Source organism: Enoplosus armatus, chromosome 7 (genome assembly GCF_043641665.1).
Source record: "Enoplosus armatus isolate fEnoArm2 chromosome 7, fEnoArm2.hap1, whole genome shotgun sequence".
NCBI classification, from domain to species: domain Eukaryota; kingdom Metazoa; phylum Chordata; class Actinopteri; order Centrarchiformes; family Enoplosidae; genus Enoplosus; species Enoplosus armatus.
Window position 1 is genome coordinate 19,111,989 of NC_092186.1, and position 140,899 is coordinate 19,252,887.

At 39.9% G+C, this 140,899-nt stretch overlaps 10 protein-coding genes across 10 annotated transcripts in view; 5 read left to right on the forward strand and 5 right to left on the reverse strand.

Moving 5' to 3' along the window:
- Positions 1-1,730, reverse strand: part of LOC139287402 (microtubule-associated serine/threonine-protein kinase 3-like) — a 24,385-nt gene extending 22,655 nt beyond the window's left edge. Inside the window, exon 1 of the mRNA XM_070908414.1 lies at positions 1,645-1,730. Coding sequence (XP_070764515.1) covers positions 1,645-1,730 — 86 coding nt within the window. The remainder of the gene's footprint in view (positions 1-1,644) is intronic.
- Positions 1,731-30,297: 28,567 nt separating this feature from the next.
- On the reverse strand, positions 30,298-39,070 carry il12rb1 (interleukin 12 receptor subunit beta 1). The gene is made up of 15 exons (XM_070909627.1): positions 38,974-39,070; positions 38,239-38,362; positions 37,647-37,798; positions 37,307-37,449; positions 37,132-37,171; positions 36,128-36,253; positions 35,539-35,615; positions 34,942-35,170; positions 34,699-34,845; positions 33,773-33,871; positions 32,832-32,987; positions 32,430-32,585; positions 32,250-32,319; positions 31,828-31,903; positions 30,298-30,630 (listed from the first exon to the last, which is right to left on the reverse strand). The coding sequence occupies exons 1-15, from the start codon at positions 39,068-39,070 to the stop codon at positions 30,298-30,300; spliced, it is 2,025 nt and encodes a 674-aa protein (XP_070765728.1).
- Positions 39,071-45,227: 6,157 nt separating this feature from the next.
- On the forward strand, positions 45,228-46,809 carry klhl26 (kelch-like family member 26). The gene has a single exon (XM_070909247.1). The coding sequence runs from the start codon at positions 45,232-45,234 to the stop codon at positions 46,807-46,809; it is 1,578 nt and encodes a 525-aa protein (XP_070765348.1). The 5' UTR covers positions 45,228-45,231.
- Positions 46,810-51,548: 4,739 nt separating this feature from the next.
- Positions 51,549-63,027, forward strand: crtc1b (CREB regulated transcription coactivator 1b). Its single transcript, XM_070909024.1, has 14 exons — positions 51,549-51,674; positions 53,223-53,339; positions 53,872-53,997; positions 55,000-55,061; positions 55,343-55,437; positions 55,959-56,044; positions 56,144-56,187; positions 57,095-57,318; positions 57,497-57,648; positions 57,887-58,120; positions 58,831-58,917; positions 61,304-61,390; positions 61,483-61,657; positions 62,493-63,027. Exons 1-14 carry the CDS (start codon positions 51,549-51,551, stop codon positions 62,702-62,704), a joined length of 1,827 nt encoding a protein of 608 aa, XP_070765125.1. The 3' UTR covers positions 62,705-63,027.
- Positions 63,028-68,986: 5,959 nt separating this feature from the next.
- Positions 68,987-81,670, reverse strand: comp (cartilage oligomeric matrix protein). The gene is made up of 19 exons (XM_070908702.1): positions 81,604-81,670; positions 79,006-79,079; positions 78,668-78,719; positions 78,125-78,273; positions 77,502-77,639; positions 76,663-76,740; positions 75,836-75,988; positions 75,143-75,247; positions 74,284-74,391; positions 74,024-74,183; positions 73,615-73,733; positions 72,880-72,932; positions 72,577-72,770; positions 72,284-72,462; positions 72,150-72,198; positions 70,890-71,086; positions 70,014-70,186; positions 69,651-69,790; positions 68,987-69,186 (listed from the first exon to the last, which is right to left on the reverse strand). The coding sequence occupies exons 1-19, from the start codon at positions 81,668-81,670 to the stop codon at positions 69,128-69,130; spliced, it is 2,247 nt and encodes a 748-aa protein (XP_070764803.1). The 3' UTR covers positions 68,987-69,127.
- Positions 81,671-85,090: 3,420 nt separating this feature from the next.
- tmem38a (transmembrane protein 38A) lies at positions 85,091-93,070 on the reverse strand. The gene is made up of 6 exons (XM_070908703.1): positions 92,942-93,070; positions 88,486-88,642; positions 87,891-88,075; positions 86,807-86,894; positions 86,117-86,234; positions 85,091-85,830 (listed from the first exon to the last, which is right to left on the reverse strand). Exons 1-6 carry the CDS (start codon positions 93,063-93,065, stop codon positions 85,624-85,626), a joined length of 879 nt encoding a protein of 292 aa, XP_070764804.1. The 5' UTR covers positions 93,066-93,070; the 3' UTR covers positions 85,091-85,623.
- A 1,354-nt stretch (positions 93,071-94,424) lies between these two features.
- Positions 94,425-97,191, forward strand: smim7 (small integral membrane protein 7). The gene is made up of 5 exons (XM_070909328.1): positions 94,425-94,497; positions 94,727-94,768; positions 94,880-94,932; positions 95,078-95,168; positions 96,486-97,191. The coding sequence occupies exons 1-5, from the start codon at positions 94,472-94,474 to the stop codon at positions 96,499-96,501; spliced, it is 228 nt and encodes a 75-aa protein (XP_070765429.1). The 5' UTR covers positions 94,425-94,471; the 3' UTR covers positions 96,502-97,191.
- Positions 97,192-98,556: 1,365 nt separating this feature from the next.
- LOC139288196 (mediator of RNA polymerase II transcription subunit 26-like) lies at positions 98,557-102,443 on the forward strand. The gene is made up of 3 exons (XM_070909463.1): positions 98,557-98,844; positions 100,601-100,678; positions 100,781-102,443. Exons 1-3 carry the CDS (start codon positions 98,773-98,775, stop codon positions 102,353-102,355), a joined length of 1,725 nt encoding a protein of 574 aa, XP_070765564.1. The 5' UTR covers positions 98,557-98,772; the 3' UTR covers positions 102,356-102,443.
- A 2,686-nt stretch (positions 102,444-105,129) lies between these two features.
- On the forward strand, positions 105,130-114,581 carry slc35e1 (solute carrier family 35 member E1). The gene is made up of 6 exons (XM_070909435.1): positions 105,130-105,460; positions 107,669-107,739; positions 110,330-110,467; positions 111,583-111,708; positions 111,813-112,058; positions 112,757-114,581. Exons 1-6 carry the CDS (start codon positions 105,133-105,135, stop codon positions 112,982-112,984), a joined length of 1,137 nt encoding a protein of 378 aa, XP_070765536.1. The 5' UTR covers positions 105,130-105,132; the 3' UTR covers positions 112,985-114,581.
- A 3,789-nt stretch (positions 114,582-118,370) lies between these two features.
- LOC139287429 (prostaglandin E2 receptor EP4 subtype-like) lies at positions 118,371-121,361 on the reverse strand. Its single transcript, XM_070908449.1, has 2 exons — positions 120,426-121,361; positions 118,371-118,818 (listed from the first exon to the last, which is right to left on the reverse strand). The coding sequence occupies exons 1-2, from the start codon at positions 121,359-121,361 to the stop codon at positions 118,486-118,488; spliced, it is 1,269 nt and encodes a 422-aa protein (XP_070764550.1). The 3' UTR covers positions 118,371-118,485.
- Positions 121,362-140,899: the final 19,538 nt, after the last annotated feature.

Here is a 140,899-nt window from a genome sequence, read left to right on the forward strand (position 1 = left end):
TGTGCTATGAAGAGCAATGCATTTGAGTGACTGACGGGATGATGCTGTCAACTGCAAGCAGACCTAAAGTTTCTATAAATCCTCTGAACACTTGCAGTTTCTGCAGTTACCATAAATACACACTTTGGTCGAGTACAGATGAAGCTTATGATACTTAGCTAGAAAAACTGAGGTTTCTTTCTCTCTGCCCACTGAGATTTAACTCAACCGATGAGATTATTTCCGCCTTCAGAGCAGCTCTGCCTTGAGAAATGTTTATGTAACTACAACTCTAATCTGCAGGCAGATGCATGACACGTGTGCACAGCTGCGTCAGATGAAGAGGGAAAACTGATGAGAGCCTAAATACAAAAGGGGAAACCTCCTGTCAACAGACTCTAGGCTAAAGAGAGTGTGCACCAACAGCAACAGCAGGCCCAGCTTGAGCCACAGATGTTCAGTGTGTGTGTGTGTGTGTGTAAAGGGAGGGGGGGTGCTAAATAATCCTCTGGTTCTGAAAAGAAGGGGCAAACTTTGACACATAACATTCAACTGAGCAGATTTTACTGGGACACCAGGGTGAACAGTTCACACTAGTCGTTTATTAGACTGACAGAAAATTAACCAACTATTTTCCAGCTTCTCAAATGAGAATATTTTCTTTGTCCTCTGTTTTATAGCCTGTAAATTGAATATCTTTGAGTTTTGGACTGTTTGTTGGACGAAACCAGAAAGTAGAAGACCTTGGGAACCTCAGGGAAATTGTGATGAACTTTTATAGACCACAAGATTAATCTAGAAAACCACTGGCAGATTACTCGATAAAATAATTGTTATAATAATATTTGCAGTTTCTTGATTGTGAGGATTTGCTGCTTCTCAGTTTTATGATTGCAAACTGAATATCTGAAGACTGTAACGGTATATTTTCTACTAATTTCTGACATTTTATTTGAATTAAAATGAAAATTGAGATATATAAATACTAAAAACAATCATTAGTTGCAGCTTTTGACGACAATGAACAGGCCACACGTCAGTTCGTTCAGTGTCATGGCCTGCATCACCCAGTGCAGGCAGCAGGTTTTATATCCAGTCATGTAACAGTAAACATGACAGACTATGACTGCAGTCACTAAATATCATCACACCAATAGCCACCAATATAAACAGAAGTGTAAATATGGGCTTTTCTCCATATAAAACATCCTTTTTGTGCCTTTATTTAACTTGGTCCATCCACGCAGTCGAATGTGTCAACTGCAAACTGCACATACAGTCTATCCAATGGGACATTACAGACTTACAGATTTCAACAAAGAAAACTGTACACTGTGTCTGATATTCGAGGCATTACTTTTGGGAATATTCATTTAGAGCAACTATTGTCAGCAAACTGTATTGGCTGCTTTAATCATGCTATTTTCTAGACAAAAGCTGTGTCATCAACACAAACTCATGCTTTCCAAGTTCCTGAGCAAACTCAGGATTAACTGGCGTTAGAGCAAAGCGGCTTCCTGAGAGGAGCAGAGAGGAGCTAGCTCTTGTTGGGCATGTTTCAACATAACGTCCACATAAAAATAAATTAGACCAACAAATAGACCTTCAAATTAACTTCAGTTTTAACCTCCACATCCCAACTCTTGAGAACTATCGTTAGGTTACCTTTTTGAGCGCTTCAGCAACGCTCCCGGAACAAAATGGGACTTGTTCTGGCTCGGCACCGCAGACCAGTGACTCGGATCCGACATGCTGGAGGATTTTCTTGATTTACATAACCCCTGTTTCAAAGTTAATAGTGATTTCAGAAGGCTGAGAAACCCTCTCCCCCTGCTACTGCTGCTCTCCCCGCCATCGTCTCTTCTCCTCGGCGGTTCCTTTTGTATTCACACCGTCACAGTCTATCTGCCTCGTGCAGTCCCAACGGCTCTGGAGCTTCCGTTACATCCTCCGGTCGGATCTCTGTCCCCGAAACATCACGACCACGGCGGGTTGTTTAGTGTGTAATACCGTTCACGCAGCAGCCAGCGGTACACTTTAGTTTGGCCAAACAGACGCTGCTGGTTGCGTGTGTATCCGTGTGAGTAAGCGAGACCCTGATGCTGCGTTCAAGTGCTGCTCGTCACCTGCGGCTCCTCGCGACTGCAAAATCTGCTAAATTAACCATTTAATGTATAGTGTCAGAAAATAGCAGAAAAAATCAAATGCCCATCATAATTCACCAAAGCCCAAGGTGACAACTTCAAAATGCCTGACCAACAGTCCAAAGCCCTATGATATTCCATTTTCAATACTGCAAATCTTCACAATTGAAAAGCTGGAACAAGCGAATGTTTGTCATTCCTGCTTGATAAATGAGTTGTGCTTTTGATCAAAATTGTCATTACGAAATGCTCATGGGAGTGCTGCCTTGCCTACAAAGCAAACATTTCTATTCTATTTTAAGTTTTGGCTACATTGACCCCAACGAAAACTTATACAAGAGAACAATACAATGCAATATATAACGAAATTTCTTATAACATTAAGTTAGGTGGTTTTGTGTGATATGTAGTCTTAGGTTGTAGTGTGACTCTGCAGACACTTAGGTCACTACGGTGTAATAAGGTTCAGGACCACTGGCACTTTATTTTTATTTAATTTAATTTAATTAATCAACTCATCATTTCAGCTTTACTCAAGGTATTCACTGTATGACTACTATCCCTAATTGTTTGAAAGCAGCACTTTGTTACAGCTCTGATCACACAGCAAAGGAGAGAAAAGAACTGAGGCTGCTATGGATTGTAGGAGTGAAACTAAGCTCCATATCACAGTAACTCCTACATCGCACAAGTGCTACAAAAACAACTTAAAGCTGAACACAGCCAGCCATTAAAGAAACGTCTTCTCTTGACTATTTATAGGCTACATTAGTTTGACAATATAACACAGCTGAGTGGTGGAGATGGTCATAGCTCTGATCTGTTTCTGTTCTTCAGCAGTAGGTTGTGTGAATTTCTGTCTGAACTTTTGAGATACTTTTCACTTTTTCAAATTAACTGGTTTCTTGTTACAGTCTATGTCATCCATCAGCACACCAGTCTTGTTCAAATACATGGGATGCCTGTTACTGAGACATTGCCCAAATTATTTTTTATTATCTAAAAAAGAAAAATGGCCAAATGGACCCTGAATAATGTTTTAAGAGCATTTTTAGAAAAATGCGATATGTGGTGAGAGCAATCTTTACTAGTAATAGTTTTTATACTTCCTCCCTGATGTAATGTTTGGTTGACTGCAGCCTATTTGGTCAAAGTTAATAATAGTCTGAACCATTGCCATAGAAACACTCTCTTCATGTTTACCTCTTTGGTCACTTACACCATAGTGGCAATTTCCTACAGAACTTGAAAGCAGCTTAAGATGTTGTTGGGTTATACCATGAGGAGTCTGGTAGAGGGGCCAAACTTTTAAACAGTGGTACATTCCACTGCGTATAGCACTTCTTTTGTTTATATGTAGCCTGTTTGTACAGTACGCATTTTAATTTTATTTTATTTCAGAGGAAGTGGAATGCTGAATCTGAAGGGCACATAAAACTAACAAATTGTGTTTATTTATTTGGATTTAAAAATAGCTGAATACTAATATAAGTGTGTTATTTCACTATTCACTGTTATTTAAGTGTTGTAGATGTTTGTTTGGTTGCTTTGCAAACATTTGATAAAATCCAATATTTTAGTGTCACGGTCAATACCCATAAGTTGGTAGGAGTCTATTCTTATAATCAAGTCTCTTACTTTTGGTATTGATGAAGATACATTAAAAAATTAGGAATACCTGAAAAAACAAAAATCGTATACAGTATGCTACAGTATGTATTTACAATGTGAGGAGAACTATATGTGCTTTGTATGATGATTATTATCAGAACGCTGGCCATTTGGGGAGTACACTACCTTTCTTTTTATAAACATTACCATGATTAAAAAAGCAGCCTACTTTTCACATCTGGTTTGTTGTTTTTTAGTGCATATAACCTGATTTGACTTTTTTGTTCGTCATATGATCCCAGATGCAACATTCCTTGAGAGCTTTTTTCCGAGAGTCTCCCTCAAGACCCTAAAGATTTCTTGAGCAGGTTATAACAATTTCACAGTTTAAAACTGGGTCTATTCATCCTTGTGTGATCTCTGCCATCAACAGTTGTGTGATATCTCATTGTGTCCCTCTTTGCAAAAACAAACTTTAATCCAATCTTAACAAATATTTTCTCTTCCTCGCCCTGGTAAGACTAGTTTCTAGTAGAAATCTCAGTGTCATTTTTGAAGAGGCCTTGACTTTTTAGTAGCATTGTAAGTGTTTGATTCACTCCTATTTTACAAACATACTGCTCATTGTATCCCAAATCCAGGAGGAAAAGATTTCTCATGTTCATTTGATCTCGCTCAAGAGCTACTTGTAGTTTCCTACACCAGCTGCCCATCACATGTAGAATTCACTTCAAAATTCTCCTCACATTTGCATTCACATCTGTGTGGTAACGTCATGTAACCTGCTACATCAGAAGTAGGCCACTGCGGTCATCAGATCATCGCTTATTAGGTGCATCTTGTACCATTTTGCTTGTGGCTGCTGAACTGTGGAAATCTTAAAAAAGCATTTGTTTAAGTTTTTCCATTTCATGTTTTTTTTTCTATTTTAGACATCTGCTATACAAAATGCCATAATAATAAAGGTTTAACATATGTTGCACTCCCCACATACACTTAATATGAATCCTGCACCAGGTACCAGGCAGCACTTGGCATATTAGTTCTCTGCATCGATGTCATCAAGACAACCTTTACATATTCAGTGTATCAGAATCAAAGGTTGATGCAGGGAAGCTATTTACTTGCATACAAATATAGAATCTGATGCAAGAGAATGAACATGTTTCTGGATGGTGAAACAAAACAGGGGGGTCTCCAATGCAAAATGCTGTCAAGAACGAAGCCAACAAATCTGTCATACTGTGGCATCAGATTATTTAGACTGTGGGAAAACTGCGTCGCGTTAAGGAATTCATGATTTTCGCATGTGAGAGATTTTTCAGAGAGAAATTGGATTCATTACTGTACAGTGTGTGTTGTGACAGCCTAGCACTGCTCACACATCCAGAAACATGCTGGATGCAGCCGCCTCTGTTTGCAGTGTTGCCTTCCTCCACAGCACCCAGCACCGTTGCCAAGCAACCCACATAGACTTAGAGACAACTAATAAATGATAGGTCTTAACCGGTGAAACAGAATCACCTCAATATACAAAAAACAACTCAGATTTATTGCATATTTCCATTTTTTATATTTCATACTTTTTAATGAAGTTGTATTGTAAAATCTGTAATTGGAAAACCACTCAGCAGAAAACACTTAATTTTCACTGTTATTGTTCAGTCTGAGTTTTAAAATGTGGACAGCTTTCTCCAAATGGTTAAAACTAAATAGTACACATAATTATATTGACTGTTGCCTGTAAGCCAGATCAAAGCTTTACTTACGGCACTCTGTCATGTTATTTTTATGATTTTGTAGCAACTAAAAACAGTGTTTTGGTCTCAATTTTCATCCTGTCTGCAGTTCTCAGATGTACATCTTTAAAAATTAGTAAAGAATATGTAGTTCAATTTTGTATGAATTACCTAAAATAGCTGGGCATGTAGTTTCTTAGCAAAGTGACGCAAACAGTGAGATTAAAAAGTAAATCGTTTGTTTATTGGGAACTATTTTCAGCAGCAGGTTAATACACATTTGGTGCTATAGTGAGTATTTGCGGCAGCAGGACGGGGTGTGTGGGACTGAATCTAAATAAACTACAGTGCCCATGTGTCTTTGTGGTAGTGAAGGGACATGTCACCCAGTGCAAAAGTGTGGGTTTAGCTACACAGGCAACACTTGTTAGGTGGATCGTTTAATTGTTGGTTTTGTGGTGAACTGATTCATTTGTGACAAACTTTTTTTAACATGTTCAGTCCATAGAAACAGTCTGCGTGTGACCTGTCGTTCTTACCTCCAGGGATGAAGGGTTTGTAAGGGACTGCAGGGGCTGCAGGGGCTGCATGGACTCAGGAGGGTGGGGCTCTGGCAAGTGGGCGACAAACTGTAAGGCAAGACATATTCGCATGGATTAGTGCGCTGACTCAGCACGTCCGTCATCAGTCAGCAGCAGGGCTTTGGTCGAGGGTTAGAGGTTGATGCCTGCCTCTCATTGGCTGACGCCAACAGCCGATGGTGACAGACACTCACCAACTGTCTGCAGGGCGACGCTACTTCTGCGTCTCTGTGGTCATTGTTTCTTCCGGGGGGGTAGGACGCAACACTGTGTGCATCCGATTAGCTGGCTTCTAACCTCTCGTGAGCTCTTACAGCACAGGAAGTTGGCAGCTGGGTGTCAACACACCTGAAAGGAAGTTATCGTCCAAAACACATGTTTACTGAACATCTAAAGCAACCTTAAAACAGTGTGTGGGAGTTATCTGTCAATACACTGTATGTGGTTGATATAGGCTTGACTTCAGATGACATTTTACAAGGTCCTTCAAGTTCCTAAAATCCCCAAGAACAATACACTTTGGGTTCCTGTGCGCCCTGTTCCCACGACACCTACACAAAAACAAAATCCTCAGACTGTACTTTTTAAAATGAATATCATCTACCATTTCACATCTTAACGCACTATTTTTGCATCAAAACATGCATGCTCAGCCATCCTGAGGTCTGTATCACCCTGATGCTGACCCAGCGCCGAAGCTGTTTTCTATTGATTTTCGTGCTCATATGTAAGCTTTGTCTTGTGGGCTCCACAGTACTGCTATTGTCTCACTGCTGCAGAGGCTTCTCAGTGCTACACACAGCAGAGGCTACCAAAGCACTAATGAACGTGTTGTCATAGTAATGCAGGGAGGATGGTAGGAAAAACAACTCCTTGCACAAAGACTCCTCATTCTGTAGTGCCGGCTCATAATTACACAAAACATGCAACTCATTATGCTGTATTTCGTCTTGACACATTTTCTCCTTCAGATCCCTAAACCAAAGCCCTCAACGGTGCTTGAGTGAGTAATCATCTGTCATTTCCATTTTGCTTTTTTTTTGTCGGCACTTCATGGACACTCCTGTAGAGAGTAGAAAACCTGAGACTGACTCATTGGTGACATTCACTGAATGTCTGATTTGCTCAGATGTTCAGTGCAGTGGCAGCTACAACCGTTCAGTGGCAAGATAGCAGCAGGATTGTCTTTACTGCAAAAATAACAATCCTGGCAAGCAAATTTAGAATTGTATTCAGAAGATATTTTAGTCATATTGTTGCACCTCAAATTGTCAATAAAAAACAAAAAACAAGGTCTTAAATCTGGGAACAGAAAACTTGCTTTAAGACATCTTTCAAACAAGTGTTCAAACAAACAAAATATCTTGCAAAATGTTTATTTCTAGAAAGCTGTGTACCTGCATGCTTGCAAAGCTCAATTCTCTACAATAAATTAGTCTGAATGCAAACAAATGTTTCATGCCATACTTGTCATCTTTGCACTACTGGAGGTGAACAAGCCCATCCTGAAAGCTATATGTTTCACAGATTAGCTTCAAGCCAATGTGTGTGTCTGGACTGATGCGACCCTGAACCCCTCCCTGCTCACTGAGGGTGAAGTCTCTTTGTGCCTAAAAATGAAATGAAACGAAAACAGCACATGCTCCATGATCCATGGAGGAGGCAGATGGATGGATCAGAAAATGGGCTTGTGAGCAGGGAGCTCCTACGCCTTATGGATCAGCATCTAATGGGCAGCAGGTACTTCCCACCCCTCCCTCCCCACAAAAAAAGGCTACATTCACTCTGGAGGAAGAGTGGGCGGATATAAGACAGCAGCCATGTCCTTTGATGGAGACAGGACTTACAGGTTAGCAATTATACTGAGATAAAATATCTGTTCTCCCAAAGACTGAAAGCCATTTGTCTGCCTTGGTGCTGTGAGGGGGAGCATGTGACTAATGCAGGAATCGTGGAGTGCGGACTTCATGTGAGGTTAAATAAAAGGAGACAATAAAGCTGGGAAAACACAAAACATCATGAGGACAGAAATCACACTGAGACATGAGCTGTACCTCTGAAACTAAGTGAAACATTTGGTGTGAAGTGTTGAGATACTAAAAGAAGAATTTTAATAAATGAATAAAGTCATCATCTTCACAAGTTCCCTGTTGTTTCAGTAGTTTGTAAGTTTAACCAGGCATGAGCTGCACGGACACCATTCAAGGTTGGAAATCTGGATTTCTACACATCCAGTAGGGTAAATGGGTTTAAAGATTAATAGGAGTGCAGGGAAACTGCCAATTTTGATCCTGTGTTTTACTGATAAAGCTGAGAATACTTCATATTTCATAAGAAATTGGCTACTGTCTCTGTCTACCTGTCTCTTCTCCTCTCTACTAAATACAATCCTGTCTTCAAAATACAAAACACAAAAGAATAAACTGAAGTTGTTAACTAGATCATGAAGCCTCAGGCAAATGTCATCACCCTGAGAGAAAACATGAGGGGATTATTTGCATTTCCATCAGGCTCAGCTGGCTGTTTTGGTCTCACAGCTTCAGTGGGAGTCATGTGTGACAGTTGTGGCTTTGAACAACAGCCACTTTCGAGGAGAAAGTCTGTGTGCTGACACTGGAGTACAGTGGGGTACCATCGAGACTACATGAGCACACAAATACTATTATTTCACCCTCATTACAACTTTCAAACACATCCGTTTCACATTATGGCTTGCGGTTTCACACCTGCACCAGAAGATGGAAATAAAAAGCACAACTTACTCCAGAGTCAGAGAGGGGATCTTCAGTTTATCTCGCCTCGACTTCATTCTTGCTGAACACCAAGCGGGGGCTTCATTTATCGTACCACAGCGCAGCACCGCTCGCTCTCACAGCCGGCTCCCAGCCACTCATCGCTGCGGTGGGTGACTAAAAATAACCCGTTTAACAGAGTATCATTTACTAGCGGCTTCAGCGGATTCCGGAGAGATTTTCCGTGCGAATGGATACAATAAAAGGCGGTTACATCTAAAAACAAGTGGGGCGCCGCGGCAGTTTTGCGCGTTTCGATTCTCGTCTGTCTCTAAAGCGCACCGGAGAGCGACCGCCGCGAAACCGAGGGAGCAACGGGTCACCGCTAACCTCCATGTGACTGGTGGGAAGGGAGGAAGGGAGGGAGAGATGAAGGGGGGAGTCTGTTGGAGGGGGGTGGCCAAATCAATTTGGGCGGTGGATGACAGTCAACACAGGCGAGGTTGGGTGAGGACGGAGGAAAAGTTGGCGTTGGGGCTGAGATGTAATTCTCAAAACTGATGATTCTTCTTTAATAAAAAAAAATAAAAAAAAAAGAAGGGGAGCAATCTGGTTTGGTCAGTTCATATTGAACATATTGTCTCATCATATACTGTATGTCTCCTAAGAGTTTCTGTCCAGCTGTGACACGCTGCCAGAATGAAAGTTTTCACTTGTATGATTTGATGAGACGTCTGCTTCATGTGAATCCAGTCTTTCTCTCTGTGCACTGAAACAAAATGAAGCAGAGCCGTGAACACTTGCAGGTTGCTGGTCGTGATGAGGCTGGGGAATACCTCCGCTGAAAACCGTGACAGCTGCCACACACGATGCATTTCCCGCTGCCGCGCGCTGTGCACGCGTGTGTGTGTGTGTGTGTGTGTGTGTGTGGAGGCTCTGCCCTGCAAGCCTTTATTTTCTGATAATGATGTAGGAAGCCATTAATTGCACGGACGGAGTCAATTTCCCCAAGGAGGCAAGGAGTGTGTGTGTGTGTGTGTGTGTGTGTGTGTGTGTGCAGCCGCAGTGCACGTGTAACTAAATCACATTTCTGAGCATCTGTAGTTTATTCGGGGCTCCTCGGGTCTGTGCGCGCACGTGCGGACAAGAGGTGTTTACACGTTTTTTTTTACAGCATGCTTGAAAGTAGATTTCCCTAGCATGTGTGGGAGTGTTTTTATGTGTGAGTGTGTTAGTGGATGTGTGTGTGTGTGTGTGTGTGTGTGTGCAAGCGCATGCTTGAAAGTCAATTCTTTTGTGCTTATAGCGCTACAGGTGGGTGTGTGAATGTGTGTGATATCCAATAACTGCATACTTGAAAGTCAATTTATGAGCATCCAATCTATAGGCTCTGTGTGTGTGTGTGTGTGTGCGTGTGTGTGCGTGTGTGTGTGTGTGTGTGTGTGTCTGCATCTCCAACGGCAACCGCTGACGGCGATGACACCAGTGTCTTCCTGGTTGCTAGGGAGCTAGTGATGGTTTGCCTGGTTGCTAGGAAATGAGCTTGACCCAGCGAGTATAGCAACAATGATTAACACACATACAGAGAGAGACAGAGAGAGAGAGAGAGAGAGAGTCAGGGGTGTCTTCCTCCAGCATGATCGACATGATCCAGCATATTGACTCTTTGGATTGACCAGTAGGTGCTTGTTTATTTTGGGAATCTTTAAATCCTTAACTGCCTCTTGTGCAATATTATAACTTTTAATGTAAGTCCAATATTCACTCTCTTTTAGCTCTGTATTGGTCTCTACCAACTCCTAAGTGAAATATCTGGCTGCTGAATGCTCCACTATGTTCACCAGCTAGTCGCACCTAGTGTCTGTCTGCTGCTTGGTGCTGAGCAGGTCAGGTACAGTGGGTTTTTAGAGCTTCTTATCTCTCACAGCTGCCTGATGTGGCTGAAAATGAGCTATGAGCTCAACTATTGTTTGGATAACAGCTGCCTTGTATTTCCACCTATAAAATCAAAAGAAAGTCCAGTGGTCCAGTCTAGTCACATGTCAGAAGGCTTCAGTTGATGTCTTGAGAGAACTGTCCATTGTCTATACAACCAACATGAAATGGCATCTGTCTCATGCATGATGTTGCTAGAATGCAAAGAGAAACCTGTTGAACCTAATGAGCAGAAAAGAGCCTGATGTGTGTGTGTGTGTGTGTGTGTGTGTGTGTGTGTGTGTGTGTGTGTGTGTGTGTGAGTGGCGGGTGGTGTATAGTGGTGGTGGGGGGGGGGGGGGGGGGGGGTTCACTTCCCAGATTGCTTGGTAATTGTTTTGTTAGAGTAGCATTTCATAGGAGAGCCGGTTTCTCAGTTACCATGGCGATAAGGGCTTTCCTGCTCTCCCCTTCCCATCATTCTGTGAGCTTCCTGCCATCTCTGCTCTGTGAGATGAAGAGAGATGAAGCTTAGCTAAAAGCTGTTTCAGTAAATGTCCCTCAGCAAATGGCAGCCAAGTCAGATTTGAAAACTGTACAAAACACAGTAAATGATTGCAAAGTGAAAATTAGTATATATTACATATATTTCTGATACAATAGAAATGGCTGTGGAGTAATGTAGTAAAATTCATACCAAGTAATGCTAAAACATGATCCTGCAAATACCTGTTAAAGGATAACTCCACCCTCAGATTCTGCTAGAATCCTCCATTACATCATAGTTAAAACAAAATGCAACAGAGGAGTGAGGGAGCAACGACGAGTTGTAGTAGTGTGTGATGCAGGGGTTCAGACACGTGGGACACTGACTGAACACCGCTCGGTGTAGCATGGGTATCGATGTAGAGCTGGCAGTCAGAGCTAACCAGCCATGAGCAGCTACTGTCAGACGCTCTGTATCTCTGTATCTACTTGGCATTTGGGCATCAACATACGACATAAACCTCAGTCTTGTCTATTATATCACCATTAGAGAGGGGCCACAGAATTCGGCTGAACTGAACTGTAAAATCCAAGCAGACACACATAAGATTGTTGTAAACAATCACCTGTTTTAACATCACATGCTAAGAGGAATCTATGTGATTATGTGTACAGCACAAAAAGTTAATTTAGTGCAGAGTTCCTCTTTAAACTGTGTTTCCACAGAAACTCAGAATAGGGCTTTCTGGGTAACCATAGCTTGCAGATTGAGCCTCACACACATCCAAAATCTCACCCACAAATACTGAAAGCTTCAGTAACAAGCAAGAGGACCACGGCAGGAATCACTGTGCACCAAAACCTGAGAATTGTGAGGTGCGGCAGTGTTTCAGTCAGTGTTGCTGCATTGTAGGAGAGTAATAGAGGAGCCTGCATGATTATAACTGACGCTATGGACACCAGCACCAACCTCCGGGTCTGAAAAGTGAAGCCAATACAAAAGTGCCATGAACCTCCATTCTTTCTAATGGCCAGCAGGGGGCGACTCCACTGGTTGCAAAAAGAAGTCCTTTAGTTTATGGAAGTCTATGAGAAAATGACTTCTCACTTGATTTATTACCTCAGTCAATATTTTCCTAATAAGTTTATGGTGCCACTCTAGTTTCAAGTCTTCTTCAATACAGCATTATGTTTATTTAGTAAATGATGGTCCCATTTAGAGTAAAATAGACAATAAAGCAATGTATGCTTTAGGGAGTGGCTACCTTGTGATTGACAAGTCGCTACAACGCCACCTGTCAATCAGGATAGAGGCTTTCGGCTGTACTAAAAGACACTTTCGGCTGTTAATTTTTTCCAGTGAGTACATTTACAAGCTAACTTTGTTAGCAGCTACTTCGCATGGAGTAGCCCGGAACCAGGTGCATTCAGGTTGCCAGTATAGGTAGGTGTGCATGATATCCTCAGGTTCTCAGATCCCCAGCTCCACCCTCTCGTCCAAATATGGTCACTTCTGGATAATAACAGCCCAAGTTCACGTAGTCAGTCAGATCTAATTGCAATAACACACATGTACAGGCAAACCTTGCCAAAAATCTGTCGAATGTGTTTTTCTTCCACTTGCCCCTGAGAGCACGTTGTTTACACTCAGCTATGCCAGATATACACGCACAGTGGACTGAAGATGCTCCCCCTGATGACATAATAATGGCTCCAGGCTTCAGCTGAGGCACTGGAAGCACATAACCTGAGGACTTGATTTATTTCTTCACTGGCTCCATTACGAAACCACTGAAGCCAAGTCTGTTGTGTATTTGCAGTGTAGAGTGAGTACCATGGTTTAATTTACTTTCAAGTTAATATGTCATAGACGCAAATGGATGCATCAGAATACAATGGCAAGATTTTCAGTTGATGAAAAGGACTTGCACAGAAAATGTATCATGATAAGTACAATAATTTGAGCAATGATTGTAAATTGAGCAGCAACAAGAGAAACACATTTGTCACAGTAATGAAACTCAAGGAATATGATGAAAAGGTTGTTGTTGCCGGATAATGCCTCACATAACATGATGTAAGAGATGCACAAAGGAAGTAATTTCAATAAACTGTGATGCAGGAAATGAGGAAATAACAACACATGGGAAGTGGGTGGCAATAAGCGTGAGCATGTGTGTTTGTGTGTTTGAGTCTGTGAGTGTGAGAGTGAAAAAGGGAGGTGTGTCTGGGGCTTTGCAAGTGATTTGCATCATAACAGTCAGTCCACAAGATGGCGCAGAGATACAACAGCACATGAGCACTCTGATTGGACATATTGGCCCCTAATGGATACATGTTGATGGATGTAGGATGTAACCTAAAAATAAAGCACAGGTAAACTGCACTTTGACCTCCATTTGAGTCATTGTAAGGCAAATGTTTATACCTTCAGAACATCCGTTTTACTCATTAGAATAAAATCCTGATCATCTATCATTTCCATAAATAAGAGTGTAAAGACAAATATTTCCTGAAAAACCAACAACAATATGTTTGTGGTTAAGTAAACAACCACAGGGCTCCTGATTTATGAGTCAATTTATTTGTCACATCATTTCTTTTTAGAAAAGCTACATTTTGAAAACACGTTCAGCTGTTAACAGATTTTGCCCAAGAGCTGAAGCCCCCCCAACATGGTGGTGCATTACATCACCTACAGGTTTGTGCCCCTTACAGCTGAGTCATCAGCTTTAGAGGTTTAAGCCACTGGGTTTTCCTCTGCACAAAATCACACAGAGTTTGCAGTGGTGATACTGTGGGATGAAAGCAGGAGCTGCAAGGAAATGACCAACTTCATCAACCACTGAAACCAAACATCCAACCAAATCCCCCTGAGATACATGCTGACAGTGTTTTGTCATCAAATTGTGCCTTCAAAGCCCCCAACTTCCTCTGCTGTGGTTAAAGTGTTGCCTGTGTGTGTGTATGTGTGTGTGTGTGTGTGTGTGTGTGTGTGTGTGTGTGTGTGTGTGTGTGTGGCTGATTTCAATGGAAGAATCAACAATGCAAAAATCAATATAAAAATGTGATTATAAAAATACCATTTGCAACATTCACCATCTTGGTGAGGGTACAGAAAAACTTCACCACATACTAAAAACCACACAAGATGAGGACAGACACAGTTTTAACAAAAATCACCACAAATGTTGATTCATAAAAACTGAAAACAAAGTCTTAGCTATACTGTACCTAATGTAGACTGTAATGGCAGAAATGTAAACAAATATGGATACTGAGGACATGTTGAAGTGGTGAACTCAGGCTGTCGGAGTGGTGAACTCAGGCTGTCCGAGGGGCGAAAAAAAAAGGGCACCAGTTGCATGCGGTGGGGCACCAGTGCACAGAAAGTTGTGATGCATTTATTTTGAAACAGTTCCAAACTGAAAATTGGTTTATTACATGCCTACATGGCACTTACTCACATTTTCTGCACTGGAAGGGCACCCTAGAGGGTTTTCAAACATGTGGGCAAGAGGGGAGGGGATTCCCTTTTTGGATGATAACGTTAAACCTGACTTGTTTTGAACTTAAAAAATAAAATTCTGTTTTCTGTCACTTTGCACTGGGTTGTCACCAAATAATCTCAAAACTTCTGCAAACAAAACCGAAACTACTTGCATGTCTAAGTTTAGGTGGAAAAATAAGTTTGTTTGTTTTTTTTATGTGAAACAACCGTCTACGATAAAAACATTGTGTAAGTAAACTACTACTTACAGTCTGCACCACATATCCATGAACCTCTTTGATGTCTTCCGTTAGAGGAGGTGCTTGTGATGCTGTAGGTAGATAAATCGGTGTTTGTACAAGTTCCTGTCTACAGTTTCCTCCTCTCAGGCACACAAACTGCTACTTTAGTGGAAATATCAACACACAAAGGCAGCTCATGAAAAATCAATAACATCAAAGACTAAAGGGCCATCTCGTCAGGCCTGCAAGCAACACAGTTCTTCTATCATGGTTGACAACATTGTCACAAAGCCTTTTGGGTTACTTTTGATCATCGCAGCTCACATGGTATTCAACGGTAAGCTGTCCTCTTTTGGTGGCTGATGTTTTACACTCTGTAATCTGAGGTTTTGTGGGTTTTCACCTGCTAGAGAAGCATTTTTTACTGCTTTCTTTAACTTATTTTTTGTATTTCCACTTTGTTCTGGTAGAATTATTGCCATTAGGCCGTATGTTATTATGCCGCTAATGATACTTCCCGACTGCAATTAAGGAATTAATAGTAGTGAATGGTATTGAGGAGTTCCACATGTGTTTCTGAAGTGATGTGTTCTCAGTTTGGCTTTGGTCTCAGTTGTTGTTTTGTCGCTGCAAACCCTGACACCATCCTCATAAAACTTTTGGCTGCTTTTGTTTGAGATAATAAGAGTGTGGCCATGAGGCAACTTTTTTCATCTTGTGAAATTTTATAAAATACTTCCACTGAAGCTCACTGAGACCTTACATGTGAAATCAGGTAGTAGAAATAAATTGACTTAGTTTGAAATGCTTGCAAAAAAGTTCCACAATTATGTCATTTTAATTCTTCCATTTTGAGTAAAACAAGTTCTGGCTCATCACATGTTCATCACATGTATCTATCTATCTAACCCTAATGACAGATGGGATACATGGTCAGTGTGAGTGGTACTTTAACACATCTTAAACAACAGTTGTGATACACAGGAGATATCCTAAATGTTTTACAGACTCAGGAGTTTGTTTCATAGACATACATAACAGCACATACTGACATCCATGACATATGTCCTCACATACAATGAAAAACACACCATGACACACAGTGAATGGTTAAAAGTTTTCAGGCTGGACAATAAATTGTGAACAGATAGAAAGGTTTTGATGCCTTAATCTCATGCTTTTTAGGCTGATCACCCCCCAAAATCATGGCCATATAATCGACATAATACCTAAAAATGCACCTTGCCTTAGGATACTTTAAGGATAAACTTAAATTTGAGTATTTACAGTTCATATTTCATAGGATTAAAATGTATCTCTGTTTAGCTACAGTAGGTGTCTGTACATCTAGGCTACCATTAATATTTATGCCGGAATACATATAATACATTATTTACATGTATTATTTTTATTATTATTATTATTATTACATTTAATCTGTTAAAGGTAGTTTAATCACACCAAATTACATGAATTCTGACGCTGCTAAGCTAATGCTAGTTATGTTAGCTTTAGCAGGAGTTTAGCTAGATTTTGAATGCTTTTAGCTACTTCCTCATTTGTGGGATAACAAACGGAATTATGTTGTTCATGAAAATGGATATTTTTCAACCACAGATAAACAACCTGGTCAGAAATACAAAGTCAGAGAGCAGTAATTACACAGTGCACTTTACTGTGGTTTAGCTTGGTTTTTAACCCTGTTTTGTACTTACTGCGTTTTGCTTTTATAGAGTAATCATAACATCCTCTTACTCACACACTTCTCTTGTTTTGTTTCCATACAGGCCCCAGCCGAGCTGAGGTCACTGGGATCCTCAGCACCAACATCACCCTTCAATTCACATTTAATGTCAGCATCACACAATACAGTCATTTTTCAGTTTATACAACGCCCGAAAGAAAGATTGATCAGTATTCATTGGGCAAAGGAAGAGGGGTTTTTGACATTTACCCTAAAAATGCTTCTGTATTTTACCACATTACAAATCTCAAACAAAATGACAGTGGAACTTACTGGGCCAGTTTGTTCACGGACTTAGGAATTTCCGAAGACAGTAATAAGGTCCAGCTGATTGTCCGAGAGGAGAACAGAAGCAGCTCAGGTGAGATCAGACTCTATGATTGTAGGCTGAACTTTCAAGAAATGACACCAATATGGATCAATATTAAAGGGGAACACTTTGTCAGTCTGTGCAATGTTTAGCATAAGAAGACTAACCTTTTGGTTACCATAAAGACATCTAGTTCTTACTATGGTCAATATATATAGGCTACACATTAAAAACATGAAATGTTATTAACAAAATTTAGATGATTTATTCAGCTGATTCAGCTTTTTCAGATGAACAACCATGTACAAGTTTACTGTGGTTCACACAGTTAACCACCACCTTCCACCACTTCCTATGTAAACACAATAGTACATTGTTTGTTACAGTGTTTGTCTCATTTCCAAAGTAAATATTTATCAGTCCTACCATGAATTACCGGACCATATTCCAGGATAAGGCTGGTAGTACTCTGTATTTTTCTTATTTTCAACAAATCCAACAAAAAATTCAGTGGATGGATATGGATCTGTTTATTGCAAATGCAGCAAATTCAATAATCTAAACAAAAACAATATTGACATAAAACAGTCCTGCTCACTGAATATTGACCAATACATATTGAAGTAGCTTAGTAGTTGTATCAATGTCTGCATGTAATCAACTGACTGTCAAATCAAATGAAGAAAGTACAATTCAAAAACATTTTGACCATATTTATTGTCACTTAACATTGAACTATACAGATATATAATACTGTAGATATGTATAATGGTCTTCTCTCATTAACTAAAAGAAGGGCTGCATTTAATAATTGTTAATAATTTATTGATTATAGGTCCGAGTCCGTATAGGACGACGTCTGGGTCCGGACTCGGACCGCGGCCTGTTAGTGACCCGTGGTCTAATACAACCATAAGTATTAAAAGGATAGATACCACAGACTGTTTGGCAAGATGTCCGATGGTACAATAATGTATATTGTCTCATATCATATTGCCCAGAGTGCTAACTATAGTTTGTTTTAATCCTACACACAACATCCTGCTGCTGTAAATACTCACCAGTGGCCCAAATAATGGCTTAAAATAGTCTCCTACAAATAAACAGTTTACTCCTGTTTGAGCAACATTGAGCAACATTTGCTCAAACAGTCTACAGCCATGCTATGTGAGGCTGTGACCTAAATGTTCACATGTTCACAATCTTAGTTGAGGGTGTTAGCATGCTAACATTTGCTACTTAGCACGAAACACAAAGTACAGCGGAGGCTGATGGGAATGTCATTGGTTTGGTAATAAATCGAACTACTGGACAAATTAGTATTTTGACCTGATAATGGCGCTAGATGAAAAGTCAAGGGGTCACCAAAGTCATTACATTTCGCCCTGAGGGAGATATGAATGTCTGAACCAAATTTCATGCCAATGCATCCAATAGTTGTTGACACATTTCACTCAAAACCAACAAATGTCGACCTCATGGTGGCGCTAAATGAAAAGTCAGAGGATCTCCAAAGTCCCTAAGATTCATCCTCTTGGCAACATGAATACTTATACGAAATTTCATGCCAATGCATCCGATAGTTGTTGATATTTCAGTCTGGACCAGTCTAGTGCCATCCATAGAGGTTTTTCACATTTATATTTTTGTGACCATTTTAATGAAAATTAAAAAAAAAGAAATTTAAGGGAAGTCAGAAAATAGTGAGAGACAGACTAATACATTGCTAGGTTTTCTCTTTTCATGGAAATTGTTGATGATGAGAAAAATATAGAATAATGAGCTGCTACACCTTCTCTATGGCTCACATCAGAGATGCTATTTGACACTCCATAGTTTATTAGTGTCTGTGCTGTCTAAAAGCTTGTCTGTCTGCTGTCAATGTGGTCAGTCAAAAGAGTGATAGTGTCATAGTGTCACAGTGTTTTAACTTTACTGTCTACTTTGTATTTAATTAAAAAATATGGTTATACTGTATTAGTCTAATTGTACAGGGAAAATGTAGTCAAACAGCACAGTTTCCATTGGGGATATACACCAATTCAGTATCTTTTGAACAATTTTTGCCATGGCACGACTGTCTGTGAGGAAAGCATATTTTCATAATTTCCTTTTAACTCCTACAGTTCCTCCAATGCAGATTAACATTACCACACCTGAAAACAGTGAAAGACGCAGTCTCTTTCCCTCTCACGTTGTCACTTTCCTTGTGGTTTCACCTGTCGTGCTGTTGGCTGCAATACTTCCCTGTTTGATCTTGTGTCTCGTGAGAACCAAAGGTAGGGAAACTTAATAATCTTCTTCTCTGCATTTGTTTTACTTGTCAGCCATAACTGTCAGCTGAATTACTAAAATATAAAACACAATGTTAATGTTTGACCTGATACACCAGGAAACATACCACTGGGATTCATTTAACTCTAGAGACAGCCCAGTGTTAATTATATCTTTTGGGCTATAGTCCGAGTATTTTCAAGCAAACAAAGTGAAGGTGTGAAGAGTAATTGTTATTCTGTGGAAAAAATGAGGATTTGTGTGGTTAGTTGCTCAAAAATGCAAACGATATTGCAGTTTCACATCCTTTTGATACATGTGATGATTCACAGCTTTTGAAAAGAAGTTCTCCTTCAATGCATGCAAATGTGAATGTGCCTACTATCACTGGAAAACAATCGCTTGCATTACTTGTTCACTATTACCGATGCGCTTTCACTTCAGAGACAAACCCCTATGGCCTACTTTGCCTCTTTGAAATTTTTGACATCCCCCGTCACCTCAGAAACCACACTTGATGATTTCCCGTAAGTGTATACAAATGCAGGCTTTTGCTGATTGTGCGCTCCTTTATCATGTCATGCTGATCTGGTCCTACTGTCGGCAGTCCACAGATAGCACTGCTCAGCACTGCGAACAGGGCTATGAGTAACTCAGCTATGGTGACGGTGACGTGTGCAGATGCAGTGGCCAGTAGCCTCCTTAAACTTTGCTACATTTTTGTTTTAATTTGTTATTTTTTCACCTTTATTACTGTTTCTTTCTTTCTTTCTTTCTTTCTTTACTTATTTGATAGGGACAGAGTATGGTAATGAACATCAGTATAGTAATACAAGATGTAAAGGTGCAGGAGTTAGCAAGAATGATAATTTAAATTTAGATAAGAAGACTGATGCAACTCTCATCGTTTGGAGACATAATTAGCTTAGCCTAGCATAAAGACTGGAAGCAGGGGGAAACAGCTAGTCTGGCTATGTCCAAACTTAAAAAATCTACCTACCAGCACCTCTAAAGCTCACTAATTAACTATTTGTATCTTGTTTGTGTAATTTGTACAAAAACAGAAATATAATAACAACATAATTTGTGGTTTTATGGGAGGTTAAACTACAGTTTATCTGTTTGCCCAGAACTTCCTGTACTTCTATGCAGCGTCTCCAGCTAAGTCATGGTTTGCCAGATATGGTTGCTGAGCAAAGGGTTTCAGCAAAGGTCTTGCATGCATGATGATATCAAACCTGGCAAACACACTTTGATAACAACACTCCAGGAAGTACTGCAATGTCGATCTTCGCATGAAACTCTCAGAAAGAAATTGTGAAAAGTGTTGAATAAGTGCTAACTGTTCCTTTAAAGTGATAAACTATATATTTTTTGATGCCACCTGCCTGTTCCACCTCAGCTCTATTCAGATTTGCTACCATTTGACTAACTTAAAAATGTCATACCTTATAACAAAGCAAAGATGTTGATTAGTGGTAAATCCAAATCCACACGTCTGATTAAGTTGATTATTTATCCGACTGACTGAATACTTCACCTGTTTTGCTTCTTATACAGACAAACCACAACAACAACACATTTCTATTCCCACAGTACAAGTAAGTACACACACGTCGTTTTGCGTCTTTAAAAGATGTACATGTCAAAGTAAATATTTAAAACATCTGCAGAAATTCTTCAGCTTGACTCTGATTGTCTTTACAGGAAACAGTTGAGGCGTCCAACAATGTGCCTGAACCCGCACTGGTCTACAGCGTCCTGGACTTTCCCAAAAGGCCGTCGGCAGTTTTGGAGATCAATCCAAGTGATACAGAGTACGCTGCTGTCAGTTATCTCCCCGAAAAGAGACGTACAGCTGAATGTGAACCAGCTGGTCTATCTTGGTTTGAGTAAACATATGCAAGATGATTTATATATAATCTAAAAATACATTTCTAGTAAGTGTTATAAATACTTTTTGTGAAACAATGATGGATCCTCCCAGCCTGCGAGCTCCTTGCTCTTTCTGTTATTGTTGTACAAATTCCATAAAAAACCAAAACCAACAATGAATTGATCCAGTGTTCAAAGTACACTGTGGCTTTTTGGGGGGAGGCCTATTTTTCGGGGGTGGGGGTTGGGAGGGTACTGTACACATGCACATGCATACATGAATGCACCCGCCTATGTGCAAAAATAAACGACCAATACATTTGAATTCATACAATGAATTCATACATTTGAATATTTAGCCTGGGACAACAAAACAATTATTCACCTTTGCAATGATGTTTTTAGTCGCTCTCTGCCAACAGGCAATAGTTTGTGTTGCTTTGTTAAACAAACCAGAACTAGGTTTCATCCCAGGACAATTACCCCCGCAGCTCCCCCATGAATTGACCCTACTAACAAGTATTTTCTGTGTATCCAAAACCTGATATAGCTGCCATAGACCTTCATTGTTGTCCAGAAACTATTAAGAACACATCAGTGACTGGGTGACTGTCAACAGTCAGCTCCACAATCACCGTCCTGCTGCTGTAAATACTCACTGTATTAATACACCACATAAAATAGATGCACTATTTATTCCTGTTTGAGTAACATTACTAAAAAACTACAATGCCCAGCTGTTTTAGTAAATTACAGATGCTTTTTAAAATATATTTTAAAAATGAAAGTATATACTTTTGAGCCATTTTTAAAGATTTACGTCTTCAGTGGGATCGAATGGGCTTGGGGTGCCACAGACAGGGTAGGGAAGTCAGAAAGTATTGAGAGACGGACCAACACATTGTTGGTTTTGGTCTTTTCATGGGATTCGTTAATAATAACAAAACGATGTAGAAGAAGCCTTATGCTTTCAGCCATGGTAAAGCTAAAGTACCTGGAGCTAACACTGGGCCTCATGCAGCAACATTCTCTTAAAATTCTCTTAATTTTCTGTTAAGAGAAAAAATAAGAGAAGTCAATTCCAGATACATCTTAACCATCCAAATCTGCTCTTACCCAGGTGTGCTGAATGATGAATCCCACTTGATCATAAATTGGAGGCGTGTGGTCGATTGTTTGTTATTAGTATAGGTAACGCCCCCTATATGTTGGGCAGGTGTTGTGCCGTGTGCAAATACTCTGTAAGAATTGGAGAGATGCCACCAAAATAAGGCTGTAAGAAGAAGAACTTCAGCAGTAGTGAAATCGAGGTACTGTTAAATAAACTTGAACAAAGTAAACAGGAAATCAGCGTTACAGGAAAATCAAAAACCCAGCAATGGCAAAACATTTGTGATGCTGTAAATGCCTTGTCAGCAGAGGGACTCACAGTAACTGAAATTAAAAGAAAATGGTTTGAGATGAAAATGGACGACAAAAACGCATTGCCCAAGCCAAGCGCTTTTATAGTCTTAATTGGGATCAATGGACCAATAGCGTTTCTTTAGACCACAAATTGAATAATCCAATCATTATAATCACTCTAAAACACATGATAATAAATTTGATTATATGATATTCATACATTTTGTTTATGTTCCTCAGATTTAAAATGTATGTTTCCTTGTGTTGGACAAACAATTTGAAAATGATGAATACGAGATGTTTTTTATCTTATCTTGGTAAGAGTGCTCTCAACCACTCCGAAAGTTTCCTCTTACCTAAAAGAAGAGCAAAACATTGGTGAAACCCAGAAATCAGTGGATACGAACAAAAATAAGAGGACATTTCTTTGTGTATTGCTTCCTGCATGAGTCCACTTGTCTCCAAATTTATAAATACATGTCTGAGGGTGTGGAGGGATGACAGATGACTGACAAGATATAATATTATTTATCAGCAACCATTAGTCTTTAAAGTTCACGGACATTTATTTCCAAAAGGAAATAAAGTCTGTTTCTGCTTCAACTTTCCCCTCCAGATTAACTCTGGACTCGCTGTAGTGGCATCTATGACTTGTTTATTAATATGTGACATTTTTACATGCTTCCGTTGGGTTTCAGGTTTAGTAATTTGAACCTTTTCTGTCAATGTCTTGTTTTTCAGCGTTGCGTTTTGACTCATCACCTTTCCTCTGTTAAAATAAACAAAACTAAGATCCATTCGTGAAATGAAACAATCTTTAGCTTAGAGATCTGTAACCAGCTCAACAGTACTGTATATTCACAGGTTACAAGTGTGATTTTCCATTTACTGTATGAATTGACACTGTCACACCAGTTTTACACATACAACTACGATCTGACACTATCTCACTACCAGATTGCACTGCATGGCCTCTGAAGTTCTCTTTTGGCAGGTGCTTATTGATGTTTGATAGATTTGTCAGACAAAGTGTTGATTTATGTTCTCAATGCCACATGTTGATGTTATTAATGTGTATCATTATGTAGAGTTAAACTCACCCAACATATCTGTTCACCAGTGGCAGACAATCAGGTTTTTATTTGAGCCTGGATGTCGGTTGTTACTCAGTAGTAGAATAACCAGCTATGATGGTAAACGATGATGTGTTTTTTTTTTTTTTTTACATAAGTGGCCACAATGGCACGAACCAAACACAGACTGAAGTTTCTCTGTTCTGAAAACCTTGTTGGTAAAATATCAAGTTCTTGTCCTGTCAGGTGTTATTATTTCACATACTACTCAACAGTTTATTCTTGAAATGCACATTATGTTAGGAACGAATGTAAAAGAATACAGCAATAAACTTTATTTTTTGTGTGCAAATAATGTCCTTTGTTCATCAGTGTTGGATCTATGAATCTCATGGGAGTATCAGAAAATACGTTTTGTTTTGATGGCAGTCTTGCATGTTCATGTGAAATGAGATAAAAAGACATTGTGTGTGCTTCACAGTGTGTTGGAGTTGTAAAAGCAAAAAAAATATAATATGAATAAAATGTCTCACAATAACAGCTGCTGGTTCCCTCTCATGCCTTTGCCTGCATGTGTGCTTCAGTGTCAGAGTTAAAACCACTCTCTAGGCAGACGTAAGCGTACTGGTGGAGCTTAAAGACCACCGTTCTTTGAGGTACAATTATTGCCAACCTGACCTGGCCTTACCAAACCTTTTGGTATGTAAACCCACGCAGCACTGATCCTCCATACTTACAGGGCTGTTCTCATGCAGGTAATTGTAGTGCATCAGTGGAGCTGGCCCAAGTTTTTTCTGTGTAGCAGGTGTTGTTGTCATGTGCTTGTTCAGCATTTAATACAATGAAACCTATGAACGCTACATAATCTGTACAATTAGCACTTTCGATTTTGCATAGAGCCCCCAGAAAGGCTGAAGTCAGCCCTGCAGCAGTGTGGCTTGTGGTAGCTAGTATGGCTTCACCTGCCTTGCTTTTCTTACTGTTTAAGGTGAAGGTTTCAGCTAAACAAGTTTCATTTCATGATAAAACTGGATAAACAGCCGAAGTAAGGGAAAAAAGAGAAAGACAGAGAGCTAACTAAATGAGTGGCCAGCCACTTTCTCTCACAGCCTAGGCATGTTGGAGGGTAAACCCCCAGAAAAGTCATCAATTTTGATATTTCTTATAGACAATAGAAACAAAATGTTATGTAAGTTACAAAATCTTACGCAATCACAGATCAGGTAGGATTACCAACTGGGCAAAGGAGGGCCCCAGTCCAGGTTAGTTTGTGATCATTTTATTAATTGTAAAATTGTTTGGTAACATGCACCACTACACAAAGATTACTTGTTATTTCAGTTGATATTATGTTTACCTGATGCATATTCCTCAACAAAGCTGTGTTTAATGAACATACCACAAACTAACTGACACACAGCAGGTTAGGTGGTACCAAGGAAATACTGGTGGGTTTCTTGCACTTGAGGCAAAATATAATGAAGCTGCCATGTGCAGTATAGTACATAATAGTACATAAAAGCAACACAGTACACACACAATGCATAGGGAATGGGAGGAATGAGTCAGTATGAGCCGACATCTCATTTTTGAGAGAATGTTATCCCCAATTTTTCCCTTTCTCATAGAGGGAGAAAGTAACAAAACTCCCTTGAAAAAATCAGGTAGTTTAATATTGCTTTGCTGTGAGCAACAATATAACATTGCCTTGTGAAAATATTACATTATAGTTAAGTAATACTCCAGTTGAAACATAAAACTTTTAACTCTGAATGTTTGTTTCCACAGATGTTGCTTGGGATCCTTTATGTGTTTGTTGTATATAGTGTAGTGTATAAAGTGCACTAGACCATGATTGGCTTAAAAACAGCCTCCTAGTCAAACTCGGAGATGTATATACATCATTCTGCACAGTGAAGGCCAAACATCAAGTGAAGTAACGATAAGCAAAATAAGCTCTTTTTGTTACACTATCAATTTTGCAGAATAAAACAGAAATATCTCATGTGTCTGCTCAATGTTTGAAGGATAAAGCGAACTGTTTCTATTTCCCACTTGAAGTTGGACTTCATTGTCGTTTGTTAGTGAGCATGTTTGCTGCTGCCTGTTGCACGGTCACAAGCAAATAATGTATTTGCACTTTGCACAACATAACACCCACCTCTATTATACCGTGGTTTCTCATAAACAAACCAAACATTTCCATAACTGTGCTATGAGCTGTTGCATCTTGTAACAGCAACATTTAAATGATGAATGCAGACAAGACAAACAGTTCAACTAATGAGTGAGTTTTCCCTCTCACGTTGTTTTATTTGAAGAATTTTGAGGGGCCTGAAGTTGTGAAAGAAATCAATATTTCATTAGAAAAAACAACTATTAAAAAATAAACACACATTTGTGTAGCAAAAATTTATATTTTCTCCCTTTTTAAACATTTAAGAATCATGTTATCCCTGTAATCATCTTGTGACCCCTCACATTTTTCTCAGGAGCCCTTGAGGGTCCTGGTTCATTTGAGTCCACAACCCATTTCACTGAGACACATCCATCTTTTTTACTTGATAAATAACAACCAAATTTGATTAATGCTGGCAGATTCTTTGTCTATTACTACATAAAGTTTAATTTGTAAATGTTTTTCCTCATTATTATTAGTCTAACCAACACTGACAGCTGACATGGTAGGTTTGTGTGATGTACACCGTGTGTAAGTTTATATGTAATGTCCTGTTTTTCTAGTTTGTTTAGTGAAGAATCCGTCAGTGCGTATGTTTTAATTGTGCTAACTCTGATACAATATTTATGTTTAGTATTGTACATGGTCCTTGGTACAAATAAGATAAATTAATAGATTGTTGCATGCTTATTAGCTGCCAGTTGGTGACAAATTGAAGTAAGTCATTAGATGAACAGTTCAAACAAACCGCATTTCCTCAAAACTTTTCGGGTTGAAACCAGAGTGTTCTGGAAATAACACTTGTATGTGTTAATAATCACACACCGCTGTGCTGTCGACCTGTTGCTGTGAGGTTGACACAGATCCTGTTTTCCACTTGACATCAGCAGAGAGAGCAGCAAGCTCTGATCTGAATCTAAAAATGGAAAAGTTTCAGAAGTCATGTCATTTGCTCAGAGCCAATTTTCCCCTCAGTGTCCTTAAATATTCTTAGTTTTCAGAGAGAGCTCACATGGTCACCTGAAGTATGAAAGTATGAGTGATTCATACTTTCTAGCCTTTATAGCTTGTTTGCGTGATGATCATTACCTGTTTTTCTTTTCTTCCCTGTCAAAATGTCCATTTTGTCTGAATGAATCTTGCAAACATTAATCTTGCTAGATTTGGTGTGCTAGCGTCAGAGGGCTCTTATTTCCTCACAGCACACATTTTGACTTGTCAGAGCTGGAAAAGCACAGGTGGAACTAATAACATAACTGATGGCCTGTATCTCAGTAATGAATGCAATGCAATGCAGCGGTTAACAATGTTTTTAGTTACACCTGTTTTTCCAATCAACTCCAAATTCATTCCAAAGGCTTTTAAATGTTCCAGTTTGGACTCCGTCACAACACACTTCAGCTACAATAAAAACCTTTACCCACAAGCCCCCACCTGAAAAAAAACAAACACAAAATGCCCATTTTGCAGTGTAGTGATATGACAAAATGCTTCTGTTGGGTCTCTGCACTGATTAGTGAACTTCCTCCTCTTCGTGACAATGTGACTAATATTTTTGCTGACAGATACAGTCATATTCCCTGAGGCATAATGAACCGTTACAGCTAATATGTTCTTTTCCATCCAAACAAAGAACAGCAGGTGTTTTTCTTGCCTTTCCAACCAATCCTGAATAGTTATCACACACTGAGTCATGATTTGCAGATAATACATACCTTTCCCTTTCATGTCTACATTTTGCAGGATTCAAATAGAAAATGAAGTGAAAACAAAATGTTAATTTAGTTTGATAATCACGCTAACATTTTACAGCCGTTCAAACCACTTAAATTCCTGCTAGAGGACGACTCCTCCAGCATTTTGTGGAACAGCCACAATTTCATGAGTTAGTACTGATACTTGCTGCTTGCTGCTGCTCTCTGCTGCTATCTTCCCTCCCCAAAAGCTTCCCCTTCTCTGGTTGAGGTGGAGGCCAGTCTACTGGAGGCTCAAGCACCAATAATAACTCCCTGCAGTTCCCTGCAGCTTTCATTGTGAATTAAATGCACCCAAGACTGCCAAGAAAGTGCTGTCTGCTTACAAACCCTCAGACTGTGACATATTGGATACACAGACTCAGCTGGAGTGATGTCTTTCTTCCTGATTTCAACTTCAAACGATTTTAAGCAGGCTCTGAAATATAGAGCAGAGGATTATTTAAAATGCAATAGACATTTTTCTTTGCATATCTCTCCCTAATTACAGATAGTATATTTATTTCTATACAGCCACTTTCCCACATCCCATTGATAACAGCAACTTTTCTGATGGGGAGCAAAAGAGTCCCAAACATTTTTAGTACATTTGCATGACATGTAAATTCAAAGCCAACACTGAATAACTGTGGATATTTTCATGAATATAAATGTTAAACTTTTATCTGAAGAGGGAATTCTGTAATTTAGTGAACTCTGCCTCAACTCAACTCAAAACTGCAGCTGACACTGCCCTCTGGTGGAAATGAGTCACAGTACAGATGGGAAACCACAGATTTAATCCACCCTGAAGGCTGCAGCTTGTATTTTTTAGTGTCTCTTAAAGTACAAGGCCACATTTCTATTTTGAAACCACAAGACTGAGACAAGCTGTGTGTCACTTTGCATGAGAGAAAATGAAATTTAGGAGAGTAAATTTGTCTGTTGTAGAGCCAAAACACTGGTAGGATCATATGAGGATATGGATATTTGTTTTTAAAGAATGAGAAACTGGTACAAATGTATCAATTAAAGGTTTGAAGATATATGAATTATGCAGTTAAGAGTGTGTTCAGTGTATTAAAACAGCACATTTATTATATAGATAAAAAAATCTACACTTATTAATTAAGCAAATATCGAAATCAATGTCACTATTATCATGTACAACCTTTGTTTTTTTTGTTTTTTTACCTAAAAAAATACCTAAATTCACCACACATTATGTTAATCAGATGTTAGCCTGCTGTCTGTGGTCAGGACAGATGATTTTAATCTTGATGTGGTTTTTCCTTGCTGATTTCACTCTCCTCAAGCAGACTACAACCAAACGATACAGGAACCAAGCTGTGTGGTGGAAAATGCAACATGGCATGTTCTAGTTTAAACAAAGTAGATCAAAATACCACAGAAATGTCTTTGGTTATGAGTAATCTGGCATTTCACCTTGCATCAGCTACCTTTTTTTAAGGTCACTGTTTTTTGTGACCACTTCCTGTCACACGTTCAGCTTTTGACAGGCTCACATTTGTGTTGTTCAGCCATCACATACACTGGTTCTTAGTTTTTGCAGCCTCAGGTTTAATTTTACACTGACCAACAATGGGTCTTTACAGTAAAGCGAAAACTGGCTAAAAGTTACTGAACAAGCATAAAAGTCTGAACCAGGATTTGCTATCCACAGTTTAATGACAATGTGCATTGACAAAGCCTGAGGGTGGTTATCCCTTCTGCTTTCATATACTGGTGTCAAAATGTCGATGGCAAAATTCAACATGAAAATTAAACAAATACTGTCTCATGACAAAATTATTCCGCAGATCCTTTTTCATTCACTATTACAAAATGACAATATATGTTCAAAAAGATGAAACTATTACAACATGAAAAGCATTCATCCAGTCTTTAGTATGAGGCCGGATTCACACCAAATCAGGCGTTGTGGCGAAAAGGGCAGAAATCTCATTCATCTGAATTTGCGTTTAGGCTGCGGCACTTGTTTACCTTGTAGCATTGTAGCAGACTGTATATAAATATATATATAGACTGTATATAAAGATGGACCACAAGCCAAAATGTCTCGATTGCCCCCTGGTGGCTGGCTGCAGTATAGGTCATAAGCCCCCTCCATGTTGGGACATGGACCAAAGTACACGTCAAATACATTTTTCCCAAAGATGGTAGTTCTTATGACTAGTGCTTGCTCATGGTGGGAAGTGTTGGGTCTCTATAAATAATATTATAAAGAGTACGGTCTAGATGTGCTCTATATGTAAAGTGTCATGAGATAACTTTTGTTGTGGTTTGGCTATATAAATAAAACTGAATTGAATTATGATGCTGATGTTGTTTCAAGTGTTCATTTTTCTGATGAGTTTGGTTTAATTCGTTATGTGATGCTACAAAAGGAGGGTGAAATGTCATGATTGACAGCTGTTATTGACTGTGGTGTGCTCGTGGTTGGGTCAGGTGGGTGTATGGACGCCACTCCCCGATCACCACTGTGCAGACTCTTCCTCCAAATGACGTCACCTGCGCAAGATGGCTGCGGCCGTATCCGGGATATTTTGGCTTCATTTTTGTACATACTGTCTATGCTTTCATGCATCCAACTGTTTGCTGAGCAACTGTGAAGATGGAAGTGATGACCTTTCCAGAGCCACACAACCCTGCACTAATCTCCGCAACTCCAGATTTGGATTGAATACAGCCAACAAATATGTCAACCCTTGATAGGTTTGTGCAATTTTGTGCTGTGAGGCAGTAAAACCCTCAGTTAAATCCATATTAAGGCGAGTCTGTCTTCACATCAAAAACCAAACCATTTCTGTATATCTGCATGCCGATCTCGTTGTCCACCTGTTCCAGATCTGTCATTTCTCCTTCTCTGGAGCTCCTCAGTGCCTGATCTGGAGAGCTGGGATTCAAACGCTCATCACTGGTTCCTCCTGACATCCTTGAATTGCAACTCACATTCTCCACGTCCTCGTCAGTGCCATCATCGTCCCACTCTCCTGTGAGGACAGTGGTCTCCTCTGCATCCTCAGGGACAGACTTGCACTCTGGTTGTAGCTGGTGCAGCGTGAACTCGTCCACCTCCTCCTTTCCCTCCAGCATCTCCTGTTGTAGGTCACATCAGCAGAGGGCAGTAAGATTCATGATTCCAAACTTCACTGTAAATCATAGCTGTCCTCTTTGATTGCCATATATAGTATAGAAGTACATAAAGAGGTACAGAGGTCACTACAAAAACAACGTGGAAAAAAATGTGTGGATGCAGGTCATTTTCACATGAAAACAGTGTTTTAAAAATGAATATAAACACTTGGACTTGTCAGTCATGAATTTATAAATGTACTCTGAATTAAGGTTTCATATAACTACAGAAGAAATGGGGGCGTTACACGGTTTTCACAGTACAATGGAGGTGAGTTATTTGACACACTGATTTACTGTACACCCTGTTTCCTGTGTCTTTTTTGATCAGAGTTCTGCTTTCTGGTCAAATTAAACGTTTGTGGCTCTCTCACATCGTCTTTCAACATATTCATTGGGGACTTTCCTCCGTTTCATCTACGTCCCTGCAAAAAAAATACATATACGTGCAACACATCAAGTCGCACCAGCTGCTAATGTTTTACATTTTACCTGCTTCAGTGCTGTATGTCTTCAATGTTTTATGCTTTAACCTGAGACAGTTTAGAAAGGAGACAGGACAGCTTAAGTGTCATTTCCTGTATCTGTGTCATGTGGGTTTTGCCACTGGCAGCACTTTCGAAGACTAGCAGCAGGTCCTGAGTCTATTCACACCCATGGGAGAAGTGAACGTGAGCACAGATCATGACTGATTCTTCACTGAAGTATATATACTTCCAAACATTCTGACACTAAAATGACAAATCAGGAGAAAATTAACTTTGTTCGAGACCTGTCTCTGTCTCACACAACACACTCTCGTGAGATCTGGCAACACCGATATCACTTCTCTCTGTTGGTGCTGAACCAGCGGTCAGAGTTAAAAAGCTTGTAATGCGTCATCTTCTGTTATAAATCATCTTTGCTTTAACTAACTGACAAGCTGTGATTGAAGTCAAAGAAAAATTCCCACCACTGTGGACAATAAAGTTGTTCTCTTTTGTATTGTATATCAGTGTGAAAAGAGTGCAAGTCATTAGCAAAAAGGTTAAAACCCCAACTTTGTGCACTTGTGAACTTCCACAGTGTATAAATGACTAAAGGTTCAGCTGCCAGGGTTTCAGAAAGAGCAAAAACGCCACACATGCGTTACAGCTGCAAATCCCTGGTAAAGTCTCTTACCTGACTCTTCATTGGATAAGAGGTGAACTCTTGAATAACAGGTGTCGGCACAGGAGGGAAGATCTTGTTTTTCATTCTAAGCATTAGAACAGAGTATAACTGTTAAAAAAAGAACAGCTGATCTAAAGACTGCAGATAAAACAGCAACACGGACAACCCAAACAAGCTGCTATGTATGTCATTTATTCTATTCTCTAACACACAGACTGCACTAATGTTCACCAAGATTGTTTTTAAGTTTTTCTGCAAGTAAAAACTTGCTTAAACAATTGTATATATAGTGGCTTTAAAGACAGAGTACCATTAGTCTTAATGCGAACCAGATGGGACAGAGCTTTTAGTCCACATGCATACTGTATTTTGTTTGGTTTATTAATACTTTTACCTCAAAATGTAGAATATTTACAGTAGGGGTCACCTACCTCTTCAGGATAAAGGTGCACATTGTTGAAATAAGAAAGAATAGACACAGCAAGCCGAGACTCCACCACACTAATGTTGGGGAAAAAACGAAGACGGGGAAACATTTGTAAGCACCCACATGTTTGATTTACAAAAAAAAAAATCTGTTTCAACATGAGAGTTGATTATGAGTCTGATACCATTCACAGTCTTCTCTGGCATTATGTTGATGGTTACTGTGGCTTTAGGCCCTTCACCCACTCGTGTCACTCCAGCCAGGCTGATGTTGTATTTCGCTCCTGGTGTCAAGTTTTCCAGACGGTGTTTCATCAGTGAGGCTGACATGTTACGACACTCTGATATAATGAGAGATGTGGAAAAACGTACAGAAATGTGTCATAACAGTTAAACATATGTCGCTGTTTCATTCTCTCACATACTGTAAGTGAAAGTTAGTTTGACATTGAAAAGCAACAAAAGTTGGTGAAATATTGGGCATTTGCAATAAAAAGAAACAGTCATTCATTAAAGTAAACGTTTCTTTCTGTCAGTTCGACAAAACGTTTTGTAAAAAGCTACAGAGTAAAGCAGTGACTTCACACCTTTCGGCTCATCCTGTGAGCTGATTTTCATGCTGCAGAGGATGTAGTGTGTGAGGAAACCTTGCTGGTCCACAAAGGGAATCGCTTTCCAAGACAGGTAAGCAGAACTGGGTTTTTCACTAAAAGCAATGAAGTCCTGAGGTTCTCTGAGTGGAACTGAAGAGAAAGAGAATAACAATTTTTAACAGATTTTTTCTTCTACAGTATGTGGAGACAAACTTGGCTGTGGTCTATGACCTTGATGCACCGATCTACGTCATATCAGCGTGAACACCATAACTCATCTCATTAAATACCCTGGGCACTGGCAACATAAGACAAATACTGTTTCTTCGTCAGCTTCATGTAAAGTACATACATGTAGAAGAATGGTCCAAATCCATTCCACACAGTGAGATAAGAGGTACAGATTTTAAATTAGAAATGAAAAGGAGGAGCTCATTATTGGCCAATACCCGAGTTTAGGTTTTTGTATTGGGAAAAGAACAGTAGGATTGGTGCATCTCCTACAGTATAAATACACTAAATATAATTTTGTCTTTCATGTTTGCTTTACTGCACAGCTGGGTAGAACAATACTAAGAGTAGTTAACCTGTACTTAGGCATAGCAGTACTTTGAGCTAAATGCAAACATCAGCAGGCTAATATGCTCACAATGACAATGCTAACATGTTGATGTTTAGCAGGTGGTATTTATCATGTTCACCATCTTAGTTTAGCCTGTTATCATGCTAACATTTGCTAATTAGCACTAAATACAAAGTACAGCTGAGGCTGATGGGAATGTCATTAGTTCTGCAGGCAGCATATTTCTTCATGAACCAAAGTATTTTACACATTTTGACCTAATGATGGTGATATATGTAAAGTTAAGGGGTCACCAAAGTTATTAATTCATCCCAAGGGGGACATGAATGTGTGTTAATTTAAAGACACTTACCACCCTCTTTTTTATAAAAGAGACACATTTTAACTGTCTGTGGTTTCCCATAATTACATCTGTGCTCAAAGTAAAGGTAGCGAATGTAGTCCTTCATAGCTGTAACAGAAACAGAGAGAGAATTAAACAGATTTATAATTTGCCTAACACAGAAAAACATTCTAATACAAGTGTGTCACAACATTAAAGGTCCCATATTATGCTCATTTCAGCACTATATTTTTATTCTGGGATTCCACTAGAGTAGCTTTGCATGATTCACAGATCAAATAAGTCCTTGTCTGAAACAAGCTGTTTAAACTTGAAGAGTAGTCCTGAGCAGAGCGGTCCAATAACTTAAACAGACTGAGCAAGTGGATGAGCTTGTCCCTGCACTTGGTGGGTGGTACTGTGCCTTGAGCAGATGACCTGCTGGGGGGCATGGCTGAGTGCGGTGACTGTATAGTTGTGACATCACAACCTTACAGAAGTCCTGAAGGCTTGTTTAAAGGCACAGTTTCTTAATACGGGCTGTGCGCATTTCTCCGTGGACTGAGCGTTTTGATACTTTCACAGTATTTATACAGCACCTAGACCTGCTTTATAATCAAACAAGACATGGAGATCTCACTTTCAACATTATGGGACCTTTAAATGGACAAGATAAAAGTTAACGACACAAACACCTGATGAACAGCAGAGGAGACCAACAGATGTTTGGTGTGGAATTTCCACTGCGTTTGGTTTAGGTTTGCAATGTGACCTATTTTCTTTTCTTTGTAATGCTGGTAAAAAAATTGAATAATACTGATAATGTCTATCAGTATCATCATGTTTGTTGCACCTGTATGTTTTAAAACCGTCAATTAAATTAGGTGCAAAATTAGGCCAAGGATTAGCTTTGCAGGGATGAAGTTGTGAGGTTGAGAACTGTAAATGCAACTTACTCATTCTTATTTGCTTCTTTTTTTTTTTTTTCCCCTTTGCCGTTAAAGTGATCACATTTTCTGGCCTTGAATTTCCATCTTGAAGCTCGTACAACTCAAGGCAAGTTGTGTTCTTGAATTTTTCTTCCAGTAACGTTTTGTCACAATCTGCCGGGGCAGAAACAGAAATAACAGCCTTTAAGATCTATGATAAATACACAAGGTATGTGACACACTCAAGAACACACACACTCTCTGGCCTACTTTTTAAATCTGCAGCAGGTACGGCCGGTACTTGTATGACTGCTGGAGGAGAATACCCTGCTGCGTTTCTGGCGAAAACAGAGATGTTGACAGCAGAGTACGAGACATAAGTAGTGTATATATTCGTTTCGATGTCATCTCGTCTTGTCTTACAGGGACATCCAAGAGAAAACTGTGAGTCCTTCAGGCTGTACGTCACTCCTGTGACTGCTGCTGCATGTGGCATGGGCTGAAGAGAAGAAGAGCTCAGTTCAGACAAACACAGCAAACCGTTCAATTCTTCAAGTTATGCCTGCTGCTTCCAGTGCAATTCAACATTTCTCAAGAAACGATCTGAATTAAAGTACAAAATATTCATACTGGATGCATAATTTACTTGGAGATATTATATGATATTAGATATTATTCAAAATCCACCTGTAGATTTTGGTGACTTCCTTGTTGACGCAATTTAAGATCAAACAAATTGTTTATAAAATGTATAAAATAAATTGTGTGCGTTGAGGCAGTGAGCTGTAGCGTATTAAACGTGTGTTGCTCTAATATAAACCCACGAGTGTGAGTGTTTTGGTGTCATGTTTCCCTTCACTGGCTTACCTTCCAAGTTAGTGTCACCTTTCGAGCGCCATTGACATGTTCTGTTGTCATGGTGACTTCAGGTTTTTCTTCCAGTTCTGCAGTAAAAAGAAAGTATTAGTGAGGATTAAACCTAGTTTGAGCCCCCTTGTCTCACTTTCACAACAACAAAGTGTTTCAGAGTGGAACAAATCTTAAACATTTTCAGAAAAGCTGCATCTGTTCACAGTTTACCATCTCCTAAAGCAGCAACGAGGCACCTGGATAACTTTTGAGGAATTAAAACCCCAGAAATGTAAAATAATGCTGTTATTAATAGTGTTGGGGTGGGACTCTGGGTGCACAGACTATTTCAGTCATACCTGGAACCACCGTTTAGAGAGGGGAGAGAGAGTTACAGATATCAGTCAGCGGGGATTTGATGCTCTTCCCTGTTGCAGTGACACTTTGTGATTCAGGTTTGCAAATTACTTGGACTTTTCACATTAGGCCTATAGTGCAACTTTAAAATGATTAAACATTTACAATTATTTACACAAGTGATTTCAATCAGAAGAATGGCTTAAAGGCCAAAGTGTTAATCAATACACCATGAAATCTATGACTTCACCTGCAGGAACAGTCACAACTCGAGACCAGCCGCTCCACAGTGGGTTGATGGACTCTTTGGACTGATGTCTGATTTGAACCTGGTAAGCTGAATGCTTCAGCAGATTCACAACAATGGCCTGTCTGTCTGTTCAGATAAAAGGAAAAACAGAGACATTTAAATTCAAAGAATAACTTAATGCCAGACTGAAAAGTCTGTGTCTGAAAAGCGTTTTGCTGCCTTCTGGGGTTGAGCGTTTAAAGTTTTATAGTATACGTTCTTCCTGTTGTCACAAAATCACATGAAAAGACCAAAGCCAAAAAATAATTGAACCTGTTAACAACTATTATACCAGTGAATAGTGATACAGTTTATTCCTCAGTACCATAGAGCTCCATTGTTATCTGAATAACACATCAGTGAGCCACACTGACATGTTCCTTCATTACAATGAAATGGAGCATTGCAGTTTATTTTGAGATAATCTCACATTCACTCTCCTGCTGCCGTAAATATTCATTTTCGCATATAAGGGCGCAGCTGAAAATAATCCCCAGCAAATGCACTATTTTGTCCAGTTTGAGTAACGTTTGCAAAGAACTACGGTGCCCTGCTTTTTAAAGAATAAATGAAACTACATGTTTGTGGTCCGTGTTTATGTTAAGTAGGATCGAACGGGCCACCGACAAGGTAGAGAAGTCAGAAAGTATTGAGAGATAGACTAACGCACTGTTGGTTTTGGTCTTTTCATGGGTTTTGTTGACAATAAGAAAAATGTAGAATAACACCAGCCTTATTCTTTATAGCTTACAGCCACTTCTGTCTCAGCATTAGTAGAGCTAATGTACAGCTGTTAGGAAACAAGTCTAAAAACCACTGGTTTGATCCTTCAGTGTGTCTCAGAGATACTGCGGATCCCAAAGAAGCACAGAAGTATATCACCCACAAGAAACATGAAACAAGGTTGAATTAACTTTCCATTCAAAAGACTTGAACTACAAAGATATAAGACACATACTACTCACACTCAAGAGTCTCATCTGTGGTATTTGTTGTTATTAATCTCTGTAACAGCAATATGGACAAAAGGTTAAATATGCTAATTTCTGTAACAGCAATATGGACAAAAGGTTAAATATGCTAATTAATGTAGAAAAACTGCTTCAGACACACTAAATTTGGTTACAAAGTGTGCCTTACGTTCTCCCATGGTTCTGTGGGGTGTTCATTTCGTCTGAACCGGATCTCGGCTAAAGCTGGATGCTTCTCTGCTGCTGGCCAACTTAAGTTGAGGTTGTTGTTTAACCAGGACATGGAAATGTTTTGTGGTGCCTCATACTTAACTGTTGAGGAAAAGCAAAATATTTTGTGTACGATGTGTTCTTTTTACATTTATTTGCCATATATACTTCTGTGCTTTATTGATAGTAACATTACAGTAAAAACTGAGAACCATTGTGTTCAATGTGTTGCTTAAAAAGGACAACAGTGTGTTTTAACCTTCCATGTTCTTGGGTGAAATGAGAGGAACATCCAGTACCTGTGTGCTTGAGTGTAACAGATCTTCTGGTAGACGTGCAGCTGGAGGTTCCCACACGAGCTTCCACCCAAATGTCAACTGAACGTTCTATGATAAGCAGATCCTCCATGATCTGACACGATGTCTCCTTGAAGCTCCCCAATTTAGTTCCACTCCCGGCTGTAGCTGTATATTTACTACACAGACGTGAGAGTGGTATCAAGCATATAAAGCGTATAAGCATTATTCCCAAAACTTTTCCTTTAAAATAATCTTATTCCATGTATTCTCTCAGACTGTATCGCATGATTTAAGACACATCTCCCTAAAATTCGCCTACCATTGGTATCTTTTGTAACTTTGGGATTTCCTCTAGAATTTAGAATACAGTTATGTAGATTTGAACAAAGTTTGGACACGCAGGCAGACCGCTGCCTGTTGAGGGGTAAGTTTAGAGACAAGGACTGCCACTGTGCCTAGTATTTGCTTCTGCAATACACATTCACAAAATACAAAAAAAAGAACAAACGACAGAAAACCACCATGGACAATTTGTTGGTTGAGTAGATGTCACCATTTTAAAATACTGCAGCTCAAACAGAACAATACTCACTCATAGTAAAGGTCAAATGTCACATCGCTCTCATTTGTATTCATGCTCCATTCACATGTGTAAATGGGCTCGTCAGTGTTTCTTCTGAAGCACTGAGGACTGGAGGGAGCCTCACATGTCGACCCTTAGGAGTAACACATTTCAAAATGATCTCATTTATTACTTTTAACACATTCCAGAAATAAACAAAGATAGTTTCTTTAGAGAAAACAGCTTCAGCAACAAACCCATGCTGCAAAATGACTGAAATGTTCTTATTTTATTTAACCTTTTTAGCTGCTAATCCACTTTTAAAGTTTAAACCTGTCTTTTCATTTTCTAATTCATTTTATTTTAGATCTACTGTGAAGCACTGTGCAATACATTACACATTGTATCAAACTTGTCATTTTGACGAGGTCAGAGATTTGGACCATCAGTCCAAGCACTGAACCCCTTTGTCCCATTGTGCTGAGCAAAGTCAAGCTCAAAACTGAGAAAACAGACATGCTTTTTGTAAAACATTACAGAGCAACACAGTGGATGCAATCTGTTAGAGGAAACCACATGATGCCGATAAGCTAACCAACATTTTGTGGCTGATGTTTTACTTTTACTGCAAAAGAATTCTCACTTTCATATGTCTGATTACTATTCTGCAGTGTGTCTTGATACGAGGTTAATAGTAAACTGAAAGGTTTAAGGTCCCTTAAGTGAAGTAAAAACAGAAAAGACAAAGGGTTTTCAGGTTTTTACCTTTGCTGACCGTTGTAAGGAACATAAACATAACAATATATCCATGTAGTGAAGGCCAGTGTTTCAAAGTTTCCATGAGGTACAGTGGAAGGATCATTCTTCAGCGTATGAGAGTTCATGTATTCAATCTTCCTTCATGTAACTCAGTTGTCTTTCTCAGAAATGTCTCTCAGGTTAAATGAGCTGCTGTAAAACCACGAGTGTCAGGGGCGGGGGGAGGTTGCTTTAGCAGACACAACAGCCATTCCGAAAGTGATGACTCTTTGAAGTCATTCTGTTTTTTTGTTTTTTTTTTAAAGTTGATTTCCCTACAACAGTTTTTGTTCTCTTTAGGCTGCCTGTCAAAGAAATACCGGAGGAGACTGTGGAAACTACAGCAACAGAGTACAGACACCTACGTCTGTCTAGTGTTTCTACGGCCCTGTTTACACCTGGTATTAACACCCGTCTTGTTTGATCAGGTCACAAGTGGACAGCTCCAAGTACATTTGTTCACATCTGCCATTAACAAGCGTCTCCACATGCATCTCGAGGGACTCAAACTAAACTACAGTGCCCATGTTCATCATGGTAATGAAGGAACATGTCACCCATAACAACACAGGAGCTAGGGTGAGCATATGGTATGGCCCTGGTCTGGCACACATCTGGCCCATAAGCTGCCTGACATCTGGCCCATTTAAGGTAAAGTGTGGTTAATTCCTCTGATCCTGATTTGGCCAGAATTGGTCCACAACACAGAAATCAGAATCAGAAATACTTTATTGATCCCCGGGGGGAAATTGTACAACACACCTGTCATCTGGCCCATATAAGGTGGAAGAAAATATATCAGACTTTGGCTACACAGGAAGTATATGTTAATAGGACAAATTGCTGGTTTTGGTCCTTTCGTGGTATTTGGTGGGAATAAAAAAAAGTACAATATCAGTAGTCTTTCTCTGCATATTTGTGTTGTACAGGTAGCTTTTAGCTTATTGCAAAGCTATAACCTAGAAGTGCCTGAAGTCCATATACACCTGAAGATTTCAATGTTGATTCTCAGTGGGTTTTGCAGGATAGCAACCTTTTCATGTGACATAATTGGTGTCATTTGATAATATTAAAAATATATCTTGATGATGCTGTAAGCTGCACCAGTTCCAGCTCATGTTGGGGTCCTGGAGACTCTCATTCTTCCGCAACTCCTCCTTGTCTTACATCCTCATTCTTTTCCCCATTTCCCATTTACACAAGTTATACTTTCATACTGTCAAAATCACTTGCACTTTCATTTTGAAAAGGTGGTCTGTTCACATGTACAAGGGGAGCACTAGACAGGAGGGTGATTTAGTGCAGATCATTGGCGAGGGTTAAAAAACATTTTCTTACATACATACATTAATACATGTTTATTAAACTTTTGAATATATGGCACTGTTAAAAGCCAATGTGCATACTATTTTACTTATTTGGGCTCTTGAAGAAACTAGAGCTGGCTCGCTGTGGTACTGTGTTATTTAGCTAAGTTAGCTAACGCTATGCTAGCTTTCTGTGTATTGCAGCGCACATGGGGATGCAATGGGGTGGCGAAATGTGATGTTAAGATGGGGCAGACTTTGATCAAAAGCCATAGTTTTTTTTCCACACACAAGCCCATGACAACGAGTGATTCTGCGACAATGTAGTCTTTTATTCTGAATTGCATGCACAGCACCAGCACTTTTAATGTCTTTAATTGTCTTGTTTGAATTGTGTTTTCCTTTTTGTGTTTGTAGGCTGCCTTTCTGCAAAAAGAATTTCCTCTTGTGGGATAATACATATCTAAACATTGCAGGTTTAGATTTTACATAAAAACATTATCAGTTTATAAAATATGATGCACTGTTATAGACTAAACTAACTAACTAACATATAAAGTAGTTACAGTTTGTTTGGGGGCCAACTACAACAATAAAGTGCTACTTGCACATTAATGTATCATTAATAATAATAATTAAATAATATTATGTATAGCAATGTAACACTAAGTGCTTTTACTGTTGACACTTTAAGTACATTTTGCTGATAATACATTTGTACTATTAAGAGGTTTAATGCAAAACTTTAACTTGTAATTGAGAATTGTTACATTATGGTATTGTTGCCTTTTTATTTTGAATGCAGGACTTGTAGTAGAGTATTTACTATTTGAATGCCTTGGGGACTCACTGATCAACCTCCATAGCACCTGTACAACTATGGACATGTGACAGTGGCGCCCCTAGTGGCCAGATGCCGTCAGTACAGAGGGAGGCGGTAGCAAACAGCTGGTAGGAGAGGTCATCACTGTGTCCACCATAGGACCTCAGACAGACGGCTGTAGTCCGTCCTTGCCTGAAGAACAGGCTGGTTCCACGCATTTAAAACAGCATGAGCAGGCCAATCGTGCCGCTGACCTCCTGGTAACATTTCTGAAAATGCCCCATGCGTGTTGCTCTGTGCTAGAAGATGGCGGAGTCGGATGGCGGGGATTTTGCTTCGAAACATCCCCAGAACAGGTGAGTGAAGCGGTGTGAGGATGTGGTGTGTCCACGGTGTTGGAGTATCCCTCGGTGTTACCTTGTAGGAAGCTTCCACGGCGCCGAGACTGCGGTCCAGTTCGAGCCCGCTGGAGCGTCCCGGCGCCGCGGCTTGAGTCCAGGAAACACCGAGGAGCTGGGCCTCCAGGCGTCCACACTGCCTGCACTTTATATCCATGGCCAGCAGTGTAAATAAAGTAAAGGTGTAACAATTGTCCATGTAGAGGAGTAAATATACCTAACTCAGTCTGCTCTGTTGTAGCAGGTTACCTTCAGCAGTTGTTGACGGTTTGGTTAAGCATGTATCTCATATTTTGATGTGGCTAAATCAATACTTTTTGGCACTGTTGATGCAATAACAGTGACTGTCGTGATTAGTTTGCCTTTACTGCAGCAGTAAACCAACAAAACACATAAGTTAGCTGCAGACAACAATAAAAGAATAACAGGCCTAACTGCCAACAGTTAAGATTGTGAACAGAAATGTTAAAGTGAAATGCTCAGGCAGTCTGTTTAACTGTTTTTATCACTTATGCCATTTTGAATGAAATCAGATACAACACCTTGACTGATGTCAGTTCTGTCTAGAGCCGACTCGATATTTGAGGCTGATACTTATATCGATATTTGAGAGTTAAAAAATCTACAATAATGTCAGCCGATAGTCGTTTTTTACGTACAATGCAGAACATAAACATGTTTGGGTCACTTCAAATTGGTTGTTTTTCCATAGTAGACAAGTCACAGTAGGAAAATCACAGGTGTAAATAATATAATGAATGATGGCTGGTTTACTGGGATACATGAATCGTTAGTGTTATTAGTTACTCCTGTGCTTTTCCTACTATGTTTAGTGAAAATGCCTGCTGTGAAAAAGGAGCGACTGTGACCAAGATATGTACAGAGTAGGACACTTTACAGGTGAAAAATAAGCTTGTTTAGCAAACTACCGTACGGCCCAAATATAGACAACCCTTTTTCCAAGAACTGTTTTCTGAATGGTTTTCTCTGGCCGGACAGACTCTCTTTTCAAGCTCCTCATCATCACATTTTGTGACACTGGTAATGATTGGCTGGTTGACAGATGATTGAATCCTGTTTCTGCAGTAAAGACGTCGAGAGGCGCTTTCAACTCGTTCACACTCGTCAGGGATTCATTTTCTCTGTGACAGCAAAACATGTTACACGAGCCAACAGAAAACTCATCTTCATCTTACCTTCCTAAACCCTTTCATTTTAATTTTAATTAAAGACCCACTATAAAAGGACATGAAGAAACTCACTAGTTTAGCAACATTAAGGCCACAAACAGCCCATAATGCAACACTCCTTTAATGTAACCGGCTCATTCTATAGCGCAGCGACAAGTACTCACCACATCTGCTGCTGTCAACATGCAAATATCCACTCCCAGAATATAATAACCACTGTAATACCCACCATTTTTTCAAATGTAATATTCAGTAAAAACATCATCTTATATTTGGGCCAATACCTTATGTAATAACAAGACTGTTTCTGAATCGCTGCAAACTTATCAGACAACATGTATGCAGATCCAGATATATTTGTGATAAGCTAATGTGTTGAATTAGGCCAATTTACCCTTCAGGTTCCAGTCGTGCCTATTCATAAAGTTCAGTCCAGATTTTGTCTGCTTCTTTAAACACCAGCCTACAGCATTTTCATTCTGTCCAAAATAGTCATTTATTGGATTTGGCAAGTAAAACACTGAAGTGTTTTACTTGCCAAATCCAATAAATGACTATTTTGAGATGAGGAAAGGACAGAATGAAAATGCTGTATTGAGGTTGCAGCAAAAAGTAAGAATTAAGATGACGAGAAATTAACACATCGATGACGAAGATAGCCATAATGACTTGAGACACAAGATAAGCACATGCGGTAGGTCTGGAAGACACGGAAAAGCATGAAACCTGTCTTCATCTTCAACATTTGTTGAGTTGAACTGAAATGTGTGTTGGATATTGTTTGATTCAGGTACTCCAGGGCCTAAATGCCTCAGAGCTCTAGTCCACTTTTAATATCTCATGACCTAATTTCTGTATGAATATGAAATTGTTGGATTCGAACAATGGGGTAATTCCCTTTCACTTACATGTGGTATGTAGATTTATTTTGGCCATCTGTAATCTGCCTTCTATGTGATTGGATGCCATTTTTGGGTCTCATTTAACAATGCGGGTTGGTAGAAGAGGTGCTGACAAAAACTAACATGGTAGCAGCACAACTGGGACTTCTCTGTCTGTCCCACTTGTCTGATGTCATTTCTACTAGTGGTGAGTGTTTTTCGTTGTGGAAAGTGATGTCAGGAAGGCTTTAAGGTTTTTTTAGGTAATGTTTCTACTTTCAGTCTTTATTAAGTTTTTCTCTTGTAATGTTAATTTCTCATTTCTATCCCTGGTAATGTCAATTCTACCCAATGCAAGGTTTTTTTTCTACCACCACGTTGTTTGTTTACACGAACCTGTGGTAGTGATGTTTCCACCTACTGTGATCATGCTTCTTACTGGTGGATTCATTTCTGTTTTCTATGTGCAGCAATGAGTAATCTAAACTTAGAAATGTAATTTCTACTCATTGCAATGTTGTTTCTCTCCTGTGTGCAGATACACTCTCACTAAGGCAAAGACATTATACATTACAGATTGCACCCCCCACCACCCCAACTGTGGCAGGGTAGATTAAATTTCCATCCCAGTATTGCAGTGTGCATCTACACCTTGAGTTAACAGCAGACATTTTAATAGTCTTGAGCTATACACTATGCTCGGCCACAATGTAACAGCTTCTCGCAGTATACATTATACCAAAAAATTAACAAAGTCGCCAAGTTCAGTTAAGAATTTAAGCACTGGAAAGAATGAGGGAGTTTTATTTGAAAAAAAGTGTAGGATCCCTTGATTCACTGATTGTGACAAGGCCTTTTTTTCTCTTTCCAGTATGGCTAACAAGAATAGCACCCTGCGCTGTACATTCTCGGCCCCAAGCCACAGTGCCACCCTCCTCCAGGGCTTATCGGTCTTGCGGGCTCAGGGCCAACTACTTGACGTCGTGCTGGCCATCAATGAGGAGCGCTTCCAGGTCCACAAAGCTGTGCTGGCCGCCTGTAGTGATTACTTCAGGTTAGTCTGAATCACAAGACTTCTCACTGTCCATTTACATTTGAAATTGGAAGCACTTGGTGTACATTGCTCTGGATAAGAGCATCGGCTGAATGCACGGCTAGAGTAAGCTACAGTTCACAGATCAACATCAAAAGAGATGTGTTACTGGCAACAAAATGCAAAATGATGCACTTGCCTTGCCTTGTTTTCCTTCATTTTGTCTTTGATCTGAGCCCTTAGACTATACTGTATTTATATTTTCGGAGTTCCTACTGATTTATAGAAGTTGTAGAAAGATGTGTTCCAGAAATGGAAAGTGAAGACGTTTTTAAAATGGTAAATTATTAAACATAAATTGGATAAATGTAGCAAAATACACTTCTCTCATTAGATAGTAGTTTTCAGTTCATCTGCCAAAGAAAACAACATTCCATAAAGAAGAAAGCTGTTTTTCGCATCATACAAGTGCTCAGACTTAGTTATGGAAAGTCAACTTCATGCACTTTTGAATCAGTGCCTCGCATTTAGCATTGAGGTGGAATTATAAAAATGTCATGTAGTTTACTGACTTGTTCTTGTGTTACAGAGCAATGTTTACCGGAGGTATGAGGGAGTCAAATCAAGATACCATTGAGCTGAAGGGTTTGTCCGCCCGTGGGCTGAAACACATTATTGACTTTGCCTACAGTGCAGAAGTCACTTTAGACCTGGATTGTATTCAGGATGTCCTTGGGGCTGCTGTGTTCCTCCAGATGGTGCCAGTCGTGGAGCTCTGCGAGGAGTTCCTCAAGTCAGCGATGAGCGTGGAGACCTGCTTGCACATCGGCCAGATGGCCACCACCTTCAGCCTGTCTTCCCTCAAAGAGTCGGTGGATGCCTTCACCTTCCGCCACTTCCTCCAAATTGCAGAGGAGGAAGACTTTCTGCACATTCCCATGGAGCGCCTCGTCTTCTTCCTGCAGAGCAACAAGCTGAAGAACTGTAGCGAGATCGACCTCTTCCACGCCGCCATCCGGTGGCTCCGGTATGACGAGTCTCGCCGGGCTCAAGCCAGCAGTGTCCTCTGCCATGTGCGCTTCCCTCTCATGCGCTCCTCTGAGCTGGTGGACAGTGTTCAGACGGTGGACATCATGGTGGAGGACGTGCTGTGCCGGCAGTATCTCCTCGAGGCCTTCAATTACCAGATTCTTCCCTTCCGACAGCATGAAATGCAGTCTTCGCGGACACTCATACGCTCAGACGTCATGTCACTCATCACCTTTGGCGGGACGCCCTACACTGACAACGACCGCACAGTGAGCACCAAGGTGTACCATCTCCCTGATATCGCATCCCGCCAGTTCAAAGAGCTGACGGAGATGGAGACGGGGTGCAGCCACGCGTGTGTTGCCGTACTTGATAACTTTGTGTACATCGTTGGTGGACAGCACTTACAGTACCGCAGCGGTGAGGGGGCAGTGGACAGCTGTTATCGCTACGACCCGCATCTGAGCCAGTGGCTGCGCATCCAACCCCTGCAGGAGGCTCGTATCCAGTTTCAGCTCAACGTGCTGCACGGACAGCTGTACGCCACTGGAGGCCGCAATCGATCTGGCAGTCTGTCATCTGTAGAGTGTTACTGCCCAAAGAAGAATGAGTGGACTTATGTGGAGCCATTGAAACGCAGGATTTGGGGTCATGCAGGGACTCCCTGTGGAGAAAAGCTGTATGTCTCAGGGGGTTATGGCGTCTCATTGGATGACAAGAAAACTCTCCACTGCTACGACCCAGTATCAGACCAGTGGGACTTCAGAGCTCCCATGAATGAACCCAGAGTGTTGCATGCCATGATCGGCACAAGGGACCGGGTTTATGCTCTGGGTGGTCGCATGGACCATGTGGACCGTTGTTTTGACGTGCTTGCGGTCGAGTATTACATCCCAGAGAACGACCAGTGGACCACCGTCAGTCCCATGAGAGCAGGGCAGTCTGAGTCAGGCTGCTGTTTACTGGACAGGAAGATCTACATCGTCGGGGGCTACAACTGGCACCTGAACAATGTCACAAGCATCGTGCAGGTGTACAACACGGAGACAGATGAGTGGGAGAGGGATTTGCACTTCCCAGAATCCTTTGCTGGCATAGCTTGTACACCGATCATAATTCCACAAAACACCACACAACACTAACAACCGACCTGTGACTGTGAAAATTGTATTCCATGTGCTCTTTCTGCCGACCATTGAGTCAACACAAGGTGTGAACATTATATAAGCTACTGTGTGTGTGTGTGTGTGTGTGTGTGTGTGTGTGTGTGTGGTGTTGATTAATATGAGGGAATGACCTTAAAAGCTACTAAGCAGTTTTACTTTCTCTCCTTGTCTTACTTTGGGAAAGATGTGTTTAATCAACAGACAAACCGTCATTAATAGAGCAAATGGTGATTTGATTTCTTTTATGTTAAAACCCTTAAGGATCTTACTGTTGAGACACTTTTTGATGCTGATACAAGTTTCAGAGTAATTTCCTGTTTGAATTCTGTAATTTATTGATCGGTATATTATCTCCAAATGAAGTTTAAAGATATACATTCTCTCTCTGAATAGCATTGCCTAGATTTATAACACAAAATAATCATAATTCAGTCTGTAAAAGTGTTTTACCAATTAAGGGCTTAAGTTACAGACAGCACAAATCTAATTTTTGAATGAAAGTCTTGAGTTAAATGTTGTGTTTGCAAAGGTATTAAACGACTCAACTTTTCTAATGTTAGACGTTTTGATTGTACAGTTGTGAATGTTTGTTTCCTTGTTTTTATCTTGTAATATTTTCTTTGTTATGATTTTATTATTCTAACAACCAAGACAACTGAAAATCTTACTGTTGTATGTCTCTTCAAACCACATATCAATCAGCACAGTAACGATTGCACAAATGAACACGAGTAGTGGTTGTGTTTCAACTTGGAATCAGTTGTTTCAAGTTGGCTGTTAATGTGTGTTTTTTTTATTGCTACTGCCCCTTTGTTTCCTGACTGATTGTTCTGTTAGTCAACATAACAAACCAGTGTGGACCTCTTAAGGCAGCTACATAAATCATTTGTCTGTGTGTCCATTTGAATGTCGGTGTGTGCTGCTATTTGTGTTAAACAAGTGCTACATCTTGCGCACCACATATGCTTTTGTCCCTTGACTAACAGAATAAGGAGATACTGCTGGTGATATTTATTAATGCAGATTTAATCTCTAAACTATTGTTCAAATCCTCAAAAAAATCTAATTTCCCCAGATAAAGTACTTAAACTATCCATTTGCCATATTTGATGATAGCTCGTGTTTTTATTTTGACTGCATTGCTGCACTTTTCAAAGTATTTATCAGACATCTGATTCTGCTGCTGAAGTTGTCGATCGATGTACCTAATGTCTGTCTGTCTGTGCGTGCGTGTGTGTGTGTGTAAGGAAGAAGCAAGCTTAAAGTTCTTGTCTTTCCTTTGAAATGTGACCATGTACATGATAGTGAGGAGTGGCCATTTGCATTGTTTTACCTGTACCAGTAAAAGCACATGATGTCATTGAAGTGCAATATAAAGTAAACTTCTGTAGTCAAAGGGGAATGTAGACATTTGTGTAGCTTTATGTGCATCCTTTATTAAAGGTGTATCATGTTTTAAAAATACCCTGCAGGTGTTTTTTGTGTTTTTATTTTGATAGGATGATGTATTTCCACATCTAGCCGACTGAAGCACTCACACTCCCACAGACACAGGGAAAATTGCTGTGCCGTTTTACCCAACAAGAAAATACATATTTCTTTTCATTAGAGCTGCAACTATTGATTATTTTCTTGAATGATCCATTAATCGCTTGGTCTATAAAATGCCTTAAATGTAGTGAAAAATGGTACCCAAAGCCAAGTTGATGCTTACAATGTCTTTTTCCAAACAGTCTAAAACCAAAATATATTAAATTTACAGAGAAAAGCATGAAGCTCTCACACAAAGTTTCAAAGCTGGAACTAATGATTGTTTTTACTAGAAAAAAATTACTTACACCATTAAGTGATTAAAATAGCTGCAGATTATTTTTTTGACTTGTTTCAGCTCTACTTATGACAGTTACCCAAGTAACTTTTGGAAGTGCCATTGAAGTTGTATTTCTCAAATCATAAACCAAGTTGATCAAATCACAAGTAACATGATAGCTTACAGTGTCCCACTTCTAATTATTGTGGTGGTTTTGTATATCGCTTTAATCTGCAACTTTCCTCATATTCAAACTAAAGATGGTGGATCATCTCGGCTGCACAGACACTTCAATTACGACATAAACAACCAGTCCAGCAACTCTGTCCAGTAAGCATTGGTTTGCTTCATAAATAAATAAAGTTTGAGCCATGTTCTGAGTAAATCTGGCTTGCAGTTAACATCTCAGTTCAGACAAACATAATTTCTGTTTCACTTTTTTAGTTGATGTATCTTGTATTATACTTTTGAAATTCTACATATATCAATGTACAGTACAACGATTTTTGACCCATTTGCTACTCACCTTCTATAATGCTAATACTTTACCTTTGCCTATACTATAGCAGCCATATTCTTGAATATTTGTTAAGTAAAATGTGGCTATATGTCACCACCAAAACATGTTCAAGGATTTTAAATATGTCCTTCTTGTCGTTTTACAACAAAACTGCATCAGCCACGTTGATATTGATATTAGGATTTGGATGTAGGCTTTATTAGATAGTGACAGTGTAAGAGACAGACATCATCCCCGTCCCCAAAAAACCAGGGCCCACAGGATTAAATGACTACAGACCCGTCGCCCTGACCTCTGTGGTCATGAAATCATTTGAACGTCTGGTCCTGTCCCACCTCAAATCCATCACAGACTCTCTGCTGGACACCCTGCAGTTCGCCTACAGAGCCAACAGGTCTGTAGACGACGCCGTCAACCTGGCTCTACACTTCATCCTCCAGCACCTGGACTCCGCAGGATCCTATGCCAGGATCCTGTTTGTGGACTTCAGCTCTGCCTTCAACACGATCGTCCCGGCTCTTCTTCAGGACAAGCTCTCCCAGCTCAACGTGCCTGACCCCACCTGCAGGTGGATCACAGATTTCCTGCCTGACAGGAAGCAGCACGTGAAGCTGGGGAAACACGTCTCAGACTCGCGGACGATCAGCACCGGCTCTCCTCAAGGCTGCGTTCTTTCTCCTCTACTCTTCTCCCTGTACACCAACAGCTGCACCTCCAGTCACCAGTCTGTCGAGCTCCTGAAGTTCGCGGACGACACCACCCTCATCGGACTCATCTCTGGTGAGGATGAGTCTGCCTACAGGTGGGAGATTGACCACCTGGTGACCTGGTGCAACAACAACAACCTGGAGCTTAACGCTTCAAAGACAGTGGAGATGGTTGTTGACTTTAGGAAGAGCGCAGCCCCACCTGCCCCCATCACCCTGTGTGACTCTCCAGTGGACACTGTGGAGTCCTTCCGTTTCCTGGGCTCCATCATCAGCCAGGACCTCCGGTGGGAGCTGAACATCAGCTCCGTCATCAAGAAAGCCCAACAGAGGATGTACTTCCTGAGGCAGCTGAGGAAGTTTAACCTGCCACAAACAATGCTGGTTCACTTCTACACTGCCATCATAGAGTCCATCCTCACCTCCTCCATCACCGTCTGGTACGCTGCTGCCTCCACCAAGGACAGACGCAGACTGCAGCGTATCATCCGCTCTGCAGAGAGGGTGATCGGCTGCAACCTTCCATCTCTTCAGGACCTGTACTCCTCCAGGACCCTGAGGAGAGCAGGGAAGATCGCTGCCGACCCCTCCCACCCCGGACACCATCTGTTCGACCCCCTCCCCTCTGGCAGGAGGCTGCGGTCCATCAGGACCAAAACCTCCCGCCACAAAAACAGTTTCTTCCCCTCTGCAGTCAACCTGACAAACTCTCACTGACCCCCCCCCAGAACACAAACACAAGCTATACGTTATATTAACGTACATCACCCCTGTCCCCACTGCGTTACATTAACGCACCCACCCCCTACTGGACACTTTATCTGGACACTTTACTTTATTCTGGTCACTGCACTGTTGTTATTTATCTTATCTTATTTTTTTTTATTTTTTTTTATTCTTATTCTTATTTTAGCTTTTATATTCTACTTATTTGTTATCAAAAAAATAGCACCTTCAGACCACAGCAAATTCCTTGTAATGTAAGTTACTTGGCAATAAGCAGTTTCTGATTCTGATTCTGATTCTGAAACAAGGGGAGAGAGAGAGGGCTATGACATACAGCAAAAGTCCCTGGTCAGAACTGAACTGGGGAGTTTGCAGTTATTTGTACCTTATCCACCAGGACATCCTAGGCTCTGCAATTGTACTAGTTCAACTCCCTTCAATAATATATGTCATAATCAGTGCATCTGGTTGCTGTTTTCCAAAAGGCAATATTAAGTATTTATGGGTGTACGACATTTTTCAGACTATTAACTTCTCTTGATCAGTGTTAGATACATTTTGCATCAGCAATAAAATATACTGTTGCTGTTTTAGCAACTGTTTAAAATAACTAAAATATTACTTAGATGTCCTAAAATTAATGTCAGAGAGAAGGACGATGCCCAAGACAATACCTTTCACCCCCTTCATGCCTCTCTGGATGAACACAGGAGCACCTTCAGCAACTGACTAATATATATCAAACATCTCGGGAACACCACATGTTCTTTCGCTGTGAATAAAGTTCAATCTTTTCTGAAAGTCACCCTGCCTCAAACACCGCGTTACTGCATACAGCTGGATCGAAAGATCAACACACTACGTTCGTGCCACTGACTGTGCGTGATGACGACACCAGAAGGCCCCAGCGTAGTGTGTAACGTAACATTCCATTGAGAAGAAGAGGGGAAAGATGGCGTCCTCTAACAATCCTCGCAAATTTAGCGAAAAAATCGCTTTGCATAATCAGAAACAGGCGGAGGAGACTGCTGCGTTTGAAGAAGTGATGAAAGACTTGAACATCACCAGAGCTGCGCGGGTAAGACTTGCACACCCCGGGTGTTTACGTTTTGTTGCATCGCTGCTTGGCAGCTAACGAACGCTGCGGAGATAAATCTGAACGTTGGGATGCTAAGTAGCTAAAGTTAATATTAACGTCCTTAGCTGCATCAGCTCAACACCACCAAATTGTGTTTTCACTCTGCCTGTTAAAATCATGCCAGCGTTATTCCGATACAACAAGCTAACATTTCTTGTGTGCATCGTTAACTAGCTTAGCTAGGTTGCTGGAGCTTTGAATAATGTGCACCTGTGCTCTTACTGTGGCTGTTTTGAGCAGTCACTGCTGTCATTTCATTAGCAAACAAATAGACTGACAACTAAATCAGAGTATAACAACATGTTAGGAAAGTCAGCTGCTAGAAACTTAATAAGAGCAATGTCTTTGAGGGGGCTAAGTTAGCATTTGCTAGCCAATCAGATGTTAACCAGCCTTCCCAGCTGTGATGATTTTAATAATACATAAAAAGTAATTGAAGTCATGTATTATGCAAAAATGCCAAAACATTGAGAGTATTTGCTGCTTTGCTCTGTTTTGTATGATTGTAAAATTAATATTTTGGGGGTTTTAAGACACCATTGTGGCCTGTTTAAGCAATAGATTAAACAATAATGATAAATGATAGTTGCTGCCCTACTTTACTCTATAAAGTTTCAGATAATGGTGAATTACAATTTGTTGTTTTACCCACAACAAAAGTTGACTTATTTGAATGTTTTCCAATAACAAGACATGCCGTTAACAATCATAAAACAAGATTAAAGCAGCAAATCTCAACATTTTAGAAGCTGGAACAAAAGAATGTGCAGTTTTTACTTGAAAAATTACTGAAACGATTAATAAATTACTGAAATCATTGGCAATTCATTTTCTGGAAATCAATTAATCAACAAATAGTTTCAACGCTATTAACCACGAAAGAAGGAACATCTTGTTGCCAGGAAACGTTTGGGCTAATAGTTGGGCCCTATTGCTGGAAATGATACCCACTTACCACACACTGCGTCAGTGTAAACCTGAGCTGTACTGTCATTTACTGCAGGAAAAAAAATAACTAGTCAGTTTTGTGGTCTCTGCCAGATTTCTTTGTGTTGCCATCCCATAATCAATCCATTGCATTTGTTGAGATCATTATCAATCAGTTCATTATTTGTAAAAGAGGACTTCCCTCACCGTGTTTTTGTCATAACATACATTCCTTTTGTGACTGGTTTTGTATTGAGACACATGGTTAATGTAATCACCAGGTGTGTTACATGGAAAGTAATTACACCAGCTGTCAGTCAGGTGTCAATCACATCAGCTGATGTGATTGTTCTTTGCTATGAAAGATGTTGTCTGCCTCTTGATTGTTCATGAAACAGCCAATATGCCTGTCTCATCATGTCTCGTCTGTCAATTAACTGATTCATTAATCTTTAATTTCACCACTGTGGACTGGCAGGCATCATTCATTTGTAGCATTACTTTTTTTGTGAATCAGATCAGTCATTCACTCATGCTTTCATGCAATTTTACTTTGCACAGTTGCAGTTACAGAAGACCCAGTATTTGCAACTAGGGCAGAATCGTGGACAGTACTATGGAGGCTCACTGCCCAATGTCAATCAGATTGGAAATGGCAACATTGACCTGCCTTTTCAGGTGAGCCCTTAGCCTCTCTCGGCTGGTAAATCAATGGTTTGTTCTCGACCAGTGTACCTTTCTTAGCTGTTGGCGATAACATTGGACATACAAAGGTTGCAGTTATCTGTTGTATTGGTGAAAGATTGGCTCAAAACTTAGACTTAGACCACTTAGAGCAATTTAAAAAGTCTGCAGCCTTAGTCCAGGGTGTGACAGCAGTAAAGTGTTCAGAAATTACCTGCTGGTCCAACCAGATTTTAACATGGTTCAGGAGTGAAAGGAAGCCAGAAGTGTGTAATACAAGGTATACCAGTTCTACCCTGCAGTGTGATTTGGTTCCTAAATTTTAAAGTATATCATTGCTTGTCATGGCTTTCCATCTTTAAATACATTCGCCAACTCGAGCATCAGTATGGGGGGCCCATGGCTTGACTCATTTTGAAATGAACACATTTGCACCATTAATCCTAAAGACATTATCCTAAGACATAGTTTGGTTATGTAAGTAAGCTGTTTTGCTGGCCTCATTCACCTGGTGTGTTCACTCTAGAACTCAGTGCTGGATACCAGTCGGACAACCAGGCACCACGGGCTGGTGGAGCGTGTTTACCGTGACCGGAACCGCATCACGTCTCCTCACCGCCGGCCGCTATCAGTCGACAAACATGGACGCCAGATATCCTTTTGTGTTTTTGGAAGCATGTGGTGTTGAGGATGTTTTGACTGCAGTCATTATTGCTTTGAGGCTTCAGCGGCTGCTTGAACATTGTTCTCAAGACTTGCATCGTAGCCTGTTGTTGTAATTAAGTTAGCATGTTTAGAGACGTAACGGCCTGAGCAGGTTTGAACATTGTCAACACAGTTTTCATCTGATTTACTGCTCCTTCTCTAGTGTTGCTATAATTTACTGGGAACCCAAAATGCTCTCAGACAAAAATACAATTAAATATAATTTCAGCTGTAATTTTTATATTTGGAATGACAAACTTCATTTGGGGATTTATATTATATAAAGCTCTGGCTTTTCATTTACATTAGCAATATGATGATATTAGATATACAAGATGTGCTATCATGACTAGCATGCTTTATCTAACAGTCAATAACCAACAAACTGCCACAGTTTTAAAGGAGAAACTTACACATTTACCTGTCAAAACATAGTCCGTAATTAGAACGTATTACACTAAATGCAACAAGTCATGTCCCAAATGGGTTTTAAGAAATGAAATGAAAAACAATTAACATTAGAGACCTCAGAATGAAGCAGTGTAGATTTGCCTGTTTGATATACAATGGTTTCTTAGCATTTTATGTAGATGTAACGCACAACAAAAAGCAGCAGATGCTGTGATAGGAAGAGGAGAGAGCTCTGCCTCACAAAGGGTGAGGTGAATTGTTTGTTTCAATACATGTGTTGAGAGTCTGATATTGAATGACAAAATTCAATGCAGTGTACTGTTACACCCCTGTTGACAAGATTATTCTTAGAAACATATTTCACATTAGATTAGAACAAGACACCGACTGAAGCCTTTTTCAAAGTAATTGGATCCCAATAACACTTGTGTGTGTGTGGTCATTTATTATGTATCAGGTCTATTACAGGCATGAAACTATGGACTAGCTGAGATCCATTTTTCATCCCCTCTGCTTTATTGGCCTTAACTAAATTCACATTGACAGCTGTCCTTACAGCTCAGTTTATCTCTCCCCACCGCCAGACACTAGCTGGAGAAGGTAAGCCACCTCCCCTGGTCTATTTGCCAAAATGATAACTAGGACACACAACCAGTCATAGCTCAATTACAACATTTTTATTACATGACTGTGCATCCGTGTTGGTACAAATTCCCAAACTCAACCAACACAAAGAAGGCCACATATTGGTCTGTATGATGGCAAATAAAGGTCTGTAGCAGAATGTGATTCTTGATGGATATGATGCTGTATTGGCTCTCTGCCAGTATTGGGGATTTGGCAGAGATTTTGCTGACATCTCATCTTTCTAACACATACAGGACAAATTCGGACTCTGCCTTACACCAGAGCGCCATGAATCCGAAGCCCCAGGAGGTGTTTGCAGGGGGATCACAGGAGCTGCAGCCTAAACGAGGTAATGGAAGATCCAGTTACAAAGACACAGAGACACTTTTATTTATTAATGTGCAATGTACTAATGCAGGCGGCAAACCTTAAGTGACATAAAAGTGTTGATGTCACAAAGAAGTAGATGTAGACTCTTAATGAAATATTTATGAAGTAAATGGATACTGATCACTGTCAAAGAACTGCTTCACCATGCTGGTACAGTACTCAGCCGGCTGTAGGGAAGTAACATCTCTGAATGGAGCTGACTCAGGATGATCTAGAGAGAAGGATCAATAATTCACTGATTAGCCATGGATTCTGTCTTTTTATGTGTGAGGCTCTGATATGATGAAGCCAAGATCGGCTGGCATCCACTCAGTCTGTCTGCTGGTCACCTTGCTATTTTTAGACTCTCAGGAATCTAGTGCACAGCACTATATCCTGCTTGACTGGCTGCGATATTGATGACTCATTTCTTGCACTGATCTGAATTGTTATGTATTTTTGTCATAGCAAGCAACTGTGTCTTGCTGTTTCACTAATTAGTACTGCTGCTAACAGTGCCTGGGACGGAGAATTCAGAGTCAAATGCAGACAAGGATACCCAGAAACAGTTGTGGGATGACAAGAAGGTACTGATGGGGAAAGGGGCGGGCTACACTTGATACACTTGTTATGATAACATTTAAACCACTTCAGATTTGCGGCTCATGACTATGTTTTCTCGTCAGGATGATTCATCAAAGCCCAACACATGTGATGTCCCGGGAATCAAGTGAGTGGTTTAAGTATATTGTTTTATTTTTCTTTACAGTGAAACACCACTGGAGTATAGCAGCCTGTTAGTCACACAGCCATTAATAAAGTGCACTGATACAAGACGACAGCTGGTCTAGATACACTGGAAACGTTCTCTAGACCTACAAGAAATGGTCATTATGGATATCCACCAGACACCTTCATGTTGTCTTGAGGACAAAAAATATACAGTATATGCATGACAACAAAAACTGCTTTGGAAGTTAACTAACGTGATAAGTTGGTAACAAAAAGGGTGGGAGATTTTTGTAAAATGAAAGCTGTATGTTGACCATTAATGTAGTTCACCTGTGATTGGAAGGAGAACTGTCCACAACCACAGAAACAGAAAAGATTGCAGGTCCTTAGCTGTGTGTGGCATTTGCGTTTTTAGAGGTAAAGTCATAATTTAGAAAGCTGTTATTGATGCTTGTAAGAGTTTTCTGATATGGTTTATTTTTAATTAAAAGTAAGGGTTAAATTAATGTTTGGCCAATGTGTAATGCGGTTAAAGTCACAAATTGGTCGTTAATACCAAAATCCAGAGTACAGGATTAGAAATGTCACTGCCAAATGAATTAAAGTATAGTTTTAATACAAGGATGGATACCGAACGACAGCTTTTAAATGTTTTTATCAGTAACATTCATAAACAGGCCTACATTTTCAATTGTGATTATATAAGAAACACAAGATGCTTCTTTAGTCTTTTGCCTAATCAATTCAATTTTATATTGAATAATGCCACAAGGAATCAGTGTCTTTACTTGGAAAATATTGGTATCCGTTTTGTTTGGTTGAAATCTAGTGTTCATACTACAACTCAAAAGTAGGGTGATATGAGAGAAGCTTTTCTCATGTCTGATAGAACTTGTGTCTTTTAGTATATTCCCATCACCAGACCAGGAGTTGAACCCATCCGTGCTCCCAGCTGCACACAACACTGGTGGTTCGCTGCCTGATCTGACCAACATCCAGTTCCCTCCTCCACTGTCCACCCCGCTGGACCCAGAGGACACCGTGGCCTTCCCCTCCCTCAGCTCGTCCAACAGCACGGGCAGCCTGACCACCAACCTCACCCACCTGGGCATCAGCGCTGCCAGCCATGGTAATAACTACTATTTGAAAACAGTGAGGACATTGGAGACTATGTAGATTTAACAGTACAAAGGAAAACTCTTAGTGCTGTAAATTAAAACCACAAGAGAAACAGTAACTAGTTTGTTTGAGTTCAGTTGGATACAAAGAAACCTTTCATGTGTACTCTTATTTCTTTCCCCCGCCAGGGATCCCCACCTCCTCTCAGCCCACCATGACTGTAACGGGACAACGCCGGCAACCACCGGTGGTGCCACTCACCCTCACCTCGGACCTCCATCTCCAACAGTCCCCACAGCAGCTTTCACCCACCCTCTCCTCACCCGTTAACATCACACAGGTATGGCTCTGCTCAGCTCTGCTAACTTAGAGTTGTGGCCCAAAGCTTTGCAGTGTATTTGTTTGTTGCACTCCACTGTAACATGAGTGGAGAGACTGTTATCCCCATACAAATGGGAGAGAGTAGTCAATATATGTCTCCACACTATTAGCTATGGTCCATAAAATGTGGTTTGGGTGGTGAAATCACACTCCAGTAAATTAAATTAGCCTGAACATACATGTGCGTCTTTCCTCAGGTCGTGCCAACAGAGTTGTTGACCCTGGAGCAGCAGCTCTCCCAGTACCCCCTATTCAACCAGCTGACGGCTCAGGCCCAGGCACAGCTGCTCAATGACCTCCAGAAGCAGCAGCAAGCCCTGTCGCAGGGCATCCAGCTCATCACCTTGCCAACTCTGGCATCCCCTGGTACGGCCACTGCCAGCAGCCCCTCCCCAGACAGCCAGACCACCGCCAGCATCAGTATCAGCTCGGTAAGAAACCAGGAAATCTAGTCAGAATGTGGAAGCGGAGTTAACAATGTGATGAAATGACCATTTTGCTGTTTCTAAAGCTTCTATTCATTTTTCTGAAATATCTTCACATCCTTTTTATGCTACTCAGCTGTGACACTGATTTGTCATTTTGTAGAATAACTCACGTTATTAGGAGAAACACATCTTTACTCTTGACTACCAGATAATTATGCCTTTTTACTCCAGTTACCTTCAAGGCAGAGCATTTTATTACTTGTGTTACGTTCACAAGGAAGATGCTTGCAGGTCCTTTAAAACAGACAAATTCTTCTCACCATTTGACATTGCTCAGCTTTTCTGTGGGTTAAGGCATTGTTAGATGTAGTTGGTTGACTGTGTGTGTACTGTTTAAAGCAAGAAATTAGCTGATGTAAGCTTATAAGATACAGAAATACACATTTGACCATTCTCTAACACAACAACCACTTAGATTTTACCATTTAACGAGAGTAGCACCAGCCGATGTTACTAATCTACAATCACATTTTCCAGAGGTGTAGACAAACTGGCCAGCCACAGAGTTGTCCTATTATTTATCAGGTATTTCTCACCTATACACACTATATATAATGAGCAGATCCGAGGCTGATGCCCCTCACATCCTGTCCTGAGATTTGTGTGTGACAGGCATGAAGCTTAGTTCTAGCTAACCCTCTTCCCTCCAACAGTACCGCAATCAGACTGGCTCACCAGCCACTCAGTCTCCAACCTCCCCAGTCTCCAATCAAGGCTTCTCCCCCGGCGGCTCGCCTCAAGTAAGGGCCCACCCACCCACCGAGCTAGCTGCTGTTTGGGGAAGGGCTTTGCGCCTGGGGGAAAGCTAATTGTAGATGAGTTAGGCTGCTTTTCATTCTCTGTATCAGCAGTTAACCACTCATGGTGTCAACAGCTGCATAACCCATTTCTTCATCATCACTGTTCACTGTGTGCATGAATAAACATGGCGATAGTTTGTTGATGGAGGCCCTGAACAGCCTTAAAATGTTCATCTTTCAGCTAGCAAAAGTCACATGTCACGTACATGATCAAGATAAGAGATCTGCTCCTCATATGAATCGACAAATAGAACAATAAAAATGTTCTTCACCGTGATTAAAGAGAAAGTAATATTTCTAAATGCCATCCCACAGGACTTGGCTCTGTAAATCGTGAAGCTGTTTGTTTAAATTTGTCCATAAACTGTCACACTTCAGAATAATACCCCCGTGTATTTTGGGTTACTGTGAGACTTCATTATCATCAGTCAGACTTTATAGTGATATGAGCCGTTTGTCTTTTGTGAGTCAAGAGCTCCCCAGCAGCTCGTTGGTGCATAGAGCTAAACTCTGCCTCAGTTTACATCTGCTATTCACATACACACAAAACATATCTCTCTCTCCGCAGGGGAAAAGTCATCAGGGCTTTTTTCCCATCTTCAGTAAAACATTTGGCAGAAAGGCTAAGTCAGCGGCATGTGTTTTCATAATACACTTTTTGTGTTTAGTGTTTTTCAAGGTGCACAAGGTCACATCTAGAAAATCAATTATTTGGTCAAAAGCTGAAAAACGAAAAGTTATCATTGGCAATGTTAAAACGAACAAAAAGGAAAAATATCAAAGTCAAAATGTATTTAAGTTATTAAATATGTTTAAACAGATAATTTACATAAAGGCGCCCTGTGGAGTTTTCTTGTAAACAAACAAATGTTATGTTACTCACCACTGTGTGTATCCTTGAGGTCTAACATGTTGCATTTCCCTCCTCTTAAAACATTTGCAAGGCTGTAGTAGCTGCAAGTATTTAAAATGAGTTTACGTCCACATTTACTAGACTGTAGTCTTCTTCTTCACTGTCTTTGCTGGTGTGCGTTACCGCCACCTGCAGCTCAGTGGAATAGTGTGAAGCCATTGGCAGGACTGTGTATAGCGCCAGTTGTGTGCGCACGCGTGTGTATCGAAATAAACAAAACAGGGATACACTCACTGACAAACGGCTCCATAATTAGAGGTCAAAAACTCTACAGGGAACCTTTTAAAGTGAGAACTAGCTGCTTGTGTATTTAGTATATGAGAGGGAAATCAAAAAGGGAGAAAGTTGATTTTTTTAAAGGTACAGATGTATAAACTGAACATAAACGCATCTAAATTCTGGGCTTTCATGCACTGATTATCTCTTGTACATCAGTGACTAAAAGGCTGATGTTAGAAATAGTTAGACTGGGACAAAAACAATGCCAGTCACACAGTGTTGACGCTTTTATCATTACAAGAAGATTTTCAATGGAAATTCCAGTATTTGTCAACCTGGTAGTGTTCTCATACTTTGTGTCACTTGTGACTACCTCTAAAATGACCTTTTACGCCCCACCTCCGTTGTAGAGATTTAAGAAACACTTCTACATCTTTCCAGAAACCTTTATTATAATAGAAATCATCTCAACATTTTGATTCTGACTGAAAGTAGAACGTTTTGTTGCAGCAAACTGCATAGCAGAGTGGATCCAGTACAGCAGGTAGTTAGGTCAGCCTGTGGATACGCTACGCTATGCAGTTCGGCACAACAGAGATGATTTCTGTTAAATTGAAACTGTTTGGAAGCTCATGCTCCAATCGACTTTGTTCTTGCTGAAGAACACGTTTCTTTAATCTGCACACCAGAGGCGGCGAGTGACCAATAACAGTCAGGTGGACAAATACCAGAATTTCCCTTTTTAACAAGTTGATCTGTGTTTGTGTCACAGTGAACAGCGCTGCCGCGGTCAACACATCGCTGCACTGTTGTGTGTCCTGTCCACAGGGATGGGACAACCACACCGTGTTCATACTTCCATTCCAGAGTTGGGTTTTTTGTCATGTTAAATTTAATAGGTGTGTGTGTTTTAAATTTGAAGTCATAAAAGAACATCACTTTTAAATTTTTTCTAGTGTTTCGTTAGCCTCTCCTTTCAGCCCTCGTCATGAAAACCATTTGCTTTGGTCACTGCTCAGTCTGACAGTAGTGTGACTTTGTGTTTTTGCTTGTGTTACCTGTTATTCCATCGCTGTAATGTCTGCTTATAGGCCCAGATAACTTGGCTTCTGGCTAACTTTGTTTTTGTGTTTTAATTGTAGCTGCTTTCTTGACATTTGTCCCTAATTTTGTGGCCTCCTTCTCCTCCTCCAGCACATTCCTGTGGTGGGCAGTATATTTGGCGACTCCTTCTATGATCAGCAGTTGGCATTGAGGCAGACCAATGCTCTTTCTCACCAGGTGACACAGAGCGCACAGACAATAAGCAGCAATGACGTAGATGTTTTCTTCAGATAGTCCCTGACTTTATGCTTGGTTTGCAATTCTTTTAGCTGGAGCAGTTCAACATGATCGAGAACCCCATCAGCTCCACCAGCCTTTACAACCAATGCTCCACCCTCAACTACACGCAGGCGGCCATGATGGGCCTCACCGGGAGCAGCTTACAGGACTCGCAGCAACTCGGCTACAGTAGCCATGGCAACATCCCCAACATCATCCTAACAGGTAGCAACACCACAAGTCCATCAGATACACTTTTACCTCATTGTACTTGTTTGACGACGATCACATCGGACTCATTTAAACACAGCTGTGTGTTTCTCAGTAGTTTCCATCAAGTGAAAAGCATACACTTAAGTGTTTGGATGCATTTTAGTGCGTAGACAATTTCCATATCCTATCTTGGCTTTAGCTGCACCATACACGTCGTTGGGGTGTAAACATTTTCACTACGAGTAATATTGAGTTTAACTACTTTCCCAGCTTGAAATTAGCCTCTACCCTCATCTTCTTCAAGCACAAGTGAAGCCTTATGTTGAGTGACTTAAAGCAAAATGACACAAAGTGTTGCAGCAGTTGCACTATAATTTAGTTATTTATTTATAGTTAAGTGCAGGCTTTAATAACAATAACATGGTACCGTAATGATAGTTGAGATCTCTGCATGACGTCCAAAAATGTGTCTAATCGGGTGACACGAGTAATCAGATGATCACATGGGTTGAGAACAAATCCTCAGCTCAGTCAAATCTATCTGGACAAGGAGATGAAGGCAAACAAACAAAATACAGCTCTTCATTGTAAACATCCATCACAGGTTACAGACTTTGACCTACCGTACTCATGAGGGGTTATTGGTGAAATCACGGTTTCACCTCTGAGTAAAGTGGTTTAAATAATCTGGCAACCTGTATGATCGCCAGTCCACCGGTGCTTGTTGCCCCATTGAACCATTTTTTGTGTGAACCTGTGTAAAAATGTTCACATGACACTTTTCGAACCTGCCCCGTCTTTCTCAGATGTCAGTACCCACTTGTTTCTCTGATGTCACGTGTCTCAGTCACAGGAGAGTCTCCACCGAGTCTCTCCAAAGAACTGACCAACTCTCTGGCGGGCGTCGGTGACGTCAGCTTCGACGCAGACTCTCAGTTTCCTCTGGACGAGCTGAAGATCGACCCACTCACCCTGGATGGGCTGCACATGCTCAATGACCCCGACATGGTGCTTGCAGACCCCGCCACCGAGGACACATTCAGGATGGACAGGCTGTAGCGCAAGAGGCTGACTGTGGCCAAGAACAAGAAGAAAAAAACCCACACTAACTTGTGAATGGAGAGAAACAAAGGGCAGGATGAACCCTCTCCCTCGTTGCATGGCCGTCTAGCTGTCCGACCTCGCCCTCGACTCCGTGAAGCCCTTTGAAACGATGCGCCACCAAAAGACAACAGGGAAAAAGACATCCAGTGGCTTGCCGGGGAATGGCCTCGCTGTCGTTTTGAATGAGATTGGTCGCTCAGCGCTTTCGCTAGCCTGCTGTGTTTACAGTGTGCCACTACATGCCACATATATTCCAAAAACGCACATTTGACTTTTTTTTTTTTCTTTTCATATCCACTTTAATATTTTTCTTTTTGTTGATATTTGCTCGTAGCAGGAAGCTGCTAGGACATTGGGCTAAACCGTACCCGTTATACCGGCTGTGTTAAAAAACAAACAAAAAAAGAAAAATACACCACAGCCGGTTTGCTTGCACCCCGCAATCAAATGAATCGGTTTTCCCATCATGCCGTAACGGCTTTCTATTTCACACTCAAAGCTTTATTTTTGACAACCAAATGTTATTTTCATCATGTACTGTATGTTTTGATGCTTTATGTATTTATACGTTCTATTTATTTATTTGGTTAAAGATTTTATATTCCATTTCATAATTTAAATTTGATGCCAAAATGCTCTCTGTAGGCATAGTGTAAACTTGCACTGATGTAATTTGTGTCTATTTATTAATTACTAACATATTTATATATGTGTTTGTTAAGCTACTTGGTTAATGAAGGAGTGCAAAACCTCCCCATAGTTGCTCTTTCGGTGTTCGATGTGCCACTCTCTGACGTAGGACGTGGTAGACGTTGCCATGCTGCAGCCCAACGGTCAAATCAAAATATCATAGTTTTTAGCACAGCTCCAGAAAATGCTGCGTGCTCCAGAAATGGGTTGGTTCTACGCCACTTGAATTAACTTTTTCTGAGAAAATCATCAGGTATTTCTATTAAACTAGAAAGCAAGAAAAACACGTCCAAATTAATTTTCTGCCAGTGAAAAGCCAATAATATATCCAGACTGAACTTCTCTCCAGTGACGGAAGCGGTCTGTTTTTAAACACTAAAATCTTAAATCTTTTTAAGTCGTCACTGTGAAATCACCTGATTTTGCCTTACATGAGTATTCTACTGTTCTACTTAAGTGTCTAATGTGACAACGTATTTTCGTAACTTATTGTAACATTTTCTTGTATTTGAGAGGAACTTAACTTTTGGTCAGTGATATTTGTGGTTATGTTGTGTAAGATTTGACAAATCAATGTACTGTATTTTGTATCGGTACAGTTTATAGCCAAATTGTTGATGTTTTTTAAAGTGGGGCTAAAAACGACAAAAAAAAACAAAAAAAAAATCAAAGGATGGGTTTGAAGTATTTGAGAAGGAGTGCAATTATGGGGAGGCTTTTTGCTCCTTAACAGGGAAGCTCTAACAAAAATGCTAATGACCTTTGCCACTGAGGCCATCAATAACAAAAGTACCTTACAAAATAGTTTAGGGGATTTAATGGCCGATTGTATCGACCATTAAACCGTATTGAAGCGTCCAAATGGTTGTTGACACTACCTTGCCATTTCAGAGTTTATGAATATAAGTATTTTTTTTTTATTGTAGAACGTCTGTTTACTCCATTTAGTAAACTGGATGCATAAAGGCTCCGTTTAAGAAAGAATATATGTATTTATATATTTAGTATTGTATGTGATCGGCCCCGTTCCATTCAGTGTTACAAACAACAACTGGGAAAAAATGTTTACACAATGTTTCATCTGAAAATGTACATATTGATATCATCTCTAACTGCAGCCACGACACAATCTGTTTTGTCAAAACGTGCAGAACAAATTGTGTCAAATTTTAAAATTCACTTCAGATTACAATCTGCGTTGGCTTTTTGTCAGAGTTTCCCTGAGAGGTGTGTGTTTGAGTGTGTGTGAGTGTGTGTGAGAGACTGTGGGATCATGTTTAGTATATTGTAATGTTCATGTACAGATGTGCTAATCATTTACTCACCTAAAGCGCTGTTGGGAAGGTTTTCCACCCCCCCCCCCCCTTCCCGAAAAGGAATCACATTTGGTTTACTGCACACCTCTACAGTTGTACAATTTGTTTCAGTTGAAGTGTTTATTGTCTGCTGTAATCCTCCCATCAAATGTTTTGTTTGCCTCGACAGATCTGTGGTTCCTATGCAAAACGAGTCAAAAAACGACCCTTAAAGGAAAAATCCACCTCTGATGTTTTATTGTTTAACACGTTACTGAAGCTGGATTTATTCTTCTGAAACGGTGTCGTAATGGAGGCCGAGGTTTTGTCCACAGCCTGGGCTGTTTTCTCTACATGTTACGTTGATAGTGAAGACAGCTTTGAGTAATTTGAATTAAAGGGTCACTATTTTCCTTCTCAATAAGACGACTACATATTGTGATTTAGGGAGGCCATTTACAGTAGTTAATATTTGACAAAAAATGTAAATTATTACTTCAACTAAACAATGAACATCCAGCTCAGTTATTTCCTCCTTTTCAGTCGATGGACACATTTCTAATTTCAAATTAAAATGAAAGAAAAACGTAAGCTCGACCAGTTTGAGTTTATGAGTGCAGGACATCCATCAAGGGTTGCAGTGGTGCTTTGACAATCAACGAGTGAAATCGTACGCTGAACTATGAATTTATTTCCACGCCAGAGAAGCATGAATCCAGCTTTACTTTGAAATGAAGTAACATGTTTAACATGCCATGTCTTCTACTTTTTAAGTTGGCAATTCTTTCACTCTAATCCTGAAAGAACTGACACCAAACCTGATTTACAGTCGATGTTTTAGATACATGTAGTTGCTTGAAGTATCCGGACGATTGCCAAAAGAAGAAAAATAATGAACCACTAAAAAAGGTCCAGAAAAGCATGACACTTTACCAGTTTTTATTTATCTTAAGTTGGATTTTTCCTTTAAGTCACTGATACAAATGTATATTTATTCCTGAAGAAAAAAAAAATTGTGCATTGTGTTTTAGCCAAACTGATGCCAGTGATTTTGAGCTTTCCTGTCACTTCCTTCCTGTCATCCTGCTGAATACTAGTCCTTCACACTGACCTTGTACATATACGCTATAGCTGAAACAAAATGCATGACTAACCTGACAGTCAAAACCTCTATGAAGGCCTTCTATATCTCCGCAGGTTTGATTTGTGTAACATAACGCTCTCACAGTCTAAAGGGATGCATGTATGGGTTTCTCCTGTGCAACAGTTAACTCGGTTTCCTGTTAAGTGACTCTGTTACCTCCATCTCTGTATAATGCTACTTCACGAATGATAAGAGAATGTATTTTCTGTGGCTGTGTCCTAGTTTTAGCCAAATGAGCTGACGTTCTGGAGTTCGTGGTCCCGTCACAGTCGGACTTCTCTCTCTCTCTGCTCTTCAGTCGTCTGTTTTTCTTCTCTGAGGAATCGGACTGTTGCCTGTTCCGCTCTCTCCCTCTCTCTCTTCCTCTTCCTACTGTAGCATCTCACCGCGTACGAGTATAAACGGCCGATTCTCGTACGGGCCCGGCCCCCTCCTCTCCGTCAGCACGACCTTTTGGCTTTCTTGGGGGGAAAATGGAACCAGGTTCTGTCTTGCAAGGATTTGCAGCTTGGCACGTGCACTGATCGTTTGCATTATGTGGACTTGAATCTGCTGCATTACGCAGTCAACTGCATGACATGATAGACACGTTGAGCTAATTCTCATCCCATGTTATGTACAGGAGTCTGATCTAGCTATGCTGAAGTGTGTTTTAAGGCATTCGATATGATTGTTTTATGTTGTTGCTGCCTATCATGTCAAGTTTTGGACTGGTGTAATTCCGTCTTTTTTTTTGTTTTCTGTTTTCATGCAATGTTTAGTCCACTAGTTGCTTCGCACTTTATTTGTGAGTTCCTGGCTTTTGAGCAGGGACTGTTCTGCCCCATGTGAATGCTGACTGTTTCCCTCCAGATGTATAATCCGGAGATATTTTCATGTCAAAGAAAAGATGAATTCTCTATTTTCCTTTGTAAACTATATTTTGGCTTGTCTTGTTTTTTTATCAGTGAAGATTTTAGGGGATGCAAAACTAGAAAGGGCTTACTCCAGTGCAGCTTATGCTCCCGTGTTGGAAAAGAACGGCACTCCGAATGTATTTCTTTGTTGGTCACCCCCCCCCACACATACGCATACCACCAGGCATGAAAAATCGCATCCAGTTTGAGCGAGTCACTGTTCTTGCAGTGACACCACATTGGCTTTAGGAGTTAGTTGCAACCTCAATAATACTCAAGTGAAGCAGTCTTCATCTTGACTCTGACCACACATGCTACCAGAGTACCGTACGGTGCTGCAACACAGTCTAGTGAAATTGGCTGGAACTCTTAAAATGCAGGTTACATGTTTTTAGACAGAAAGAAGAATGAAAACTTGTCAAACAACTCTTCTGCCGTACGCCATGCTTTATCTGCCAAGTTAGATGAAGCATGTTGTGCTGGAGAAGAGTTGTTAAGACACTAAAGCTCACACTGGTCTGCACCTGCATGGCGACATGTGTGACAAAGGTATTAGATGCCCTTTTTTAATTGGGTTTGCCAACGACAACACTGGTAAAGATTCGAGTTCAAGTTAGGCAGCTAATACACCTTTGATTAAAGTGAGGAAATAAAAAAAAAAACAAGGCAGTTAGTAGGGTGAAAAAGTCAACTTTGTTCTGCAGAGTTGAGGTCACCTGTTTGATACTTTCTTGGTGGGAAAACATTTACCTCTCACGTGTAGAGCATGAATTTGCATTTTGAGACTTTGCGCTAATTTCACAAATATTTGAGTCTGAAACACGGAAATATGGAACGCAAACTTTTTCAGGCTAATGAGTGAAAGCCGGAAGTCCATTTTCCAAACAGATAAGATGAACAAATCACCTCACCTATTTTTGTTTTGACTCGTCTGCTTGTTTCAGTCTGAGACACCACTTTGCTTGCATTACTTGTCAGCACAGCCGGTGTGTGTTTTAAAAAGCAGTGCCGCTGAATGTTGTCCCAAACTGAATCAGCAGACGAGTGTAGCTCGAACAGGAGTCCTGTGTTTAAAGGTGTCACTTAAGTCCCAGGATGAAAGGATGAAAGAGTTGTTGCTCGGTCTTTACTGCTTGTTCCCAGAGTGTTTTAGGTCTGACTAAAATCTCCCTTTAATAACACGGGGTTTTCTGAACGACTCTACAGGTCTCTCTGGAAACACAGTTTAAGTTCCACTTAAAGCTTATAGTGAGAATCGCATTATATCACTGTTGTCCTGTAAGTCGTAGTAAAAGATCTGTAGCTATTTATTTGTTGCCATGTGATTCTCCTTATGTGACCATTTGTTTATAAGATGAAAGAAAAATGTCAATTAAATTGAATGTGGAAGACAGATTTTCTCTGCACATAGTCTTGATTTGCAGAATATGCCGATTAAAAAAAAAAAGCAAAACTGTCCGATGTCATTTTACAACATCACAGCGTGTTGCTGTGGACGTGCATGGTGTTTCAATCCTGTTGTATATTGTCTTTGCTATCGTTTCTATTTTGTAATCTGTATTTCCAAATGCAAAATTTAAAAGATTATTTTGGATATGTGCATGCTTGTGAAATGTTCAGAATGTTGATTTCCACTAAAAACTGTTGAGTTTGAAAAAAGTCACGTCTGTTACTTAAAATCAAATGTTTGACCCTTTTTTTTTGGCAGTGTAGATATTGTTATGATACGACATCGCCATTAACACATTTCATTTATAGAGCGTTTCTCTGGATATTTAGAGACAAAAATATATTCCTCCCAGTCTTTTTTTTTTGCCATCTGACATGTTTACAACTACCTCTCAAATTAAATGTCATCATTGCTGATAAATTAATATTCTATAATCATTTATTAAAGAATCAGTATTTCTATTGAAGATGCAGCTGTGCAGCCATAGTACATTTTACATCACACTCTGCAGAGTTTAAATTCATCCAGATACTGCACGATTTACCAAAATCCACATTTATTCATTAGTGACAATGAATTCTTTGCAATAGTTCGTCTTTCAAATGTATACATGATTATTATTTTTTAATTATTAATGACAAAGTTCTGTTTGATAACAACTAAACAATTCAAACAATTTGTGTTATAATAATAATAATTATTATTATTATATAATAGTTTTTACTGCTGTGTGTCCTCTTCTGTAGGAGATTAAAGCCGATCAGTGTTTACTTCAGAACTGAGGAGATTTCAATCTCATGTGGTTGACTTTTTATAAATGTTTGCAAAGTGATGATTTTATTTCTGATCCCAGTTCTGTTTTGGAAAGTCTTCCCAGAATTCCCTGGTGCTCGTTTGTTGTCGTCAGACTGCCAGCTGGACCTGCTGAGCTCTGTAGGTGTCAAAGTCCTCAGGAAGAGTGTCTGCAGAGAAACAACAGGAAGTGAAATCACTGTTTAGTTGTCAACAAGAAGCGGGAAAATGTCTCTACTTTGCATTTACATTTGGCTTTTTCCGGCACATATAAAATGCTTTAACACACCCAAATTGATCAGAATGTGCTCTCAGTTTTTTGTTTAACACAGGAGTAAAATGTAGAGGCATGCTGACTAACCCTTCTTTAATCTTTTCATGCAATTTTTGTTATTTACAACTATGCAGCTCTGGAATAACTGAAGTTCCCTTAGCAGTTGTTCATTTGTTGAAAACACATTAATGCTTAGTTAAAATCTTCCTTCTTGTTTTATTTAGTACTTAAATGAGACTAATAACAGGGCCATTGAAAAATGAAAAATCAAAGGCATGTAGCTGTAAAGCAGAATGTAAGTGTAAAATTAAAAATATATTGTGGTCGAAGGAATGGAGAGCACTTCGACGCCCGACTCACCGTTGCAGCGGTAACGCAGGTTGGCCCAGATGATGTTCTCCTGGGAGAAGCAGAAGACTCCTAGTCGACCTCCTCTCATTGTGGCGTCTATGATGACGCCCGTGTCTGCCACCATTTGAGGACCCTCGTAGAAGCGGACTCTGCACAACAACAGAGAGCAAGTAACAACAAATGGATTCATGATTTGTAGGCTTGTTCATAAACAAGATGATTTAGAAGCAGCTGGAAGGTATATTTTTTCTCAAAGCCTTTGTGCTAAGCTAGGCTAAAGTGAATGCACAGAGATGAAATTTGCTTTTATATATATATATATATCTCATCTAACTTACTCCAAACAAGTCTTTTCCCTAAAGTCATCAGTACCTGATGTATCCGTCAGCGGGTCGATGCTGCAGGAACCAGCGGTACGAAGTCTTGTCCTTCCAGCCAACATTGCGAGCGTCTTTCCACAGAAGCTTGACCTGGTCACTTGTGTCACCAGTGTGCCACAGAGCGTTCCTCAGGTTTTCACCAGGACCCGTGTTGGACTTGACGGCCTTTTCAAAAAGATAAATAACAAGAAGTCTGAGTCCTTTGATTGCAGTAGATCAGTTGGCAGATCATGAATGTTTGTGTGTCTTTAAAACTTGTAATGCTTCAGGAAGAACTGAATATTGTTGACTTTAAACACACTTGCACTGAGGTAGTTTAGACATAAGCAGATACTGGTGTTTCAGCACCCCTTTTTGATAAGGCACCATATATAAAAGGTTTATAAGCTGTAACTGGCTATTATTGACTAATGCTTTACAGCCAGGTTGTGGGAAAAAAAACATGCTTTTCTTATTAGCTCTTTAATTCATTAACCTCTCTGGACTTTTGACCAGAATCCATTTATAAACATCTTATTAACGTTTACAACTGCAGACTTGACGGATTATTGAGAGAATAATTGCAGTGACTGATTTCTCTGATTGAGGTAAGTTGTTGAACAGTCCATTTGAGGGGTCTCCCCAATGAATTAGAGTTCAGTCTGCTGGCGGAGGATTTTTCACAACCTGGCAACCCAAAAGTTGTCGTTATAGTGGCTTACAACTGATCTATAAAGCATCTATAAATTATTTATTAGCCTTTAATTACAGCGTAGAAACCCTTAAATGCTATAAATGGTGCCTCATCATAAAGTGGTACCTGTCTTTCTTATAACTAAACTGATAAACAGTTGAATCAGTTTTTCTCTGTGGCAGAACGGTGGACTACCTTCAGTTGGATGCCTGGTTCTGCCACAGCCCTGAACGGGTTCGCCTGCCAGTAGATCTGTTCCACCTGCTTCCACATCACCACGTAGAAGCTGGAGCTGTCCTGGTACCCGAAGATAAATCCTGCGTAGTCGTCGTCCGTTACCGTGTTTACATGAAACGTCCCTTCAAAGTCCACGCCGCTGAAAGCAGTGTAACCTGGTGGAGACATGGTCTCACTCAGCTGTCACTGGGTGTCTTAACAAGTGCTGTTTTAAAGTACAATGTAGAATTTATTGAAACTTGGAACGCCATCTAAATTTGCCTCACTTACATTTTGCGTTTTGTCCTGATGTGTGGGAAAAGTCTTTACATGGAAAACCAGAGACGTTACACCCATTCTCCCCATCAAATAAACATTTGCGGCTTTCAAAAGATGGAGAACTCTAAAGCTAGAAAAAAGATTTACCCATAATACCCCTTTTTTTCCCTGCATTTGTGATTTAACTAAAACCATGTGTACCTTGCTTCTAATTTAGTACAAATATAGAGTAACTTCCTGAAATTGACAACATTAAAAACTCATATAAATCTAATAACAAGTTCCCTTCTTACAATGCTATAGCATTTACCTGACATTATTTTCTATATTTCATTTTCAAATGCCAAAACGAAGTGGGCCGCCCATTTAAAGTACATGCACTCAGGATACTGTAAAGCGCTTTAAGATTTCCCTTTAAATTGTTCGACATTTTGAGGAATGCACTTATTCACTTTCTTGCTGAGCGTTAGATGAGAATGTCATGTCTGTGCACTAAATATAAAGCTACGTCCAACAGCTGCTTAGATTTTGTTACCTTTTGGAGCTGAGTCCCCTTGTTTCCAGAGTATCTTAGAATCACATCTGCCTTTAATTTTCATCAGTGATGTGTCAACCAACTACAAGTCGTTCTCTTAGATACCCACAGGAAGGAAATGAGGGATATACATATATATATATATATATATATATATATATATATATATATATATATAGCAAATGGACCAGTGACATCATCATCTAATCACATTCATGTGTGTCAAGATATCCTTCAATTAAAAAACATTCATATAAATAGACCTACAAGTATAATTCAAAGGAGTCTTGCACAAACTTTCAATGAATAAGTCACAATAAAAACATCAAACACTCATCTTTTTGCTTTATATATCTCTCATTTCCTTCTCGTGGGTATTTGGGTGTTTGAACTATTCCTTTAGATAGCTGATATAATGCTCTTACCAACAGCCAAGCCAGGATCACTGTTCATAGTCTGGACAATCTCTCTTCCCTGTGGATTTAAGAGAAAGTTAATCAAACTGAAGTGAGAACTGAGAAGAAGTACATAACAAACAAAACAGGAACAAACACTTGACCTGGTTCAGCACCACCCAGTTGGGGTCGATCTGTGCGTCTCCCTCCGGATCTAAAACGACGGTCTGGTACTCCCTGAAGTCAGTGAGGGCGACCTCTGCGTTTTCTGGACAAACGTCGATGGTGTCGATGATGGTGTCGTTGTCGAAATCCCTCTCGCACACATTACCCACACCATCACCTGAGAAGAAAAGGAGTGTCTTAAGAGCAAAACCGTGTCTTTATTTGTTCATTTCACCAGACGTATGAGAAACTTTAATAATTTCTACAGTAATAAGTCAGTGGCATTACTCACCATTAGAGTCCTCCTGCAGAGGGTTGGGGATCAGGCGGCAGTTGTCAGGACCAGGTGGCAGCAGGTCTGGGATGCCGTCATTATCGTCGTCATCATCACACTCGTCTCCCTGGCCGTCCTTGTCGGTGTCCAGCTGGGAGCTGTTGATGACAGCTGGACAGTTGTCCCGAGAGTCCTGGTGACCGTCTCCGTCACTGGACGAGAGAGAGACTTTTACTGGCACTTGCAGATTTTTGGGCTCCAGTACACTCATTACACAGATCATTAAAAATGAATGATGTGATTGATGAGGTCACACAGTACCTGTCCTTGTTGGTGTCACAGGGGTCTCCAATCAAGTCGTTGTCCGCATCTGTCTGAGAGGGATGAAATTAATTATTGTTAGTATGAAATGAAGTCTGTATGACACAACATGTAGTAGCTGCAAAGTGACACATTTCTGTTGCTGAATTTTAAGCTTTTGTCCAGTCGGTTTTTTTTTTTGTGATAACTCAAAAAAATGATTTGCTTTTTGCTCTTTAAGGTCCTGATAAAATACTTTCTGAATCAGCTCATTACTACGAGGGATGAGGTCCTTCATGAACACAACCTTTTTTTGCCAAAGCTACAACAGAGATTTCTGTATGTGTGTGAATCAAAATGTGGAATTGTTTGCGTGTTACTGTCAGTCAAATCTGAACAAACCAGACCCACAGTCCAGGTGAAGCAGATTAGTTTAGTTTCAAACTTGATTTGAACTGTGATTGTTGTGTATGTAGTCATGAAATCTGATAATTTGATATTTGAAAGATTTGTTGATGAAATTTTTAGGGGCTTTAATTCCTCTTCGCTTAAGTTTTTGCTAAATTTGCAACCTTCCACTTAACTCTGCATATCCTATTTGTGCCGTATTCATTTGTTTTAGTCTGTCTGAAGAGTTAAACCTGTATGTACTTTATCTTCATCTCACCAGACTTACCAATCAAATGAACTCAAACACATATTATTGATTTAGAGGCGACACGTGTTGATGAGTAGTTTGTAAAAGAGATTTCTGACCTGGTCAGGGTTTGGGACATAAGGACAGCTGTCGCAAGCGTCTCCCACTTTGTCGCCGTCACGATCTTTCTGGTCAGCGTTGGGAACCCTTTTGCAGTTATCCAGGTAATTGGGGATTCCTGAGATTAAAGTGGGCATCAGTGAATGTTCAAGTTCTCATCTTCAGCTCTGGTATTTGTTTTTGATATATAGCCTTAATTTAGTTGTATGTGCTGTATGGGTCAAAGAACTACACAATCATAAGTCATATTAAGTGTTTACAGTGGTACAATAAATCAAATGCAGCATTAAATTTACTTTTATCCACTTTGAAATTGATTAGTTGTTCATAACTCAAAACATCAATACTTAATACTTAAAAAAGTCTGTACTGAAGTGACAGTGTATAGAAAATATGTAGAATACTCACCATCACCATCAATGTCTTCATCACATTCATCACCATATTTGTCTACGTCTGTGTCTTTCTGGTCGTTGTTTTTGACGGCGCGGCAGTTGTCGCAGGCGTCGCCAAAGTCGTCCTCATCAATGTTCCTCTGGTCCACATTGGGCACCAACACGCAGTTATCCTGTAAAGACGCTATTTTAGCCTCAGTGATGGTAAAGACATAGATGCACACAAGCTTTTTAAAAATTTTTATTTCCTATTACTGTCTTTTATGCATGAACCTGTGTGTTGAGGATCCCGTCCCCGTCTGCATCCTCATCGCAAGCGTCTCCCATTCCATCACCGTCTGCATCTTCTTGACCAGAGTTGGGCACAGTGAGACAATTATCCTATAAAGACAAACTCACTATTAGAGTAGACGACAAGAGGGGAAACTATCCAGATTCAAAACAGGTAATAACAGTGTTTGATATACAGTGTTATTGATCAGTCTCTCCTACCATGAAGAACATCAATTCAAAAACTGCTCCAACTAAACAGAGTAAGTTTCAGTTTTGAATTATTGTATCCCATGATGGTGATGTCATTATCTGTGTCTGTATCTGTTCAACCAACAAAATGATCTGTCTCTGTCTCTGTATTTGGATAGAAGACAGAAAGTGGGCATGGTTTACATTCAATTGGTCAAATGTTGTATCTTCTAACCTGATATTCATTGGCAATACAATTGTTGTGCCTTCAAAGCATCAAATTGATTTAATTTTGGCATATTATTAATGTTGAAATATATTTCCACATCCTCATACTCTCTCTCTTTCTATTATTTCTTTACGAATAATAACGAGCAACTTTGAGAAGAAGAAATGTTTCCATTGCATTATTTGTGCTTTCCCAAATGGGAATCGGATTTGGGTACATCCATAGTTTCTAATAAAAGACTTTCTAATAAAAGATAACTTTATGTACTCTACAAAGGTACAATTTCTCACCAGGTATCACAATATATAATATATATATTACCACATCTACAATGTGAATATTCTATTCTTTGCAGATGACTAAATCGTGATAGTTTATATTAACGACTGTTTTTGTGTCACTAATTTTCAAAGATTTCTCACGGACATAAAAGAGACTCACCTTGTTACAGTTCTTTTCAGGACAGTCCAGTTTTTCATCGGGGAAACCATCGATGTCAATATCAGGCCCGCAGAGGTAGCCGTTTCCAGCCCATCCGACTCCACACTGTGAGGATGGATGAAGTTTTACGTGTTGTACAGACTGTTTTCATTGGCCCTGTTATGTACTGCATACATTACCTTAAGTGATCAAACAGATCTTGATATCAGAACATCTGGTTTCTCAAAGTTATACATTTCAAAGAGTTGGGTCATAAATGTTTAAACTACTTCATGATGTTTTTAGCAGCTTTGTACAAACTCTATAACTTCTATATTTAAAGTTGTACCTGACTCTCATTTAGAAGAACTTCAAATAAGTGTGGCAGTAAATTAAGTATAATTGTCCCCATTTTACACAAGCAAATGATCGTAAAGGGTCAAAGACAGAGTACTGTTACAAAAGATACTCCTGTTATACACATGATTTATTATGATAAAGACGAACTTTCTTTAAAGCTGTTACTCTGAGATGTTTATGTAAAAGTACACACTGAATCAAGACTTAGATAAGTGGATAATGAAGATCTTCACACTTTACGATCATAAAACATTTAAATCCCTCACTCCCACTGGAAAAGTGTAGCGAAACTGCCCACTTTTGCTTTGACAAATATAAACTCAGAACAAGAAGTAGAAAGTTTATTGTATTCACCTGACACTCGATTGCACCCTCTCGATGGACGATGCACTCGGCGCTGGCATGGCAGGGGTTGGGTTGGCCATTCCCACAGGCTCTCTCCGGCTTACAGCCTCGTCGCTGATCCCCAACATAGCCCGTCTTACAGGGACCGCACCTGAACGAGCCCTGATGACACACAGAGGAAACTGACCCATCATATCACTGATCCTGCTCATATATTAGTATTCTTGTGGAAACATAGACGTTGCAGGGCTATGGTCAAAGCCTGTGTTTTTGTCAGCTGCATTTTCAAAACATGAGAGTGGCATGGATGGATGATACGAGTTCATCCTGTGTCTCTGCTTGTAATATTTGTTCTGTTGCAGCACAATAATTACTAATAACACGCAGCATGACACAGTGTGACATGCAATTAACCTGCGAGGTTGCTGTTGCTGGGGCCTTAAAGGGCACTGAGGCCAGAAGGGATAAAGGTAAATTCTAAGATGTAATGTAACAGTAGCGAAAGTACACAAGAGTAATAAAATCGAAAGAAGCAAACTGACTCAGTTATACAGAAATATCTATGTAAAGTTAGCCAACATTAGCAATCATAAGCTAGCGGCCATACCAGACCAAGTAAGGCCATAGTAACAAAGTCTAACTTTAAGCTGTGTTTTTGTTAATTTACACCTGTCTTTATTCCTGAGAGCTCATGGAGAATTGACATTCCCTCTGCTGAGTTTGTATTTTCAGCATTCTTCTGTGGATGTATGGGCTCTGGGTTACTTCTGTATATAAGCAGCAGATTTCCCTCAAACATGACCGTCAGTAATTTGATTCCTCGTGTTTATACTCACAGGGGTGTTCATGCAGACAGAGTTCACCACACAGCCTCCATTGTTGGAGCCTTCACACTCGTTGATATCTTTGCACACCTTGACAGGACAAACAGGCAGAAAGAACAGTCATTAACTTCAGTGTGCGTCCACATCATGACCGGAATAAGAAACAAATGAAGTGCAGCAGAGTGAAGAGACGGTCCTGTATTGAGGTGGTGCTGAAACAGACCAGTGCACGCTGTTTGACACACTGCATGTACAGGAGAGAGTGAGGAGGTGCTGCTGATGTAGAAAGGAGGTGGTGAGAAGACAAACATGTTGAGGTGCAGAGGGGAGGGTTTCTTAAAATGAAATCTATCAACAATCTCAAAACAATCTCAGTTAATTCAGCATCTTGACACTTTTCACAGTTAATTGGTCAAAGGTTGCTTAGCAGTTACTGCAGGTGACTAATCAGTCTTAATCTTCAATGTCAGACCTCGTTTTTTCATATGATATTGATATAATTATGTTGTAATAGTTCATTTCAAATGTGTTATACAATACTAGTAATAGAACTACTACCACTGCCAGTATTACTACTACAACTGAAATAATAACATTCATTTATTATCTGTGTATAAATTATACTAAACTCAAGGTTCACTTACTGGCTTTAGCTTAAGAAGGTGGTAGGACATGGTGAAAAGGCTGGTAAGTGAACCTTGAATTTAGACTATTTTATCACAGATATGTGTTCCCACTGTCAAACTGAATCTCCACACTTTGTTTTCTTATTTTGTTGTAGTGATAGTGGACAAAATAACAAAGTGGTTAAGAGGAACAGAACAGTGTTTGTGTGTGTTCACGGCGCTGACCTGTTTGTTGGCGGTGGCGTAGGCGAGGCCGACACCCTGGACCTGGGGGCCGGTGTACCCAGCAGGACAGGAACCACAGCGGAAACCCGGGGAAGTGTTTATGCAGCGCACGCCCATGTGACACGGCATCACAGTACACTGCAGACAGCAAAGACACAGAAACACACATCAAGATGCTGATCTTATTAAATAATGGTATTAAAGAGCCCGTACACCCACACACTCATCATCACTTATTCATGCTGATTAAATCTCAGGTTCAAGTTGGGCGGAACTATGCTGGTAATTACGTGACATCACTAAACTACATGAACCAATAAGAATGAAAGACATGTAACTCTCCCATCCTAACAGGTGCAACAAACCTGATAGGAGGGTTTTGTACACACCCATGGGTGAAAAGTCACTTGTACTGTTGAACCCACTGGGAATCAAGATATAGCTATGCAGCTTTATTGAATGTTCTGCTGCAGATTAAACTACCCAAATAGTTGAAATGAGTACAACCATAAACATACAGAAGTAAAATGCAACATACACATTAATGCAGCAGTAATATTCATACATGATAGTAAAACACTGACAGGAACTATTATGTTGTAAACTGTCATATCTCTGCGTACCTCATCCACATCAGTGCAGTGGGTCCCGTTGCCCTCCATGCCGTCAGGACAGGGTCCACACTTTATACCCTGAGGTGTCTCCTTACACTTCACCCCTGGGTGGCAGGGGTTGGGCACACAGGAGGGACGAGGCTGCATTCCTCCCATCCCTGAGGAGAGAGAAGGTCAACTATCCTCTGTCTCAGCACATTGAAGTATCTTTTAACACAGTTTGTTCTGCTGACTTATGTACAGCATATCATCGCATCCAATTTGTTGTGACGGATTCTGTAGTATATTGGCTTTATATGAGGATATGAAACTTATAAACATATATAAATATTGTTGTTTCTCAGTATTACTCTTATGTACAGGTTCCTATGCCAGTTTTAAAAACTTTGGGAAAAGAGTATCAGTTGAAGAACTGTGTTGAAAGGTACGAAAATTAGCTGTCAAAGCTCCAAATTCAATAGAAAAATGTCTTGAGAAAACATTGAATATTAAAATAGAAAAATGTGTGTGTTGTGAAAACAATTGTGTAAGTAAAGCACTAAAAAAACTCACCACAGGCTTCACACTCCATCACTGTGTTCTTCAGGAATACGATCTCTTTTATCTGGAAAACACAATCAATCAGTTGCTCAGTTTTTTGTCTCGAGCTGATCAAACTGAATCTAATCAGCCTTCCAGGTTTATTAAATGGACGTCTGCTCACTACTGAAAGAGCTGCTGACATATGAGTTAAATTTATTTTATATTAGGCTATTTACCTACATAAAAAGCAGGATTTATTGGGACTTAATAATCGGTTCAGTTACACAAAATGTAGAACATCATCATTATTATGAATAGATGCATATTAATGTCATTCTTGATGTCAACATTTTAAAGTGTTTTTTAACCTGTTGTTTCAGAAGCTCTTTAATCTCAGCCAGTGCGAGGTTCGTCATTTTAATCTGACTGATAATTTCTCCATCTGAAAAGAAAAAAATAATCATTACAACCATTTCAAGAGATACGCAACAGAACAACAGGTACTATAACCAGCTGATTTACACTCTTAGTGACAGAGTCCACACATACACCAGGTTTTAGCTGTGAACTCTGGTTAAGTAAAGTATAAGACAAATTAGCTTCAACATTTACTTAAAATTAAAAAAGTAAAAGCACTCATTCTGGCCCATTTCATAATAATATATGTTATTGTATTGTAATTATTGATGCATTGATATGTACATTACTTTAATGTTGAAGCTGGTAAAGGTAGAACTCATTTTAATTACTTTACATACTGCTGATTAGCTTGTGCATTTCACCAAGGGATCAATTAAGTCACCTTTATCCATAAAAATACATCATAATTTATTTGTTGATTATATTTTGTATTATTAATCTGAATCTGCAAAGTAACTAAAGGCATCAAATAAATGTATTGGAGTAAAAAGCATAATGTTTACCTCTGAATTGGAGTGGAGTAGAACTATAAAGTAGCAGAAAATGGAAATAGTACTTGAGTAAATGTATTTAGTTACTTTCCACCACTGCCATTAACTGCAGGCTGGTGTGGCTGCTGGTTTCAATGAGTAAAATTAACAATGCTAAAACATTTTAGGATAACTAAATTGTGAAGTAAAGTGGTCTGAATGACAAATGCAGAAATACAACCTGGAGAAGAAGGAGCTGCATCAGAGGCACTGATGAAGGCCCAGATAATATTGTATTGAGTGTGTGTGTTTGTGTGTGTACAACATGCAGAGGCACATATGTAAGTAAGACACATGTCTTTGTACCTCATCTTCAGTCTTCCTGGCTGAACATCAGGGACCAGAAGCAAATATGGACATGTACAACACACGTCCTCCTGTACAACACACATGTCCTCCTGTACAACATGATCCACTGCCTGTCAGATACCAAGTCTAATACCTGATGTTCCTCAGTCACCACAGGCCTCATTTGTATCCACTACCCACGCATTCACTGGAGTCAGAGATGTGTTTTATTGCATCTGCAAAATTGATTTTCCAGATATGGATCTATTAGTCTGGATTTCTGTGCAGATTGTCCTCTTTCAAACATCTGTCAACTATTCAACAATAACTGTCCAACAGCGTGGAAAAAAAACTATGTAGCTTTTGAAATAAGAAATAAAACAATCCTCCTCTTAGAAAAAGTTTGATTCAAAAACAATAAAACACACAGTTACTCAAATCAACACACTCTGGAGTTTGGTCTGGTGTGACCACCTGGTTATGGTGGCTAATGTTAGCCAACTTAATTGTTGTGTAACTGACATTACTAAGTCAGTGTATTGACTTTATGACGTTTTAACAAGTTACAGATTTCAATGGTTTTATTCCAAAAGTAAAACAAGCAACGGACTCAAGAGAATCTTCAAAAATGAAGGAAAATTCAGTGTAGCTGAGTCCGAAATCACTCCCTATTTACTACATAGTGCTCTGCATTTACTGTCCGCCATTTTATTTGAGGCTCAGTGAGTAAATCTATCCACTGTGTAGTGGCCTCCAAAATTCCCACAATGGAAAGAAAAAGGTAGCGCCATGGCAAGGACACTGCTTTCTGCTATGAATCCCACAATGCAATGTGTCACATTTAATAAATGTGAAAATGACCATTGTGCAACTCAACATCTGTCAGAGATGATGACATGACAACATGATTTAATGTGCTGCTTGTACTAATTGACCCAAAGACCCCCACCCACTTCAACCACCACCCCTTCCCCCAGAGGAGCCATACAAGGGGCAGAAGTCTCCTGAGCGTGAAGCGCAGGAAATGTGGTCTTCCCATCAGTAGCGACTCTGTTTACTGAATGGATTCCACAGCAGAAAGAAAATATACTGGAAGTAAATCACTCTCGCTGCTAATAGAAATGTAAACGAGGCAACAGAAAGCTCACAGGGATTGATTTTCCTCATTGTGTGCAAGAACGGTTATGTAGTCAGAAAAGCTTTGCACAGAAACAGGTTATATACGTATTTGAATTATGAAATACTGATGAAAAGAGAGGAACATTAAAGTAAACAAATACATTTTCTCAAAAAGAAAATCCTAATTCAAGGATCTTTCGTACATCTGTAACATTCATTTTCATCCATTTTAGACATTTTGCTTTGCTGTTTCTCTTTTTTCACAAATTCTATACTATATAGTATATATATGCTATAATATACTGGACTGAATAACAGTTGTCAATTTACATCCATGCAGTTGTATTTAGAATGTTTCATAATTCATATTAATCAATGTAAATTTATGCTACTTTTCTACTCTTGAATGGGAGCACCTGTAACTGTGTAATTTCCCCCCAGGGATCAATAAAGTATTTCTGATCCTGATTCTGTTTCTGATGTAAACAGTGGGGAATGCCAGTGGCAACTTCGTTCATCAATGCTTCTCTGGCAAACATCTAACTAAGAAAGATCTGCCAAGTTTCATCTTGTTGTTTCCCACCTATATAATATAAAACATGTTCTCACCTCTCTGTCCTGCTGCAGTGTGTCCTCCCATGCAGAGCGCACAGGTCAGCACCAGAAACCCCAGCATGGTTCAATCTGCTGTTCAGGTACAGCGGCAGTGGCGTCTCTTCTCTCTCTTCTGCCTTCAGCTCAGACTCAGCACTCCTCCTGCAAACCTGGTTCAGTCTTTTCTCCCCTTGCTTTGGTTTTTATACCCCCCACTCCCTCCACCTCCCCCTCCCTGGCTTTCATCCCCGTCCGTTCCCCTAAAACTCCTCTGCAAACCATTATTTGGGGAAGTCCAAGAAACGGGGATAATAGTTTGATTGCACAACACATTACACCCCCACATATAACACATGCATCAACTCTGTGTTTTCTGTTTAAATGATTCATTTTGGCCTTAACTTTACACCAAAAGCACAATATGGTTGGTTGGTGTCCAAGTTAGAAAGCTTCATTTTTTAAATATTTTTTATGTCACTTGGTTGTTTTATTGGCTCACTAAGTTCAATAAGCTCTTCAGATGTCCATCTGGCTGATTCATTTGTTGTTCAGTTGGTTCTTGGAAACTATAATCTGGTCTGTTTTAACATTTGACCAACATGTATGAATTTTGAATATTCAGGAGGTTCAAAAAGTCTCTTTTTAACTTCATCAGTGTCATCTTCATCTTCATACCTAAACTGCAGGAGAATTTATGTCTCCATACACACTGGAAAGATTAGTTCAAGTATTAAATAATTAGTAAAAGACTATTTTGAGAAGAAATTCAACAACTTAAGAATGAACCTTTATGTGCTTTGTTTTTTGAGAATGTTAGTTATTTGCTTCAACATGTGACCCATTTATTTTAAACACATTGTAAACTTTGTGTTTGATGTGCTGCATTACAGAGTAAGTTGTTTCTGCAAGCCAGTTAGCAGTCACACAGTCACATTAGCTAATTATCAGTGAAACTCGCTTCACAAAAGGTTTACAAAGGTACAATGTTTCCTGTTCAGTCGCCTCTGACATCTGAATGAAGTAAGAAAGAAACAGCACAACTCAGTTTTTACGTAAAATCAGAAAACAAAAAACAAAAGCTTCAGATCCAGTCTGGATTTTACAGCAAACCCATGTTTACTGGTTCATGATTACAAATACATTAAATTTTTTACTGTGTGTGTGTGTGTGTGTGTGTGTGTGTGTGTGTGTGTCAGTAATGGGCTCAGCAGATGTTGGTTACATTCCTGGCAGTGAAGGTTTTGGGGTTTTTGGTCCAGATCACCTTGATAAGCTCTCACCACCTCCACTCTCGCCAACTCGCTGCCTTGCCCAAAGGAGCAGAGAAGTCTCAGTCTGGACCTCCTCCTCTGGAAAAACAAACACAGCAGCTCGTTTCTGTCGTCACACTGGAGACCTGAACGCTTTCCTCTGAAGTGGAAGAAATTACACATCTATCCTCTTTAAACAGCAGGAAATTAATGTTTGTAGCAATGTGAAGTCAGTAAATTAATTTAATCCTAATCGGTTCAATAATGTGTTTTATCGAAGGACGGAGGGAACCATCAGTGAATTAAAATCCCTTAACATATAGTTTCCCCTTTTAGTAGCTTTATGGTTGTTAAAGTTACCTTACTCCACACTGTCTGACAGCATCATATATATTCTTCAAGTTTGAAAATGAAAGAAATCTGGAAGTGTGGGGTTAGAAAGTGAGATTACCAGAACTGTTGTAGCTGCTCCTCATCTCTGCTTGATGTTAGCGTCTTGAGGCTACATTAGCTAGCATACTAGCAATCTCTGACCGAATTTTGGTCGAGTTGCATTGTGGGTAATGTATGCACCAGATTTTAACAAGGAGGAAGGATGCATGGAATAAAAATAGACACATGTCTGGTTCTGCTGCATTGATTTTGATATTTTTCTGCCCATCCATGAACTGTCCATCATGTGTCCGACAATGTACTCTTTAACACTAAGTGTTGAGCAACAGTTTTAAACTAGTTTCAACTAGTTTTTGTAACTGCATCCTTTTAATGTGAAATGCAAACTTAGTTTTAAGCGCTCTCCCAGTGCTTTTAAATTCTACCACTTTCGACAGCATCAAAATGTAAATGTGTCAGTTGAAATGCTCAAATGTTGACCTTTTTTTCAGATACTTACTGTATTATTTTAGTTCGTGTAGTGTTTCATCTGTATCTCCTACAGAAATGATCCAGTTTTATCGTGAGTATCAATAACTTTCATGTCATAACCTAATACTGAAAACAACGTCGCCAAAGAGGATCAAATCTTCAGAATTGGTTTCTGTGTGTGAGCTCCAGCGGTGCTACAAACGTAACCAACAGATCTTTTACCTCCCTGATCTTCTCTGCTGCTGCGAGGAATGTTGAGGTTAAAGGTTGAGTGTAACAACCTCCTGCAAAGTTCATTAGTGATGCTTTATTGCCTGCGCTACAAGAGTTTGTCTACATGGCAGGGGGGCTTCCAGGTTTTTCAGGACGTGACCTCAGGTTGACCTCAGACCTTTCCTGTCACCTCCCAACAGCCTCAGAGTTACATAACAGAGCGTTTTATGAAGACATATGTACTGCTAACTGCCGACTGATTCCTGGACCAGCGTTGCTCTGTGCAAGTGCAATGTATAAACAGTCTTAAGTGTTAGAAACTGGTCTTAGCTGCAATATAACTGAAGAGAGCTCCAGAGTGAGAGTTTATAACCCAGTTAAGAGTCACCGGCAGATGGCTGCATGATGGCACAGAGACAGAGGCTTCACACTTTCCAACAAAGAGATATTTTGGAAAATATATTTTGGAAACACATAATTAAGTTTGTAAAAATATAAAAGGTCTGTCCCAGTGCTCACACACGAATGAAAAAGTTACAGATTTTGTATGAAGATTGGTCTGATTCTGAATTCTGGTGAATTTGAAACTTTTTTCATAATTCTAGTACAGCAGCAGTGACTTATTAAGACTCAATTATTGACAGAAATGTCTTTATGAGAGTGAGGTTTTTGCAGATTAAACAGTTAAGTTAAAGTTAAAATGAGCTTCCCCTCGACCAGCTACAACAAATAAAATGCTGCTCACATATTAATGCATCAGTAATAATAATAACCCTATAATATATTTAACACTAGGAAACTTATTGCAGTGCTTTTAGTGAAGTAAATACCTGAATCTTTCACTCTTGGAGTGAACTTTCAAAGTAAATGTTTCAGTGTGTGAAACAATAAAACATGTTTGATGTAGACGTTTTCACTGAAGTTATTTAAAGGCAAAGATACGTTACTTTGAAAAGTAAAAGTCACTGAAAACATATTTTTCATCCAGTTATTTTACTCTGATCAAACATCTAAAAGATGTTGATGTATTGTTGTAATATGTAATATTATGATACTCACAGCTTCATCTAAAACCTAAACTGAAGTGGAGATAAACTCATGGCCATTTATTACTACTGAATAGTTACAAAGAAATAAACGTCAACAAGAAAAGGAAATCAAAAACCACCAAGACACAATGTTTCTCTTGATTTTATTTAAAGACAGGCAGTTGTCTTTGTCTCAATGTAAAAAGCAGCAATGTTCTTTCACATAATGCTTTATTCACATTTGAGTCAGATGAATTTGTATTTTGTGTTTCTTTCAGAACTGAAATAAAGTTTGGTGGACTTGAAGCAAAGACACCTGATAACACAGCTTCTGATGTGGAGCAGAGGCCATCCTAAAAACACCCATGCAGCTCCTAAACGTGGATTACCACACAGTGTCGAGCACAGATGCAGATGTTCACAAACACATAAATAAATAGTTTAAAATGTCCAGGTTGGGTTGAAGTGAACTGAAACATTTGCCGTGGTATTTACAGAGTTTGTGTGCTAAGTAAAATGCAGAAAGCACCATTTTGCTCTAATAGAAAGGGTCTCATTTGGTAAAACATCAAACTGCCCCTTCCCCTAGAAAGGAATGGGAAGCCCCATCATGTGGAGGCCATGATGGAGGAGGAGTCAGATGCAGTTTCACTGGTGCAGCGGAGCAGCAGCGCAGCGTCCTACTCGGCTTTCTTTGCCTTCCTCTTGCGAACACCTTCGCTCAGCTCCTCCTTGGTTTTGAGAGGTGAAGATGAGGCAGCAGCGGCGGGAGGATGATGGTGGTCTTCCTCAGATCCACCCAGAGGGGAGCCGAACAGCAGGTGGCAAACCCAGGATTCGATCAGGGTGAAAGGCGAGCCGTGAGAGTGTCGGGCGGTCATCGCCACCTGCAGGAAGATGGTGTCAGTTATAGGAGATTATTCTGTGATAATTAAAGGGGAAACATAAAACAACACAGTGCAGGGGTTCTCATATGACAGCAAATAGGGAGCATTTCATTGTTTATATGAACATATACTAAACCAATCCTTTCTGCCCTAAACGTTGCTACTAGCAACTCTTTACATGTGACAAACAAGTGGAAGTGGTGTGTTTCACTTCTGCTCTCAAGCTTAAAACAAATCAGAACAGCAACACTGTCAACTACACTTCACACAGCAGCGCTGATCTCACCTTGCTAGTGGCCATGAAGAGGGTGAAGAGGAGGATGAGGGTGCTCTTGGACACCGGCAGCCAGTGAGCCTCCTGCAGGGTGAAGAGGATGGCCCCGTACAGGCTGGCTTTGGTCGGGCTGCAGAGATGGAGATTAGATATAGAGAGGAAGATTCACTCATTTAAAGCATTTTATATTTATGGAGTAAAGTTCACCAATTCTCCAGACCAACACACATCTTTGTGACACAAAGTGAGTCAGTTAAATTGAATGCATCTGACAGTGACTTTGTGTACAGTGCACTGTTTGTTATTTATCTTATCTTATTCTTTTACCTTTATATTTTTACATGCTTGTTGTCTGTCAGATTATATGTTATATGTTAAAAAATGTAGCACCATCAGACCATGGCAGATTCCTTGTAATGTATGTTACTTGGCAATAAACAGTTTCTGATTCTGATTCTGATACTGTAAATCTGGAGGCATTGCAGTCTGTTAAAGTGCCTTTTTTGATACTACCACTAGGGGACGCCAAAGTCAGAACATTTTGCCTCAACAAACCTGCTGTGTTTCTCGAAAAGGCTGGCAGTGTTTTGTGTCACCATAACTTTTAAATCATAGTTTTGTCTCTGGGAGTTTTGTTTGGAAACATCAACATGCTTGAGGAGGCAGTGATGTTCCCATCAGCAGCAGGAAACACAGACTTACAATGACATGTTGAGGATCTCGTTGGTGTCGGGCCTCCACACGCCGCGCAGCAGCTGCTCAAAATTGGAAATGAGAGCCACTCCAGACCCTGCAAAGATAAAAATAGACAGTGGCAAAAATGAGGACAAAAACGTCTCTGTCTCGTGTGACTGCCCTTATCTGGCTTCAGCTTTTCTCCAACATTTTCAACATGGACGCCTGCAGGGCCTCACTATTGTAGCGGAGACAGTAGGGAGCAAGACCGGGACAACTCTTTATAAATATTTCTGTGGGCATTCCTCTGAATAGTATCACAGTGAAAAAGAACAGGAAATATGTGGTTTAGGTGTCCAACAAAGGCTGGAGTTGAGATCATGTAAATTCTATACTTAGTATACAGTATATACATACAGATCAAGCATGAACACATGACTTTTCACCAATTTGTTCCTTCATTTAAAAGCATGTCTGGGCTCAAACATTAATATTGTTCTTGGAGACATTTTCTTTTTTACCACTCACCACTTTCTTCATTTTTTAAATGAACTCTAACTTCATACCATTTTAACATGACATTTTTATCATCTTAAAATGGATCTAATATAACTTAGTGATCGGTCAGTCTCCGATTACCAGCGTAACCTGGTTTCCCTGAGTAACCTTGAACACAGGCACTGTCTTACTTAAACATGAATGAATAGCACATGTGCACACCGGCAGCTGTGGCAGCTGTGTAGTTTGGGTGTTGCTCTCCGTCACTCACTGAACGCAGCTGTCAACACAGAGAGCTGCTGCTGCAAAGACTGCAGGCTCACCGCACAGTATTTAAGACCTTTTTCTAAAGCTGAAACGATTAGTCAATTAACCAATTAGAGGAGCGACAAATAATCAAATAATCAATAATCAAAGGCAACAATTTTGATATTCAATAAATCATGATGTCATTTTTCAAGCAAAAATCAAAATCAAACATTTGCCAGTTCCAGCATCTAAATTGGCAGTAATATACTGTAATACTGCATAATATAGTGCCAAGTTTGTAACACCACCTGTCCTGTTGTACCGTGTCAACACATTTACTACAGAAATTCCAGGACACACTGACCTTTGACATATCCAACGATGACCATGATGAAGAAGCCGTGGTGGTAGGCGTGGTGGGCGTGGTGAACGCCAGCGGCGATCTTACGAGTGCGGACGACTTCCTTCAGGGCGACCAACACCAGCTTGACGGGCAGGAAAGCCACACATTTATAGAAGAGGTTCAGTGGGCAGTAGAAGATGAGGTACCTGAGTTTGTATTTGACACAGACCGAGAAAAATGGTGGAGAATAAGATATTAGAGGGAGGTGAGCAGGTGGTAAAATCAAATATTCAGCTTTGGTTTTAACACAAATCACAAAAAAACTTTGTGGTGTCTGGCCATAAAGAGAAACATAAACATTAAAACATAAAAACAAATCTGCAGATACAGCTGGTGACAGGTGGGAGAAATGAACTGATCCTTTAAAGACTTTAACCATTTTGTTCACTGGGCATGTTGGACATATATGGGGATGACCTCCAAACAGTGGCTGGTGGGGATAATTTCACTACATATACAGTCTTAAAAGATGGATGAAAAGCATGAATCAAAAGAAGCACATTTTAATGTCTCATCCATAAGCGACAGAATCTCTTCGTTCTGAGGATTTTCTCACCAGACAGATGAGGCCAGCAGGATGTGGCTGTTGTGTTGGAAATAGTCGATGGGGCTGCTTCCAAGCATGATGTCTGCCAGGATGTAACTACCAAAGCAGTAGAGCATGGCACAGAGCCAGGAGGCCACGGGACTCCTACGAGAAACCTCCACTGAGCCTGCAACACAGAGGACGAGCTGTCAGGGACTGTTCCTGACACACAGCGGAGCCCAAGGGTGTGAAAATGAAAATGTTACAGCATGTAGTCGATTGTCAGTGTGCGTTCAGCTAGGGAAGTTGGTGAAGGTGGTGGAGTTTGTGTGTGAAGCTTAAGATGTGCTTGGCTTTTATTAATGACTAAAGCTACTGAAATACCATGAAAAACTAAAAATTTTCATTACATATTATTTTCCTGGAATAATGTCACTGAAATATTTAGAGCCTTTTTCAGTCATTAATCATAATTACTCAATTGATTTATTTACAACACACTGTATGAAATTGATTAATTTCAGGTAAATAGTTCAAACAAATAAGATTCTTATTTTAACGTTTCTGGCTTTGCGAGTCCAATAGGTAGTATTAAAAAAAGACTCTGTGGCAGATATCAATGCATGCCACAAATCAATTTCAAGATAATGTATTTATCCTTAATTTGAATTTAAAGATATCATTTCTATATAATTATTACAGCCTCCTTTTTAATGACCTGCTAAATCCTAATGGTCTAAATCCTTTTTTCAGAAGCTTTCTGACAAATCACAAAAGCATCATAAATGTTCATAATTTCATTGTTCACTTAAAAAGCTTTATGAGTTCCTACAGAGCAAAACTGTTAGCGATGACCTTCAAAAGTCACTATCAGTTGATCCCTTGTCTGTCTATGTGCTGTATCTTTGTCCACGCCCAGTCGACCATTTCAGTTCACGCCCTGATAATCCGCCCTTTTTATCATGATCTAATATTGACTCAGTACTCCTACAGTCATTTATGAGCTGACTGACTCCTTAAAGTACACAGACTTGAGCAGAACCATAAAATGGTTGTGTGTTGAATAATTTAGTATTCTATGTCATGTTAAAAAGAAAACATTTATGTGGAACTAACTTATTATGTGCCAAACATTTATACCATGTAAATATATATCATACTATGACATTTATACCAGTCAAAGGGGTCTACGGCCTGGTTTACTGTAGAAACACGTGCTCTTAAGAGATTAGAACGTAAATGTAAATCCAAACTGGAAGTTTTCTACCTCTCACGGCACAAGTAAGCGTGTTATGTGGCATACTTCTCTCACTTAATCAGCAATAATAAACACACTTTTGACTCTGAAGCCAAATGTACTCATCTGTTAGCTGCTCACCCTTTACCTTTTGCTATCGTGCCCCCTTCCTCTGGAATAACCTCCCTGCCTCAACAGACAGTGAAACTCCTCTTTTCTCCTTAACTGATTCTTGACTTCTTCAGGCCTTGTACCTGTTACCATTATCAGTCCAGCAGGTCGGTCTCAGTCTCAAGGAATCTGTTAAGCGTAGTACTTATAGTCCCTGTTGGTCCAGCCAATGAGAATAAACTTTCTGAAAACCCTCTGTTTGTTTGTTTGTTTGCCTGTTTGTTTGTCGTCACACAAGCTCTCTCTCTCCCTCTGTTGTTTCTCCTCTTTGTCCTCTCTGGCTTTTCTGTCCTGGACCATCGGCCGCCCTTGGACCCCCCCCCCCACACCCCAGCCCTGTCGGCGCCTCATCCAGATGTTTTGGATCTGGATATTCGTCCTCCAGGAGATTCTACCTCTCCTCTCATCTCTCTCTCCCTCTGTGTTATTTCCTTCTACCCGTGTGAATGGTGTGCTTGAGGTTTGTGTGTTTGTGTAGTCTGTCCTCCTCCAGGTCTCCATGGTGGGGAGGAGGTTGTGTGGCTCAGGTCTGTTTGGCGACACCTCAAGTTGCTCGACGTCCTACCGGACCCATATTCTTCATATATGTTTACTGTCTATCTATAATTTTGATTGTCCATACTGTAATTTCATAGTGTTGGACTATTCTGTACACACAACATACTACAACATACTACTACTTAGTTACTTTCCACCACTGCTGAGGTGTCCTGATGAAGACATAATGCAATAAGGCAAATGTTCACTCCAATAATTCCTATAATATTGTATGAAATCTGTATGTACATGATCACATAAGACAAACTATGCAAATAAATATCTATATGCAAAGTATGATATAATTGTCAGACTGTATGGGTGTTTTTGTGGCCGGTGTTACAACAGTGTTAGAGACGTCCAGTAAATAGAGATGCGAACAGCTTTGCCGCACAAATCTCCAACAACAGGTGGGAGAGGGTGTCGTGGTGCGACTGGCGCTCCGTTTGAAAGCAACCTGATCCTGAGAAATGCCGCACTATAAATATATTCTGCTCAACTGCTTCTACTGCATTGCAAGTGTCAGGCCTGTCTTAACCTTTGACCCCCACACTTGTCTTTCCTCCCACGCCCACGTTGACCCCCAAAATTCATTCATTCATGTGCTCTTCTAACATGTCCTGCAAACTATGACTCTCCACTCAGACACATGTAGGGAATAATGAATAGAAGGTGATCTTGCAAATGTGGGCAGCATGAGACATTTGACTGTAAAATTTCCTGATACATGAAGTAAGATAAAGGTCAGTCACAGTCATGAAGTCAGCTGTACCCTTTAAACTTTAGGGACAGTAATAACTACATTTAAGCCTAACTTTATGTATGTGTTCACTAAAATTAGCAGATTACAGCAGTTGCGACTGTTAAAATAACACTACACAGATTTAGCATTGCACTCCTTTAAGACTGTCGATGCAGCAGAACCAGAGATATTGTCTCTTTTATTCCCTCACATTCTTCTTCCTTGTCATGTTACCCACAATGCAACTTGACCACTGAAATTTTGGTTTGAGATTTGCGTGTGTTATGCTAGTAGTAGCTAATGTAGCCTGTAGCTGCTAGCCTCAAGCAGAGATGCGGAGCTGCAGAGGTCTGATGAACTCACTTCATTCTAACTCAACACCCCGAGAGAGAGCCCCAACTGACTCAAATGAGTCACGCAGCTCCCGCCAGAGCCACAGTATTCCCTGAGACCTGTGAATGTGCAGAATTGGTAGAGTTCCCCTTCAAAGGTGACACTGCAAACTAGATTACATTATTGGAATTGTTCATTTCCAAAAGAAAATTCATTCATTTTCTACTAAATTTAATTTCAGTTGGTAGGACACCAAACATAGCTACAACTAAGTAGATGTAGTTACAACTAGATAAATTCTGGGGGGCCAAACATTTATTCATATGACAAGAAGCTCCTGAATTTCCTTCACTGCACGTGACTGGAGCATCATTGTTGATGAACATTTGGGAGATAATGAAATGTAAAGATTCAGCATCCAACGTCCCAATTGTTTGACTACAAAACGCAGATGAAATATGTTGAAGAAGCTGTTTTGGAAGGACTTGACGAACATCATGTAGGCCCCTTTGACACTGTAAACGTTTAGATTTTGTCAAGCGGTCGAGATGTGTTTGGTGCTCATACCATCTCAACTGAAGGTTCAGCTGGCATCACAATGTGCTGGCATCACAATGTGCAGACAATGACTGAACTCTCATGTCAGAGTGAACATTTTCTTCAGGGTGCGGAAAAGGACTACCAGGAACACGAAGGTCTTGCCGGGTTGCTAGCTCAATGGCTTATTTCATGTTTAACATTCAGTGTAAATAACACATCCAACTGCAGCCTAAAGTGTGCGGCAGAGGGGCTTCAGAGGCCCACTGACACTGTCTATTTCAGGATCTTCTATTTATTGCCTAAGTCGCTGGTATGCACAGGCCTTCTCTCGGGTTTCATCCTCCTCCAGCTCTGTTGCTCAAAGGAGTTAAATCTTGGAAAATATCAGGCTTTACCCAAAGCAGAGTGGTTTAATCTGGTGTTTTCCTCAGTGTAAATGAGGTTAGACTGCAGCAGCAACAGACATTCCCTCACACCGAGCAAGCAGAGCTGCAAGTGCTCCTGCTAGAGTTTATGTAACAGGTCATGCTTTATAAGGATAGGGTGCTATACAGATAACAGAAAGTCCCTATAGGGACATTACAGCAATGTGTAGGTATAATACAGAAAATGTTGTATATCAACTTTAGAGCAGGCTCCTTAATATTATATGCATATTCAATTTCTTATGCCAATATCATCTGAGGAATTACTTATACGTTTTTAAGAGTTTAAATATTAAATTCTCATGTTAGAAATGTGTTATTCTGGATATATTTTTACTTTGTGTTGTTGTTAATAAATGTATGTTTAGGCACATATGTGGTGAGTGTGGATCTGCCAAAATAACAAGAAGAATAGCTTAAAGATAATCATATTTATCAAATACCAAAGCATTTCTTTAACGTGGAAAAAACAACGCACAGAGAAGTGTAAAACACACTCACCTGGCTCATACTTGAGGTAGAGGATGGACACGATGTAATAAGCGACATCAAACACAGGAAACATTCCCAGTTTGGAGAAAACTTGGGCAAACTCGCCCACATTAAGAGCAGCCAGCACTTCCATGTTGCCTGTCTGGTTACCAGTGAATCCCTGTGGGTTGTTGTTTTTTTTACTCCAACTGCGCAGTCTGGATCAGAAAGCCCCCCCAGCCCGGTCCACCGACTCTCCACCAAACCCCCCGGTCTCGACAGTGAAAGCCTGTGACACTCAAGCCCTCCTATTAATACCTCTCATCTCCACAGCCTCAGCATCATCATCATCATCTGCGCTCCGTGCCAGCTGCTCGGGAGCTTTTACATGTCAGCTGTTTGCAATTTAACACGAAAAACAAAAGGCTCGTCCTCCTGCGTCCATCGTCGACATGCTCATTATTGAACTGAGCCACCAGACGCCATCAGAGGTTTGGTTGTAGCCTGGAAACAGCAAAACCCGAGACAAGTGTCCGGACAAAGATTCATTCGCCCTCGCATAAAAAAACATCCCACAATCCGGATCAGATCCTGCACCGAAGGCTGACTCACAGCCAAATGCTCGACTCTAATCCCGAACAGCTCGGCAGCATTTGGTGATATCACCGGCTGTTTACATTCTTACACATGATGCAGACATGTTGTGATTAAATACGCAGTAATACGAAACCTAAATAAATAAACCGCAGCCCGATTGTATGTATTTTTAAATGTATTTATTTATTTTTCTATTTTTGTTTTAATTCTTGAGGAGAATAATAATCAGAGCAACCACCTCCGCTACCACCAGGGGGACCCAAAGCAACACAAATTAAGACCTTGTATCTCCAAAATGTATAGCTGCTCTATACGTTTTATGTGTTTTTATAACTGCATCTATGTCTGTCAATGGCAAATAGTTTCTTGATATATTTGTTCTTAGTTGTTGTCCTCAATTAGGCTAATTACGTGTCTTATTTTTTTTTTATGCTGTAGTAGTGAAACCAAAGACAGTTAAGCACAAAAAAGTTCATATAGCCAATATGAGTACGGTTGTTATGTTGTGATATTATATGTTATATGGCGCAATGGTGTCTGAGTTTTTAATAAGTAGTTATTATAGCTAGTATTATGATGGTTTCTCATATGTAACAGAATTAAAAAGCAGCTGCAGGTCTCACCCTACCGCTGCTATTACTTTTATTGTCTGCAGGTGGCGCGCGTTGCTCAAGTATGAAAAAATATTTTGTTTGTCTATCAGGCTGACCTTGTTACCTGCTGTACAACTTTCATCTAATTCACCCTTACCATGCATCTAACCGTGACCTTTATCGTCTATTGCTGCTATAACTAAAACCAAATTACAATTGATTTGCGGAGAACGTCGGGAGCACACCGCCACCTGACAGTCAAACCTCAGGGCTTCTAGACTAAAAGACAACCTGTAGCTATTGGTCACGTTCCTGATTGCGTGGACGAACACGGAAGTGAGGCGTCTCTCTGTGATGTGATGTGAACACAATGATCGGAGATCTGTTGATATTCGGGTAATTTGTTGGCTTTCTGCCATATTTCACACACGGATACACTTTTATCTAATCGAAATGTTCTCTGTGTGGGTAATTGTGCACCGTGCTGTTAGTTAGATAGCGGAGTATCAAGCTAAGTAACAAGCTAGCTAGCTCCATGCTAATGCCAGCTCACCAGCTAACGTTAGCTTAGCAGGTAGATAACACTATTACCTGTCAACAAACAGTTTTCCTCTGTTCTCTCTAGGACCTTACTGGTGAATGCAGGGGCTGTGCTGAATTTCAAACTGTAAGTATAAATGTTGAAGTCACAGCGATGAACCATCACTGCTCAAAACCTCACATCATAGCGACAGAGCAAAATAAACAAATCAGTTTGTTAACTGTGGATGTTTTGCAGTAAAAGGAAGGAATCCCGAGGATTTGGAGATGAATCGAGGGCACCGACGACAGGTGTGTGTGTGTGTGTGTGTGTGTGTGTGTGTGTGTGTGTGTGTGTGTTGGAGAGAGAGAGGTGGGGGGTCAAATCAAGAAAACGGTTTCATAGGTTTTTATAATCATCAAAGCACTAACACAAAAAATGATGACTGTCTTTCAGGTGACAACATCAGAGAGTTTCTGCTCAGTCTGCGGTACTTTCGGGTCTTCATCGCTCTATGGAACATCTTCATCATGTTCTGCATGATTGTGTGAGTAAGAGTTTTTTAGTTGATGTTGGTCATGTAGACATGCAATGGTTGGATGTGATGGTGAACGGGCTGCAACGTTTTGAGGAACACTTAAATTCTTGTGCTGATGGGATTTTCGTGTTTCTGTCCCAAATTGTTACTTTAAAGGATCAGTCTGACAATATTTATTTATGTTATTATATTATTTATAATATATTTATATCTTTTACTGTCAACAAATCCTATGAAAAGAATTTACAATGAAGTCTTGTTTGTGTAGCTGAACACTGATATATCTTATCCCTTTGTGTGATAGAGCTCCATTGTTAAGAACACATTGATGAGCCATACTGTTGCACTGGTTGACATGTTTCTTCATTACAATAAACTCTGTATTTTATTTTGTGTCATTCCCTCATATGCCATCTTGCTGCTGTGAATACTCACTAGAGCAGCAAATGTTTATTAATCTGTGTCTGAAAATAGCCCCCAACAAATACACAATTTACTCCTGTTTGAGTAAGATTTGATGAAAACTGCAGTGCCCAGCTGAAATTACTGAGCCTTTTTACAAAGGAACCTATATTTGTGACCGATTTTTGAAGATTTATGCCTCCAGTAAGAAGCAGAGGGCTGGGGGTTGAGTGCCACAAACAAGGTAGGGAAGGCAGAAGGTACGAAGAGACGGACTAATGCGCCGTTGGTTATGGTCTTCTTGTGGGATTTGTTGACAATATGAAAAAAATACAGTACCACCAACCTTATCCTTTAAAGAATAATCTCTACTGACTCTTTGACACTGCTAAGTCCAAACATACTTGGTGGCTGTACAGAAATGTGAACTTTAAGATTTCAGGTGACACATTTTCAGCAACACTTGAAATTGTCTTTGACTGGGTTAGGGTGTGTTTTGGGGGTTAAAGCCATAATCCAAATGTAAACAAAAGGGTAGCCTCACTACCAAAAGTAAAACACAGGTTTGAATCTGCTGTCACTCTCACATTGATTGACATGTCTTCCAGTACAGGGACAATCTATTGTTTTCTGATGCTATTAAAATGTTTGACAGTAATAATGTTTGTAGTACAAATACTCAATTATAATCTGTTAAGAAACACACAAGTTGTAATAGAATATGTGAAAATACTTACCAGTGTGTGATATCTGGTACACATTAATTATTTATGTTTTACAAGCCCTTGTTGCCCAGAGTTGTACTTTAACTCTGCTTCTGTTTGTAATTTCCTACATTTCCCAGAATAGCTTTTTAAGAAGTCCTAGAAATGGGCTGTGAACTTGTTGCTTTTCTAACTGGCCGAACGTTTTCAATCCTCACAGATTGTTTGGGTCATGATCAACATTTGTGGGGCGACTGGACTTCCACCAGGATGCTGATTTTCCAAGATGGACGCTATAAACTTCTCCATAATAGGACTTTGCTGTTCTTTTGGCCCTTTTAGCTGTAATGGTGCTCCATTTTCTTTACAACCCCAAATCGTAAATCTACTTCCGGCTGTACAGGAATGTATGAATCGTTGTATTTATTTTCTCTGACAGAAGTTACATTTTTACCCTTTTTGTTTAAGCTGTAACTGCATCAACACCCCTGTCTTTGCTCTTTACGTGTTGTCTTGTGCCCCTGTGCTTCATTATAGAACATGAACTGTTTTCTCCCCCCATGCCAGTTTGCTTATTAAAGAAATGCCATGGTTGAAAATGATGGACAGCCCTCACTAACAGGATGGAAAATGTTTTTCTGTGGCTTGTTACCTTTGTGTCATCATTTAAGGCATTCATTCTGCCCTAAAATATTACATACAGCCACAGTAATCAAAGCTGGTGATCATCTTGCTGAAACATCCTTTTTATCCCTTTTACTTGCACAGCTGGGTCCGACAAGACAAGTCAAAATATTTTAATTCAGCCTCTCAGAAATGCCATTTTCCTTTACTCTGAGGCACATGTGCTGTAGGTAAATGTATATGCACTATGATGTAAATGTGTCCTTATTCTTAACAATAAAAATACACAGTTTCTTATCCAATGGCTGTTAATTGACTTCAATGGTTGTGACTGTCTATTGGCATGAGGGACGCACTGATTCAATTCTAACCTCATTAAGCCGATCGGATATTGACCATGACATGACTGATACACATTAAATACAGTTCGTTTGTCAGTGTCTTTGTCTATAATGAGATGATGGCATGACTGTCTGGTATATGTTTTACACCAAAATTCAATCAACTGTTACTTCAGATAAAAGCTAAATGGTTTTCCAGATATTTAAATCTTTTGCAGCTGTGAAGTACCATCTCCAGTTCCTTTGTGCATTGTATTTGTGGGTGAACAGCGTTCATAAACACTCAAACATTTGTAGTCTGCCAGTTTTAATTTCAGTCTGTCGGTCCACCACTTTGGTCCTGACTGAAACATCTCTATGTCTAACTATTAAATGAATTGGCATGACATTTTGTACAAACATGGTGCCAAGAATGATTTTGGTGATCCCCTGACTTTTCCCTTTGTGTGACCATGAGGTTCACATTTCTGTCTCCAAAACTATTGGTATTGTTATATCCTCCATATATCCAGTAGCAATTACCATGTAGAACAATCATCTAATAAATTGTATTTATAATATATAAATAAGGATTAATATATAGGTATCTTAGCCTTGTACTGTTGTATAGCATTCATACAATACACGGTCTGTTTTTTTCTTCCAACGTTACTGCAACAGTGCCATCAAGTGACAATGTCAGAAAATAGCAATGCATACGAAATTGACTCAAATAAATAACGAGAAACAAAGAAACAGAAAAAACACATTTCGTAATACATTTAAAAACGTGGGGAACAGGCTAATCCTAGGAAAATATATATTATATATATATATATATATATATATACAGACATTTTCCCCTAGGTTTTGACAGCTTTTCTTATTCAATGAGGGTCAAATAGGGGCAACAGTGTTTCATTTCCTTCAAAATATGACAAAGAATGTTCTTTTTTATATTATTCGTACATTTAGATTTGTCGATGTGAGATTTTGCTATTACTAATTACATCTAGTAGGGGAAAATGTCTGTATAGTTATATAAATAGAAACCAAATGTAACATTATGAAGGAAAGGTTTTGCACAATATATATTTTTTTCCCCACATATCGTTTTTTAACTTTTGAAAATTTGATGGGATAAAACGCATTCATCAATTACACGAGGAGGAGAGGATCTTTGCTGTACAGACCACACAATTGTGCACTTTAACTGCATCCTAGGAACAATATCGCGGACGTGAACAATCGGTTACGTAAAATTCTCCCATCATGCTTTGCGAGAGCGCTTCACAAAAAGCCCGATGAGAAGAGCGAAGAGGAGGAGGCTACCAGCCGAGGGGGGTAGCCGATTCCCGGAGAGGATTTTTTGTTCTAGTCGACCGAATGATCAAATCCTGACGGCGGCGAATGAAAACAAAGATAAAAGCATCATAAAACATGATGCTCACTCCCAGAGAAGATCTTCCGTCGGGCCTGTGAGTGTCGGCAGGTTTCCAACCGCCGCCTCTTCGGGGGATTCTGCTGTCTTGAGTCCGTCCTGACCCGCGACACCGCCAGGCGATGACAGCGGCAACAGCCACTCCGCAGGTGATGAGAGACCGGCTGCTACAGGCCATCGACGGCCAGAGCAATGTGAGTATATCCGCTAGTTTCCAAAGGACGAAGTGGGCAGAAAGGCAGACAACAAGGCCAAGCCGACTCCGGCTCGCCACAGAGGGTTGACAAAGTGGGGGCAGTTAGTGTATGGCGAGTTATTATTTGCTCGCTAATTAGCTGGCTAACATCACTAGTTAGCGAAAGTAACTATTGTCAGGTATTCCAGAGCCTGGCTAACTGACTGCTGTTGGCTAATGTTGATTAAGTTAGCTTATTTGTGTACACTAAAATGCACAATGCTTTAGGGCTGGAGACTTGCTAAAGTGAGCTACCAGGTAGGAAGTGTAAATCTGTAGGTAAGTGTCCTCTTAACGGCAGGGACTTTGGTTAATTGGGGTTTCAGTAAGATCAAGGCTTCACATTGATTAAAATAACACCTCTACCCTTACCATATGCAGAGGAGATTGCTGTGGTATGTTACAGCACTCATCATAGACTGGCAAGATCTATGGTACAGCCAAAAAGTAAAACTTTAACACTGGCATTATACTACCAAACCTTTGGAGGATAATGTCTAGTTCTTCTGTACCTGTGGTATTTCCAGTCATTGAAAAATATCATAGCAATCTCAAGGCAAGTCAATTTTCTATTTATATAGCCCAATATCACATATTTGACTCAAGGGGCTTTACAATTAGCACAGCACACGACACCCTCTATCTTTAGACCCCTGATTCAGATAAGGAAAAGACCCTTAACTGGGGGAAAAAAGGGAAGAAATCTCAGGAGATGCAGCAGAAGAGGGATCCCTCTCCCAGAACAGACAGGCTTGCAGTAGATGGTGTGTGTGTGTGTGTGTGTGTGTGTGTGTGTGTGTGTGTGTGTGTGTGTGTGTATATAGAATAGACCAACAAAGTAAAATCACAGTATGGGCAATCAGGATGACAAAATTATAGATTGTAGACATAGATGAAAAATGGATCCAGGCAACTTCAGGTGTTGCCTAACATATAGGACCTGAGCCACATAACCTCTTCTCCACTTTCCGATCTTGTAAGCTTGATTTACCTGAAGCTAGACATGTTATTTGCTAACTTGGAGACATGTAAGTATGACTTCTGCCGTATACTGTGCTGCTGTGTTCAAAGGTTTAAGCACCTAACTTAATAAGCCAATATGCTCCCTTCTAGATATCTTCTGTATAACCTTGATCATACAGACAAACAACACTCAGCTGGCATAATGGATGGCCGATATAAAATCCACTACGATGATGTATATATAGTCTTTTTTTAATTTATTTTGTTTAACTTGAACCTAGGCACTTCATTATATTGATGCAGAAATTCTAAAAGAAATCCATTGATCTTCACTGATTTGCAACATTGCCTACATTACAATGGTCCATCACTACCAGAGATCTTAAAAGGTTGCTACCACAGTACAAGTGTAGTGCATGGTAAAATCTCTAAAAGAGACATGGTCTTCTTGTGGGATAAAATGGCACATTTGCATGCAATCTCACTCTGTCATATTGAGCCTGAAACCAGAATGAGTACATAGTCTCTTGACATACAGGTGCACATTTGAAAGTCTATTCAAATTATGTCCCAACCTTCTAACAGCCTCTCTTTCTCTCTCTGTGGAACTTATGCATATCAGGCCTCTAAGGTTGTGAATCACAAATTCTAACATCCACATACAAACAACTGTACTTGGACGCTGTTGTTGTAATGCTGACAACATCAAGATCTCTCAGGATTGTGATGTATAAACCTATGTGTCTTTTCAGCAGATATGCAACATGGTGGTAGTTATGGAGGTGATCTCCTTTTTGGAGAAATATCCTATCACCAAAGAGGTACTGGAGGTAGGTCACATTCAGCTCTACAGTATGTGCATTTAAGATGAAATACAGTTGAATCCAGCTATGTCATAGCGGCTGTTTAACACAGATCTTATCTCCTTAAAGGAAACTCGTCTTGGCAAGCTCATCAACGATGTCCGGAAGAAAACCAAGAATGACGACCTTGCAAAAAGGGCCAAGAAGCTCCTGCGAAACTGGCAGAAACTGATTGAGCCAGAGAAGGCTGAGGTGTCGTCCAAAGGACACACCGGTGCATCATGGTCTTCCAATGGTGGTGCTCATCCCTGCATCTCCGCGCCAGCTGCCACCACACCATCAGGTAAAACAGGGTCAGAGTTGAAGAACAGAAACGACTTCAACAACTGCTACTCCCCTAGGGGTGTAAAACTGAACAACAGGAAACGTAAGGGTGACCAGAAGGAGGGACAGCCCTTACCAGCTAAGATATCCAAAACAACTCTTAATGATAAAATACAAAACTCCAAACAGCTGCCAACCAATGGAATTGGCGGTAGCTCTGAAATTTTTACAGATACTCGTGCACATCAGTCTTTAGACAAGGACATTTCTGAGCCTTTGGACAATGACAGGCTAAATAAAATTCCTGTAAATGCTGTAAAACCTCATCCAAGTGCCCCAGGATACAGCAAGCCTCCTAGCACTTCTTCTTTGCTGAAAGCATCAGTTCTGCAGCAGCAAGCCAGACAGGAGCAAGCTGCCTCTGAGGGGCAGAATCGACCCAAAAGCCCTCGTGGTTCCTTGCACAGTCTCCCAACTCCAAAGCAGGAAGCTGGTGTCAAACAAACTGCATCACAACCACAGAGTCTTTCTAGCCCCAATGTGAGGTCTGTGGACACCTCTGGGCTGGGGCCTTCCCCTCAGCCTTTCACTGTTTGTGTTCAGGGTTTGCACACTGACAATTCATGGTCTGCAGATTTGGACTCCAAAAGCAGGCCTCCCAATACATCTCTTCACAACTCCTATGCCTCCTCCTGCAGTGATGGGGTCAGTTTGGAAGATGATGGTGCTGTTAGCAATACAGGGAAAAGGAAAGGACAGAAATACAAGCCTAAGGACTATGTGGTAAAGTTAGATGGACAGACTGTAGAAGACGGCACTAAACCAGTCAGGTTAAAAGACAGGAGACTGACATTTGACCCTGTAACGGGACAGATCAAATCCTCCTTTCATAAGGAGTCTTGCCAGGAGGGGGAGGTCAGGCTGGACCACAAACCTGAATCTCAGTGCTCAGAACAGCCGAAGCAGAATCAACCAGTTCCTCCCAGTCCCTTCCAGCAGACGGACTGGAAAGAGCTGTCAAGGAGCGAAATCATCCAGTCGTACCTTAGCCAGCAAAGCAACGTGCTGACATCATCAGGCGCCCACACCCCTGGTGCACACTTTTTCATGACAGAGTTCTTGAAAAAGGAGGAACACCAAAGTAAAGATGCCAAGAAAACGCACACGTTGGCACCAGAACTCCCAGCCAGGGACTTACCGGGGGTGAGCAGGGATGTCATCAATGAAGACCTGAACAGATTACATACACAACACTGGTCCGGGGTTAACGGTTGCTATGACACAAAGGGTACTTGGTATGACTGGACGGAGTGCATCTCCTTAGACCCACATGGAGATGAGAGCAGGTTGAACATCCTGCCGTACGTCTGTCTGGATTGAAACTGAGGTTTCTGAATTGGAAGTTGTAAGCTGCCTTCATCGTACAGCAGAGCAGCTCTGCATGTGTGGAGGCACAACATTTAAGTGTAAGCTGCTGTTTTGCACCATTTGGTGAAAGTGGAGTCATTGTGCTGCCTACTTGGGGGTGTGTGTGGAGCACGGGGTGTAATCAGTGTTTTTATGAGGGTTTGAACATTGCGTGAGGACAGTGCAAAGGAAAAAGGCTATGCATTATCATATGACCATTTAGTTGTTTGTGTTCAGTAACTGTACAGATTGCTTTTCCAATACCTGCCATTCTTTGTAAGGGAGTGGACATAACATTGAACTGCACAGCTACATTTTTTTCGTCTTATGTTATCCACATGCCACGTGAAATGTGAATTTTCTGCGTCCACGGTGCAGTATTTTTTTCGTTTTAAAGTTTAGTCAAATTTTATGTTTAAAAAAAAAAACCTGTGACTCAATCAACTTCATCACCTTTTCAATAAAGAGCAGTAAGCCACATAATTGGAGCAGACATCCAACAGATAAATCTACCAATGAGGGTTTTGTTGCCATTTTCTCATGTGTATTGGAACAAGGCTGTTTAGCTGTTAAAGCTGAAATTAATGCCATCTTCAAGTAGCTATCCTCATTACCATTGGTTTTAACAACTATCAACTCTTTGTGCTGTGAATTTACCACTGCACCTTTCAGAACCACTGTTCCCCCACCGCACAACTGTCTCATGCAGCAATTTTTTTAGCATGAAGAATAACTGACCAATCAGTTTTTAAAACATTTGAATATTTTTCTTCTTATTCTTCTTGTGTGAATGCTGTCAAATAAAGTGACCTGAAACTGCCAGATGTGACTGTGCAGTTTGAGCTGAGAGAAAGAAAGGCTTGTATTGGGCTAGAACAATACACACTGATAAAGAAATGTGGCTGTCATGTATGATATTTATTTATATTTACATATTCATTTTGAGATTTATATACATGTTCAGACTACACTAAATAATCTTTTGTTCGATTTCTTTATTCAGACTTGGTTCAGTGATGCAGCAGCGACTCCAAACTTTTCCTGCTGATACACTAACCTACCTTACACAGGAAAACTCTCCAAAATGACACATTTTGAAAATGTGAACTAATTTTATTTTATACTTGCCTTTTCCCTTTACTGTGTATTTAGGTTGTAAAATATGAAGTGAAACGGCAGAGCAGATTATGCTACTAGCTTGCATCTTTGTACTGTAAAGAAGAATATAAATTGACATGCTGGATGAAGTACTTAATATCATTCCTTTAGATATTGTTTGCCTTATGGAAACCTGTGTTTTCCCTAAAGACAGAGCCTTAGTGAATGTACAGAAATTAGCCTTTTGTGTTCAGTTGAATGCAGAAGAGAACATATTTGCTACTTAGTCCTTAAAGTGGACATGTTGATATGTGTTAATAAAAAAACTGAAGAAATTGTGATTGTTTTCTCTTCAAGTGTTTATTACAGTCTCTTTGCAAATTAATTCCCACAGGTTCTGTGCTGGCTCTGCATGCACATCACTCTCAAATTAATTTAATTCCCAAGATATTCAGAACTTTTTTGGAAACAACATTCCCATGCTGATGAGAAAAAAGAACAATTCCTGATGCATTTCTGCTGTAAATGCAATTGGAGCTGATTTGATTAATTGTGTAGTTTAACAGAAAAATAACTGGAAACTATTTAAACTTAACTTTTAACTTTTTCAAGCAAAAATACCAAACATTCCCTAGTTCCAAAGGGAATGCATTTGATACTTTTCTTTGTCTTACGTGATAATAAACAGAATATAAATAATAAACAAAACAAGCAATTTGACTGACATTGAGGGATTTGTTATATTGTTATTTTCTGACATTTTATACACCACACAATTAACTTACAATATATATATATATATATATACAATATCATTATAAAAATGATAGTTAGTTGCAGCCCTAAATGCAGTCTTTAAGGGTTTTCCTACTTAGTAGTATGGGAATTTCATAAATTCTGTTGCAAAGTCGGGGCATATGAATGTGGAGACTCAAAGTGTTCAATGTCCATTTTAGCTAATTCACTGAGGCCTCAGCCAATCACATAACTGGCTCTATGCTGTTTGTCTTGATTGACAGATGAGATTTGATGAAAAGTGGCATTATGAATTAGAAAAATGGTGTGAAATGAAAACAGACTTTGGGAAAAGGACATTTTGAAGTAAACCACAGGAATGAAATAATACAATAAACTATATATAATGTTGAGTTTTAAAAATGTATTGGGTTATTTAACAGCTTCATGGTTAAAACGTTTGTCTATTTATTTGTATAATTAGTTATTTCATGTGTTTTTATTTGTTTAATTTTGAATACTTTGAGTCTCCATATATTTTAGGTGGTTTTCATGTTCAGGGAATGGGACTCTTCAAAAGCAACATGGCGTTTCATGCACTTCTTGCTGTGGTGAGCCAAGTGATTTTATTTCACAGTTTTGAAAATTATGTATTTCATATATAATTAAGTGTAAGTTAAGTATAAATTAAGTATATAATTACTATTTAAAATGATACATTCTACCATTTTAAACGCAGTTCACAGCAGTTCCATTTTATACACGCGTGTCTGTGAACGGCTTTTATTTTGAAACATGTGACCGGAAGCGGTGCATTTCCTCCATTGTTGGTTGTTTGGCGGTGTTGCCCACCCCCGACTCACCCAGACACACACACACACACACACCACCGGTGACTCGTCACTCCGCGCTGGAAGATGGCTGCGGCGGACCGGCCCCCGGTCAGGGAAGGGATCCGGATAGTTTTACTGTGTGTGTGCTGGTACACGGTCAGTTCGGGGGGCAACATCGTCAACAAAATCATTCTCAATGGATTCCCGTACCCGGTCACAGTCTCTCTGTTTCACATTATTTCTATCGTCGTCTTCCTCCCGCCGTTGTTGCGGGCATGGGGAGTCCCCAAAACAGAACTGCCGAGCAGGTACTACAAGTGGTACATCCTGCCTTTAGCCTTCGGGAAATACTTTGCATCTGTGTCGGCCCACTTCAGCATATGGAAAGTGCCCGTTTCATATGCGCACACCGGTGAGTACAGCGTATTTGTGTTAATTTGTGTACTAATGTGAAGCCACCTGGAGCGTGTCAGCCAGGGTAACTTGATGATGTGTCTGTACCGTCAGCTGATGTTAGCTTCGTGGCTAACGCTGGGCAACTGGGCAACGCCGACGTTTAACTGCCGTGTGGGCCCCGGTTAAATGTGGCGTCCAGCAGATCGTGAACAGACGGCCTTTCATGAGATTAATTAACTTACCATGGGTCCTCTAACTACAAATTTTCCAGCTTTAGACTCCCCTTAAGAATAACTAACTGGGTGCTGTTAGCTAGCTAGCCAACTTAATTAACGCTGATATCGTTACTACGTCAGGGGGGAGGGTCCATTACTGAACCTACTCTGTATTGCAGTGTGCTTCTCTAACTTTGATCTCAGACTGCCTGACAAAAATCAGATCACAGCTACTCATGCAATAGATTTTATTCTCCTTTGAAACCCGATGTGAAATATTAGGTTACTTGCTGTGAAACTCAATAAGGCTAACTGGCTGCCTGTCTTACGAAACTCTGTAGCCACTTTATTTGGTACATCTAGCTACAACCATACAGCCCATGGCTAAATCTTATTCAGTCTGATACAACAGTCCTTTAATAAATCATTCCTTTTATGAAGGTTGTAATGTTCAGTTTTTGTTTAGAGAGGTGTTCATTCAACTTTATGGTAGTTTTGGAGGCTGCAGTTTGTGGTGAGATGCTCCTAAAATGTTTTTTTTTATGCTTTTTATATCAGTTAGGGTAGGCTTAATAGAAGAAGCACCTCTCAGTATAATGCCACAAAGTTCAACAACACCACAACGTACAGCCTTACCATCAGGTTGAATTTTTGATTTATTGCATGACTGTTGTTAGACTGCATTGCCTAATAAAGTGCATCTGATGTCTATAGTTAAACCTGTGAATAAAACAATCCAAACGTCTAATAATTTCTCCCACTTTTAAGTAAACTTGAAATGAAACTGAATTTGTTTGCAGGTTTAGTCCTCCTCTAAACCACTTCCTGGTGGTGTTTGGACCAGATTGAGGAACTGATTTATTGCAGAGCTGTTGAATTAGACTGTTAGCTAGCTGTACCGAAGTAAACTGAGTGTTTAGTGAAAGTGTATGATTAAACTCCAATAGTCAAGGAAGTAAACTCGAAATTGGTGGTCTTCAAAGTGAGCTGTTGCTTGTATGACAGTTTCCATCAACACTCTTAGAAGAGTGTTAAGTGGATACATTCCATCAGTACTTGTTTAGCCACTTAGCCACAGCTAGTTAGCTTGGACAGGGAAACTGTACACTCAGTTGCCAATCTGATACAACAGTCCTGCAATAAATCCTCCCTTCATGAAGGTTATAATGTTCAGTTTTTGTTGAAACTATTTTAGAGAGGTGTTGATTCAACTTTATGATCATTTTGGAGGCTGCAGTTTGTGGTGCATTTGACCTGTATTGTGTTATAGTGAGAGGTGTAGCTCCTATTATGTGTGCACTCATAGATATAAATGGGCTATAAAAAATACCTCTCAGTATAATGCAAAGTTCAACAGCACCACAAGCTAACTACAGCCTCCAAAATGATCATAAAGTTGGATCAGCGCCTCTAAAATAAAAATTGAACATTATAACCTTCATATTTATTGCATTAGTTTTAGCTAGGTGTATGAATGAACAAAATAGTCCTCCTAACTTCTAATGGTTTGTCCTAACCAAAACTAGATGTAAGTAGACTTTAATTGAAACTTGAAACTCCTCTAAACTATTTTAAAGAACCTTGGTGGTGTTTGGAGCCAATTTGAGAGTCGTAGCTGCTAGATCTTTTAAGTTTGAAAGTCCTTTCTTAACATTATGGCAGTTTTCAACTGTGCTGAATCTAGTTTAGATATGTTGTTAATTTTAATAACTTTTTTTAAATGAACAGGGTGCCACTACTCTTGAGTAAAACGGGTTAGTGACACATTCCGGGATGAAATGCAATAGAGGCATGTGGACACCCAAGTGACGCAAGTTTAGTGTTTGACAGAGGCGTGGACCGGGCTCACACGTAGGAGCATTCCAAATAAGATCTGGGCCTCATTTTATCCTCCAAACGTAATCAGTTGTGTACTATGTTAAGGAAAGGAGGTTTGTCAAGGAAACAAACTGATTGTTTTACTTTCCATGCTGACATTGTCCCCTTTTCTATCTTCTTTTTTTTCACAGTCAAAGCCACAATGCCAATATGGGTTGTGTTGTTATCAAGAATTATCATGAAGGAGAAGCAAACCACAAAGGTGAGTAGGTTCGACACAGCAAATGAGTCACAAGGCCCGCTGTGTTTCAGCCTGTTTCTCAGTGTTTGAGACTCAGCAGTGGTGATGTGGCACCGTACTGCTTCAGCACTGCATCTCATATTACGGCCATCTGCAGGGGCTTTTGTCCCCGGAGTTGATCCGATGTTCTGTGGGAAGGTGGAGGTCAGGGAGGGAAACTTAACTTTTTTCCCCACTTAACTATCATACTATTTTAAAACTATGTTTGTATAAAAAATAAACAAATAATGAATTTTCAAAATATTTGCCAATATTAATTTTCTTAAATTAAATAACCCTTTCAGCTCTAGAGTTATTACCCGGACCTTAACACCTCATTTTATCTTGGCCTCTGAATTTTGTGTTTTAGTTCAGCCACAATGCACACTGTAACCACAACAACCAATGTGACAAAGTCTAAATTAGCCTTGACACTATTACTTCCATGGATATTATACAAAACACCATAGAGCACTATACGGAATACTGTATTATAGGAAAAATTAAAGGGAAACTATGATGTAGACTGTATTTTCTTCATGCACAGCTATTGTATTCAGCTGTCAAACTGTTGAATCGTATTGGCTTTACAAACTATAATGTAGTTCTGCCTTAGTGTGCACTGTGCAGATGAAAATAAATCAGATCTCAATGGGGGAAAAAGATCCTCTGTCTGTCTCCATTACTATTAAAGAGGACAAAAAGCTTCATTGTGGCAAAGTTCAGAAGTTTTGATATCTCTGGAATACAGCAAAATGTTCCACCCTGATGGAAACGAGGTGAGGACACCTTGGTTTCTGTAAAACTGTGATAGACCCTGATGGTGGAACATTTTACAGTCAATGTTTGCTGAATGTGAATAAGGAGACCTCTGAGTCTAACATCAGCGTGTCATGTTTACCTTACAGTCGGCACTTCAGTATTCAGACTGGCTGGATTCACAGACAGGGAGCATGGGTGTGGATGATGTGCTACTGTGTGTGTGTGTGTATAGATCCTGTTTGAGGAGCCGCAGGCTACACTGTGCTGTACGGAGAAGCCTCAAATTGTGTGAAACACACTAACAGCTGATAGACTGAATAAGCACTTTGTCAAACTAATATAACTCAGTTCAGTGTTACTGTACTTGACTCGGCTTTGTTTTAAAATGACAGTCCCGAATTTCCCTAGAATCCTACCCACCCCTTACGTACATGAGGGGGCCAGAATTATATAATTTCAATATAATGCATTCGTAAAGTCTCCAGCTTTTCCTTTTGAGTGCACAAAGCCTTCTGAATGAATTTTCAGAACAAGTCGGGGCTCCTGAAATGGGACAGAAATGTAGGCCTCTGCCAAAATAGACGAGGCTCTCTTGGTTTTAAGGGTTACCAAAAAAAGCACCAGCAACTTTACAATAATGTACTTTTTGTACTTTAGATCGGTACTTATTGGATATATCAGCATGCTCAGAGTGTCAGCAGAAGATCATTTTGTTAACTTTTCATCCTGATAGTGTTTGACAAGTTGTTGCCCGGAGCTCCTCTGCTTCCTCGTAGTACATCCTGTTACAATGTTTAATCATTAACCAATAAATTAAGAGGGCTGGCTTTAAAGGCACAGTCTACAGGTTTGGTGTAGAGCCGGTTCACATTGTCTACCTGCGTTGAGAGCATTTTCTGGCTAAAACAAGTTCCCAACCTCATTCTTAGCATTGTTCACCTTTCTGTATTTTTTCCATGTATGAGACAAACTTATTTGGACCATAAAACTGTGGGATGGTTTGATGGCAGTAAACCCGGCTGAATCAGAGTGCAGTGTTTCCCCCGTTTCGCTTGGGAGTGGTTGGTTTAGGGGAGGAGTGGGTGAGTGAGTGGGTGCACAAGTGGGTTTCATAACAACTGCAGATCTCTATCATAAAATCTACAGTGAGCTTGATTTGCATGTTGAAAACATTGGATCTTGAGAAATGGTAGTTTGTTGTCCCCGTGTGTGTGGTACAAGACAGGGAGGGTTAGTATGTCAGCCTTTAAAGTTGTGCAGGTGAAAATGTTGTCTCACCATCTTAACATGTGTTTGGATAGATTAATAGTGTTCCTGCAGTTTTGTGTGCTTTCTGTGGCCGTACAATGCAAAAAGTGAATGCCAGCCTGAAATAACACCACACACCTAACTACTCTATTAGTCTGTCAAAGCTACTGTGATAATGATTTGTTGATGTTACAGAACTGCATGACTATTTTTTTTAATCATTGTTGTTGAGATATCACCAAACAAATATTATGTGGCAACAGGCCACTCAAATTCTTCCTCATTTTAGTAGGGATGCAACTAACAATTACTTTCATTATCAATTAACCTGCAGATTAGTTTCTCTATTGATTGTTTGGTCTATTAAATGTTAGATAACAAGGAACATTTGCTAAACCCTGAGGTGGCATCTTCAGATTGCTTGTTTTGTCTGACCGAAAGTCCACAATCCAAATACTGGAATTTATTTGGAAACGCACCCAGACTGGATATAAACTACTGAAGTGTTGTTTATATTGGCGTCTGCTGACCCTGCCTTCTGTCTGTGTGGTTCTCGTTGTAGGTGTACATATCGCTCATCCCAATCATCGGCGGAGTGCTGCTGGCCACAGTGACTGAGCTGTCCTTTGATGTTTCAGGACTCATCAGCGCTCTGGCTGCCACGCTCTGCTTCTCTCTGCAGAACATCTTCTCCAAAAAGGTAACTCATTCTCATTCACATGATCCCTGCACCAAGGAAGGTACTTCCTAGTGATTTGAAAGTGCTTCTGTGGTGAAAAAATCAGGAGGTGCAAGTGGCCGCTGACTGTAATAATAAGAGTGGGCTTCAAAGGATAATTTTTTTTCCTCCAACTTTGATCTTGTGAATCTGGTTGTTGCTGTCATGACTAGCTATTGTGTATGTAAATACAAATGTACTTGTATGTAAATTTTTTTGTAACCACATTTATGTTTGTTTAGAGTTAATTTATTAGCTTTATTAGCTTACTATATTTTTTTGCTTATGTTGACACTGTTTGTGATGGAGAGTGAGATTGTGGAGCCCAGATAAATCACCCATAAGACTTATCTTATTAGTGATCTTATTGTTACAACTAATACATTAATTTGAGTGGCTTATCCTAGTGTACAATTCAGATTTACAAGATCGACAGAGGATTTTGAAGATATCTTAATGTGACATAAGCACAAGATGATAGCATGTCTAATATCACAATATATGCAAGTTTCAGGCAGTGGGTAATTGGAAAATGGGACTTGTGTTAATAGGGTCAGTTAGTATCTAATTTTAGGTGTACTGACATATACAGTTTAACAAGCTAATTTTAAGAATGATGCTTAAGGGGGACTGAAGGGTGAATCTATCCTCTAAATTCTGAATTTAGTTGGTCAGTGCTGTACCGTCTCCTGCCACAAGATGGTTGCTGTGTTTCACTGACCCCTGCACAAATCTTCCTTATGAAGATTTCCATCTCACTTATTTCATGCAAATCCTACCCACAATTTCACAGTGATCTTGCGGGTCTCCCTTGTCATTTGATACGAGCCCGGCTTTTGGCAGCCATTGCAACTCTGCAACGAGGTGATCGGGTTTCAAACACAATCGCCAAACTGGAAACTGCTCACACTAAAGGGACTTTTTAGGTTTACAGGGATGGATTGTTTCTGTTTTTAAAGGGGCAGGTGGACTCTCAACAGAAAGTATCTAAACAGTGAGAGACTTGACCTACACCCTCTCCTAGTGTAGTTTGTGAGTATTTACCAATACTTACCAGTATTTCCCCCCCCCCCCTCCCTCCCTTTTTATTTTTAAAGGTGTTGCGCGACACAAGTATCCACCACTTGAGGCTGCTCAACATCCTGGGCTTTAATGCTGTTATCTTCATGCTGCCCACCTGGGTTCTGGTGGATCTCTCTGTGTTTCTTGTGAATGGAGACCTGGTGAGTAGCAGTAACAGCTATTTAACAGAGTTTGGTAGAGTTCAGCGTCATCTGGCTGATTTTATGACCCTGAATGTAACCTGACCACACTGCTTTCATGACAGTCGGACTTCTCAGAATGGACGGGTACCTTTGTCCTCCTGCTCATCAGCGGCTTCTGCAACTTCGCTCAAAACGTCATCGCCTTCAGCGTACTCAACATCGTCAGCCCGCTCAGCTACGCCGTCGCCAACGCCACCAAGAGGATCATGGTCATTAGCATCTCACTGCTAATGCTGCGCAACCCCGTCACCCTCACAAACGTCCTGGGTATGATGACGGCCATAGTCGGGGTCTTCCTCTACAACAAGGTGAGTCACCTCCGACCAGTGGGTCAGAGGAAGGGGGAGAAGCAAAGAGCATGACATTGAGTCATAGGGAGTGAGTTATGGGGAAATGTTGGGGGAAGAAGTTAAATGAGAAAAGAAAAAATTTTCTTCTGTTGTTCCTTTAACTGACAACTCTTCATCAGCCAGCACACACGTGACACCAATGCTGATAATACATGTGGCATGCTAATATCAGCAGATGATATCGGTCCAATTTATAAACGTTTCCAAACATCCCGCAATACAGTTGAGAAAAAGTGCCGCCTAGGCCTTATTTTGTGGTAATACATTTGTAAAACAGGTTTGCATAATGATGCATTATTTTCCATCGCAACCAGCCACCACTGTGTGCTCTAAATGTCTATATATAGTGTATACACAGTATGCCTGCCAGCCCTTTGGTCCATTTACAGTCTTTCTTTCCTAAACTATAAACTGCTTGGCACGCTACCTAAAAGCAGCTTTCCATATCCGTCACTCTCCATCCAACTTGTGGCTGTTTGCCATTGACTGAAATGTAAATGGTAAAGTTAAGTTGTACTTTATTTATCCTCTTGGGGAAACGTTTGACCCTCCCAAACTATTCAGGATCAGTGGGCAGCCACAGTGCAGTGCCAGGGGACCAACTCCTGAGACACCCAGTCATTTAAAATCCATTTGCCCTTCTCCTCTGCCACCAGGCCAAGTACGACGCTAACAAGCAGAAGAAGCTGCTGCCGAGCTCCAAGCAGGACCTGATGTCCTTTGACAACCCGCCGCTGGAGAAGATCCAGGCCAACGGGTCAGTGCCTTTCTCCCACGGCTCAGAGCAGCAGCACAGCTGGAACAACGTTCTGACCGACCACTTCCAGTACAGCCGGCAGGCCTACACGACAAACTACAGCAGCAACCACCAGTATGTGGTGTAAAGGGGGAGTGTGTCCTTGCTCTGGGTCGCTGTCATAGACTTTACTGTGTGTAGCCGCCCTCCCAGCAGCGGGTCTTCACAGCCCCGCACACAAGACTGAAGGCAAGTGGTGTTTGTTCTGGATAGGAAGAATGAGATGCGTCGGTCACGATGGGCCTGTGACGTGACCTCTCCCACGCTCCTCCCTGTCTAAACTTCACTTTCTGACGGCTTTTCTGTATGTCATTGTTTATTTATTACTTTGGTACCAACTGTAAGGGATGGTCGGAGAGAAAACAAACCTTAAATCAGTTGTTTTCAGACATTTTGGTGACGGATTCAGCCATGATATCCAGACACAGGAATGTGCCACAGCAGGTGGACACGTGAAAGGTAGTTGATAAATGATTTGCACCTTACTGTCTGGAAATGTTTGAGATTTGTTTTCACAACCAGCCATCATTTGTTTTGGGTTATTTTGTTCACTTTCAGAGGAAAGGAGTCTGTCGTGTTACATTTTGTAAGCAACAAAGCTCAGTGGATGGCCTTAATATTTTGGTTTTAGGCATTTCATGTTTAGGATTGTCATTTTTCTTCATGAGGCACCTGTAATGATGTGAGGAAAAACAAGCTGTTTGCCGTCCTCTGTGAATAAAACGTGTCCCACTGCTCAAAAGCTTGAGGCAGATGGGACTTGTTTGTGGACCGCGGAGGATTTTAGGCGACGGTCACCTAAAAAGAGTTTTATGGTTTTGTAGATTAGTTCTGATGGGTTGATCATTTGATCAGACTCTGCCATTCTAATGGCTCTATTGATGGCAATGCTGGCATGACTGTAGACTGCACTCACTTGTGGTTCAAAATTACAGGTGCCTGATGAAGAAAAATGCCCAAATTTCAAAATATAATAAAAAACATTAATTGTGTCTGCAAGAATCTGATCCTTTCAGAACTTGCTGTTCTGAAACACAAACACACAAAGCCTCCACAAACACTTTGAACTGAGATAAATTGTCATGAAAGAGTGAGACCAGTTCTGTTACACAGAACAGTCGGTGACCTCCCACAGATCTGTCCCTTTCATTATTTCTTTTGTTATCATGGAGCATGTAAAAAGTTAGCTTAAAATTAGATTTACCAAAAGAAAGCATCCCTTCAGTATGAATTACAACAGCCTCTTACTGTACGGGTACTCGTGTTTCATCTTTCTTAGGGAGTCTAACCATGTAAAATGTCACTGAGATGTTAAAATTCATTATTTTGCTGTCATATTTTGGAGTTAAAGAATCAATTTGAAATGATGCATCCTTTTTATAAAATTGATAATTGGTATTTATTGATCTGCAAAGCTTCTCAGGCAGAGTGAGATTTTCTCTCCTGTCTGAACCAAAGCTGCTCTGCTGATGTTTGTTTGTTTTTTGAACAAAGGCCCAGTTCGAGTTTGCACATCATGAAACAACTAAATGTGTTATGCAGATTGTGACTTTATAGTTCTGGTGTTTGATTTATAGCATTTTTGTGAGACGGTCACTGGACAGACTTGATTCAAAATGAGACATGCATGAAATCAGAGGTTTGGTTTGTGCAATTAAAGACTAACTGTAATTTCAGGTAGACAAGAGGTTTGATTATTGATTACATTGTCTACAAAATTGGTCACTAATAATCATTTAATAATGAAAGGCCTTTTCTGTTCTTTTTTTACTACTTGAACTATTTAATTTGGGAAACATCAGTCATTTGCTTTTCTCCTTGCAGGATAGCTTGTGTTATCTCTAATGCACACTGAGCATCTCACTGCAGCAATATAAAGTTTTTATGATCTTTTCTTTCTGAAATCAATGTATTTCTGCTCATTTTGTAGGACAACGCACGTTAATTGATTTTTTGTAAAAGTGCCAGTTGTAGCCTGTGAGCTTGTTTTCAGCTGTAGTCCCTGGTAGATGTGGGTAAGAGGATAGTGCAGTTATATTCTAATAATATGGCTTTTATTTTTAGTGTGCTATGTTTGCCTTCTTTGACTTATTTTGACACTGTCACAGTATTTAGTCTGGAGAAAAACCCCAAAGGAGCTCTGTGGGGTTGGTGCGCTCTATGCTTTCCAGAGAAAAACTGGTATCAATAATTGTCTGTTTACAACTTTCTTTTAATATATAGAGCAAACCAGCTCTTACCGCTGAGATAGTTTGTAGGATCTTGGGAACCCATAGCTGCTTTGCTTTTCTCCAGCAGGGAGAGAAATCGCCACCAACAGAACATGAGGTCCTGTTTTTCAAAAAGACAAAGTTGGCTGTTTCACACTGATTGATCAGCCTCAAAAATGACAAAAGGAGTTTAAACAAAACCTCTGAGGTGGTTTCAGCATCAATTAAAATGATACATTTCATAAAGGTAGCATTTATCTACTGGATTGTTTTTGTTTTCAGTCCATTTTCAAAACGGCATTACCAACATTTCCATGTTAACACTGAATTAAATGACTGTGTAATGATGCCAAAACAGCAGAGAATTAACGCTCATCGCTGCAGCTCTGATTGTTTGGTTTCACAGCCGTACAGTTAAATGTAACTGCTCTCATCAACTCCTGCAAGCAGCCGTTTAAAGTTCCCAACACCAAACAGCAGACTCCGATTAACTGAGCGGCTGGACAACAAAGTGGAACCTTTAGCAACTTAAATACTAGATGTTTATGAGGAGATCTTTTCTATTTCACTGTAACATCTTCATAGTTTCTACCACCTTAATATGAAGAAGCAGATGTCTGAAAATATGGCTTTATGAGTATCAGTCCAGATATATTGATAAACACTAAGCACCGCCAATCAGTCAAGGAGACTAACACGACTTCAACTCTATATCACAAACATTTACAGAACATTTTTTTCAAACTGCTTTGTTCTTGCATTTTTATCTACAACAGGTGGAAAAGCTGATTGTCACACTGTTGCCTCATGTGAAAAGCAGTGTTTGTAAATATCAAAGAGGGAAAATCTGCTCCTTTTTAAATCGTCACGAATGCTTTTAGAAACAGACAATTTCAAATAATAAAAAACACACTTCATCTAGATATCAGACTGGTGCATTCAAATCAGGTCAAAGATGGATGATTAGATAAACGGGTAAAATGTGAAGAACTCCAAATCTATCCTCCATCATCGTGACGGGTGAGTAAATAAAAACAAATCTGAACTTGTCAGCAGCTGAGAAATGTGATTACACGTGAAACGGCAGTGTGACGTCGACAGACAACATCCAAGCAAACAGTGACACAATCCTTTCATACTTCATGCAATCTGCTTTTCAGTTTGTGCTCATTTCCCCAAATACTGCGATTATATCCAGAATTATTTTGACAGTAACAGCGTGTTGATGCATCACACCTCACATTTGAACCCTTTGTGGTTCATCACTGTCCGCTGCTGCAGCTGATGTTTTTAGACTCTTGGATTTCTTCATGTTTTTGTTCATGTCCTTCCTCATGTTGCCAAAAGCAGATAAATAACCGTTCTGATGCTCCACAGGATGGAGGCCTCGTTTGTAGGTGGACAAGATGTAAGAATTCATAAACTCCAACTTGTAGGACACGTGGTCGTTTATGAATTTCCTTATTTTTGTCTTTCAGTGTCCTGCTGGCTGTTTTGTTCAGCGAGCAAACTGGGAGAACTGGCAATTTGGATGTTGGCTCTCTTGGCTTTTAACTGGGATGTAAATGTTAATGAGCAGAGGGAGGGGAGATCACTTTGTAAAACTTGTACAATTATTATTTTTGTGCGTCTTTAATGGATCTTGAGACAGACTTTTTACTTAACCAATGTTTATAGATTTTTATTTATGGTGTCAAGGTACAAAAATGTTGTACAGAGGTGCAGCTGTGCACAGTCTTGTCTGCTTATGTTTAGTAAATGCTATTTTTAAATGTTGGGGAAAAAATAAATGCATTATGGAATACTGAACATACTGACTGTCTTTTCTTAATGTTTGATTAAAATGCCAGGCTTTTTATTAACTTTAAATGCAGAAAAGACAGAGATTTTAGTATTTTCACACTTTTATGTCATTTTTTCTAACGGAAAGCAATAATTTACATATTTCATTAGTATCAAATTGTGTGGTGTTAAATGTGGTACTTGCAGTATCAACAAACCAAGCCAAGAAGCCCAGTTTGTTCCAGTTTAAACTGGTTCACATCAAGTTAAAACATATGAATATCACTGTAACGACTGGCCAGGACATGTAAGAAGAACATGTGAAGGACATGTTTGTGTACATAGTCGAGCTTCTTGAAAGCTCAAGACCAGATATTTTTCTCAGAAAGAGCTGAAGGAGGCAGAACCAGAGCTAAAAGCCCCGTGAATAACAGACTTCATCGGGTTCTTAGAAACCAGACTACAATTGGATTATGAAACATTACTTGTTTTGGAGTTTTTCTGCCCCCTGGTGGCAAATAAATATTTTCCTGCAGCATCAATTTCAGCTCACTCCAGATCAGAGCAGCGAGGAATTTCAAGAGTTTTAAAGGATTTCATGCATACTTGATCATGCTTGTTTTACAAGTGATGTTCGCTCCTGAGTAAATAATGTGTCAGCTCCTCATTCAGGTCTTTTTTCGGCAGATGTTTTCAGTGCTGAACATCTCTCCTTTAATTTTGCAGGGAAAGACAGAAATCTGCAAAAGGTCCGGAGGAATTTTAAGAACATCCCAGATAGAAAGACCTGCCAATGGACTTCAGTCATCATCCCTTTCCTGCTCATTGTTTTTTAATACCAGGGAGTGCCATCGTAATTTGGTAGTGTTGTTGTCTTACAACAGTACAATGACAATACAGTTTCTTGACTGATTGACTTGACTGGAATTTGAAATAGTTCACTGTTAACAGTAAAAAGTACAATATGTCCCTCATAAATGTAGTCAAGTAGAAGTATAAAGTCACATACAATGGACTTCAAGTAAAGTACAACTACCTCAAAACAGTATTTAAGTACAGTAAATGTACGTAGTTACTTTCCACCACTGGAGACCACAGCAACATGAGTTCCATTCAAGACCAACAGTCAGTAGAGACCAAAGCTAGCTCAATCTTTAATATAAACATGCATCAGCAGCATTTAGTCAGTGCTTCATCGAGCTCATATCAGCGTTTCAAATGTCACTCCTGATGCTAAAGTAACTTTCCTGTGGACATGTCTGTAAGTGTCTGGATGAGGCGAGGCTGGGTGACAGTGAAAGGCACAAAGTAAAGGCTCTGTCATGTCTTATTGTTGCACTTTGGTAATAACATCTGAGTCAAACAGTTTTCTCTCATCTGTCCTGTGTCACTGCAGGACACTTCTGCATGGATGCAATCAGAGCCGCCCTCTGCTTTTTCTTTAATAAATAATCCTCCAGGAGCTCAGAGGGTCCCGTCCAGCTGTGGGCCCACAGAGTCATCGCAGTGACAACAAGTCTCCGGCCCTGCATCCAGCTGCCTGCAGCGTGAGAAGGCAGCAAACATTCACAGATGTCGAACGTGTCTTCAGTCTCTTTTAAGTCTGGTGGAGACTCTCTGTGTCTTGCGGCGTGAATTTGGCCGTGGCAGGCAGCTGAGTGATGATGTTTGCGTTGCACATCAGCTGAGTGAACACATGGCTGTCCGTCATGAGTTCAGGATATAGCAGATTACTTTGTGGTCTAGGAGCTGAACTATTGCGAGTGCTGCTGCCTCGCTTAGATAAACTGAGTAATCTGCGGAACAGAGACCTCCTGAGGAGGATGTAGATCCAGGGGTCAAGGATGGGGTTAACGGAGGCTATCCGGATGGCAGCCAGGTCAGCTTTGGGGTCATATTTCAGCATGAAGCGGTTTGCAAACACACGGACCTTAAAAAGAAAAACTAGTTACTGTTGCTCAGATCTTCATACTGTTAATAAGAGTTATTGTATTGTATTGTAAATATTGTAATGTCGTCAGATATATGCTGGGATATGTAATTTCTTTCATTATTTATGCAGGTTTCATTCATTGTGAAGTTATCATTCCTAAATGTCTCAGGAAAAATGAGAACCATATTGGCCCTATGATAAAATGTAGATCACATCACTGGTTCCCAACTTTTTTGGCTTACACGCCCTTAAGACTAAGCAGTGACCCATGACCCAAACATGTGACCCCTTGTCAGGTGTTAAATATCTCTATAAATTGTGTCCAGTAGAAAAATTCTCATTGTTTCATTTGAATAGGTCATTTTGGAGGCCTGGAAAGGCAAAACTATCAAGTATTTAACAGGAATGAATGACAATGAATTATTAGAGAAAAGCCAGAAAATGAACGTGTTTTAATTCTCTCCTCTCCCGTTAATCATCTTGTGATACAAATACCAAACAAACACAACTAGGTCAAAACTCTGAAATACTTAAGTAAAGTACAAGTACCTCAAAATTGTGCTGCAGCACAGCAGTACAGCACTTGAGTAAATGTTCTTAGTTATATTCTGCTCACTTGATCAAGCATTCAGTTTGTGCGTGAGTTAGCTAATTAACTTGATTGGAAATGAATAAACTTTAATCAAAAGTATCAACAGTATCGATACTTAGTCTTGTTTCGTTTTTTTACTATTGATACTAGCAACAATAGGATTAATATCAAAAACGTTCCATCTGGCCAACCTGAAGGGATGGCTCTGACAGCACAATACAAACAATGTTACACATGGCTGGTTTCAAATGGAAACTGTCTTCTGCCTAAACTTTAATACGACTTTGGTCTAAAACCTGCTGCAGTACAACATTATCAGCAGACTCCAGCAGTTGTTTAGTTACAGGTTTAACTTTAGTCTCGTGCTGTCGGTATCTTTCTCCTCATTTTTTTCTTTTTTGGAATCAAATTGATGTAATGAAGCAAATTATCCCAATTTCTGTAAATTGTATGCTAATGATTAATGGTTGCTATGATAATACAGTATTTCGGGGACTAGTAGGTATTCTTGGTTATTAGTGGTGAGAAATAACAGAGAGGGCCCACATTTACTTACTGTTCTCACAATTTTGTGTCACGTGTACTTTACTTGACCTTTTAAATGTATGTTAGTTTATACTACTGCAAATCCACTTCAATTATCTGACAGTTATCAGTTACTCTGCAGATTATTAACTAGCCAGAATACAAAGGTACAAATATTTAATTAAGCGACAACATTAAAATGCTGCTTACACAATAATGCATCAGTAATAATAATCCAATAGCCATACTTTGATATTTTAAGTGCTGCAGTACTTCCACTTGATTTGAATGCAAGAGTTTAACTCAATGTATCGTTTTATTAAGACAGTTAAACATTAAGTTATCACATTAGCTACACGTGCGCTGTGTTTCCCCTTTTTTATTTTAGCTTCTTGAAGGAAAAACTAAAGCTTCTTCTCGTTTTCCTGCTCCATGCGTTGGTATATGCAGCCAATTACTGCTTAATTACAATCCGACACTGACTCACCACTAGCGGGGCTGAACAGGCCAGAACCACCGCAGAGGTCATCACCAGCACCGCGATCATCTGCGACTCCGCGGCCGAGGACAGAGCCATCCACCTCTCCCGGACGCTGGCTCTCGTGACGGTCCGCTGCACGGTCCTCTGGCGCATCAGCAGCAGCGCTCCGCACACCGCCAGGTTCAGCACGATGGTGCCCGGGATGAGCAGTAGGCTGACGACGCCGTACAGCACGGAGTAAGTGGCGGCCACAGGCTCGTGCGTCCTCCAGTCGATGAAGCACCAGGTGCTGGACTCCTGCAGCTTGCTCTCCGCCATGCCCATCATCGGGAGGCAGCAAAAGACAATGTGGCTGATGTAAATGAAGACAAGGAACTTTTGCGCGAAGCGTCGGTCCACGCCCCACCGCTGGTAGGTGTACGGGCAGCATATAGCCAGGTACCGCTCTGCTGCCATGGCGCATATGATGCTCAGTCCCGTTAAACCGAAAAACAGCAACAAAAAGGAGTGAAACTCGCATAAACGTTGGTCCCTCAGCACATGCTGGTCCAGGTAGTTGGCTATGGTGATCGGACTGGCCAGGCAGGTGCCCAGCAGGTCTGTCACAGCCAGACCGCAAACCAGCGTGTAGAAAGCTGAAGACTTTCTCTCCTGTCTTGATACTGAAAGGACGATGATTGCAATTACATTTCCAATGGCGCCTCCGGCAAACATAAAAATCGGTAAAGCCATTGCTGTCGCGTGTGAATGAGCCAGCGTCTGGTTTACGGAAACAGATCCGTGCGTAAAGTTCGAGCTTTCCATGGTCAGATACACCCATAGGCTGCTGTTTGTTAGCGATATTTCCTTCGGTCTGTTGTGGATTTGGGAATGCATTTCCTGTTTATATCCCTGTAACAGCAGATAAGAACTCAGCAGGGGTATTTTCTCTGGTAGTCCCATCCCCTTTGCTTCCCAGTAATCCAGATTCAGTTACCCACACAGGTCGTTGCGCATAGCTGTGAGCTGAGAGGCGGGCTGTTTCTAATATACTGAACCACCCAGCAGCTTGAGCGGACGGATGGGATGGGATGCTCAGAGAGACAGTTTCTTTCAATTTCCGCTCCATGTCTCATCTGCCGATGGTGGCGTCATCACAGCGCTGCGTAATTTCTGTGACAGCAGACAGTCAGGAGGTCGACTTTACAGGCTGATGTGTAAAGATGCAGCACACACACACATGTACTCACACACACACACGATGATGTGTAGAGACAGAAAAGGCCTCGGCAGACTTTCATCACACAGTTACACATGAGTCATATTTGGATGCAGGATGATTTTTTCTTAAAGTTTGTAGCAAATGCAGCAGTTTGATGATACTAAAAAAAGAATAAAGTGAAATATACTGTTACAGTTACTGTAAAATTACAGTTTGCAGTTGTTAACTATGTTTTTACATTGAACAACACTGTTATGTTTGAACAGTCCCAACTCTTTTTAAAGGGTCAGTTCACCCAAATTACATTATAAATAAATAAAGCCACACATTTTGCTTCGATTTGCTCAGGATTCGAGATAGTGTCTCTAAATGTGCTCCAATAAAGTGGTGGTGAATGACTGAATATGAAAATTGTAAAAAAAAAAAAAAAAAAAATGTTTGTCAATGAAAATTATGAAAAGAATTCAAAAGCAACATTTGTGTCCAGACTCGCTTTCACTAACAAAGAAATAATACTGCTTACAGTGTGTTGTGTGGATTATCCAGAGTAAAGTTTTTGTAAAAACATGTTAAGTTTCTTTAAATACTTTTTTTAATGCATTGAGCATTTAAAAAATGCAAATAAAACCAAAACACATGCTTAGATACCAGAAGAGGTAAGCAAATATATTGTAATAATTGGTGTTAACTGAGCCTTTAACACTCCTCTTCTGGTGTCATGTCATGATGTTTTTGTTGATCTTGTTTCTGTGTTTTTTCATCATGTTTGTGAATTATGAGCACTTTGAGTTTCATTGAGTGAGATGGGATTGGGTTTACATGCACATATCTATACCTCCACTCCCCTCTGCAGCTGAGTTTGTGACCTGTCATTCTTTGTAGTGATGCACAAAAGTCAGTTAAAGCTGCAAAATTCTCCAATAAATGACTGAATTATTTGTTTCAGCCAATGCACATCATCAACTGTATGACAGCACTGATTCAGCAGCATTGTCAAGTTGATTTATATATATTTATTTAAAAAACACATCCATCAGATTGAGCGCGTGCATTTGAATTGGAAGTTCAATTCAAATCAAGGTTTTCCCTTTCTTGTGCAGATTTTTCCTGCTTCTTTTGAAAACTCAGGTGGGATTTCTGTTACCAGAAAAGTGAGGCTCATATTTCATATGTAGTTCATTATTTCCAGTGTCTGTGAGGGCAGAAGTTGGGATTGTGTAAACAGTGTTGACGTGCAGTCCAATAAACATCAAAACATACAAATGTAACACAAAAACAAATGAGTTACATATCTGCATCGCTCCTCATTATTTCACTCTACTACTGAGACTTTTCTTCACTTTCAACGTGAAATTTCATTGATGAAGTTTGAGTTTGTGTATGTTGCTCTTCAACAGAGGCAGAAACTATCAGGCAAAGAATGTTTACAACAAGTGGAAAAGTCTTCTGAACTCACCAAAGGTTTAGTATCAGTGGGAAAGCTGCAGACTAATTAATAAAACACATAAATATATGGCTGGAAAAATGTGTTCCAGTGTGTTGTTGTGGTTGCTACTTTCCCATTGACAAAGCTCTGTGTCCACAGTGCAGCACACAGCTTTGTCCCAAACAGTCATGACTGTAAATGGTTGTGAGGAACAACAGACGGCTGATGGACAACGTTGAACACTCGTTACGTCAGTGCACTTAAGTCTGTTCCGACTCTCCAGCCATCGCACATTCATTACAGCGTGACTTATGTTTACAGTAAGGGAGCAGCAGCGAGGGGGTCTTTGTCTGAAGCCGACCTTAAAAGACAAAACACAACACCTCCCTGAGAGGTAAACCACCGCTGCTCATCTCTGCTGCAGACCAAAGGGAGCTGGCAGACTCTAAACACAACAAACCACTAAAGTGATGCCAAGGCTTGGAAACTCCAGCGCTGCCTGGAATGTCCTTCAGTTCGTAGTGAATCATGGGATGTACAAGGCGTCCCTACGCGGTTTATAGTGTTCTTGAATGTCGTAAAGGTAATCCAATTATTCCAAATGCTCTTAAATTGTATTATCTCTGCCTGCAGCCTCTGCAGTGGGCTGGAGCAATAAAAGTGTACATAGAGTTTAGTGTATGACTAAGCTGCAAAACAGAACATGTCACAATATATAACCCTAAAAGGTCATTATAAGGGATTTTTTTCTATAAACACATGAATCAGCACAAGCAAATGGAGAGAACCTTTCTGCCCGCTGTCGTCAAAACAATAACAATACAACATTTTTAATTTATCAGATTTTCACCGACTCTTCACCGGCGTCACTTCAGCCATGTTCCCATTTTGGTGATGTCAGTGAAGCTCTAAACACAGATGTTAATGTAAACTATAGTGTATTCATATTTATACTACTGTCTATATATCTGAGCCATAGTGTGTACACCGCATTCATATCATACATCCAGCATTTTATTCTGTATATAATGTCTTACTATTGCCATTGTCTTGTAATTATTCCTGCAATATATATATTTTTCATACTGTATATGTGTATTCATTACTGTTTATCTATGCACATTACTCTGCACTTCTGGTTAAATTACATTTCATTGTTTCAGGACTTGTATTCTGTGCAGTAACAATAACATTGAATCTAGTCTAATCGAATGTAATAATATTACATTCGATTAGACAAGATACATTAGACTAGATTATATTATAATCTAGTCTAATTTAATGTAACCAAATATGCACTGAGGATTGACTGCGATCCATTGCTCAAGACACCCAATGATTATTTTCATTATCGTCGTTTAGTGTCTAAAATGTCAGAAGATGGTGAAAGATGCTCATCACAGTTTCCCAGATCTCGAGGTGACGAGGTGTTTTTTTCCAACAGTCCAAAACCCAAACATATTCAAAGGCTATGCTCAGATTTCTGCAGTATTTGGCTTGTTTTCGTGTACCACCCTAATGTTACCCGAATGTGTGTCCCTGCATGTGCAGTCCTTTCATTTGAATAAGTCAAAGTGGATTTAAAGTGATGTAAAACAAAGAAAAGCAGCAAATCTTCACACGTCAGAGGACCAAACCAGCAAATGGTTGTACATTTTTTTGCTTGATAAATAATAATTTTCACTCTAACATTAACAATTTTGTGTGTTGAATCATTCATTTCAGTCCAGTGTTTCCTCTTTCATCTCCTCATTTATCAGTCAGGTTTCATAAATAACAGAACACACGCTACTTTAAGTTGTGCCACTTCATGTTTGTCCCAAGGGGTTATGATCTCTTGGAAGGCATCAACCCTACTCTGGCACGTTGTTGTTATGCCTATGATGTTGGTATAAATCAGCTGTTCAGTCAGTGATTGAAAACAGGTGTGTGTTATTGGATCACCTCAGCAGAGGGACTGAGCGTCATTAAGTTGTGGGAGGCTGGATGAAACTTGTCTTCTGTAACTGAGATTCTGTTAAAGTTGCTGCACTTGTGTATGTAAACTGTGTCGGCTATAACTAAGACATCTTAAGATAAATGCTTTGTTTATTCTTTTTTATTGTTTGATGCCTTATATCTGTTTAGATCACCCTATGCTCACCTGAGCATGTGGTTTGTTCCAGTTCCAGGTGAAGCTGAGAAGGTCAAACGCCATTCACTGGTCAGCAAAAGTCTTTTTCTCTTGTCAAACAATTGCAATCCTCTTTTTTGTTCTGGTCTCAGTTTTCTCACTGATAAAATCAAAAGTGAGAAGGGAAGTGAAGTCCAATCACAAGAGGTCATTTGAGACGCATCTGAAACTGAATATAATGCCTGTTGTGAACAGCAGGAGTCTTGATGGATCCAGGCAGAAGACAAGTCTGAACACAGCCTGCATGATTTAAAAATGTCAAGAAATAAGTTCTACATGATATTTTTATCACACACAGATGGAAAGGTGTTTTATGTAAAAGGAGTTCATGGATTTGAGAGGGAAACAAATTCTGCTCTTTCCTGGAAGTGAGTCAAAGACAATCTCCTGGGTTTAAAAGCACGAGGGAATCCAAAGTCGAGTGGGTCGGTCGGGAGTTACATAAGCAGAGGTTAGTCAGAAGTTAGTCACAACTATAACAGAGTCCGAACAATATTACAGTAACTAGATTACAGTCACTAAAAGTATCACAAGAAAGTTGCTAAACATGGGCAGAACCATAACAAACACTGACAAAGACTGATACAGTAAAGTGAGGGAGCTGCAAAGTCTAAACAAGAAACCAAAGTAAAGTATCAAGTTATCAGTTAGCTGAGCCACAACATTAAAGGGCAACTTCACATGAGCTGAAAATGTTGCAAACCTTGCTGCAGTGATGTAGAAGCGTACTCCAGTGTGTGTCAGTACACTGTGACATCACTGTTGGCTATTGTTAAAGGTACAACATGCTGTGCAGGCGTGCCACTTGTTACATACATCAATGCAGACAAACCTGAATCTCTATGAGCTGATAATCAAACAGCAGCAGGTGGTGGATTCATCTTTTTACACATTGTAAGTGTAAAAAAAATAAAAACGAAACAAGACTAAGTATCGATACTGTTGATACTTTTGATGAAAGTTTATTCATTTCCAATCAAGTTAATTAGCTAACTCACACACAAACTGAATGCTTGATCAAGTGAACAGAATATAACTAAGAACATTTACTCAAGTGCTGTACTGCTGTGCTGCAGCACAATTTTGAGGTACTTGTACTTTACTTAAGTACTTCCATTATATGCTACTTTATACTTCTACTTCACCACATTTAGTGTACTTTTTACTCCACCACATTTACCTGACAGCTTTAGCTTTGCACAATAAGATTATTTATAAAATATATAAATCAACTAATACATTATGATGTATTGCTATAGATTAAGCACCCAGCAGCATATAAAGTTGTTGACATCAACTCCACCTTCACCAACTGCAGCATTAGTCATGCTGACACGTTCATGCACAACTAATTATAATCCAGTGATACTGAAATGGGCCATTCTGCATAATGAGTACTTTTGGTACTTAAAGTATATTTTGATGCTAATACTTTACTGTACTGTACTTTTAATGGGAAAATAAGAAAGGAAGAAACCTCAGGAGGAGCAACAAAGAAGGGATCCCTCTTCCAGTACTGGCATGCAATAGATGTTCAGAACAGGCCGAAATAACAATAGTAAAATTATAATATGGAAAATCAGGATGACAATATTATTGAAACATACTGTATATGTTTATATACATAAAGATAACTCCAAACTACCTGCAGATTTTACACTTTTTCACAATGTCATGCTGTTGGAGAAACAATTCCACACATCTGCTTTTGTTTAAGTGCATCAGGCATTAAAACAAATACCAGTAGTAAAGTATGAGTTATTTTAACAAGTGGTTCTCAGAGTGCAGGGACGTCCAGCGGGCCACAATGAAATGTGGAATAGTTTCATTAGTTCCTAGGAAAGGATTTTCCTTTAGATGACAGTTCCAACCATGTGTCACTCTCACCACTTGACTTGAATTTTACGACTACATCAGAATATAGTAATCATTACATCAGAAACAACTAATTAATTCTTGTCATAAGATGGCTGATCAGAAGTCTGTAAGTGAATGTGTGAAATTGAAAAACAAAATCAAAGATTAAAACCATTAATTCACTGTTTTCTGTCCTGTTTATATAACAGCAATTCCAATTAATCATGAACTATTTGTTCTTTAATTCCCATGTAAAACAAAACCATTTTGGTCTGATATTTAACAGTAAAGTTGTCACAACTTGAGTTCTTATTGTAAGTCTGGAATTGAAATTTGTGTGCCACCTTCACTGTGAAACTCAATGCTGTTACAATTGCAAATGGGTATCTAAACAAAATGTTTTGCTTGTTTTTGTCTGATAATGAACAAACTATCATAAATATGTGATGTACATAAAGAGCTAAAACGAAGATGCAATATCAGAATCAAAATCAAGTTGATGTGGCAAATATACACAGATTTTAAGTCACTTGGGGGGGTCTTGCGTACGCCGGCAAACCAAACAAAAAACCCTGTATCCCTGCAGCGTTGCTTTGTGGGAAGGCAGTTACCAATTTCAGCTGAAGACCTCCTCATCTTTTACCCAAAGCCTCAAACATCACACTTTTGAGAAATGTTGCCGGCCTTTTCCAGGATTCTCCTCCTCTTGGTTTTCTGATCCACCGCAAAAAGATTCTTATGTGTAGAGGATAAGATAAGATTAGAGCTGTGGATAAATCACCAAAACAGGAAACTTGATGCCGGTCAAGCTGTCTCTGTGTGACATGCTGGTGGTGGTAACCTCTCGTCATCTGTCTTCACTCACCCCGAATATAATCATCGAACACTGTGTGGGCAGCGCAGGATTTCCAATGAATTTCTGTTCCTCTGTGTGGTTGTGTAGCAGAGGAAGTGATGAGTCAAAGCAAAGTAATCAAAGTCATAATTCTGATTACATTTTTACGTGCAACTCAAGTGATGCCACAGTAATGTAACATGCCAGCAGTTACTGTGCTGACAATGGAACATCTGACTTACTGTGTTTGCACGTTTACCAGATATTGTTTTGGATTTGGTAGTTTATCACATCCTAATATTTCAGAAGAGAAACTGTTAATAACAAAATAAAATAACAAGTGTGAATGTAAAGTGGTCACAAAGTTAAACTGTTATTTATATTTCAGGGATTTAGGCTAAGCTTTTATTCACAGAAAGCAGGTAGGAGTTCAGTGATAGAACAAGGCTGATACTGGCACTTAAACTGTGGCCTTGCAGGAGTCCAAATACTGTGTTATGGAAGGACAAAATTGAATCAAGGCCAAAGAAAAAACAGCTGACAGATCAGGATTTGATGTGTGTCGCTGTGACCCTGAAAACAATTCTGTTTAATTGTTTACAGAATATTGTAGCGGCAGCAAGTCTTTGGAGAATGACGCATCCCATTGCTCCATTTTAGCATTTTTGAACTTAAAACAATTCAACATTACTGTCTACAGCAGTTATTCAACAAGGTGAAATGAAAACATAATCATATAACTAGAATAGAAGAAGCTGTAGAAACACTGGAAATCATTTGCAAATATTAAAAATAAGGCTAAGGCTATAAATAATTATGCAATTATTATATGTTTTTTCTTTGCTTTTTTTCTCTCTGATAATGAACAAGTAAGTAATGTCAGGCTGTTTCTGCTGACACTATTTCAATGTGTCAAGATACATATTTAATCAACATTTAGGTAAATATAAGTATTGGGTTGGACTCTGTATCTGCAGACACCAAATATTAAAGGTCCCAGATCAGGATCTGGCCCAAAACCCTTGATCGGGACATCCCTGGGATATATACAATGGTATGATTGATGTTTTTCTTTTGGTTGTATATGTGTAGCCTGGAATCTCTCAATTCATTTTCAATTTCCAAGAGGCGTTATTAACGGGCGCAGACAAAAAATGCCTCTGGACGCAGCAACCAGTCAGAGCAACGGAACGTGTGATGTAGCTGTAGGCTGCCAGGCAAGGTAGCTAGTTCAGTTAATACTGACTTGATAGCGGATTCAGAACGTGCCATATCTGCGGCAGCCATTTGGTTGTTTACGCAAATGCCTCAACGGTGCTTAAACCATAGATAAATGGTTGTGATTGGCCCGACCTGAACGGGAGGGGGGCCAGACGAATCTAAAACATGAGCATGCATATTCATCTGGTTCCCTGGCTGGCGTATGTGTTCCTTGTTATATTTTTGATGTTTGATATATGACGTCTTGTAATCGAATGTGGGGTGATTCCAAGCTAACTAACTCCTCTTCATTAACTGCATCATCATTAGTGCAGAATGACATCTCACTGCTTACTAGTTTGAGAATATGTCAGCAATATAAAAGTGAAATAAGTAAAATACACCAATTTGTCTCTTTGGAGTTAGTGACATGTTGAGAACAAAATGCAGTCAAAGCATTCAATGACGACACTTATACAGAGAAAGACAACAGCATTGCAGATTAAATACACACTGATGTAAAACACCAGCAACCTGATAAAAACCTTGACTGTTTTCAGATAAAAATCTCGAATCACCGAAACATTGACTGTGCATAAACTGAATGTTGTTTAGCTTTGTGATAGAACATTTTATCCAGTGATAAAATCTTCAAACCTCAAGAGGTCACAGAGTTTCCACAACTCACAAAAGAACATGTAATCCTCCAGCTTAAGTTTTAACATGAAAATCCCCCAAACTGGGGTTTGGAGGTTTTTTATGCAACAGCAGCAGATTTGTTGTCCTTCATCAAGTGATGTCGGATGTGGGAAACACTTGACCGCACTGACACTCATTCACATCAACATACTGGAGAGGTGCTCATGTATTTGATTTTACCATTCAGCCATGAAGGCATGTATGTGGTCATGTTTTGAATGAGTCCTGCATTAAATATAAATATGGTCATCATCACATAATATCACAGGGCACCTTGGAGGTATTTGCTGATGCTGCAGGGTGAATTTTAATCAATAAAATGAGTCTAGATAACCAACATGACACAGGAATCATGTCCAAGGCGCAGATCTCATTATGGGACCACAACCATGGAATTTTCTTTGGAGGGAAGATCAGTAAAATCACCAATGTAAATCAAATGATTCATTCTCTGAAAATAGGCATAGAGACATTCAGAGGCCTGATCTTTATTTGAACAACCCTTACAAGGCATCTGTCACAGGACTAGCAGTCACCAAACTCACTGAAGACGCAACTCAAGTGCTACAGAGATGCTACAGAGATGGAATCCGGGAAACGTAATCCAATGGCAAGCAAAGGTATCGGGTAGTACCGTTCATTTCCCAAATTTCCACTTAGTTTAGTATATGCAACAGTTCAGACCACTGAGCAGGATACATAGAGGGGACATAAACAAAACCTTCAAAAACTCTTCGCCCAAGATCATGTCTAAAAAGTCTGGATATGTAGAAAACAAGTTTGCAATTTTTTTCGCAGACAAAACTGTCAGACTCAAGGGACCACTCGAGTCTGAACTTATGTGGACGATTGTTGTTGTGCACTCGGCTTCCAATAACAGAGGACCAAATCTGGCTTCTGGACTCGGCTAGTTTTTTAGGTTTTGTGGACTTGGTCTGATTTAGGTTGAGAATGAGCTCCAGTTTGCAGCATTCGGGCTAATTTGAGGTCACTGACTATTCTGGAGAGTCATTCATCACAAACCTGCCATGAGTTCAGCGATCAGGCCATAACCACCACCAGTGCCTGAACTGGACCAAAAAAGGTGCCAATACCCTAATCCAGCAGTTGCATGACATAATCATCGCATGTGTCTTGGATATATTTATATTAATATGCATATCCTGGTAATATATCCCACTTCAATTTATTTTGGAATGCAATTCATTATATATGACATACATTTCCTGTTTGTGCACAAATATAACATTGCATGTATGCTAGAATAAAACCAACTGAAAATATACTGTATCTGTTGGCCTACAGATTAAATTGGTTAATAAGAAGGAATGGCAAAGGCAAGTCTATAATGTACGGGCAAGACTGCATGATGCAGTTACATGAAATGTCACCTTTCAGTACAGTGTGTCAAATCAACATAAATTGAGTATAACTGACAAACATTTTGCCTTGCAATAATGGTGTATACATAGCATGACAGAGGGCGAAAAGACAAAGCATGAGAATAGTATTTAACTTACCTGTGTTGTTGCATTAGCTCAGGCCTGAAAACATGCAAGCCTTCAGTGCTTTGTTGACATGCTTATTTTTTGACATTCAAAATAGGATAAAAGCAGATGAATGTCATATAACACCTATATTATATATTTAGAATATATATAGAATAGAAATAGAAAATATAGAATCTTGTCATTTGCTAAAGTTTCTTCCTGGTCCTTAGTTTTTTTCTTTTGGCATTTTTAATCAATTTTAACATTTTCAGTGCCATTTCAGAGGCAGAGTAGGGCAGGTCTTTGCGAAAAAAAATCAAGCGCTAGTGTTTAGGGTGCGTACCTAGACTCACCAACAGGTGACGCTACGCAATAAGAAGTAAGGGTACTCATGTCGACAAAAATCAGAAGTGCCTGAAATGGGCCAGTACTCACCGGTACTGAGTACCGGCCCATTTCCGGCACTGACCACCACTGAGGATACTGAGGTCATGTCTTGTGAATTTTATTTCTCTTTCTAGTGAATGTGTGGGTTTCAGCTTGGGGATTCTACAATCGAGAATTGTCATGGCTAAGATGACAAAGCGATCAACACACTCAAGTTAATGAATGGTGGATCTCTCCACCTCAGCCTGTGTGAGACATGTCTTTGGACTTCTTCACTGTCACTGTTTGGAAATGTGGCTGTAACTATTATCCCACACTTGTTGTTCTTTTCAAAAAGGAAACTTTTTAAAGCATCCCCCCCAGTGCTGTGATGACCCTTTTCCTGTCTTTGGTGTTTTACGCAGTTTGACTGCTAAAGTTGATGGAATGTGGTATTTTGTGTCCTCAAGTTACTCTCCACCGTTCTGCCAACTGACCTAAATAGTCTGGGTTTGCGTATTATTTTGACTTTACAAGAATTCCTCTCATTTAGAGGAGATTTTTGGGAAAGCCATATCTAATCTGACATAAAACTCTTCCTGCTTCTGGGGGGTTTCAACAAATTAGCTTTGCTTCCTGAGAAAATGTTTTTACATGAAGAGAAGCCTCTTTGCTAACCTAAATACCACATCATAGTGAACTGGTTCATAAATATTTATTCGAGAGAGTGCATCGCCCTTCTGATTGGAGAGAGACAGCATGAGACCTCTCAGGTTTTCTCCACAGAGTAGCCACTTCCTCTGTTTCCTCTTACACTGCTTTCAGCCTTCTGGGTAACATGTCTGACTATGTAGCAAAGGAAAAAGCGGTGGTGGAAGAGGTATTCAGAAGGAAAAAAGGAACAATTTGAAATTTTAGGAAATACGCTAACTCAAGAGTTAGACGAGAAGATCGACACGACTCTCACGTCTGTACTGTAAATATGAAGCGAGAGCCAGCAGCTGGTTAGCTTAGCTTAGCACAAAGACTGGAAACATGGGAAAACAGCTCGTCTGACTTTGTCCAAAGTTAAAAAAAACACGCCTACGAACACCTCCAAAGCTCATTAATTAACATGTCACATTTCGTTTGTTTAATCTGTACAAAAACCAAAGTGTAAAAACAATATTTCACCATTTTACTGGGGATTATATGCCAGTGTATTTCTTGGCTGAGACCAGTTGCCAGACAAGCAGCAATTGATCTCTCCAGGAAAAAAAACAGTAAGTGGACGTCGAGTTAAGAATATGTTTTTGTCAAACTATATTTAAAACTTATTTCAGTATATACAGTATTACTCAAGCTTACATGGTGCATGTAGACAAACTGAACTATCAAAAACAGACACACAGAAAGTCTGCAGGCAGCAAAGTATTCCAGGAAGGAAGTACTGGCTGGTTTCTGGGGCTCTGGGCAAAATATGATGATGCTGCCGTATGTGTTGTGCTCTGTACCTATAGCAGGTACATAAAGGCACCCACCAAGAATGGGAGGAACGGGGGATTCAAAAGACCCCACAGCAGATGAAACGGCCCTGATTTTATTTCCTGTTATATTGGATGTAAAATATTAATCTGCAAAGTGACTTATGGGCGATTATAGGCGCCAGATAAATGTAGTGGACTAAAATGTAAATAATTACATCTGAAATGTAACAAAGTAAAAGTCAACAAAATGGAAATACTTAACAAGTACCTCACAATTCAACAGTACTTCAGTCAATTTATGTAGTTTCTTCCAACCTCAGTCTTCTACTATACTAAATGATTCAACATTTAAACCTTCATAGGCCATAGTACCACAGGGATTTTGGTAGAATATAAAAGAGAAGGTGAGGATGAATATTAATATTCCACTGATCCAGTTCATTATATGTATTTTATAATTGGGGGAGTACCTGAAGATCAAGACCAAAGATATAATCTAAAGATATATATCTAATGCAGACTTTTAACTGTTGCCACAAAAATTCTGACTATTAATTGAATGAAAGTGCCATCACCACACTGAATTGAGTGGACTCAAAGGCTGAAACAATCCGAAACAATGAAACATCTGAGTCTGAAACTGTGAATGAAGATGGAGACAAACTCCAGTGGTAGTGTACCTGACGCTATGAATGCCTAAACAAAATGACATGAACTGTGGCTTAATTTGTTTGAAAATGCTTGTTAACTCTGTGCCCACACATACACACCAAATAAAGTAAGTTTTAAAACACTTTATAGCCCCTCAATGTGTGCAGACAAGTTTATTTTTCAATAAAAGGACTGAACAGTCAGTGGTGCTTTAAAGGAGCTCTCCACGGATTTTATACTTGATGTTCAGCTTAGCCTATTCATCACGAGGAGGACAACCACTCAGTGTGAACACTGCTGGATAATGTCTTATGTGGCTCTGGAGGGAGAAAATAACAATGATGATGTCATAGTGATGTCATAAGGATTATCTTGGCTTTGGTTTGAGACTCACATTTCTTAAGAAAACCTGAATTACTAACTGGAGGTGTGGAGTTTGTCAGCATTTAGTAGGCAGAGGTGGGGTCTAATGAAAGACATTAAGTGCAGCATACCATGCACCATGACATTTAGCACAAACAATCATGTCTTCCTGACAGGATGAATGGTAATAACTTCGGTGATTCTCTGACTTTTCAATTAGCGCCACCATGAGGTCAAAATTGTTATTATTTTGTCCTGTATTTTGGTTTATAAGGAAATGCATGTAAAACTGATTTTCCTATCAGCCTCAGCTGTACTTTGTGCTTAGTGCTAATCATCAGCAAATGTTAGCATGCTAACACGCCAAACTGAGATGGTGACTATGGTAAAATTATACCTGCTAAACAACATGTTGGAATTGTCATTATGAGCATGTTAGCATGCTGACGTTAGCATTTAGCCTCACAGAGCCATTAGCATGGCTGAAGACTCTGGGATAGCAATACTAAATCGCTGGAGTACCCCCTTAAAAATTAAATGATACATGAATAATGAACTGCAAAATACTACATTTTGCCACACAGCGACTAACAATCCTATTTAAAGTGAGGCATTACATAACATCATCATCATCAAGTGTGTTTATTTCTGGAGCAAGATGTTCTTTCTGTCTGTGTGATGGCTTCATGTTAAACAGCACTTTGTTAGCATTTACTTCTCTCAACCAAACTTTCTGCAAAGGTATTCAGCAAACTCAACATTTTTTTTGGCAGCCAGACACATGTAGAGTCCTTGAGGGAAACACATGACCTTTCACTCATCCCCTGAGAGGGAAGGCACCATGTACCGGCTATCCTTCCTGCTAGAGCCTCTTCAGTCGCCTACATGAGTTCCCATGTATCTGTGCCTCCCAGCGGATGTTAATATATCACCAGTGTGTCTGCGGCCTGACCTTTGACTCTGAGAAGTTTCGGCTGCGAGTTGAGCCAAGTGGCGGGGTCAGGGCAGAGACACAGTCCCAGCAGGTGAGGTGGATCAAACATTTCTCTTCTGCTTTTTAGAGAACAAAAATACAGATTCATCCCAGAACTTGCTTAAATCTGGAAATGTTTTTTCTTTGCACTTTGACAGGTTTAAATGTCTGTTATTCTTGTGATTTCCTCTGCATCAACCCATCGTTTTCTCAAGCTGCCTAGCTGATGTGGCATGCTCTTTTGCAGCAAACACGTGTGACAGCCACATTGTTTTCGCTGCATCCTGAGCACCCCAGACTTGAATTTCCAAACAGACCTCGTCATGATGGAGACGGAGCAAACAGCTGGGAGTTGTCCTGCCCCGGGCCAAACTGCTGTCAGGACCTGGCTCTCCTCCAGCACAAGAGGTATGAGTGCTGGGCTGCTGTTGACTGTCAGGATTGGACAGACAAAAATTAAGCTTGTTGTTCCTTTAGACAGAAGCTATAAGCTATGACCTGAGAAAAACCGTTCAAAACCTGCTGAATGCAGTTTCTCACCTTCAACTCCTTCAGTTCTAGTAGTTACAACATAACATTACAACAAAGTACATTTTGTCTGATCAGAAATCTTTTTTTTTTTATTGAAATTGACTATTTCTGTGTTTAATTCTTGTGTGGCCTTATTTTTATTAAAACTTTCAAAACAGAAAAATATGTAACTTTACTATCTGAGATTTCAAATCCACCCAGATAAAACTTCATAACATCAATAAGTACAACATCTCTGAAGAGATTTTTTAACAATCACTCTCTGATGACCCAACCCTGCTGAGTGCCAGTCAACTCCACCTAATTTGCATCTAATTGTGTTGTTTTCTATTGACTTTGTCTGCAATCTCACTGCCTCTAAAGTTTGTTTCACCTTCTGTCTGAACACAGTAAAAATCAGGATGTCTCGACATCTGCTGCTTTGATTGTGACCTTTTTAAAAGTGTCTCTTGTGAGTCACCCAACTTTATGGAAGTTCAATACTAAATCATCAAACTAAAGGGAGGACCCCTTTACTTAATATAATATGAATATTTACCTTCAATTGTTCAGTGATCAGAAGATTAAAAGGACCAAAATTTGTTTTAGTTTGGTGACAAAACTTTGGGAGAATAAATCACACTTCAGGGCAACTGGATAATAAATATGTAATTGTACTGTAGTGTTTCTAAATACTGCTGGTAAAGTAAAGTGCAAGAATGTCCCCCGGTCTGATCTGTAACAGTGAGTTTGTTAATATCTGATGGGAAATGGGAGCGTTTTCAGGTTTGTTTTGTTCTTCTTCCTTGTTCCTCCTTCATGCATCACGGGAGGGTGTCTAGCTGTTCCAGCTGTTTGAGAAACACACTGTTGATGTCATTGGTTGAGTAATACAGTAGCGTCTTTCTGGAAATCCTTTAACACGTTTACAACCTGCAGAAGCCTTCACGTCGAGTGGATAAATGTCTGTTTTATCCAGCATGAATTACAGTTCATGTCGTTCCAGAACCAGCATATATTCAGGTGTTTACATCTGCAAACAGCTGGTTTGTCAACAAAGCTGTTTCCTCATGTCTCTGTAAGCTTTAAAAATGTAAATCTTATACAGCCCGTTTTAAACACTTTTCAGACATGTTAACCATTAGCCATCATGAGCAATGATGGTTTTATGAGAGTGTGGTGACTTTGGGTGAGACTGTATAACAATGATGTGCCTATAAAAACAGCAGTACACCAGCAGTAGTCACACTTTGATGATAAAAATAAAAGCTAATTAAGCGTCCTGAAATCAGATGCTGTGTTCTCACTTTACTTTGGTTGGTTTTTGAGTTTAGAGTGAGCTTATAGATAAGTAATGTTTATAACGTGTACAACACCTTTCTAGACCTGATGTCACAAAATGCTTTAGAGTAATAGATTTTTAAAAAGCCTTGAACAGTGTTGCAAGTTCTGGAGAGGCAGAAATCCTGTTATTTAAGGTGCAATGTGAAAATTGCAGCCTGTGTTTCAAAAAGGGAACTATTTTTAGTTCATTTTACTGGTTATTTGGCTTTTGACAATCACCAGCTCAGATTACTGACTGACTATTGGTTTGTGTTGGACTGAAATGCCGACATGTATTTGTGCTGAACATTAAACTAAACAGTGGCTAAAAGCCAGTAAACTGTTACACAACGCGAGCGAAGCTGTTTAAGAGCCGACCTTTGTTACAACGACACATACTGACTTTTCTATAATCACTAAATTGCTGTTTTCATTCCAGGAAATGAGATGAAACATTGACCAAGGGTCAGTCAAACGCTCGCTCAGCAGTTTACTTACACACACACAGACACACAGAAAATACAACATATAAACACCAACATACTCGTACTGATTATCCATTCAGAAACACACACAAATATGTACTCTAATTACACATAAAAACACATGTACTACACTCTGTACAAACACAGATACGCAGAAACACAAACAGAAGCATTACAGCAGTGCAAACATATTAAAAACACAAATACACATGCACTTTAATTAAATGATGACACACAAACATAATTAAGACAAAACTAAGTAACACAAATATACACACACGCGCATTTCCTCTCTCTCACACAGATTCACACACCACCCTCACACACATTTTGTCCTCATAGTTTGACCCTTTATACATTTCCCAGGAGCATCCAGAACACCCAGTGACACCACCTCCCGTTTCCATGGGGACGGGGTTCGCTACAAAGCCAAGTTGATCGGCGTGGACCCGGTACCCGACGCCCAGGGAGACAAGATGTGCTGGGACTCCATGATGAAACTGAAGGTAGCAAAAATTGTTCTCTTAATTAAAGCCTGTTCATTTTCTCAGGAAGGAAACTGAAAATAAACATTGCGTGTCTGTTAACTGTCTGTAAGATGATCTTCTCGTTCTGTGCAACCGCAGTGATTTTATCAGAAAGAAAACTAAAAAAAATATCACATGTCTGATATCATATGATGAGTGAGATTAAAATGAGTCGTCAGTAGTTTCAGGAGTGATTTTCAGAGGCACCAGTTGCAAAAAGAAATGAAGAATGTCTATTATCAATCTATTATGTTTATGTTTAATTCTATCCAAATGCAGGGCCCTTGGAAGTTTTCATGTTTTAGTATTATTAGATTTTATGTTATGCATTTATATAGGCTACTGATCAACATAAAAAGAGCCTTTGATATCAAAGTGAGAACAGATCTGTGTAGGAATGGCTTAAAAACAACAATGTTAATGTGGTCCAGTCAGAGTCCAGATCTCAGTGCAATCCAGAATTTGTGACTGTAAACAAGACTAAGAGTCTACAGTCATGCTTGTGGCTCTGTGAGGATGTACTTAGGCACAGCAGTACCTTGAGCTAAATACTAACATCAGCATGCTAATATGCTGATGTTAATCAGGTGTAATGTTTACCATGTTCTCCATCTTAGTTTAGCATGTTAGCATGCTAACATTTACCACGAAACACAGAGTAGTGCTGAGGCAGATGGGAATGTCATTCCTTTTGCAGGTATTTGTTTATAAATACAATTTTGACGTGATGATGACACAAGAAGATGAAAAGTCAGTCAAGTTATTACAATTCAGCCTGAGGGAGACATTAATGTCAGTCACCCATCCAATGGTTGTTGAGATATTTCACTTATAAATAAAAATGCCAACCTCATGGCGGCATCAGGGTTCATCCTCTGGGGAATGTCTGTACAACATTTATTCATAATCCGTCCAATAGTTGTTGAGATATTTCTTCATTATCTTTTTCGTTTTTTTGCCTTTTTTTGACAATCAGCGTAGAGAAACAGGAGACAACAGTCATTAATCATTAGGACAATCATCCCATCCCTAGAGTAAAAAAGCTGTTCACTCACGAGTCCCACCTGAGAGAGCTTGAGCAGTTTTGCAAAGAAGAATGTGCAAAAATGTCAGTGTCCACATGTGTAAACTGATAGAGACATATCTACACAAACTAAAGGATGTGATTGCTGCCAAATGTGCCTCTACTGAATACTGACTTGGTGGGGAGAAAACAAGTCTCTAATATTTTATACTTCACTTTCACCACTTTCACTTTGACATAAAAGGGTCTTTGTCTGTTGATCAGTGTCAAAAAAGCCACATTACTTTGATTTAATGTTAGACAATAAAACATGAAAACCAAAGGGGTATGAACTATGTATAAACTGAGGCCAATTAAGTGGGTTCCTTAGAAGGAAAAGGAGTTGTGGGAAAATTCCTGCTGTGGAAAAGGGGCTTCTGACATCTCTGACATCCTGCTCTCTCCTGACATGTCAGTGACTTCAGGCTGTCTAATCTCACAGGACTGTGCACAATCCAGTGGGAGTGTATATCAGACAGTATGCAACAGCTTTCAAAAAATAATTTAAAGAATAAAACAGACATTGTCCACAGAGGCTGGACACTCCTCAGAGAGAACTGGAGGGGAATCAGCGTCAGCCATAGTCAGACATGTAACTCTTTTACCAGCTTAACTACTTACAACTACCAAATTATTCTCCCCACATTAAAGCCACGATGTAGAATTTTAGGATATCTAAATTGGCGCCCCCATTCTGATGAGGGCTTTGATTCCACATGTAGTGGCTTTAATATAAATGAAGCATTAATCTCACTTTTGGATACGTCTGTTCTACTCTCCTATCACACTGTACACTCAGTTTCTCTGACTGTGCTCCTATTTAACCCACTCAAACATTCTGGGTTTTTTTACCCATCTGTGTAAGGGCTTTGAGGCAGCGGCAAGGAAACAGGGGAAACACAAGCAGAGAGTCTGGGTAAAGGTTTCCTCCAGCGGCCTGAAAATTGTGGATGAAAGGACCGGGGTGAGTTACACACTAAATCTGTCCCAGATCTCTCTTCCCTCATTGTGTTGACGTCCTGTAGCTGTAGCGCCCTCCTCAGGTTGATGGTTAATCCTGAAAAGTTTCTCTTGTATGCAACCACAGCAACCCCTGTGGTTTTCCAGTGGATTAGAAAAACCTGTTTTCTGCTTGTAATTACTACACTGATGTCAGATACCATTTACATTCTTTTTTGCTTTGTTTTTCCAACATTTGACAATTCTCAGGATTCCTTCGGGAGGTAAAGCAGAGTATTTATACAACTGGCATGGATCAGTCCCGTAAAACTGCTTTGTAGTTTCCTGATAAAAGTCTCACTAGAGAGTCTAGTGGGCCAGTTAAGTCCACCACGGATATATTTTAAATCCCTCCTCAGAAGCCAAAATGTCTATTTTCTTCCATGAAAAGCATAAAATGTGGCATTTAGTACATTTTTTCTACCAATAATAATATGTGAATGAAAAGAGGAAGTAGTGTTTCTCATGAGAAATGAATACTTCACTGTTAATGTATAAGTTATGGTTTCACTTCTGCCCCTGTTTTGGTCCAATTTCAGGTTCAAGTGCTGGTTGTGGTGGTGATGACATCACACACTTTTACCTGCATTGAACTATTCTGGATATTTCTGCCGCGTTAAACAATTTCAACACATTGCTTTTTTGATTCAGTTAGTTTCAAGGCCAAAAAAATCAATAATCAGGTTAATGATGAAGACCCAAGATCCAGAAAAACTAAAAACGTTCCACCACAGAAGAGAAACTGTTGAGAAACCAGACAAAATAATTTTAATGTGACTACACTTTATGGTTTGATATGGTTTGAACGTAACTAAAAGCCCAAATCCTCTCTATTGTGTATTTTTCAGGCTGTACTTTATGACCACGACAGGA

Bases quoted from the DNA above. Each gene is read 5' to 3' on its own strand.
- il12rb1 (XM_070909627.1), bottom strand. From the start codon at position 39,070: ATGATCCTTCCACTGTACCTCATGGAAACTTTGAAACACTGGCCTTCA. The intron at 34,846-34,941 runs GTAGGCCAGAGA...CTGCCCCGGCAG, and splicing joins ACCTGCTGCAGATTTAAAAA to ATTGTGACAAAACGTTACTG. The intron at 31,904-32,249 runs GTAGGTGACCCC...TCTAATGCTTAG, and splicing joins TGCACCTTTATCCTGAAGAG to AATGAAAAACAAGATCTTCC.
- comp (XM_070908702.1), bottom strand. From the start codon at position 81,670: ATGCTGGGGTTTCTGGTGCTGACCTGTGCGCTCTGCATGGGAGGACAC. The intron at 78,274-78,667 runs GTGAGTTTTTTT...CTCTCTCCTCAG, and splicing joins GATGGAGTGTGAAGCCTGTG to GGATGGGAGGAATGCAGCCT. The intron at 77,640-78,124 runs GTACGCAGAGAT...TGCTGTCTGCAG, and splicing joins ACTGCACTGATGTGGATGAG to TGTACTGTGATGCCGTGTCA.
- tmem38a (XM_070908703.1), bottom strand. From the start codon at position 93,065: ATGGAAGTGCTGGCTGCTCTTAATGTGGGCGAGTTTGCCCAAGTTTTC. The intron at 88,076-88,485 runs GTGAGAAAATCC...ATACAAACTCAG, and splicing joins CTGCTGGCCTCATCTGTCTG to GTACCTCATCTTCTACTGCC. The intron at 86,235-86,806 runs GTAAGTCTGTGT...CCATCTCTGCAG, and splicing joins GAGATCCTCAACATGTCATT to CCCGACCAAAGCCAGCCTGT.
- crtc1b (XM_070909024.1), top strand. From the start codon at position 51,549: ATGGCGTCCTCTAACAATCCTCGCAAATTTAGCGAAAAAATCGCTTTG. The intron at 53,340-53,871 runs GTGAGCCCTTAG...TGTTCACTCTAG, and splicing joins ACATTGACCTGCCTTTTCAG to AACTCAGTGCTGGATACCAG. The intron at 57,649-57,886 runs GTATGGCTCTGC...GTCTTTCCTCAG, and splicing joins CACCCGTTAACATCACACAG to GTCGTGCCAACAGAGTTGTT.
- LOC139288196 (XM_070909463.1), top strand. From the start codon at position 98,773: ATGACAGCGGCAACAGCCACTCCGCAGGTGATGAGAGACCGGCTGCTA. The intron at 98,845-100,600 runs GTGAGTATATCC...GTGTCTTTTCAG, and splicing joins CCATCGACGGCCAGAGCAAT to CAGATATGCAACATGGTGGT. The intron at 100,679-100,780 runs GTAGGTCACATT...ATCTCCTTAAAG, and splicing joins TCACCAAAGAGGTACTGGAG to GAAACTCGTCTTGGCAAGCT.
- smim7 (XM_070909328.1), top strand. From the start codon at position 94,472: ATGATCGGAGATCTGTTGATATTCGG. The intron at 94,498-94,726 runs GTAATTTGTTGG...TGTTCTCTCTAG, and splicing joins GGAGATCTGTTGATATTCGG to GACCTTACTGGTGAATGCAG. The intron at 94,933-95,077 runs GTGTGTGTGTGT...ACTGTCTTTCAG, and splicing joins ATCGAGGGCACCGACGACAG to GTGACAACATCAGAGAGTTT.
- slc35e1 (XM_070909435.1), top strand. From the start codon at position 105,133: ATGGCTGCGGCGGACCGGCCCCCGGTCAGGGAAGGGATCCGGATAGTT. The intron at 107,740-110,329 runs GTGAGTAGGTTC...TTCTCGTTGTAG, and splicing joins AGGAGAAGCAAACCACAAAG to GTGTACATATCGCTCATCCC. The intron at 111,709-111,812 runs GTGAGTAGCAGT...CTTTCATGACAG, and splicing joins TTCTTGTGAATGGAGACCTG to TCGGACTTCTCAGAATGGAC.
- klhl26 (XM_070909247.1), top strand. From the start codon at position 45,232: ATGTTTACCGGAGGTATGAGGGAGTCAAATCAAGATACCATTGAGCTG.
- LOC139287429 (XM_070908449.1), bottom strand. From the start codon at position 121,361: ATGGGACTACCAGAGAAAATACCCCTGCTGAGTTCTTATCTGCTGTTA. The intron at 118,819-120,425 runs GTGAGTCAGTGT...TTTCTTTTTAAG, and splicing joins CCTGTTCAGCCCCGCTAGTG to GTCCGTGTGTTTGCAAACCG.